Source organism: Oryctolagus cuniculus, chromosome 2 (assembly GCF_051225735.1).
Source record: "Oryctolagus cuniculus isolate XC-2025 breed Fujian yellow rabbit chromosome 2, ASM5122573v1, whole genome shotgun sequence".
NCBI lineage: Eukaryota > Metazoa > Chordata > Mammalia > Lagomorpha > Leporidae > Oryctolagus > Oryctolagus cuniculus.
The window spans coordinates 108,499,559-108,643,737 of NC_142868.1; the positions used below are offsets into that span (position 1 = coordinate 108,499,559).

General features: G+C 43.4%; 1 protein-coding gene across 1 annotated transcript; it reads right to left on the reverse strand.

Moving 5' to 3' along the window:
• Positions 1–372: 372 nt before the first annotated feature.
• MRPS9 (mitochondrial ribosomal protein S9) lies at positions 373–83,391 on the reverse strand. The gene is made up of 11 exons (XM_002709815.6): positions 83,239–83,391; positions 67,998–68,177; positions 26,739–26,801; positions 26,620–26,650; positions 22,391–22,470; positions 12,963–13,048; positions 11,392–11,467; positions 8,851–9,019; positions 7,817–7,925; positions 3,586–3,755; positions 373–642 (listed from the first exon to the last, which is right to left on the reverse strand). Exons 1-11 carry the CDS (start codon positions 83,371–83,373, stop codon positions 551–553), a joined length of 1,191 nt encoding a protein of 396 aa, XP_002709861.3. The 5' UTR covers positions 83,374–83,391; the 3' UTR covers positions 373–550.
• Between the last annotated feature and the right edge of the window lie 60,788 nt (positions 83,392–144,179).

Consider the following 144,179-nt stretch of genomic DNA (forward strand, 5'->3'; position numbering starts at 1 on the left):
CCTGGCTGTTGCGGCCATTTGGAGAGTGAACCCACGGATGGAAGATCTCTGTCTCTCCCTTTCCCTGTTGTTCTGATCGTCAAATAAATCAAGTAAATAAAAAAAAAAGTAAATTTAGAAATGGTTTGTTTCTTTATTTGAAAGGCAGAGTGACAGAGAGAGGGAGAGATCTTTGGAAAGAGCCAAGCCCTTGCCAGGCCAAAAGCCAGGAACTCCATCCAGCCTGCCAGCTGTGGGTCCCTGCACATTCCCCGAAGTCGTCTTCCTCTCTGTGGCCACCTGCTGCCTCTCCATCAGCGCTGCCACCCTTTGAGGCCCGATTCTGTTTCCGAAACTATCATTTAATACAGTTTTAAAAAAAATCAAGCAGAATGAGGCTAACTTTTTCTTTTTTAATATTTAAAGGTATCACCTTCACAATTAGCATTTAAAAATAAATCATCTCACAAGTGCAAACCATTCCCGACGGTGCTGCCCTCGGCTGGCCAGTGTGTCTGCCCCACGCCAGGCACGGACCCAGCTTCCCGTCTCCTTGCCCGAGCAAACCCCCTCAGCGCTTCTTCCAGGTAAACTTTCTGCGGGCTCCCTCTTGGCCCGGCTTCTTCCGTTCTCGGACGCGTGGATCAGCAGTAAGCAGTCCAGCTGCAGCACAAAGAGAGAAGCCTTTATGAACTGGGGCCAACTCGGGCTGCCCGGCAGGAAAGCAGGCGGACAGCAGGAATCTCTGGGCACCTGTCGGGAAAAAGCTCCAGGAGCACAACCAGACCTGTGGTGAGGTACGAGCCGGTGATAAATCTCACAGCACCAGTCTGCTCCCACCCCTTCACGGTACTTCCCAGCCTCTCACACAGACCCCGGCTTCGTTCCCTGGGTCTGCTCTCCTAATCCTGTGAGAATGATGACTCTCTTTTAGATTTCAAGCTTGTTCAATTTAAGATTAAGCTGTTCTTCTGTGGGCAGTCACCATTCACTGCAATGGGACTAACCTCGCATACTTAGTATTACAGAGGCGAGTGCTTTAATGAGGACAAGACGTGGAGCAGAAAATCTATTACATGGTGAGGTATAGGGAAGCAGAGAGACACCGAAGATATACACGAATCTACACGCCACAGGAACGTACATATCCAGACAACTGTGTCTATACGAGTATATAACAAACAGGCCCTGTCAAACATATTTGAGAAAAGGAACTATTTTTACTCCTAAGTTGTGTAGTAATAGTCCTTGGTATTTGGAATCTAAAAAGTCAATTTTAAAACTGTATTCTCAGCATAAATAGTTTATTCTAGAATAATAAAGTCAGTTTAAATTGGATGCTTCTGCTTCTAAGTGTTAGGGGGAATTCTGTTTTGGGGAATTACAGAGTCACTAAGAGTGACTTACCAGATGGTCTAAGTGGAAGCTCAGCATTAGTGGCTGGGGCCACAGAATGTTAGAAAAGACCATAGATTCTGAGAATTCTGCTGAAGAGAAAGCTGTTTAACTGTTCTTATAAATTAACCATCCAGCATTTCTCTTATACAGATTAGTTATTTTATTAGGGATTTTCTAATGGCTTAAGAGCAAAGAAAAAACTGTAATTGCTCATTACAGCCTCATAAACTTTTGCAGTTACTTAAAAGGCATGCATAGGATAAAACAATATTTCAGGCAAAATACAGACAAGTCCTAACTTAGTTTGAATTTTAAGTAATTATGGATTATTACTTTCAGATATGCACAGTAGCTCAAACTAGAATCGTTAATTTAGGTCCTATGAAAGTATTTTATGACCAAATATGAATCCCATCTAATGGCATATTATTGATAAGTAAATGGACTTTTTAAAAAACATTGATTTGTTTGAAAGTCAGAGTTAAAGAGAGAGAGAGAGAGAGAAGAAGAGCCCTTCCATCCCCTGGTTCACTCCCCAGATGGCTGCAACGGCCAGCACTGGGCCAGGCTGAAGCCAGGAGCCCCTCCAAGGTCTCCCATGTGTAGCAGGAGCTCAAGCACTTGGACTGTCTTCTGCTGCTTTTCTCAGGCCATTAGCAGGGAGCTGGATAGACAGTGGAGAGGCTGGTACACAAACTGGCATCCATTTGGGATGCCACACTGCTGGCCCCGTAAATGGATTTTTAAGACACTTAAAAACTTACATAGCGGTTGGTGTGGTGACACAGCAGGTAAAGCCACTGCCTGGGATGCCGGTATGCCGTACGGGTGCTAGTTCACGTACCAGCTACTCCACTTGATCCAGCTCCCTGCTAACGGCCTGGGGAAAGCAGCAGAGGATGGCCCAAGTGGGCCCAAGTATGCATGCCTGCTACCCATGTGGGAGACCAAGATAAAGCTCCCGGCTCCCGGCTCTGGCTTGGCTCAGTCCTGGCCATTGCCGCCATCTAGGAAGTCAATCAGTGGATCTCTCTCTGTAACTCCGATTTCAAATAAACAGATGAATCTGTTTAAAGGGAAGAAGAAGAAAAAACAAAACAAACCAAACCTTACACAGTGTAAGCCACAGGCAGTGCTTTACATGGAGCCCTTGGGGCTGGTGCTGGAGGGCAGGGAGTTCGGAGGCCAGAGGAACTACAGACTGAGGTGTGGAAGTGGTCAGATGTGCTCAGGGCTACACAGCTGGTCTGCAGCACACACAGCACTGTCTCCCTTTCATAAACAGTGTGAAGACTATCATTAGTTTGGACCTCCCTGATGTATTATAAACATTCCAACAGACACAGGCATTTGGACTAGTGGGTAAGACGCCCGTGGCCCACATCAGGGTGTGTGGGCCTGGTTCATGGCTCTGGCTCCGGACTCCACTTTCCTGACAGCAGAGACCCTGGGAAGCAGTGGTGATGGCTCAGGTAACTGGGCTGTATTAGGTAACTACACAAGTGGGAGACCTGGGTTGCATTTCTGGTTCCCATCTTTGGTTCCCAACCTATCCTTACAGTTGTGGTCATCTGTGGAGTGGACCAGCGGACGGGAGCTGTCAGTCTGCCTGTCACTCTGTCTCTCAAATATTCTTTAAAAAGTGTTAAAGCGGTACAGATTCTTTCTCATACTGCACAGAGACTCCTGGATTCATGACCAAGTAACAGGATCATACAGAGTAGAGTAAAAGAAAAAGAAAATCAAACTAGCATCATATAGGAAAAAGTGAAAAAATCCAGTAACTTTGGAAAAAAAAATACCTAAGGGCTTTATCATTAACCAAATAATGATTACAAGTTTCTATGATAAAACAGAAACAACCAGTTTGTTTCTTAAACACAACTGAACTAAGTGGCTGTTAAGCTGCCCAGAAGGTTATGCACGAAGGCCAAAAGAAGCTTCCATGGCCGTTGGACTGGGCATTTCAGCAAGGTTCGAGTAATCATTCCTGGGAGTACCCTCCACTTCTTTTTCTAATCCATGCTCACCTGGTAGCAATCCAACCTGAAAAATACACTATGGTTGTAGCCTATCAAGAGCAGCCAGCAAGATGCAATGCTACGCATGTAGGGATGCTCTCACTGATTTCAGATCACAAGGACACGAATCAGGTAGGTACCTGTAGGAAGTATCAGGACACCAGGCCCTTCCCCCCGGGCCCATTACCTTGTCGCATCCACTCCACCTCTTTCTCGGAGACGAAGCTGCACAGGGCTCTCGCCATCGCCAGGCGTATTGCTCCAGCCTGTGACGATCTCCCGCCCCCTGAGACCGTGCAGGTCACATCATGTTTTCCCAGGCGGTCAAGGAAGTGAAATGGGAACATCAACTGCTCTCTGAAGCACATCAACAAGTAAATGTGGCTAAGTACACTAGAGAGATACAGTGTCATCAATCTCTGCCATCCTTAATATTACAGAAACAAAAACATACTATGCAGGTCAATGTTAAATTTTTCATGCTTTTTTCTCAATCGATTACACCAACATATAGAAACACTGAGCTTTCTGACATTCAGGAGCATAGCTAAGGATACAGCAGTGTGCTATATACACAGCAAGGGCCCCTGTCTTCCCATGTGCTGATCCCTTCTATACTCGCAAAGCTTGAAATAACCTTGTAAAGAAGCCTTCAAGGCAGAGAACTCCATCAGTCCACTGAGTGTAACTTCTCAGGATTCAGTGTGCACATATAAACTAACAACTACCCAGTGCCCTTCGGAATCTATGAGCTTCCCATGTGTACACAGGAGGTCTCTGCAGCGCCTCCAACCGCCGGGTGAGGTCAGTAATGGAAGTGAGATTGCAGGAGGCCCCTGGACAACCATTTGTTCGGCAGCTTACACACTTTTCTGTCTTAATCCCCAAAATTTTAAGATTCTCTAAGAAATGCTTATACAAATAAAGAAATTTAGGCTAAAATTCAGAAAAAAAATTTCATAATTTAACTGCTAGAGAGAATATCAGAATAATGGAGCCATGGAGCTGAAGACGAGAAGCGTTCATTCAGGAGAGTCTGGGACGTTGGTGAAAAACACTGTGGTATAAGAAAAAAATCGTGAATAGGTGAAAAATATTAAAAGACTCACAACTGAAAATGGTGGTTATATTGCTATCCATTTCTTTTTTAAGATTTTATTTATTTATTTGAGAGGTAGAGTTACAAACAGTGAGAGGAAGAAACAGAGAGAAAGGTCTTCCTTCTGTTGGTTCACTCCCCAAATGGCTGTAATGGCCGGAGCTGCGCTGATCTGAAGCCAGGAGCCAGGAGCTTCCTCCTGGTCTCCCGCTTGGGTGTAGGGACCCAAGGACTTAGGCCATCTTCTACTGCTTTCCCAGGCCATAGCAGAGAGCTGGATGGGAAGAGGAGCAGCCGGGACTTGAACCGGCACCCATATGGGAGGCCGGTGCCACAGGTGGAGGATTAACCTACTGTGCCACAGCACCAGCACCTACTATCCATTTTAATTACACTGGACTACAAACAGCACATGCAAAAATAATTACACAGAACGAAAATATTTCACAATTCAACTTTTCTCCTTTCAGGAACCTCACATGAAATCCTGAGTTAAAAGAACAGTATCTGCCATACGAATCAGCATTCCTGTGTTTTGAAGTTTTATTTATTCATTTGAGACAGAGAACCTCAGTGAGAGAGAACGGGGTGGGGCGGGGAGGGGCAGTACACAGAGAGAACAGCTACCCCATCCAGCTCATTCCTCAAATGTCTGCAATGGCCAGGGCTGGGCCAAGCTAAAGCCGGGAGCTGAGAACTCCATTCAGGTCTGCCATGAGGGTGGCGGGAACAGTTACTTGAGTGCCCCCCTCCCCGCCCCCTAGTGTCTATATTAGCAGGAAGCTGGAGTTGGAAGCCAGAACTGGGTGTCAAACTCAGGCAACTCAATTGTGGGATGTGGGTGTCTTAACTACTAGGCTAAACAGCAGCCCCTGAATAAATATTATTATTTTAAAAAAAATTTTCTCATTTATATCTTCTCTGAATGCTATTCCTAGGGGACCCACTTTATAGCATGTAATTAAATATACAATTACACATTCTTCTATTTTTCTATAGTTGTTTAAAATGCTAACCTTGTCTCCCTGTTCCATGATTAGTCTTGTGTGAGGAATCTATCTCTTTAGGCAGACATACTCAATTAAGAGTTGCCTAACAAAGCAAAGGCTTTTCCAGATCACAAAGGTTATCAATCTTTGTATCCCACAGTACCAAGTATATGGCAATATGCTTGTTGCTAAGTGAATGGATGAATGAATGCATGAATGAATGAATAAAAAATTCCCAGGAACACCAGGAAGCCAACACAGCTTCTACTCCCAATGCCTGGCTTGTGTTTATGTTTTTAAAAAAGTCCCCGCCAGCATGGTGGTGTAGCAGGTTAAGCCTCCGCCTGCAGTGCCAGCATCCCATATAGGTGCTGGTTCCTGTCCTGGCTGCTCCACTTCTGATCCAGCTCTCTGCTGACGGCCTGGGAAAGCAGCAGAAAAAGTCTGAGTGCTTGGGCCCCTGCAAATGCATGGGAGCCCAGAAGAAGCTTCTGGCTCCCGGCTCTGGATTGGCCCAACTCTGGCCATTGTGGCCACTTGCGGAGCAAACCAGAGATGCAAGACCTCTACCTCTCCCTTTCTCTAACTCTCTGCCTCTCAAATAAATAAATTAAAAAAAAAAAAAAGACAACCTTGGAAAGGTAAGTAAGCAGCTCCACAGACAACCTTGGAAAGGTAAGTAAGCAGCTCCACAGACTATGAGGCAATCATCTTAGAGATCATCAAGTTCAACTCCCTCCTACCAGTTAAGGAAGTGACCTTTAAGCATTACGGCTAAGGTCACACAGCTAAGAAATAGAATCAGAAAGAAGATCCTCAATTCCTGGTTCTCTGGTCAGGAGTCACTTCAAGCTGCCTTTGTAAGCTCCGGAGCAGCTTATGCAAGAGGCAAGGCCAGCCCAGGGTACCAAGGTCCCTTAAGTCCCCACACATCCTTAAAGACGATGAGAGGGGGTGGGTGCCCATTCCCAGCAAGACAACAGATATTCCTTAACCACAGCAATGGTATCCTAGGCCCAGAACAACACCAGCCTCACACACGGTCCTCAGTAATGCCTACAGAATTCAAAATGAAGAGCAAGAGCTGAGGCTATAATTTAATTGTGAGATCAAGCCATAATTGAGACTTGCTTTTAAATCATCAGAAGTCACATCTGAATACAAATGAATAGACAGGTTATCAGTCAAATGCCATTCCTCCTGGCAGTTCCCAATGTGGACTGGGTCTTGCTCTGGCTTTTCCTAAGGGAAATACAAGCTTCCTCCATCCCTTTCATTGTGAGAATGATGGCAGAATTAGTTTAATTCACATTAAATAGAGTTAAGAGTGGGCTACTTCTTGACACAGGCACACACAAATAAAATAAACATACATTTCCTGAAGTAATTATTCTGTCCAGAAGCTCATACTACATTAGAGGAGTCCTCTTTCCCTTACATAAGCGTTGGGATCAGAAGAGCTTTAGCCCTTTTGACCTTAAATACCACAACACATTCAGGAAACAGGAGAGGGATTAGGAAGGGAGGAACTAATCATACGGAACTTCTGTTACTTGTGGATAATGACAGTAACTACTGGAAAAATAATAATCGTCTCAAGAAGAGGCCTTTATACAGTGACTCACAGAGAGCTCTAAGATGAGGATATTTAGAGGATTAGAAGAACTGTAATATCTATTTATGATTAATGACTATTTCTCCATGGGATACAAAGTTAAAAAGATACAACTGCCATATTTACCACGGGGAACTAAGCAAAGCCTGACTGAGCTCTTATTTCAACCTATAAATGTCAGGATTCTTGGCTGGCTCAATATATATGCAATCGACTTCCTCTGAATAGAGAAAAAAATTCAAAGTTGTAAAGAAGACTTTTTCTAATATTTATGACCAAGAAAATAAACACAAACCACAAGCCATCTACTCATACTTTTTGCCCACCTGGTAGTTGATGTTTGTGGCACCTCCTCTCTCCCTTGGCCCCAGCCCCCAAACTAGAAGGTGGAAACCTACTTTTCTTATATTTTGGCATAGTCTGCATTTCAGAACATAAGATATATCTAAGACTATTCAAATTCCAGTAGGATCTGATGGAAAGAGGACTAAGAATCAATCAATGAGGAATTCTAGATACCCTTTTTCAAAATTCTGGAAAACACTATGAAAAAAATAGCAATAACTTCTATTTAGGTAGCTCTATATTTGTAAAGAGAAATAATCATTCAGACAAATAGAATTAAAAAAAAATCACAAGTCTTCTTAATGGATCATGAGGTACCATAAAATATATTTTCCTTAGAATCAAAAATCACACAAAATCAAAACCGAACCTGTCTTGTAAGACCGGAAAGTAAAGCAGATAATCAATTCCATTCACCGTGATTCTTCCACTTCCTTGCTCATAAACAACCGCCTCTGCTCTTGCACTCTTTCTTTTACCTTAAAAAGGTAAAATTCCAATTAGTAAAGAACTTGAAGACCAGTGCTTTGAGACAGGTAGAACTACATTAAAATGTGTCTTCTCAGAGAGGTAATACACAACACTACACACAGGAGATTTCTGTGACTGTCACAAGGTAAAAATCAAACAGGTAAACCACACCACAACAGATTAACAAAGCTTGCTGCGGGGTAATTTTCTCCTTCAAATCCATTTCAGGAGTGCTACAATGATTTTACATTAGTTTCAACACTGACAAACTCATATTCATCTACCTTAACTTTTAGAAATCTCCCACCAATTTGCATAGGGCTCTTCTTTTACAAATAATAATACATCTAATATAATTTTAAAGTGTGAAAATATGACAAAAATATAACTGGTAGAAATGTAAAAGAATCCTTAGGAAAGGTCACATTTCTTTGAAAACAGCAGCTGAAAATGACAAAGGAATAACGTTAAATTTTTTGAGGGCTGCAAATGTATGATTCAATAATAGGTCAATTCTTAAAAGATGGACTACGTCAAATGTCTTTGATAAATACAAGGAGAATGTGAACTAAGGACCTCAAGTTTTCACTTTACACAATTTGAGCATCGGACAGATTCACCGAATAAGCTATTACTGTCAATATTTTAATGATTTTAACCAGTTGAAGATGTAAAAATAAAAGGATTTAATATAGAGATACAAAAATAAAAAGTGTTAGTATGCCTGTGCGGGTATGTATCTGAATTTTTTTCTTGGAACATTATAAGGTCCTTTTCTTTATAACTTCAGTAGAATCTTAAAAATTAGGGAGTCCAGTGTGGGGGTACAAAAATAAACAAACAGTCCGAGGCAGGGACCGCAGAGCGTGACAGCAAACACAAACAACTGCGGTTCCCCTCGTCCCGGAACTGACTCTGCACGGAGGCCGTTACCTTCGCAGGCGCTGAAGGCCACCCCTCGCTCGTCATACTGCACGGGTTCACTCAGCTGCTGCTGCGACTGAGTAGGGACCCGTCTGCGAAACCTCTGCACAAATTCTTCTTCCGCAGGACCACACTGCAGCGCCAACAACTTTTCTAGCAGTCGAATGAACTGCGTGTACTGCGGACAATAAAAATTCATTAGAAGATGCAAGTGTAATTGCATTTGCTACATTTTTTCTATTTTTATATACTTGATCTTTCCAATGCTGCTTTTCTTGATGAATTTTGACAGGCTGACACTTCTGCATCTTCACGCTGCTTTTAAAACAGCATGCAGATGCATCACTTTCCTCAAGCGTCTTCAGGGCTGACTCTTTTCTTTTGAGAAACAAAGAGACTTATCATTCAAAGAAAAATCAATTTCTCTGTAGTATGATTAAGAAACTGAGATTTAAATTCACTTTCAAAAAATATTTAGATGATCTTCAAGTGCAATTTCTACTCTTTTATTAGTACTGTATCAAGAGGAGCCTGATAAATAATTCCCAGTTATGTATAGTAAAATGGAAGGAGTTTGATTTTTGAGAAAATGTACCTCTTAAATTATATTTCATAATACATTTGGCAAATATATCTTTGGCTGTTCAAGCTGTGTTACTTTAATGTTTATGATTTCCTTTAAAACCGAACAATCAAGCTATTTAAAAATTCAAGAGATACTTGACTTAAAGGGCAACCTCTTGAAATAAATTATCCTTGCTACTCTGTGCATTTTTTCTAATAGTTCTTGAACATGTGATTAGAGAGTAAACAACTTGGTATTAACCCCTTAAAATTAGAAGCCAGAATAATCATTCTAAAGTGTTTATGGAGAAGGAAACAACTAGTACTTGAGATCTTTAGTTAATATGGATTGTGAAAACCAGTTTTCTGTAACTTTGTTTTTTAACAATCCTAATATCATACTCATCTTTGTTACAACTGCCTTTACAGTGTAAATCTGCAGTTACTATTTGGAAATATGTAAAAATCTCACCAATAAGATTAATGCTAGGCTAACTGCTTCAAATACTGCTTTGTGTGGTCTAACAATAAAAGAACAGGCAATTTTCTGAGGAGAAATGAACCCATGGCCTCAGAACTCCCCTTTTTTCCCCTCCAGGCACTGGCCTAAATTCTTTGTTCTCAGCCAGTCTCTGAACCCTATCTCATTCTCATTCTCGGTGAACCTACGGCTGAACCTACAAAGGGCTGCTACTGGTATGACCGGCCTTACTTGAGGATGGGGTTTAAGGTTTAAGAAGTCACTAACTACCCCCACCTCCATCATCCTGATACCAGGCAAGAACCTCAGGATTTCTTCTAACGTCTAGTACCCAGATGGTGTATTAGATAATCATATGCAATTTATTTGTTTTGTTTTCCTAGTTGCATATGCAACTTTTTATTTTGTTTTCCCTATTAAATGCCTTGGGATATATCCAAAATGGAAAAAAAAAAAAAAAACCAAACTCAAACTTGAGTTATAAAAATCAAAGCAGCCAGAAAACAGGGAACAATGAAATGACACATTCATGAAGAAGTAAAGGGATTTTTCAGTTAGATTCAAGTGTATTAATACCTGGCAATTATGATATCAGAAATGAACTCCAGATCTACCACTAAGCAAATGGGCAACACCTTGTTTACGCAAATTGCAACTTTTCCAAATCATTAATTTCTTCAATATGGTACATGAGAAAAAGAGCAACTGAAGTACGCACACCTTAAAATCTACACGGTAGCAAGGCACTAACAATGCTAGCTACTGCCATGGAAGAAAACGTCCTTCTTGGATCAATCTGTGAAATTAGCTACATTCAGATCTTCTAGAAAGCCATCCAAATTAGAACATCAAACTATTTAAGACATTCAACTTCCGGTGACACAGAGCTACAATGGAACACTTAACACAGCAAGGACACAATTAAGACCTAAAGCGGAGGTCATAACCTTTGGGTATACGATTCACATGGGGAGCCGGTTAAAAAGGCTTCCTAGAGGTTTTGTGCCAAGCTGGGGGATGAGGCTTAGGATACTGCAATTTCTAACCAGCGATCCAACGATTCTGATACAGGTGGTCTGGAGATCCCAAGAGGAAAACTTCTGACTTCTGATACGGCACGCGAGGAAAGCCAGGAAGCGACACACTGCACCGAGGTAGCCATGTGCTGCAAACCTTCTCTACTTAACCTGCAATGGCTCCTTGCACTCGCATGTGCTTGCAAAATTAGCTACGGACCTCACTGAAGGAGAGGAAAAATTGCATCTGCTGCACATCCTAGGAACGACCGGCAGACGACACAGGGGCACTCAGAAATGGAGGCTGTGGAGACCCAAACGTGCCACCTTCCTGACCACAGGCTAGGTCTTCCACGGAGGAAATCAGTGGTGAATGCATTTAAAAAAGGAAAATTGTCTGAGGAACACTGCTATTAGGATCCTAAATACCGCAATTGTCTGCATTATTATTTCACAGGTCCCCTTAAATTAAAAAGATTAATTACTCACATCTTGATCTGACAGTTTTTCCACTAACATTTCTTCTAGTTCCTCCTTAATCAGCCATCTGCTGCCAATCAGGTCTCTGTTAAAATATCACATATAGTCTCTCTTTAATTAACCATGCAATTAGAGTTATATCACAAAAGATACTACAATATAGTAGCAATTCTTGATTCAAAAACAAATTTTCATTCAAGTAAAATTATTCTTTAAAAAAGATCATTTATTTATTTCAAAGGCAGATTATATTTTTATATACACATATACTCACATATATATGTGAAAGAATGAGATTATCTAGTACACGAGAGAGAGAGAGACCGACAGACCTTCCGTTTTTTGGTTCACTCTCCAAATGCCTACAACAACCAGGGCTAGGTCAGGCCAAAGCCAGAAGCCAAAACTCCACCCACGTCTCCCACTTGGGTGGCAGGAACCCGAGTACTTGGGCCATCGTCCACTGCCCCTAGATGAATTAGCAGGAAGCTGAATCTGAAGCACAGGCTAGCAGGGACTTGAACCAGGCTCGTGAGAGTCCCAAGCCATGGTGTAAGCTGTGCCCCAAGTAAACTATGCTTGAGAAACACTCCACTCCCTCAGTACGCATTAGAAAAGATCTCTACACTAGCAAATGTTCTTTGAAAAGTTAAGTATTACATTCTAGAACTCATCTGATATTAGAAGACACCAGATTTCTTTCTTTTTTTTTTTATTTGACAGTTATAGACAGTGAGAGAGAGAGAGAAAGGTCTTCCTTCTGCTGATTCACTCTCCAAATGGCTGCCATGGCCAGAGCTGTACCGATCCGAAGCCAGGAGCCAGGTGCTTCCTCTGGATCTCCCATGTGGGCACAGGGGCCCAAGGACTTGGGCCATCCTCCACTGCCCTCCCTGGGCCACAGCAGAGAGCTCGACTCTAAGAGGAGCAACCAGGACAAGAACCCGGTGCCCATATGGCGCCACAGGCAGAGGATTAACCAAGTGAGCCAAGGCACTGGCCCCAGAAGACACCAGATTTCTTAAAGATTAAAACTGTGCTTATATAATTTACTTCAAAGAAGACGTTACGGACAAAAGTTAACCTGTCAAATGTCTAAAAATAGTACTAAAATCCAAATACAGCACTAGGAATGCATTTACAACCTACACAAGGTGTACTCACAGATCTGTGTCTTACACAGGAGGAAATGTGTGAATAAGTAGCCAGAATTTAAAACCTGTTGCTTCGGTTGATGGATCTGATCCATGACTAGTTTGCCAAACAGAGGCACAAATTTCAAAATAACAAAAGAATTCTAAAGCATGCAAATATTGAAAAAAATGTGCAGCTATATACATAGGAATTCACAATGCAAAATGGTAATACATTTAAAACATAAATCTGCGATGAAATAACATATAAATAACTTCAACGTCTGCTTCCCCCCAAAGAAAGATACTGCTTATTATTTGTACCCTAACTTTAATGGTGAATGCTGATATACTGAATAACTTTTAGGCTCTAGGTATTTATAAAAATACAAGTGGCATGCTTTAGTTCAAATTTTACATATGTTTCAATGCAGGAAAAGACCTCACCTGATTTCGGTTTTCTCTGGAAGCACTCCTTTGACTTGCAACTGATTTTGGTGTTTTTCCACCTGGAGTACCTTTCCATACACTTCCTGTGGCAAATAAAATATACATGCTACAGTAAGAGAGTGGCAATTATTATTTATGACATATTTCATACTCTTTCCTGTGAGTGCTCCTTATTTCTAATGTGGTCTCCTCAAGGAAGGTAGCTGCAGAATAAATAAATAAAACTGAAAATGATCTTTAATAATACTATTTCACATCCCAGCTAAAGCATGGTAGAGTAATCTCAATGAAAATTGAGCATCCCACTTCATAGCACACTTAACTTTAACTGATTTTAAAATAACTATAAAATTTTTACAACTCCACTTCAGTGAGGGTGGTTTAAAAAAAAACCTGAAGTCAGAATTACAGACCATTTTCCTTAGTTTCACAAACAGAACAAAAAATTTTCCTTAAGGAAAGTTACAATCTGTGGTATTTAGAATTGAAGTACTTAATATTTGACATCTATATAATATTTAAGATAACAATTTTTGTAAGTATTTAATGTAAAAATTACATGCAGGTTGTATTTTTGAAAAAGTTGCATATTTTTCTTTGATTTCTTCCTATTAATTCTCTGTGTGTCACTTGTTAAACTGCAATGTAAATAGGAGAAAGTTTGTCATTTTGCTAGAACTTGTATCAAGCAATGATCCAGCAGTGTAGAGTTATCACTGGAATATATATATATATATTTTTTGTTGCCAGGCAGAGTTAGACAGTGAGTGAGAGAGACTGTCTATAGTGAGAGAGAGACAGAGAGAAAGTTCTTCCTTCTGTTGGTTCACTCCCCTAATGGCCGCTACGGCTGGCGCTGCACCGATCCAAAGCCAGGAGCCGGGTACTTCCTCCTGGTCTCCCATGCAGGTGGCAGGGACCCAAGCACTTGGGCCATCCTCCACTGCCCTCCCGGGCCACACCAGAGAGCTGGATTGGAAGAGGAGCAACAGGGACTAGCATGCGGTGCCCCAACCAGGACTAGAACTCGGGATGCCGGCACCTCAGGCGGAGGAATAGCCTAGTGAACCGCAGCGCTGGCCTGGAATATATTTTCTGCAAAATGAATTTATAACAAGCCCAATAATGCAATGGCCTCCAATATTTTTGAATGAGCATAGTTATTTTTTGAAGATTCCCTCACACTTAGTACATTTGTATATATTCATTTATAATTCACACATAACCTACTGTACCAATGCCTAATGAACAGACACTTTAAAAGGATGAGTTAGAGATTATTGAAATGACTTCTTTTGCTGTTAATCATGATAGCTTCCGACACCATAAAATCAGAGGACACGGTGTGTTACTGTTCACAATGTCAGTACCAATCTGCATCTTTTTAAGAGAGTCTTGATGATTTCAAGTTTTGGAAGGTAACTTCTTGGTTCCTGATTTTACTGCCCCATCACATCACCAAGTTCCTGAGAGTCTGTTCCAAGAGTAGGAAGATATCCCTTTGCCATTACTGTCGTATTCATGGGTGCTCTCTTCAGGAATCCAGTCTTACTGGGGAAAAAATGTTAAAAAGCAAAGAACGAACGATCAAAAGGAAGGCTGTGAAGACTGCGTCTTTGAAATTCTGCAATAGAGATGAGAAAGCTGACATACTCCGCTGGCAGGAGTGCTCGGTGAGTAAGGTTATAAAAGCTCAATGGCTGAGACCCTGGAGTATTTTTTGTTTTTCATTAAGGGTACAAGTGATAGTTTAGAAAGAAAAAGAAGCAGAGAAAGACAAAGATTTAGAAAAAAAAAAAAAAAGTAGCACTCTAGACTTCCAATAGGGAATATGAGCATCTCAACCCGAGAGTGAATTCATCATTCACGCTCAGTCATTCTCAAGGTGCGGTCTCCAGAACACAGTGCCAACACAGACAACTGTGGTTAGAAATATAAATGATCAGGGGCCAGCGCTGTGGTGTAGCAGGTAAAGCCATGGCCACAGGCATCCCATATGGGCACCGGTTTGAATCCTGGCTGCTCCACTTCCAACCCAGCTCCCTGCGAATGTGCCTGGCAAAGCAACGGGGAGGATGGTCCACATGCTAGGGACCCTGCATTCACACGGGAGACCAGGAAGAAACTCCTGGCTTAGAACTGGCTCAGCTCCAGCCACTACGGCCATCTGGGGAGTGAACCAGCAGATGGAAGATCGCTCTGTCTCCAACTCAGCCTCTCAAATAAATAAATAAATAAATCTTGAAAAGAAAAGAAGAAATGCAAATGTCCAGGCTCCACTCCTGACTTGCTGCAGAGGAACAGCTGGGGTGGGTGTAGCTTCCAGGTTTAATGGTGCTTCCGAGTGATGCACACTGAAGTTCAAGAACAACAGAGGGCCTAGCTCAACACAACAGCCAAGGGGAGATGGAGTAATTCAATCCCAGTGCACACACAAGTGTGACCGCTCCTACAATATACCCCTAGCTCAAACCCATCGTCTGTAGCAGCAAAGGACTGTATCTGACAATTTAAAACAAAAACACACAGTCCACTTAAAGAAAGCAAGAACTATGGTGACCCATTCACATACAGAGCAGGGAACTGTTCTTCAATTTAAGTCAAAATTTTACAATTTGTTTCCCAAGAACTGGTGAGCCTCGCTGACGGTGGTTAGGGCACTTTTAATTCCTTTTTGAAAACTAAGATACTGGGTTGGGATTCCCACTGGCTAGTACATCGGAAAAATTTCCATGCAGTTCTAGAACTGTTTCGAGAAAGCAGTTCTCAAATTCTCCAAACAGGTAAAACAGAAAACTCCCCACAGAATGCTGCCTCGCTACTCGTGTGCAGTGCGCACCACTGGCACACAGCTTGTCACTGTGCACTCGGAACAGCCTGTCCACAGCCTGTCGGCAGCCATCATCAGGTGCTGTGGTAAAGGAGTGGCAGAAAGCTCCCAGCTGTCTGGTCCAGAGTGCTGAGGTCCACGAGGGCAAAAGTCAGAGAGCGTAAACACCTTTCCCCTTCTGCAGGGAAATCTGAACTAACAGAACGCCAACAGTAGTGAGACTCCCTCCTCTGCTAGTCAAGGCAACCATAACAACAATCATGAACCTGCTTTGTAGGTAAGTGTCCAGCCCAAGTTGAAGCTGCCATCATTTTCCAATACCTTTTGGGTAATTTTCACTGTAAGTCTATATTTTTCTTATAATTTTTTTCACCATGCCATTTCCTACTATTACTGTATTTAGATCCGCAATAATTTATAAATGGTGCAAGTAAGATGCTCTGCAAAAAATGTGCATGAGAAAACAACCCATGAAAATACATGTCAAATTTCAGACACGGTAAATTCTACTCATTTAAGGCAAATGCTTATAATTTGATGGTTGTAATCCATCAAACTACACAATGCTCATTAAGCTACTCCTTGCATTTCTCTAAATAGGAAAATATGTGTAAAAAGTACCTAGCCCAGGACCTGACCTGTGTAACGGACAAGAATGCTGGCAGGGGTGCGGGATGATTTTTGAAAGTCGAGTCATCTAAGCCATTTGATTGGTGCATCACTTCTATGCTTTATCTTCTGCATAATAAAACCACTCTGGAGATTCTACCTTGGTTAGTTAGAGACAACAGTTCTCTGGAACACAGATTCTATAGCTTCAACTCCCTGAAGAGATATGTTCTAATTTACATCAAAAAAATCCTTGAGGGTATAAAATATGCCAGAACTGTCGACATCACAGATTATCGCTGGTGGCTGCTGGTATATTGTGAAGTTTCCACTTAATTTTTAAGGGACACTGGAGAATTAGCATGACCCCACCTTCACTAAGTTTATATACTGTATTTAATAGTGTAATTTCAAATATGACAGGAATAACCCAGATGTGAAATGCTGAATCATTAATCACAGCTATGATTAATATTTCATAAAATCAAAGCAAGCCTATCCACCCCTCGTGTCATCAGATTTCCATAATGTATGAGTCAAATTTAGAAGGTGCCTAATTTGAAAATACCAGATGCTCAGGTTGCAGAAAAGAAATGCTGAAGCTAAATCCTTCCAAGAACATGAGCAATATGATTTTCAGTATCCCTCTAAAATCTGTTTGGGTTATAGTAATCATATGGAAATTCCAATTTTAGGAAGGGTAAACAATAACACTTCATGGGGGGGTGGCAGCACAAGAAAGTCAATTATATTTTGGTACATAAAATAAATAGTAGCAAACTAACAGTAATTATCATCTTAGATACCAGGGCAGTAACTTACAATTTGTGTTTGATAAAGAACTCACAGGAAATCGCTTTTTAAAATAACAACGTTCTAAATTTTCTGGCCATTGGCATTTACAAAATCAAATGAGATAAGTATAAATACAATTCAGAGAGGTTTCTACTATGCATTTAGAGTTTCAAGTGACATCTTTCTATTGTGGACCTCTGCTACTGGTCTGTGAATACAATCTGCTATTCAGTGTACATCATGTCTCACTATTCAATGTGAAAAAGGAAATATTCTCCTGTGTGGGTCTTCTGGAATATCACCCAATGATGACTTCACAGTGCTTGTAACTCTGATTTTTTTACTACTCAAGTTGAAGCCCCATGATATATCCTAACAAGTGTACCATTAGAAAAGAAGTAATTTGACTAAAATCAACACAGAGGCAGTAAGAAACTGAGTTCTTTTTTTATAAATGAATTTTCCTAATTGTTACATTTGGAGCACACAAGATATACAATGGGAATTATTCACATGCAAAGAGAATGTACATTAAAGATGCTTCTAGAACTGCAATTTCCACCACTGAATTAATTACTGAATTAACTCCTGCTGTCAAAAAGTCTTAAAACAGCATGCAGATAGACTTCAAAACCAGTCCACAGCTTTTTAAACACAAGCACTTTACGCAGTTGTGAAGTAGTTATTTTACAATACCTCACGGTGAGAAGGGGCACTATTTTAGTTCCACTTTTAAAGATAACAGCACTACATCCAAAGGTTTTGAATATTCACCCGAAGGTCACAAAGAGGACCTAGGAACATCAGAACTAAGCAAGGTGCTCAGTCCAAGGCTACTGCTTATGGAGTCTGGGGTCCCCACTCCCTGCAGCGCTGCTGTCCACACACTTTAAACAGCAGGTTACTTCTGTCGTTGAGAATAAACCACAGAATCTCCAAGCAACTCGAGGGCTTCTTTCAACAGGACGAACGAACCCTGTTTATGCATAAGTTGCAGGTTTAGAATTAGCTGGTTTTCTTTCATAGTTTAAACTTTTTTTTTCTGATTCAGAATAGTTTCAATATATAATTTATTTGTTCATTTTGTACTTTTTTGGGAATATAAATTTCATTAGTGGTCACACGATTTCTTCCATTTCAAGAAATATTTGTATAATATTTCATTGCTTACTGTAAAACTAGTCCTGAAGTATCGTTTTCTATGATGCTAAATTCCCAGTGCAGTTCTTACCACCCTTCCAGATTGGGGTGAGTGAAGCTAATGCGAAATGTCATACATAAATGCTTTGTGTACTGGGGCTGACACCAGACCTGAAACAGAGCAGACTTCGTTATCTCTCTTCGGAGGAAGCGTTTTCAAGGTTCTGTGCAGCACTTCTGGCACTGGTTCCATGGGACTTGGGGAGGTGTGCTGGGCCCCGCAGTTCTGTGTCTTGATCCACAGAGAGTCTTAGCAACAAGTTTCCTTCCCCAAGGCCTTCACGGAGCTTCTGTCCTGTTGGGTAGACCCTCACTAGAACTTCCCAGTACATAATGTGAGTATGCAACTTTCCAAACTGACTGCCCTCCAGGACCCCCTTTTTGGAGGATGTTTCCTACTTGTGTTCTGCAGAGAGCACTCTGGGAAAAGCTGTTTTCAGATGTACTTGACTGAGTCAGACACATTTTGCAAGAGGGCTCCCTCTTCAGAGCCAAAATAGTCACTTCCCAAAGTGAGTTCTAATAATTTTCAGCTCAATTTTAATAAGCGAATTTTAATTTTCTCAAAACATATCTATTGGTAGATAAAAAAAATACGGAGTTAGCATTTTTCTTAAAGGACCTACAAAAACCAAACAATGATTATCAAAGCCACAAGTGCCTTGCTCGACCCTACAGTGGTCTGTTCCCTCCACCGCCCAACTGGTCATCTGGGACAGGATCAAGCACTGTGGTCCATGAACATAAGGGCAGCCCACCCTTCAGGCAGAGCCCACTCTCCAATCTCCTGAAGAGTGTACTCAGGTCTCCTGGGTTGGTCACAACTCAGTATTTCTTCCGTACAGTTTTTTTTTTTTTCTGCATAGACACATTTATCCTCTTCAAAATCTTCCTTTCCTTTATACCTTTGCTTAGTTGTTTGAGGAAATTTCTTTTGTTGTTGTTCTCTGTTCTTCCTTGTGCCCCCAAAACCTGAACTAAAGCCCTAAATCATGTCTGAAAAGCAGCGGGTCCACTGGTGAAATGGCTACTTGGGAAATGGGAAGCCACCCATTTCGGGTGAAAAAAAAAAAGCAGCCATTCCAGTGCCATCAACCTTGGGAGTCTCCTTGACAGTACTTGGTGATGCTGTGAGAGACTCAGAATGTCTCCTGCTTATTAAAAACTACTTCTTATTAGGAATTACTTTGTCAGTAATACCTTTTTCATTACATGTGCACGTATTACCAGCCATGGTGTAAAACAAATGGGTTTTTAACAACTTTCCCAGAAACCTGAAGACACGCGGACTATCACTATCATATCCATAGAAAACAGGAGTCCCAAGTGCCCTGCAAATGAATCTTTAGAGTACGACACATGAACAAAGTGTGAGAAACTCCCTAGGTCAGCACATTTCTCTTCACTTTATATTTTCCTACCATGCTTCATTTCTGGGCAGGAAAAACAAATTGTATGTTTTTTGTTACCGTCATCTTTCCTCCAAAAACCTCCCCACTTTACCACAAAACTTGGGTGCACTAAATATAGGCCAACTGGAAACAGTATTCGCTAAAGCTTTACATTGTCCTTAACTGTTAGCTTTATCAGGACTATTCTTAGTGACTATAAAGTAATATATAGTGACCACATATTACTTATATAATATATAGTCTTAGTGACTATAAAGTAATAGATAGGCTTAAGAGACAAACAGCCTCCTTAGCACCAGACAGGCAATGAACTGGTATCAGAGAACGGCACACAGCCTCTGGCCTGGCCAATGACCTCCATGCCATCCACAATTACTGCTGGTCAGTGTCTGCCTTAGAGTCCTTTACCAATACAGAGGAAGACAATTGCATCAACAGAAACAAATGGTAGCAAAAAGACCCATTCTCAGCTCTTCAAAGCCTGGCAGTCCTCAGGGGCCTCTTCCCGAGCTGTGGTGAAGATGCTGCAGTGACACTCAGAGAAGGAACCCCACCCGCCGCTCTCACCACCCCCTACCCTGGCCACCCCCTGCCCAAGAGCAGGAGAACAAAGGAGACAGCAAGTGTGTGAGCCGGTTCAAGTTCTACAGTTGGACTTTGCAGGCGGTAACTCACTTGACTACAAAAGCGCTTCTGTAAGCTGCGCAGGGAATATTTAGGCACTACCGCAAAACCACACTATCTCAGATGACGGTGATCTGCATTGTAATGAAACAAAGCCAGTGCGGTGGCGGCAGAGGTAATTAATGACATTTGCCATACACAATGCTGAAGCACCAGGCAAATATTTAGGAATTACTGAGATGAACTGAGACATAAAAGCCCAAGGAACTCTACTGTATGTAATGAAACCTGTATTCCTCAAAAAGCAGGTTTCTTAATCAGACGCAGTTTGAGATTTTAGTCAAGAGTATGGTAAAACTGTCTCTGCTGAGAACCCATCAGTTTCTTGAGCAATACCTTTTTACAACACATAAACAAACTAAAAATAAAGTTAGGCCTCTTACACAATGTGTAATTTCTTCATTATGATGGAATGCAACAAAATATCTTGCCCTTGGGCTGCTCACTTTCAGCCAAAACAAATGCAAATGGCTTGTCAGATGACAGCTGCTTGATAAGGCTCCTCTCCAAGACCTGCATGCTTTACTTTTTTCCGTGAAACTTGGGATGAAAGGCAGAAGGCAGGAAGAGAATTAATGTAGCATACAGTCTAAAGGCAATGCTACAACCGTGATTAAGTAGAAAAGTTAAAAGGCACAGATTTTCCACAGCTTCGCTGCGTGCAACCCATCCGTGTAACAAGTTGACAGGCCTAGCGCGTCAGCTCCATCATCCCCTCCGACAGCTAAAACGCAGCATTGCATCCCTTTTCAGAGAAAATTTGCGTCTGCACCATGAAGCGTTGTACATTATTTCTTAGCACTGCAGGGGGCTCAAGTCCATATGGAACCTTCACAAATATTACCACAGATCAAACCAGCGGCGTTTGGAGGCAGATTTGACATACCTATTTAAATGAACAGCGGGGGTCCTCCCGGCAGCCTCGGGCTGTGCGGGAGAGAACCTCGTGGAAGCCTGAGCCGCAGCTCCATTACTCAGCAAAGACACACTCTGCATTTATCATTCACTTCATTTCTGGCAGGGCAAGGAGCTCATTTGCCCAAGGTCAACAAAGAGGGAAAAGAAGGTTTTCTTTTTTTTCCCCTAGAAATAAATGTACCTGACAAGTGGGGATTTTGTCCTTTGGGTTTGTGGAGCACACACACACACCAGATAACTCTAAAAAGCAGAGAAAATGTGTACATTGATTCAAGCCACGGAAATCTGACTGGGGACTGGGGAAGCCCAAGAACAATTTCTGTAACTTAAGAAAAACATATGATGAAAAAGCACAAAGTTTAGCATCATGTTCTAAAAATAAAATGGGTCCTGCCATTTAAAAATCGGTACTTTTTTCATAGCAATTCTGGGTAACTCCCAAATTTGCACACGATCAAACGCTTACAGCTCCGGAAACAAAACAAAACCTGTTCATAGTACCCTCAAAGGCAGCTGGAAGTCAAAGTGTAATAAAATATTTTCTGAGCTTGTTTTCTGAGCCCAACTTCTAAACTCATAAACTGCACTAAACTCTGAAAGGCAAAAATTGTATAAAGCAAAAACAAAGTACAGACAACTATTTGATTCTCTCCCAAGGTACATGCCTCTAGCGTTATACCCTTTCCTTACCTTGGAAGAACATACACACACTATTACTGAGCTGAACATCTATCTCCTAATATGATTTCAATTTGAAAGTAAAAGCATTGTAAAGACAAACCATTCTGATATAAATTCTATAAAGTTTACCTTTAGCCAAAACGAAATAATAAAACTCAAAGCCTTTCATCAACAGTCTTACCTCTGGAAGATAAGCACTAATAAAATACAAGGTAAATTCAGAAGCTGAGAAAAGTCTCCAGCATAGTCTTATAGCTTACAGTTCATATTCTTGATAAGAAATCTGATATACTTACATGCATTAGTGCGTAATATGATTGCTTGCCAGTATAGAAGAGAAAATGAAATGGACGGCCATCTTCTCCCCACTGAATTGCTAATAAGAAGCCAGATGAAAACAAATAAAAATATGCACAGAGATAGATTCAATTGCAGTTATGAGATATGCTTAAAAATTTGGATTAACTTTTAAAACACTAAATACTGGTATTTAGAATTCTACTATTTTGTTTGATACTTAATATTTTGTACTTTTAAGGTAAATAGTGTTTATATTTAGTAGAATATTTCTAAACATTTCTATAAAACTTTTTGTAATTTGCTTTAAATAAAAACATTAGGTTTGGCTGTAAGTACAGTGCACTCCCACACACTTCAAAAGGAAGACTGACAGAAGTCAATAATGGGTACATCCAGAGAATTTGAAACAGGCATAACAGAACAAAGAAAAAACTAAAGAACGCCTGTTTCTACACCCTATCATTTGTTTCAACCCCATGGAAACTTCTGGAAGTTTAAAACTTCCACCACACCAGGGCTTCAAAAAAGTGTTACATATAACTCCTTTTGAAACAAAGAGGGCTATTTAAGTCTACTAATCACCAGACAGACTTACAAATGGAGTTTACTATTTTACTATAGTAAATAAGTCAAATACTATGGCCACATCCTTTACCCATATTTCTGCTGAGTTCTCTGATTCCTAAGAATTCCTGTGTATTAAAGGTTATCGTTTCGGTCTATTACATAAGTTGTAAGTCGTTTTTCTCAGGCTCCTTTTGACTTCTGTTATGGTATCTTGCATAATCAAAACTAAAGTATGTACACGGTTAAACCTGTCACTTTTCCTCCACGGCTGTGTTTCTTACCCGTCTTTTCATCCTTGATCCCACTAAGGAGCCTTTTAGATATTCTCCTCCAACTGCCTGTCCCCCTCCCCAGGACATTTTAACACCACAGATACGCTGCTTATCTGCACATATAGACGGTGGTCCTTGAGAGAGCCACAAACTGTGGTCCACAGCAGGGCCTCCTCACCCCGTGAATCAATCTTCTACCGCACTAAGAAAGTACACTTTAAGACTTTCGGCTACTTTCCTAAGTTTTCTTCTGGGATTTTTGTGTGTTTCATGTTTAGATATTTAATCCATCTGCAATTTATGTGTGTGATGCAGAAATTCAAGTATCACTTTGTCCAGAAAGAGAACCATTATCTTTCTGCTACAGTTCTCGGAATCAGCCACCCTTCCCTTGGAAACCCTAACTGAAACACAGATAGGATGCCTTTCTTTTCTGAGAACAACTACCATCTGACACAGTCTACTTTAAGAGAATACACTAACACTGAAGATCAAAAGTCCACAATGAAAAAATGTCTTGATTAGGTGTTTTGCTTGAATGTAAAACCAGATTTTTCATGGATGATTTAAACACTTTTCCAACATCACTGTTATAAACTCCACGAAATTCTACATATTTTTCAACTTTGTCCCTTCACTGTGCAACTGACTTTCATTTTATTGTTAAAGTGGCAGGTCAGAAGTGAAAGGAAGGACGAACATGGCTGCAGACAATTCTCTTAATCACTGTTAGGCTGGAAAAGATATTTGAGGTGGTCACACCACAGACGTGTGTGAATGTATGATTTTTCAGTTTTATAATTTTTTTTTTTTTTTTTTTTTTTTTTTTTTTTGACAGGCAGAGTGGACAGTGAGAGAGAGAGACAGAGAGAAAGGTCTTCCTTTGCCGTTGGTTCACCCTCCAATGGCCGCCGCTGCAGCCGGCGCACCGCGCTGATCCGATGGCAGGAGCCAGGGTCCAGGTGCTTTTTTCCTGGTCTCCCATGGGGTGCAGGGCCCAAGCACCTGGGCCATCCTCCACTGCACTCCCTGGCCATAGCAGAGAGCTGGCCTGGAAGAGGGGCAACCGGGACAGAATCCGGCGCCCCAGCCGGGTCTAGAACCCGGTGTGCCGGCGCCGCAAGGTGGAGGATTAGCCTAGTGAGCCACGGCGCCGGCTCAGTTTTATAATTTTCTATATAAATCTCATATGTATTATTTTATATGCATTACAATTTTGTTCCTTTTTATACGGCCCACCATTCAGTTATTTATAATAGGTAAGAGATTTCAAAATAGATTACTTAACACAAATAACACACTCTTAAGAAAGATTAAGTGTTAAAATTCCTTTGTCAGGGGCAAGGTGAGGGTTTATTGTTCTAGATTCTTTCTGTGCATTTATGTATGTGTACCTTCATGAGACAGAGTATTGGCTGCTTGTATTTTTTTTTTTAAACAGACAGTATTAAACTGTTTTTACACCGCATACTAAACCATTTTTATTGGCTTTTCCTACCCAACAATGTCTCATCTGTGCCAATACAGCTAGATTTGGTTCACTTTTTACCACTTGTGCATCATTCCACGGTACGGTTCTGACAGTTCATTTAGCCACCCTATGATGAACATTTAGACGGCTTCCAATGTTTTACTGAAAGATAATATTTATAATTTTCATAATGGTGGTGACAACAGTCTCTTGTTACTGTTTTACAAGATATTATTTCTGATCATTGATGTAGTCTCAGATGTTATTTGGCTATTTTTATTTTCTTCACTTATGAACTGCTTCTTTTCTTTTGCCTATTTTTCTATTAAGCTTTTTAAAAATTAATTTGTAAGAGTAACTTATTTTAAATATCAGGCCTCTGTCATGTTTAATTTTCTAGTGTCTTTCTTTTTGTGAAAGAGTTTTAAATTTCAAAACAGATAATTTCCCTTCTTTTTCCCTTGCTTAGGGCATACTTATTTGTTATTTTAAAAATACTGACGTAACGATTTTCAAGCCTTGACCCAACTCTGTGATCATTTGGATACAACCTACTTTTAACATTCCATTAAAGGTATTAAGAAAAAAAGAGGTACATACACATGTATATTCTTATGTACATGTCTGTACCATATATGTAAGTATACATTTTCTGCAGGTAGAAGTCAGTTTTTAAAATAGTTCTTGTCCACCGAAGTACATAAGCTCAGGGAAAGTGTGCAATTCATTTGTTACCATTAAGCCCACCGTGTTCACCCAATCGTCACTACGTTGCGCTGCATGGATTTAGCCACCACAATGCCGAAATTGGTTGAATGAACGTATCATCTCCCCATGATGAGCATTTCCTCTTGATCTATACTGTGACTTGGTTTTATAAAAGGTTGTCAATACAAAAATTCAGCACAATTCACAGTGAATGTTTTGCATTCAGATATCCAAATAATTATATTTTACTGAAATATCCTAACATAGGTTTCAGTTCCATTTTCTAAATAAGCAATCGTAACACCTATGAATAATAATAGATTTTTCCTAATTTCTTTTTGTTATTCACAGCTTGTTTATATTAGCTATTTTTTCCCCTTCAAATCAGATGGGTTAAAACAAAAACAATCCTGATAAACAGAGGTGAGTTTAGCCTTAGTGGAATCAGGAACTAGAGCTGTGTATCAAACCCAGGCATCCTGATATGGGATATAGGCATCTTAACTGCTAGGCTAAATGCCTGCCCCATTTCTCAGTCTTTTTTTTTTTTTTGTAAGACTTGCTTTAAACAGAAGAGGGTTTTTGTTAATCCAGAAGCTTCTACGTTTTAATAAGGGAAGTGATAGTATATTACAAGTGCTACAATTTATCCAATCTAAAATTCATTGATATTAACAAAATTGGGAGGGAGGCAGCAAAAGACATTTTGTTAACTCTAGACGAGTACTATTGTGTAGTTTTCATACAGGCTTCATTTATTACCTCCCCAAAAGCTATCATAAACCCAATGCCATATTTTATAATTAGCCATGTCGAAGAATTGAGGAAACATGAAAGATGGAGCACATTTATAAAGTTATCCAAAATGTTGATAGCAAGATTCAAAAGCAGTTATGAGTGGTATGGGCCCAAATACTTAAGTCATCACCTGCAGCCTCCCAGCACATTCGTGGGGAGCTGGACTGGAAGCCCAGTCAGTAGCTGGGACTTGAACCAGGCACTCTGGAATGTGATGCGCGTGTCCCAAGCAATGGTTCTACCTGCTGTGCCACAATGCCCACCCACCCTTGATCACTTATTCTTAGCTGCAAAACACTTTTTACGTATTTCATGAAGACAACTCTTTAGAATGTGAGCAACTGCTGATATGAAACCTCACACTGTGGTAAAGAAAAAAGCTATTTTATTTCTGAGCAAACAAACTTACCTCGTTGCTTTGGAAAAATCTGTTCAGGATGCTGTAAAACACATTAAAAGTGTATTAGATAATTACTGTAACAAATAAAGCTGAGTGAAAATTTTAAAAATAGTAATTAAGATAACTACCTTCATTATTGGCCTGGCTCGTTTCTCAAACAAACCACTTGGCAAAAGGTAAGCAATAGCTCTCTGAAAATACACACAAAGGTTAATTAACAACTGTTACAAAAACAAATTGATATTATAACTAATAGGTACTGAATGCTTACTGTGTCACATACTGAACTAGAGTTTCATATACATTATCTCATGTCATAATTTTTCAAGTGGGATAATAAAATTACTATACATATGCCCCCCAAAAGGAAAAACAAATGTAATTATCAAACTGTTTATTGACAGTTTTCAGGTGTCAGCTTCAAACATGTTACTCCTTGAATGTGATACCACATTTTTAATGGAAAACTAGAGGTGCTCCTGACCCACCTCGTGGTAACGTGTTCAAGTGCCATCATTCCGACTCCCAGTTGGTGTGCAAATACCTGAGACAAGCAGGCTCTAGGTTGCATCCACCATGACATCCCATCCCTGAGGTCAGTCAGGTTCTTTAAAATGTTATGTATTTGAAAGGCAGAGTGACAGAAGTATTCCATCTGCTGGTTCACTCCCCCGAAGTCCACAATGCGGGGGTGGGGTGGGCTGGGGGTATGGGGCCCAAGCACTTAGGCAATCTCCCACTGCTTTCCCAAGTGCATTAGCAGGGAGCTGGATGGGAAGTGGAGCATCTAGGACTCAAACTAGCACTCCAATTTGGGGATGCTGATGTCACAAACTGTGGCTTAACATACTGTGCCACAACACTGACCCCCACCCCTGAGGTTTTAATAAACTCTTTTTTTTTTTTTTTTTTTTTTTTTTTTGACAGGCAGAGTGGACAGTGAGAGAGAGAGACAGAGAGAAAGGTCTTCCTTTGCCGTTGGTTCACCCTCCAATGGCCGCTGCGGCCGGCGCACCGCGCTGATCCGAAGGCAGAAGCCAGGTACTTCTCCTGGTCTCCCATGGGTGCAGGGCCCAAGTACTTGGGCCATCCTCCACTGCACTCCCTGGCCACAGCAGAGAGCTGGCCTGGAAGAGGGGCAACCGGGACAGAATCCGGCGCCCCGACCGAGACTAGAACCCGGTGTGCCGGCGCCACAAGGCGGAGGATTAGCCTAGTGAGCTGCGGCGCCGGCTTTAATATACTCTTTCAACGGACACTGAAAAACTGATCCAATATCAACATGCTAATTTAGTAAAACATTTTTTTAAGAAAAAGAAAAAGAAAGCTACTTTTCTTTTTCCTTCCTTGCAGGAGAAAAGATAGAATCCAAAAAAATCTATTCGAGAGGTGGAGGGACAAAGAGATACAGATAGATACCAAGAGTGAGTGCATGCTCCCATCTGTTGGTTCATTCTCCCCATGCCTACAGGGGTAGGGACTGAGCCAGGAGCCAGGAGCCAGGAACTCAATCCAGGTCTCCCGTGTGGGTGACAGGAACTGAACTACTTGAGCTACCTCCCTGCTGCCTCCCAGGGTCTGCAATAGCAGGAAGCTGGAGTCAGGAGTGAACTGGGTATCAGATCCATGCACTCTGATATGGGATGCAAGCATCTTAACCCCAGGTAGACTTCTGAAATGATTCTGAGACAGCTGATTGCCATTTGGGAAAGGATAAAACCAGATCCAAACCTCAGACACACAGCAGAATAAACTATGATTCAGAGCTGAACATGTAAAACAAAACCAAACAAGCACTGGCAAAACATATGGGTGAATTCCTTTATAATCTACATATTATAATACTGGTTAACTATGGCTCAAAATGCAGAAACAATTATAAAACAAAGGAGATTTACTAAACTGCACAAAAAAACAAGGCTCAAATGTACTCATAACAATAAGAGTACAATTAAAACTACTAAGATAACTTTCCATCTAACGGGTGTGGCAGAGATCAAAAGTGTGATGACACATTGTGGGTAGACTGTAAAGAAACACACTGATGGATGGGCCAACTGCAACAACCTTAGGAGCCATCCCCTGCTCCCTGCTGTCTCTCAGGGTACACATTAGCAGGAAGATGGAATTGGAACAGGAGCTGAGACAAGAACCCAAGCATTCCATATGACATGTGGGATTTATTTATGGTATTTATTACGGTACCAGTGCTGTGGGCTAGGCAGCCACCTGCAGCGCCAGCATCCCATATGGGCACTGGTTCACATCTTGGCAGTTCTACTTCCAATCTAGTTCCCTGCTAATGTGCCTGGGAAACCAGCAGAGGATGATCCAAGTTCTTGGGTCCCTGCACTCACGTGGGAGACTGGGAACAAGTTCCTGACTCCTGGCTTCAGCCTGGCCCAGCCCTGGCCACTGCAGCCATTTGAGGAGTGAACCAGTGGATGAAAACCTCTCTCTAACTGTGCCTTTCAAATAAATAAAAGCAAACTTTTAAAAAAAAGATTTAAAAACCCCTTGCACAATGCTGACACCCCCCCCCACACACACACACACATACACACAGTGGTATCTTAACAATTGCACCTACTGGCTGGCTCAGATAGGTTTCTTTTTGCAAACATAAACATAAGAAGGATAGAGTCAACATTCATAAATATCACTATCTTTTACAGGCTAGATGCAGCTGGAGGAGAGGCACAAGGATGAGGGCAAGATTCCTCTGGGTATATCTTTGTAAAAACTCAAACTGTGAAACACGCAATGTTTTACATACTAAAGAATAAAATCTGCAAAAGAAACTAAATATGTAAATGGAAACAAATCTAATTTTTTTTTTATTTAAAGATTTATTTATTTGAAAGGCAGAGTTACAGAAAGAGGGAGATACAGAGAGAAATCTATCTGCTGGTTCACTCCCCAAATGGTCACAACATCTGGGTCTAGGGCAAGCTGATGTCAGGAGCCAAGAGCTTCATCTGGGTCTCCAACATGGGTACAGTGGCCCAAAATTTGGGCTATCTTCTGCTGCTTTCCCAGGCACATTAGCAGGGAGCTGGATTGGAAGTGGAGCATCAGGGACTCAAACTTGTACCCATATGTGATGCCTGCATTGCAGGCAATAGCTTAACCATTATGCCACAAGGCCAGCCCCAACAAATCTAATTTTTACGAATACAAAATAATCAAAAAGAAATCTCCGGAGCTGGCACTGTGGTGCAGCGGGTTAAAGCCCTGGCCTGAAGTGCCGGCATCCCATATGGGCACTGGTTCTGGTCCTGGCTGCTCCTCTTCTGATTCAGCTCTCTGCTATGGCCTGGGAAAGCAGTGGAAGATGGCCCAAGTCCTTGGGCGCCTGCACCCAGGTGGGAGACCCAGAGGAAGCTCCTGGCTTTGGATCAGCGCAGCTCCAGCCGTTGCGGCCATCTGGGGACTGAACCAGTGGGTGGAAGACCTCTCTCTGTCTATACCTCTCTCTCTAACTCTTTCAAATAAATAAAATAAATCTTTAAAAAAAAAAAAAAACCTCCAATTTTACTTGGTTGGCTTATTATAAGCTATAATATTGGTATAATTTTTTGCATAAAGCAAATAAGTAAATATATTTATTTATTGTAGAAGAATCAACAACAGAGTTAATTGACTCTATAGACCAAATAGACCTAATGGATTTCTACAGAACTTTCCATCCTACAGTTGCAGAACACACATTCTTCTCACCAGTGCATGGAGTTTTGTTTAGGACAGACCACACGGTAAGCCAGAAAGCAAGTCTCAGCAAATTAAAAAAAAAAAAACAGAAATCATACCATGCATCTTCTCTGACCACAATGGAATGAAGCTGGAAATCAACAACTCAAGAATCTCTAGAACATATACAAACACATGGAGACTGAACAACATGCTCCTAAAAGACCAGTGGGTCACAGATGAAATTAAAAGAGAAATCAAAAAATTTCTGGAAACAAGTGAAGATGACAATACAACACATCAAAACTTATGGTATACAGCAAAAACAGTGTTAAGAGAATAGAAACTCCAGAAATCAACCCACGCATCTACAACCAGATTTTCTTTGACAAAGGAGCTAAAATCAATCCCTGGAGCAAGGACAGTCCCTTCAACAGATGGGACTGGGAACACTGGATCCCCGCATGTCGAAGTACGAAGACCCCTAGATTACACAAAAATCCATTCAAGATGGATCAAAGACCTAAATCTATGACCCAATACCATCAAATTATTAGAGAACATTCGGGAAACTCTGTAAGACACTGGCATGGGCAAATTCTTGGGAAAGACCCCAGACGCACAGGAAATCAAAACCAAAATTGACAAACGGGATTACATCAAATTGAGAAGCCTCTGCACTGCAAAAGAAACACTCAGGAAAGTGAAGAGGCAAATGACAGGTTGGGAGAAGTTGATTTACAAACTATGCAACTTATAAAGGATTAATAACCAGAATGTAGAGAAATCAAGAAACTCCACAACAACAAAACAAACTGGCGCTCCCCCTCTTCGTGGAGGAGCAACACAGGACCCTGCGCTGTTCTTTCGTCTGCTCGGCCCTCCCCGGGTTTGCTGCTGGTTCTTCCCGGGTTGGCTACTATCCCTTCCACCTCCGTGGAAGGGCAGTTCCCCCTGGCCGCATTCCCCACTTCCGCAGGGGAGCGGCACACCGCCGGCCGGTTCTCTCGGGGGCTGCACGGGTTCCCTTTAGATGTTCCCCATAGATGTTCCAGGTGCGTGCCGTCTCTCTCCTCCTTTATAGTCCTCCTCCGCCAATCCCAACTCGGCTGAGTACGCTGCTCTCCAATCAGGAGCAAGTCCTACAGTTAATTGGTTGAACTGGAGGCAGCTGTGCGGAAGCTGTTTACTTCTCTCCCAGCGCCATATTGTGGGAGAGCAGATGCATAGAATAAGTCTTAATTCCAGTAACAGTCTAGTCCGGGCTGCTCCCCACAGATCCCCCTTTCTTTTTATTTTTTGGCGTTGATACGCGCCTGTCTTCGGTGTCCCGCGGCACACACTCTGCTCTACTTGCTAGAGTTGCCACAGGCTCTTACAAGTCCTATCAATCAGGAAAACCGAATCCGGGTCCTCTCTTCGCCATTGTGAGGAGGTTTTTAGGCGCTGATGCGTGCCTGTGTTCGGTGCCCTGCAGCGCATGCTCTGGTCTGCCCGCAGGGGCTTACAAAACCTATCAGGCAAACCGAATCCAAGCCTTCTCATTGCCTTATTGTGGGGGAGACTTATTAGTGTTGGTTCGTGCCTATCTTCGGTGACCTGCAGCTCATACTCTGGTCGAGCTTTGCTGGCGCTTACCGCCTTAAATCAGGCAGACCGAATCCAAGCCTCCTAATTGTTGCATTGTGGGGAAGCTTTACTGATGTTAATTCGTGCCTGTCTTCGGTGACCTGCGGCTAGCCGCCCAGGTGCTCATCGCCTCACTAATGGGGCAGACCGAATCCAAGCCTTCTAATTGGCATGTTGAGGGGAGGCCTTATTTTTCTCTATTTCTCTATCTCCGGGCATTCCTACCTCTCCCATTTCACTTCTATCTTCCAGCATTCCCATTTCTCTTTTACTTCACTTCCAAACTTCTGTTTCTCTTATCCCCGCAGCTTCCCGGCACCTCGCCCCGCCGGCGGGTTCCCGGCTCTGCGCCGCTTCAGCCCGCGCGCCTCTCTGCGCGGCTTCCCGGCTTTGCGCGGTCCGCGGTCTCCACGCTTAACCCTTTCGCGTCTGAACCACGGCCTACGCCAGCGTTCCCTATCTATTCACGCCCCGTGCTCTCTCTGCACGCGGCGGCTTCCGCGAGTAACACAGCGTAGCTTGCGTCTCCACCACTAGCATTCAATCTAAGTTCCCCGGGCTAGCCTGGCGAATTCAACCCAGCGTACGTCTCCGCCCCACGGTTTGACTTCCCGTCCTTTGCTCCCCGGGCTAATCAGACGGATCCCAACCTGGCTCACGTTTCAGCTTCTGGCTTCAACTTTTCGCCCCCTATTCCCGGGCTAACTTGAGAATCCCAAAGTGGCTTTCGTGTCCGCCTCGGCCTGCCCCCCCGCGGCTTCAATTTCCCTAACACTTTTCTCTACCCGGTATGTTTCCCCAAGCTTTCCTCCAACGATATTCCTCCCTCATTTCTCCTGGCCTCTCCCCACAGTCCGCGTCCGAATCTGTTTGTTCTAGCTTTCACTTTCGCTTTCGACCTTAGAGATTTCTCCCAGCTTCCCCCCGTAGTCCGAATCCGAGTCTATGCCTAGGCTTTCAATAGCTTCTTCCGGCTCCTTTTTCGTCCGGCTTTTCCCTAGGCTGTTTGCTAGTCTCTCTCTCCGGTAATTTCCCAGTTCTTCCCGTTTCTTCCCTCCTAAGTTTCCTATCCGAGTCAGGTTTCCTATCCGAACTAGGTTTCCTATCCGAGTCACGGCACCATTATGGCGCTCCCCCTCTTCGTGGAGGAGCAACACAGGACCCTGCGCTGTTCTTTCGTCTGCTCGGCCCTCCCCGGGTTTGCTGCTGGTTCTTCCCGGGTTGGCTACTATCCCTTCCACCTCCGTGGAAGGGCAGTTCCCCCTGGCCGCATTCCCCACTTCCGCAGGGGAGCGGCACACCGCCGGCCGGTTCTCTCGGGGGCTGCACGGGTTCCCTTTAGATGTTCCCCATAGATGTTCCAGGTGCGTGCCGTCTCTCTCCTCCTTTATAGTCCTCCTCCGCCAATCCCAACTCGGCTGAGTACGCTGCTCTCCAATCAGGAGCAAGTCCTACAGTTAATTGGTTGAACTGGAGGCAGCTGTGCGGAAGCTGTTTACTTCTCTCCCAGCGCCATATTGTGGGAGAGCAGATGCATAGAATAAGTCTTAATTCCAGTAACAGTCTAGTCCGGGCTGCTCCCCACACAAACAACCATTAAGAAATGGGCAAAGGATTTAAACAGACATTTTTCTTTTTTTTTTTTTTAAATCTTTTATTTTATTTTATTTTTTTGACAGGCAGAGTAGATAGTGAGAGAGAGAGACAGAGAGAAAGGTCTTCCTTTTGCCATTGGTTCACCCTCCAATGGCCGCCACGGCCGGCATGCTGCGGCCGGCGCATTGCGCTGATCCAAAGGCAGGAGCCAGGTGCTTCTCCTGGTCTCCCATGGGGTGCAGGGCCCAAGCACTGGGGCCATCCTCCACTGCCTTCCCAGGCCACAGCAGAGAGCTGGCCTGGAAGAGGGGCAACCGGGACAGAATCCGGCGCCCCAACCGGGACTAGAACCCGGTGTGCCGGTGCCGCTAGGTGGAGGATTAGCCTAGTGAGCTGCGGCGCCGGCCTAAACAGACATTTTTCAAAAAAGGAAATCCAAATGGCCAACAGACACGTGGAACACTATTCAGGATCATTAGCCGTCAGGGTAACGCAAATCCAAACCACAATGAGGTTTCACCTCACCCCAGTGAGAATGGCTCTCATACAGAAATCAACAAACAACAAATGCTGGCAAGGATGTGGGGCAAAAGGTACCCTGATCCACTGTTGCTGGGAATGTAAGCTGGTAGAGCCACTGTGGAGCACAGTATGGAAATACCTCAGAAATCTGAATATAGACCTACCATAAGACCCAGCCATCCCACTCCTGGGAATTTACCCAAGGAAAATGAAATCAGCATATGAGTTATCTGTACCGCCATGTTTATTGCAGCTCAATTCACAATAGCTAAGATATGGAATCAACCCAGATGTCCGTAAACTAAAGACTAGATAAAGAAATTATGGGGTATGGGGCCAGCAGTGTGGCACAGTAGGTTAATCCTCTGCCTGCGCTGCCGGCATCCCATATGGGTGCCGGCTCTTGTCCCAGCTGCTCCTCTTCCAATTCAGCTCTCTGCTGTGGCCTGGGAAAGCAGTAGAAGATGGCCCAACTCCTTGGGCCCCTGCACCCACATGGGAGACCGGGAGGAAGCACCTGGCTCCTAGCTTCGGAATGGCGCTGCTCCGGCCATTGTGGACAGCTGGGGAGTGAACCAACGGATGGAAGACCTTTCTCTCTGTCTCTCCCTCTCACAGTCTGTAACTCTACCTCTAAAATAAATAAATAAAATCTTAAAAAAAAAAATTATGGGATATGTGCACCATGGAATACTACACAGTGATTAAAAAAATGAAATCGTTTCATCTGCAACAAAATGGATGCAACTGGAAAACATTATACTTAGTGAAATAAGCCAGTCCCAAAAGGACAAATACCATATGTTCTCCCCGATCTGTAGAAACTAATAGAGTACTGAAAAGGTAATCTATAGAAGTGTAATTGACACTTTGAGGTAAGATGACTTTGAACAGCCCTTGTCTTGACTGTTGAGGAATAATTTTTTTCTCACACTACTTGTTGAACTTTTTACTTGGTATAGAGCTAATCATATGTGTATAAATTTAACTGAAAACATCTTATTAAGAAATAAGAATGGGAATAGGAGAGGGAGGAGGAAGAAGGGTGGGAGTAAGGTAGAGTTGGAAGAATCACTATGTTCCTAAAGCTGTATTTATGAAATGCATGAAGTCTGTACACCTTAAATAAGAGGATCCTGGGGGTGGGGGAAAGTCACTGACCGAAAGATTACCTGGGAATAGAGCATTCACACAGACTCAAAATACTACCCTACAGATAATTTACCAATGAAGAAGAGAAAACACTAGCTTTACAACAGAAAGCTTTAGTGGTCACCAGCTTCATCAAGGGATCAGTCATATCATCATCAGTAGTAGTAAGACAGACTATGTTCCTCCTTTGGCGATGCAATGAGAAGTACATGGTGACACCCAAGTGGTGTCCTTCCTACACTCTACATCTTTTTATTTGGCCAGCAGTCAGAAAGCCAGACAAGCTGCCTGTTCTACAAAAACAACTATCAGTAAGAGTGTATCACAGGAAAGCTGAGGAAATTTAAATACAGACCATATAATAAATGATATTGCAGAATTATTATTACTATATTAGGTGTGATATAGCATTGTGGGAGATAACAGTATGAAGGTTGTTAAATTTAGGGGTGAAGTATATGATATCCGCAATTTTCTTTTTTTTTTAAATAATACGAATTTTCCCTGAGCTTTTGTTTTTTTTAAATTAATTTATTTGAAAGGCAGAGTTCCAGAGAGAGAGAGAGAGAGAGAGAGAGAGAGAAAGAGAGAGAGAGAGAGAGAAAATATATCTTCCATCTACTGGTTCACTCCCAAAATGGCCACAACAGCCAGGGCAAGGCAGGACAAAGCCAGGAGCCAGGAGCTTCATCCAGGTATTGCACATGGATACCAGGCCCCAAACACTTGGGCCATCCTCTGCTGTCTTCCCAGACACATTAGCAGGGAGCTGGATCAGAAGTGGAGTAGCCAGAACATGAAACAGCATCCATATGGTATGCATGCACTGCAACCTGAGGTTTAATCCACTGAGCAACAGCACCCATCCCAATATTTGTCATCTTCAATAGAAAAGTCAAAAAATTATCTTATATATAGAGACAAAGAGAATGTGGGTAAATGTTAACAACTGGAAAATCTGTGAAGTTTGTGTGTATGTGTGTGTATTCACTGAATATTCAAACTTTCTGGAAATGTGCAGAGCATCAAAATGAAAAAGTGGGAAAAATGTTAAAATTCTAAGAATAATAAATAAGATCTTAAACCTAACCTGCCTCAGCAAGGTTATCACCAGCCTACAATACTTAGGGCCGGCTAGAATTTCTTCTCACAGTCCCACATGGCAGCCTCAAGGCTGCTGGCATCTCAGCACAGGGGCTACTGAACCCAAGGTCAGGGTTAGATATCACGGGCATGGGGGCTGGCACTGTGACACAGCGGGTAAAGCCGCTGGCTGCAGTGCTGGCATCCCATCTGAGTGCCAGTTTGAGTCTTGGCTGCTCCACTTCCAATCCAGCCCTCTGCTATGGCCTGGGAAAGTAACAGAAGATGGCCCAAGTCCTTGGGTCCTTGCACCTGCGTAAGGGACCTGGAGGAAGCTCCTGGCTCCTGGCTTCGGACTGGCCCAGCTAAAGCCATTGTGACACTTGCGGATGAACCAGCAATGCCTCTAGCTCTCTGTAATTCTCTGCCTCTACCTCTCTGTAATTTTGCCTTTTAAATAAATAAATAAATGGAATATCATAAGCACAACTCTTCAACTTAGAGTAAACTCATCATAAAAACAAGAGAAATACTCGAGTGATTCTCAAACAAGTTCCAAGCTGTCACTGGGATCATTTTCAAATACAAAAATTATTGTTAACTTGGGTGACCACTAAATAGAATTCCAGAGGGAAATCAAATTGAAGAATTTCATCCTCCAGTTGGATTTCTCATGAAAACTAAGATTTAAAAAAGCTGAAAACAAACCACCAATTGAAAAGATGTCTAGGACTCACAGGCAATCTCTTCCTTAAAAACATGGAAACTAGGGCCAGCGCTGTGGCACAGCAGCTAAACCTGCCGCCTGCCAACAGGCACACCGTATGTGTGACAGTTTGAGTCCTGACCACCCCATTTCTGATCCACATTCCTGCTAATGCACCTGGGAAAGCAGCAGAAGATGGTCCAAGTGCTTGGGCCTCTGCACCCACGTGGGAGATTCAAAGGAAGCTCCTGGGTTTGGATGGGCCCAGCTCTGGTCATTGCAGCCATTTGGGAAGTAGATCAGTGTATAGAAGATCTCTCTCTATCCCTTTCTCTATAACTCTGCCTTTCACACAAATCAGTCTTAAAAAACAACAACAACAACCACCAAAAAAAAGGAAACCAGACAACAGAAAGAGATGATTGAAATTCAACTGAAAGATCAAGTAATGTCGATTTGCCTTTTTAAAAGATCTTGTTTAAAAGTAAGTTAAAAATATACATATTAATTTATAATCCTTCACTATATTAGGTATTACAGTATTAGGTCTTATACCAAATACTGTGGAAAAGCTCTGTAGAACAAGACATCAATTCAGATAAAAAGCAATCTTGCAAATTCAGTAAAAAAGAATGAAACAAAGGATGGCAAAAGAGGATCAAAAAAAGGGAAAGTTTAAAAAAAAATAACACAACACCAACTGCTTTAAAACCAAGTAATAAAGCATACAAACCAGAAAAGACATACTCCCAGAATTTTGTCTGTCCTCTGTTTAGTATGCACTGGATAGTACTGACACAACCTAACCTACTACTTACATTTATCTCCTATGGGCAATCTATACAGGTGTTTTTGGTAAAAATTCTGAAGCTAACAAGGGACTACCTGGCTTTAATGAAAAAATAATCTACTTCTTTCTGTGTCTGCTTAAACTCCTAGTTAACACACAGTTGGTAAAATGCAAGTAGGTGAATTCCCTTTTGAAATGAATAGCAAATATTTACAAGAATAAGATAATTTTCAGTGTTAGTATGTTATTGAAGACCCTTTAGGGGGCCGGTGCCGTGGCACAGTAGGTTAATCCTCTGCCTGTGGCGCTGGCATCCCATATGGGCAACAGTTCTAGTCCCGGCTGCTCCTCTTCCAATCCAGCTCTCTGCTGTGGCCTGGGAAAGCAGAAGATGGCCCAAGCGCATGGGCCCCTGCACCCATGTGGAAGATTGGGAAGAAACTCCTGGCTTCGGATCGGCACAGCTCTGGCCGTTGTGGCCATTTAGGGAGTGAACCAATGGAAGGAAGACCTTTCTGTTTCGTCCTCTCACTGTAACTCTACCTCCCAAATAAATAAATAAAATCTTTTTTTTTTAAAGACCCTTTAGATATATGTTTTGGGAAAAGAATTTTATGCTATAAAATTCTGTACTATAAAGTAGGAAAATCTTTAGCTTCATTACATTACAGAAATCAGAAGAAAGGAAGTAGTAAATATGAGACTAGGATAAAAGTTTAACAACATATGCTTTTCACTGTGTTTTATTATGAGCATAAATAGTATTTTTCAGATCCTACCATTCTCAGTGATTCTGATCTGTAAGGACATCAACTTCATAAGGTTATTGTGAAGATTAAATATTTTTGAAAGGACAGTGTAAAACAGGCATTTGATAAATGTTAACTATAGGAAACATTTCATTTATGTAAAGCATAATATTTCCCATATTTTAAAATTTATAAAATACAGTTTAATCTTTATTGTTATTGCTAGAATGTCCCAGCATAAATGCAATACATATAAAATACACCTGTGCATGTATAAGGATATATTCATATAGGCACACACAAGTCATGAATTTTTTGTTCTTCCATAATTTGCAACTGTTTTAACAAATCTTATCATTTTACCCAGATAAAAGCAACCATTTATAAATGTCTATTTATACTTTAGTATTTTGAACTGTGTCAAAAATCAACTCTTCAGGCATTTTGAATTATTTCAATGGAAAATATTTAAAAAACAGTAGAATGATACTACACTTCTATTATTATCTTTCTTTTAAATAACAAAGAAAAAATAAGAATTCTTATTTGAGAAGAAATTAAGGAGCAGTCTTTCAGCCAACACTGTCCAAGAGAACTTTGATGATGGAAATATTCTATAGTAGCCCATGTGGCTACTGTGTATTGGATATGTGGCTAGTGTGACTGAGGAGGTAAATTTTCATTTTATTTTATATTAATTAATTTTAATAAAAATGATCACACCTAACTAGTAGCAACCATACAGCTCTATACTATTGTAACCAGTTGCCCTCTCAGACTGCTTTCCTAATACCAGCCCCGATATTAAGATTTCACCTTTTTACCCAGGGTTACATAGCCCTAACTCAAAGGCAGAATAGGAGAAATTAGCTGACTGGCATACACTGTACTATTTTTTAGTTCAATATGAGTGAATGAATGAATAAATAAATAGTTTAGAATACTTTTATCTTTTTCTGGTGTTTTCCCTTACATGCTATTCAGAAATATCTATATTAGCATGATAGATAATAGAATTTTAAATATTATGATAGGCAAAATTAAGTCAAGCAGAAAATCACTGGAGGAAGGTGATGAGGGAAATAACTCTGAATATTAACTTATTTGTTCATTCTTAATGTCCTTTGGTTTCCCAGTGTGTGCGCTGTGTGTGGCACTTGCTAGGTATGAAAAAAAAAAGTACCACCAGCAAGTGGACCAGGTCCTCAAGTATTTTTTTAATTAAAAAATGATTTATTTATTTATTTGAAAGGTAGAGTTGGAGATAGAGAGATGGAGACAAAGAGAGATCGATCTCCCATCTGCTGGTTCACTCCCCAAATGGCCACAACAGCCAGGGCTGAGCCAGGCAAAAGCCAGGAGCTTCATCTGGGTATTCCATGTGAATGTCAGGGGCCCAGGTCACTTGGGCCATCATCTGCTGCTTTTCCCAGGCCAATAGCAGGGAGTCAGATTGGAAGTGGTGCAGCTGAGACACAAACTGGCACCCATACTGGAAGCTGGCATCGCTGGCAGCAGCTTTACCTGCAATGCAGCAGTGGTGGCCCCAGTCCTCAAGCATCTTACAATTAGAAGGAACTGACTTTTCACATCTGAATCAGGGTTTGGTCTGCTTGGACCAAGTTTACAACCAAGAGAGAAATAACAGAAACGTCCTAATTACCTGAAACCAGTACTTTCTCACTTGTAAACGACCTATATGAAAAACTTAAAACACTCAACTCTTTCACAAAAAGTCCATGTATCAGCTGGGATTCAATTTCACAAGAAACTTCAAAATAATATTGCTAGCCAAATAGTTTTGCTTGTGTGGCTTAGCACTTGTGTTTAAAGAGACCAGATCCACATCCAGATATCAGAAATGAATATGAAATCCTGCGTTCCTCTCTGATTTAGGGTTATTGATAACTTATTCTTTCAGTTTTAAATTTACTCTGTTGAAAATCTGGAAGCAGTTTCTGCAAGCTGGCACTGCCACCTCCCTTGAGAAGCCACCTCCTGCTGGAACCCTGTCTTGATTCCCTTTCCCAACGACTCCTGTTTTCAGCATGAAGCAGTCAGAGTGATCACGGCCCAGTCCCCTAACAGACGTTAGGGCCGTTCTTCTTGAGGGAGGAATGTGAGGAATCAGATGGGTTAACAGGCAGTCAGGGTGTCCCTTAGCCAGGTCAGAAGTACAAGCCTGCCCACTCCTTAAGAGCTTTCAAATTTACCATGACAATACCAAGGGGGTGGTCATTCCATCCTCCTTCCTATCCCACCCTGCTGGATGGTTTTTTATCATGAGCAAGCCAGAAAGGATAAAGGACTGCAAAATCAGATCTTCTGATGGGTTTTGTCCCTGACTTGTAACTAAATGTCAATCAAAATTGGACTTAAAAACCCCTGTGCCATGGGGTTCTTCAGGGTTTTTTCCTCTCTTTGAGTCACAGAAATAGAAAACAAAGGGCATAGCTCCTGGCTTAATTTTTTCCATATTAAGTTCTAAAATTTGCATTGAATTTAACTTGACAAAGTTCTTAGGTGCTTTAAACTAGTATTATATTGAACAGAACTTGTTACATATATGGTTTAGGTTCACTGGTTGGCTGGCCTTGAAAAAACAAAAACAGAAAGGTCCTGCTTCTTCCCACAGAAAAATGGAGTATACGTCTAATGATGAGAACTCTTTATGGCACGCCGTGCAGGCTTAACCACAATCCAACGCAGGAAAGTGCTGACAAGTAAGAAAGAAAAGAATGAATGCAAATTTTAAACATCCATTTCAAAAAAATCATGGAGAAAAGTAATTCTCATTAGTGAATATGATTTTTTATATTTTTAGCTTCTAACTAGAATACTTGTAATCCAACAGTTCCCTAAAGTGAAGGCAAAATATTTGACTGTATTCTTAAGCTTAAGTCAAAGCATAAAAGAACTGCAGACTGAACCCAGGAGAAGCACTGGGTCAGGAATGCAATCTCTATTAATTAGGTATCCCAGCTGGGCAGTGGGTTTGCAGCTGTTAACTTGATCAATGACTTACCTAAATGTCATCTCTACTGATTCGCTTATAAATTACCAGCAAGTGAGACTAATGTACAGGTGCTAATTTATTTAAACTGTTCTCTACAGTTCTACATAGCTTTATAAACTGCATCTGGCACCTAATGTTAGCTGTCAGTTGTACTTAGATATGCCTGTCCTAACGACTCTGTTCATTAGAAGTGAGCACAAATTATGAAATATTGTGAAAAATGATACATCAAATGGAATGGGCACAGCAAATCAATTAGAGAAACTTCATACAGCATATTCACACTTAGGAGAATAAAACATTCTGGTTTCAGAATGAGGTCTATAATACCAATTAAAAAGTAATTGGTAGACTTCAGCAGTGTTATACATCAATTTGCTGGCTTTCTTCCTGAAATTCTATAGTAATGCAGAAGTGAACTTTAGTAACGTGAATGCAAGTCTGTGTTTATAATATTTCATATAACTGAAATGTCTCCAATATAAAATTTATAATGACATGCTTAATTCAAAAAAGAAAAAGCAAATATCAGTGGTCCTCAACTTTTTCATGTGTACATGCCATGATTTTGAGGGTAAGAATTTTTGATAATACATAGGAAAGGACTGAGAGACTCAACAATACTAAATGGATTAGCAATTATCACTGATACCCTGTCTGCTGTAGCAGAACAACAGTGCTTCAAAGTCTGTAAAATTCCATATGCCCAGGCTGCTGTTCACCCAGCAATCCTTCAGCCATGGGGTCAACAAGAAGTTTCTGCCCTCACTCATGGGCTCTGTTCTTTACAGTTTCCATACACAAAGCATCTCCTTCCAAACCTACTTGTACTGCATAACAAAACCCACCTGGTTCAACGTTCCACCTGCGATTCTGCCTAACAGGAATATACCCTGTTACAGCCAAACATAATTTTTACACACTGACTGGCATTTGGCAGTAATGCGTGAAAGGACCACAGTGTCAAGGCCTATCTTCAAAACATTCGGCATGCATTTAAAACACATGCAGCACAACACTACATACACTCCGAATTATTGAAGGCTCCCTGTTCTGCCTCATGTGAGATCACCTGAGGGTTATTAGTAGCACCATAGTGTTCAGGGGGTAAAAGAGATAGGGTATTTCTGGTGATTTAAGAAATCAGGCAAAAACAAAATATTTTGAAATATAGAAAATCTGTACCTGCTAATGTGTAATTTATTTCTGGTTAACTTGCTATTTTACAAACCAAAAGTAACCTTATATAAATCTATAAAGAAGATTGAGTATTAATTATAAACAATTTCCAAAAACATTCCAACAGGTGTATCACTGTAGCCTAATAAGTCATCTAAATGATATAACTTTAAAATAATTATCAACAGTGACAGCAGAATTACTTTCATTCAAAAGTTTTAGACATCACATTCCTTTTCATCTTATCAATTCACATCTGTACTCTTTAAGTAGCCTTATTAAATTAAGGAAACATTAGCATGTAAGATTAGGTAGGTCTAATTTTCACACATATACTGTATTCAGTGAGGTCAGATTGCTATTCAAACTCAGTCCTTGGAAATAAAGTTGTAAACCTAGAAATCAACGAGCAGACGGATGAAGAGCAGAAAATGCTGACACAATTCACGGATTTTCCTTGGTAGGGAGGGCATATAGGTCACTATTCAAGCCCAGCGGCTCTCAGTTTTAATTCACATGCTAACAAGTTTAGTTCTGCCAGAGGATGGCAGGCAGGTGAGGCTACAGGAAGTCACACGGACATGGAACAGGAGAGGAGATGACAGGAATCAGCAGTCAGGCAGAGCAGCACTGCTCAGCACAGGGACAACCACACTGCGCGCCCCGTCAGTGAACAGCTAGACTAAAGAGGAAAAGGCTGACACTCACTCTTCACTTCGCACATTCTGGCACTAAAGGCTGCATTATATTCACTGCAATCTACTGTAAATAAGGTTGGGAGACTGCAATTTAGAAAATGTAGCCCAACAATTAACCTTTGAAAGTGCAGAAAGAACACAGTCTCTGGATACAGAAAGAAAGGCCCTGCACAGCCTTGGTATCTTCAACAATAAAAAGATACCTAGCCCATTAGGTTTTAATAAAGATTAAATGTGGGAACGTGTACCAGGCTCCTAAATAGCACCTCAACATACACAGGTCTCCAGTAAAGGGCAACAGTTTTCACTACAAGTAACAATTATTTTAAAAATAAGTTTCCTTTAATCTGAAAATTCATTTTGTGAAATATCCGATTTGAATATATTAAATAAGAGAAAAAAAATCACTGTACCTGGTTTCAATTTACATATTAAAAGTAAAACTATATACTAAAAATGTGATAACTTCTAAATATATAACAATGGCAATGGAAGCTTAAAATATTTTTTTGATTTGGAATAATTTCTTGATTTTGGATATTTTTATCTTCAGAAATAACAATTTTTCCACACAGATATCTAAATAAGATTCATCAGCTATACTGTCTCTCTTTTAATTTATACGCACAATTGAATATTACAAAAATAATAGCTTCAGAACATAAATGAAAATAGGAATTGTAATGGCCATACAATTTTAATGTTTTTGTCACTGACCTCTTTTGCTTTTACAACTACTCAGGTGCCAAAGGGGGTCGGCTTAATTTTTAAAAATGCCAAAAGGGTTCATGATATAAAATGTGAGACCCAGTGAAGCCAATCAATCATTTGTAGCCAAGTCCAGCACTGCAGAATTGTCATTGATGTCCAGCAAAATGGCTAACACTCACTTTCACATGGGCTTTCAGATAACGAACTAGGTAAGACAAAACATCAACCTAACAGGAGACAGGCAATCTCTCCTTTATTATCAATCAATGATGAATCAATGAACTCAACAGTATTTCAGATAATTCTGCCCAACATTCAACCTCAGGTGGCATGGAAAATTTGTGTGACAAAGGCCATTGGAAAACTACTAAGTTATTCCAGTTATGGTGGATTATATTTATGACTATTAATAGCAGTTATAAAAATGGCACATTGTGTTAATCTCATGCTCCTTAGTTATACTCTCAGCTAGCTAAGCAGATGTCATTATTTTAAGAAAGAGAAAAATCAAAGGACAGAAAGCTGTGACACTGCAAGGAATCTCCCAATTGCAAATCCTGCACTGTTCTACATCACTTCAATTATAATGAAGTTATAAAAAAGAAAAATTAATCAATTTAATAACAAGGTTCTACATATTCTACATTTACATTCCTCACAAGAAATTCAACTGCATTATGGAAGAGTCTACATATTTTAAAAGAGCAATTGGATGCTTTTTCATATTAATTCATTATTTCATTACTTAAACACTCAAAGGAAAGTTTTTACTACAGTCTATTAGCACAATAATACAAAACAACAAATTACTTTCACCACATGGACACACATATAATTTTAAAGTCAAAATAGATGTCACCACTCACATTTACAAAGTGATATTCTCTGGAAAACAATTTTGTATTTTGAGAAGCAGAACTGAATATATTGTCAAAAATCTTTCTCTCTAATGGAATGACAATGTATTCATTAAACTACAGGATCCTTCCAGAATTCTCTAAATAATATTAAAAGTATACTCTAGATGGAGTTACTAGGTCTGTGCTAAAGATATTTTAATATATGAAAAGGGTTGTTTTAAATATTCTTAAATACATTTCATAAATGCTTCTGTATATTATTTTAGCAACTAGATAAGTAGAATGGAAAAATCAATTTCTAAAATAAACTAATGGCTTAATCTGAATATGATGCCACTTAATTTACCTATATGAAAATTACAGTAAACCTAGATTTTTAACTAATGTAACATAATTAAATTATAAGCCATGTCTATTCTGTCTAAATTAAATCCTCTGGGCCAGAGCTGTGTCGTAGCAGGTAAAGCTGCTGCCTGCAGTGCAGGCATTCCTTATGGGTGCCAGTTCGAGTCCCGGCTGCTCCACTTCCGATCCAGCTCTCTGCTGTGGCCTGGAAAAGCAGTGGAAGATGGCCCAAGTGCTTGGGCCCTTGCACTCATGAGGAAGATCGGAAGAAGCTCCTGGCTCCTGGCTTTGGATCGCCTTAGCTCTGGCCATTGCAGCCACTTGGGGAGTGAACCACTGAATGGAAGACCTCTCTCTTTCTCTCTCTCCCTCTCTTTACCTCTGTCTGTCAGTAACTCTGTCTCTCAATTAAATAAATAAATCTTAAAAAAAAAAAAACTTAAATCCTCACAAAAATAATTCTAACAACTCAAATTAATATTCTGAGCAAATATGGAGGCAATGAACTAACCATCACTCCAAACAACATAATTCACTTTTTTTTTTTTTTTTTTTGACAAGGCAGAGTTAGTGAGAGAGAGAGAGAGAGAGAGAGAGGTCTTCCTTCCATTGGTTCACCCCTGAAATGGCCGCTACAGCTGGTGCACTGCGCCGGTCCGAAGCCAGGAGCCAGGTGCCTCCTCCTGGTCTCCCTTGCAGGTACAGGGCCCAAGCACCTGGGCCATCCTCCACTGACTTCCTGGGCCACAGCAGAGAGCTGGACTGGAAGAAGAGCAACCAGGACAGAATCCGGCGCCCCAACCGGGACTAGAACCTGGGGTGCTGGCACCACAGGCAGAGGATTAGCCAAGTGAGCCGTGGCGCCAGCCAACATAATTCACTTTTAAAACTTATAGTGTGAAAATGCTTATACTCCTAATAGAATTATAGAACTACTGAGTGATTGTTTCTCTCAATAAGCAAATATGCCTCTGTCCCTCCAAAAAGGCAGTTAACAGCTGCTCAGAAGAGCCTTAAAGATAAACCCAGCAAGGGAGAAGACCCTCCTGCTGACAAGTGACTCAGTCACACAGGTCAAAGTAGAGGGGAGGATCATGTCTGAAAGCAAATGGTTAAAACAAGGGAAAGCATTGTGGCATAACAGGTTAAGCTGCCACCTGTGACACCAGCATCCCATATGGGCACCAGTTTGAAACCTCGTTGCTCCACTTCCAACCCACCGCCTGCTAACATGCCTGGGAAAGTAGCAGTTGGATGGTCCAAGTCCTTGGGCCTATGCAACCATGTGGGCAACCCCGATGAAGCTCCTGGCTCTTGGCTTCAGCCTGGCCCAGCCTAGGCAATGTAGCCATTTGGGGAGTGAACTAACAGATGGAAGATACAAAACCCCTTAAATTTGCATTTCAAATAAAAATAAATAAATAAATCTTGGAAAAAAACATATAAACAAAACCAGACTATCCATAAAGAAAAGCCCAAGTCCAGATGGCTTCACTGCTAAATTCATCTATACATTTCAGGAAGAATTAATACCAAAGAATTCCTGACAAACTCTTCCAACAGCAGAAGAGGACAGATCATTTTCCTACCCATTCTATGAGACTACTCTGATGCCAAAGTCACCTAAAGTCACGAGTGATAAGAAAACTACAGACTAATACCACTAGACACAGAAATCCTCAATAAAAGGATTAGGAAAACAAATGCAAAACTATAAAAAGACTACACAAACTGATGAAGTGGGATTTATCTCATAAACACACAGACACCTGAAAAGTAACCAGTGTGATACACCATACCAACAGGACAAAAGAAAAACACAGGACTATCAAAAAGCAGAAAAAGCATTTGACAATATCTAACACCCATGCATGATAAAAACATGCAGAACAACAAGGTTCAATCAACTTGCCTTAGAAAGGAACTTCTTCTTTAAGGATTTCTTTTTTTCTTTGAAAAGCCAGGGGGAGATTGAGAGATAGAGATAGAGATAGAGATAGAGATAGAGATAGAGATAGAGATAGAGATATAGAGAGAGAGATACAGATGATAGAGACAGAAAGAGATCTTCCATCTGCTGGGTCACTCCCTTAATGGCCACAACAGTGAGGGCTGGATCTGGCTAAACCCAGGAGCCAGGAACTCCATACTGGTCTCCCACATGGGTGGCAGGTACCTAAGTACTTGCTCCATCATCTGCTGCTTCCCAAGCACATTAGTTGGGAGGTGGATCAGAAGCAGAGCATCTGGAACTCCAACCAGCACTCTGACATGGGATGCCAGCATTACAAGCAGTGACTTAACCCACTGTGCCAGAATGCCGGCCTGGAAAGGACCTTCTAGGCCTTCATTACTAAGACATCTATGAAGAATCCATGGCCAACATCATACTCGATGGTGAAAAGACCAAATGCTCTCCCCTGACACCAGGAATCAGACAAGGACATCTACTCTTGCTATTTCTATTAAACACTTCTGGAAATTCTAGCCAGCACAATTAGGCAAGAAAAAGAAATAAAAGACAAGACATCTAGATTGGAAATTAAGAAGTAAAACTATCCATATTTGGAGGTAATAAAAACAATACACAGAAATCCCAGGAGATCCAATGAAAAACTATGAGAATTAATAAATGAGTTCAACAAGGACACAAATTATGCAAATATATACAAAATGTGTATAAAACCAAATTGTATACACTTGCAATGAGGAATCCAAAGACAAGAAAACAACTGTTTACAGTAGTATTTTTTTTAAGATTTATTTATTTGAAAGGCAGAGTTAGAGAGAAGGAGAGGCAAAGAAAGAGAGAGAGATCTTTCATCCGCTGGTTCACTCCCCAACTGGCCACAACAGCCAGAGCTACACCGATCTGAAGCCAGCAGCCAGGCGCTTCTTCCAGGTCTCCCACATGGGTGCAGGGGCCCAAGGACCTGGGCCATCTTCCATTGCTTTCCCAGGCCATAGCAGAGAGCTGGATCAGAAGTGGAACAGCCAGGACTCAAACTGGCACCTGTATAGGATGCCGGCTCTTCAGGCCAGGGCCTTAACCCACTGTGCCACAACGCCGGCCCTACAGTAGTATTCTTTTAAAAATGAAAGTAATGTTTAAGAATAAACTCAACAGAAGTGTCAAATTTGACTGAAAAAAATAAAGATCTAAATAAATAGACTATTCCACATTCAGAGATTAGAACTTCACATCAAGATAGCAATGCTTCCAAAATGGATAGAGATTGGGCACAAGCGCTTTGTAAAACAGACAAGCTGATCCTAAAATTTCACGATATTCAAGGGACCCAGAATGCCCAAAATGATCTTGAAAAGAGGAAAGCAGCAGTACTTGTACTGCGCAATTTCAAAACTAGCCATCAAGCTCCAGTAACAACACAGAGTGGTGCTGACATAAGGATAAACACACAGATCAGTGGAGCATAACTGAGTCGAGAAGTAACACGTCCCATCAACAGTCTTTTCGATAAGGATGCCAAAAGGATTCAACAGGGGAAATGACAATCTTTTCAACACACGATCACTGGAACAACAGAATGTCCATATATAAAAGAATAAAGCTGAACTCCTACCACATATAAAAATTACCTCAAAATCGATCAAAGACTTAGTAAGAGCTAAAACTATAAAACTCTTAGAAGACACGAGGGGCCAGCGCTGTGGTATAGTGAGTTAAGCCGCCACCTGAAGTGCTGGCATACTATACGGGACTGGTTCAAGTCCTGGCTGCCCCACTTCCAATCCAGCTCTCTGCTGTGGCCAAGGAAAGCAGCAGAAGATGGCTCAAATCCCTGGGCCCCTGCACCCGCATGGGAGACCTGGAAGAAGCTCTTGGCTCATGGCTTTGGACCAGCTCAGGTCTGGCTGTTCTAGCCATCTGGGAGTAAACCAGAGGATGGAAGATTCTCTCTCTGCCTCTCTGTAGCTCTGCCTTTCAAATAAATAAATAAATCTTAAAAAAAAAAAAAAAAAAAAAGACACAAGAGTAAACCTTCCTGACCTTGGATTAGCAGCAGTTGCTTATATACGTATATATATGTATGTATATGTGTGTAAGATGTAAAAATGTATTATATTTATAGCACATACCTTCACAGCAGCTTTATTCATAACAATCAAAGATGGAAAACAATCCACCAACTGATGAATAAATTTTTAAAATGTGTTCCAGCCATAAAGAAATTACCCAGTAATACAAAGAATGAAATACTGATATATGCTGCAACACAAATGAATTTTAAGTTATTATGCTAAGTGAAATATGCTAATCACAAAAAAGATCATATGTTGTATCCTATTTATATGAAACATCCCTGAATGGACAAATCTAAGAATACAGATACCTTCTGAATAGAAAGTGGTTGCCTAAAGCTAGTGGGATGAGCAAAGCTAGGGAGAATGGCTGCTAAAAGGTAACAGGTTTCATTGGGGGATGATAAAAATGTTCTAAAATTAGATTATGACCATGGCTGCACAATTCTTGTGAAAATACTAAAAAGCAGTAACTGTATCCTTTAAATGGCAGGTAAATTATGTCTCAGTAAATAAGTTACCATAAAAAAAAAAAAGGAGAAAGAAAAAAGTAGTTGTCTCAGGAAAGAAGACTTAGGAAAATACAGATTATGCTCTTGGTTGGAAAAAAAAATACTGTAGTATGACTATTTGTAACAAAATGCTTGCTATTCCCCCATATTTTTTAAGGGGACATGGTATAGAACAGGAAAGAAGAAAGTCTTAATTTGTTTTTGTCCTTTTCTTCAAATCTTAAAAAATTCATATTTTTTTCACTATGTAGATACTACTTTTTTTTTTTTGGAAGACTTATTTATTTTAAAATTAGTAGAGAAAAAGAGAGACACACAGAGAAAGGGAGAGATTTTCCATTTGCTGGTTCACCCCGCAAATGCCTCCAATGGCTAAGACTGGGCCAGGCCAAAGCCAGGAGCCCAGAACTCCTTCTGGGTCTCCCACATGGGTGCTGGGGCCCAAGCAATTGGGCCATCTTTGGTGGCTTTCCAGGTTCATTAGCAGGGAGCTGGATTGGAAGCAGAGCAGCCAGGACATGAACCCGTGCCCATACAGGATTGTTGGCATTGCAGGCAGTGGTTTAGCCCATAGTGCCACAATGTCGGCCCCAACTTTTTGTTCTTTACTTCGATTCTTGGAACTTATTTTTTTAAAGGTTCATTTTATTTGAAAGGCAGAGTTAGAGAAACAGAGCGATCTCCCCTCTGCTGGTTCACTGCCCAGATGTTCACAACTGGGACTGGGCCAGGCCAAAGCTGGGAGTTAGGAGTTTATCCAGGTCTCTCAAATGGGTGCAGGGATGGCGGTTCAACCCGTTATGACATCATGCTGGCTATGAAAATCATCATCTTTTCAGCATGCAACTAAGCTAAAAATTATGTAATACATTCTGGATATTATCAGGTGACTACTGTCTATGAAATTAGGCAGATTTGCAGAAAGAACACTTCAGTTCAAATCTCCTTTTCTCCTTATTTATTTAAAAATGATGCTTCCTGTGCTTCAGTCTCCATTTTAAAAATAGGACAGATACCTACACTAGGTTTGATGAAACTGAAGTGTCAGGAAACCACAGCTTTCTTTATATCCCCAATTAAAGTTCAGATTACCATAAAACTCAAAAAGAACTAAAAGAGCAATAAGAAATCATGGATGCTAAAAAAAGGTTGGTCTGGCTTCTTATTTGAGAAACTTCAGTAACTCTAACAAATAGGAAAGGTATACAAAAAGATGGGAATTAAACTAAAATGTCCAAAATCATGATAATCAAAAATAATAATACAGTTGTCCTTTCATATCTGCAGGTTCTGAATGCGTGGATTCAATAAAATATGAACTGAAAACATTTGGGTGAGCTCAGCTCTCTGCTGAGCCTTCCACCTGGCCTGCCAGGTGTATTCTCTGCATTTAACCATGTGACCTTGCTTTCCCCCAGTCTGAGTGACTGCACACTCTGTCCCTTCCGTTCTGACAGATGCTCTGTCCCCAATAAAACTTTTCTACTTTTCTGTCTCACGCCTGAATTATTTCTTGCACAAAAACGAGAACCCCACATGATTCCTCCCCAGTGATGTATTTGGCAACCACAAAGAGATTAAAAGAAGACTTCGAAGGTCGGCATATCTTCCCTCATGCAGGATCGATCTGTGGGAATGACTGTTGATCTTCCAGCATCTCACAGCTCTCCAAGAACATGGAGTCCCCCCGGCCATGGCTTAGCTATGACAGAGACTCCAGAGGGACTGTAAAAGGGGGAGAGGGCAACTAGAAAGGAAAATTGGCTGCAAGTCTGGAGATCGCCCCCCCCACCCCGCCTTCTGAGCTTGCTTTAGTTTGTCCAGCAGCCAGACTGTGACCCCAATGCTGTAGGCAGAGAGATAGGATCTAAATTTGTGAGCTGGCAGACCACACCCTCAACCATGCCTCAGTGTGATCTCCTACCCCTACCTGACCCCACCTGTATGCCCACCTGCCAATCAGGCTTCATAACCACTCCCTTTTGGGAGTGAATAAAAGACCTGAACACAGTGGGCCCTAACTTTTTTCCTTTTCTGCCCTTATTGATCTTTGTTGCCCTTGCCGCCCATGACTTCGGGGTGCGTGGCCTCCAGGCCGGCCCACTTTCTGCTTTTTTGCCTGCATGCTTGCTGCACGTGGCGGGCTCCTGGCCTGCTCTCTGCATGGTATGAACCTCAACTTCATCTCTAGACTTTTCTTTCTCCTTTAGATAAAGCCCTCACTCTCCTATGCATTCTCTCACTGAATAAAAAGCTTAAAATTTTACTGTATTGCCTGGTTTATTTGAGCCAGTATTCAGAATTCTTCTCTGAATACATGGCAAGAGCCCACACAGCTTATTAATTTTGGGAAATACTCACAGCAAAATGGTTTCAACAGGACCTTACCTCTCTCTTGGAGGACACCTGGTTACACTGCCTACTGCTACATGAGTGGGGCTTAGCCTTGACCTAGACTAATATTGGCCCTCCAGGTAAACAACTAGATAGTGGGCAATCATGAGCAATAGATTTCGAGCACTTGGTAAAACAAGGCACCTACGGAACTCCATAGCCAGTCCTGTTAGGGTGAGGCTTGGCCGCCTCTTCCCTCTACTCTAGGCTCCCTGGCCTAAGCTATCTTCCAGTCAAAATAAGCACAGCCAGAAATCTCTGGCCAGAGAAGGAGAGCTCTGAAGAGCTCTTTTTTCCTCTCCCTCTACAATTCAATAGCTCTCTTCACTGGGAGGGGGAAGGAGAAATGCCTCCAGCTACAGCTGGCCTTATAGGTTCTCCCACCTGAGCTAGAGAGAAGCCTTAATTCATTAACCCCTTCCAACCTGATGAATGGGTTTTTCCCTTCTCTGAAGTTAACTTTTTCCTTCAGCCCTAGACTACAGAAGTCTCTGATTCTCTGCCTCTGCCTCTCTGTTTCATGATGTATTTCACTGTCCTAAGTAATGGGCTCATCTGCTGATAATCAAAGTTTTTTTTTTTTTTCCTGTGCTACTGTAACTGACTTAGGTAATGAGAGTTTTCATGTGTTGTGAAGGTTTCCTGTTTTTGTGTGTGTGTGTTTTTTTATTTTTATTTTTTTATTTGGACAGGCAGAGTGGACAGTGAGAGAGAGAGACAAAGAAAGAAAGGTCCTCCTTTGCCGTTGGTTCACCCTCCAATGGCTGCTGCAGCCGGCGCACCACGCTGATCCGATGGCAGGAGCCAGGTGCTTATCCTGGTCTCCCATGGGGTGCAGGGCCCAAGGACTTGGGCCATCCTCCACTGCACTCCCGGGCCACAGCAGAGAGCTGGCCTGGAAGAGGGACAACCGGGACAGAATCCGGCACCCTGACCGGGACTAGAACCTGGGGTGCCGGCGCTGCAAGGTGGAGGATTAGCCTAGTGAGCCGCGGCGCTGGCCAGTTTCCTGTTTTTGTTACCAGTACTGAGTCTTGATAGGAAGAACTGCATCTCAAAGCAGTTTATGCTATTTGTAATGTTTGAGTGGCTACCTTACTCTGATCAAGTCCAACCCACAGCTTTGGTTAAAATGATCAGGTTAACTGTACTATTTTATTTTAGCTAAGTAGTTTGACTCTAAAATTTAGGTTCTAAACCAAGCCTTCCAACACTGGGACTTCCAGTCAGATCCCTAAAACTCTCAAAGGATAAGACTCTCAATTCGTTGAGATAACAGTTGTTTGAGTCAATTCAGATTATGTAAAGTACATTGTAAGGTTACAAAATGATGCCAAATCTACGTTGTATTCATGTTACTGCTTTCCAGCTAGAGTGGTTTTATTTAAAAAAAAAAGAGAGAGAGAGAGAGAGAGAGAGAGTAAATTCTGCATATAAAAGCTTTTATGTTGTTACACTAAAGTAAGCCAATACAGGTTGTTAATACAATTCTGTTAATCCAAATCTCTTCAGTTTGCTTGGTTTATGTGTGTCTTTCATATGCTTTAAACTTGTTTCTTAAAAGGATGAAGAGGAGATTGGATTAAGACGGCAGAGTAGAGAGGAAGCTTGCCTACTGCAGTCTCAGGGAAGAGTTAAGGAGAAAATGGCAGAGGAAACTATGCAAACTAGAGGGACACTGAGGGTGTGGACATGCATAACTCAGGATCTCAGCGCCAGCTTTGGAGTAAGGTGAGACCAGATTGCAGCAGCCCAGCCACTGGTAATAAGGGCATAGGAAGAGCCTGGAGGGAATTGGTTTGGAGCCCCATGCGGGATAGCATACCTGCCAAACTAGAGGAGAAAAAACAAAGGTCCCCACATTTTCTCTCTTCCCCATCACCCTGAAATGGCATCCTGTAGTAAGCTGACAGTGACCAGCTGTCATTTTGGGCATACCTAACAGTTGGGCCAGCTGGTGTCTGTGCCCAGCAACCAGTGAAGTGCAGACTCCTGAGTCTGGTGGGGAGACAGACTGGGGGCTGGATGCTGGTGAATGTGGGAGGCTTGGGTGCTGAAATCACTGAGGCTGCATGGGAGGACTCAGGGTGTGGCTGGGACATTGGGCAGTCACTGTGGGAGGCTCCACACAAGCAGGACTCCCTAGTTACCCGGTGAGGGGCTTTCTGGGTAATCTGAGCTGACACCGAGGACTACACAGATCCTTTGCGTAGTTGTTGTGGCAGAGCAGATGAATAATATACCCACTGGGGCTAGCGCCCAGGCACTGGTCTCCTTCCAGGAGAGGAATTCAGCTGAGTCTATGCCAACAGACAAGAAAAAACCTCCTCTCTGATTAAAAAAAAAAAAAAAAAAAAAAAAACAAGGCGATTTACCCTGACAAACCTGAGTGTGTCACCTCAGACATGCGCTTCAGACGGGAGCATTGAACAGAGACCCCTGGCCAAACCCACCACAAGCTTCTACCTATTCCCTGAAGGCAAACACTCCACTAGTCCACAAAGACTTACCCCAAAGATAAAAGCTGCCACAGCGAAAAAACAAACAAGAAACCAACCAGTATCTCTATAAATGCTAAATAACAAATGCACCAATTCAAGAAACAAGAACAAGGAAGACAACATGACGCCCCAAAAGGAACACAACACTTCAATACCAGATTGTGAAGATGATGAGATGGAAGAAATGCAAAAAAAAGAATTCAAAAAATAGATCATAGAATTACTTAGAAGTAATCAGAAGCAATTGCATGAACTAATGAAATCCATACAGGACGTGAAAGAAAATTGCTCCCACAAAATTGAAATCTTAAAGAAAAATCAAAATGAAATCTTGGAAATAAAAGAATTCAATGAACAAATAAAAAATTTAGTAGGAAGTCTTAACAACAGAATCAGTGAGGCAGAAGAAAGAATATCGGACTTAGAAGACAAAGCACATGAAATTATACAGTCATATCAAACACAAGAAAAAGAAACTATGAAACTAAAACACATTGTTGGGAATCTACAAGATACTACTGAACGACCCAACATATGGGTTCAAGGATTTCCTGAAGGCATGGAAAGAGAGAAAGGATTAGAAGGCCTTTTTAGTGAAATAATAACAGAAAATTTTCCCCAATTTGGAGAAAGAAGGGGACATCCAAGTACAGGAAGCACAAAGAACTCCTAATAAACATGACCGGAAAAGATCTTCACCATGACACATTGTAATCAAACTTTCCACAGTAAAACATAAACAAAAGATTATAAAATGTGCATGGGAGAAATGCCAGATTACTGTCAGAGGATCTGCAATTAGACTCACAGCAGACTTCTCATCAGAAACCCTAAAGGCTAGAAGAGAATGGTGAGATACATTACAAGTCTTAAAAGAACTCTCACCCCAAAATACTACACTGTGAAAGATCTCATTTATGAATGAAGGTGAAATAATGACCTTCCATGACAAACAGAAACTGAAAGAATTTGTCACCACCAGTCCAGTCCTGCAGAAAGTGCTTAAGAATATGCTGCACACAGAAACACAGAAGCATATTCATCACTACAAAAGAAGGTAAAGGAAGGAAATCTCCCAGTAAAACTACAAAGGAAACCCAAAGTAAAAAATAGGAATATTTATGGAAAAATGGCAGGCAAAGTTGTTACTTATCAATAGTCAACTTGAATGTAAATAGCCTCAACTCCCCAGTTAAAAGACAGAGACTGGCTGAATGGATTAAAAAACAAAACCCATCTATTTGCTGCCTAAAAGAAACACATCTTACCAAAAAAATGCAAGCAGACGGAAAGTGAAATGATGGAAAAAGATATTCCATACCAACAAAGAACAAAAAAGAGATAGTGTAGCCATCCCAATATAAGACAAAATAGACTTTAACACAAAAATTGTTAAAAGAGACAAAGAAGGGCACTATATAATGATTAATGGTTCAATTCAACAGGAAGATGTAACTATTATAAATGTATATGTACCTAATTACAGGGCATCTGGCTATTTAAAAGAAATGTTAAGGGACTTAAAGGGAGACATAGATTCAAATACAATAGTAATGGGGGATTTCAACACCCCACTTTCAGCAACAGACAGATCAACCAGACAGAAAATCAACAAGGAAACAGCAGATTTAATCGACACCATAGACCAGATACCTCACAGATATCTACAGAACATTTCACCCTACAGTTGCAGAAAACACATTTTTCTCAACAGTGCATGGAACTTTCTCTAGGACTGACCACATGCTAGGCCATGAAGCAAGACTCAAAAAATTAAAAATAAACCTGAAATCATACCATGCATTTTCTCAGACCACAGTGCAATGAAGCTGGAAATCACCAACTCAGGAAATTTCCAGAACATAAGCAAACACATGGAAACTGAACAACATGCTCCTGAATGAATAGTGAGTCACAGAAGAAATAAAAAAAATTTCTGGAAACAAATGAAGATGACATCACCAACATAACAAAATTTATGGGATATAGCAAAAGCAGTTTTAAGAGGAAAGTTTATAGCAAATGGTGCCTGCATCAAGAAATTGGAAAGGCACCAAATAAATGAGCTATCGATACATCTCAAGGATCTAGAAAAACAACAGCAAACCAAACCCAAAACTAGTAGGAGAAAAGAAATAATTAAAATTAGAGAAGAAACCAACAAAATGGAATCCCAAAAAACACAAAAGATCAACAAAACAAAGAGGTGTTTTTTTGAAAAAATAAACAAAACTGACACACCATTGGACCAAACATCCAAAAAAAGGAGAGAAGACCCTAATCAATAAAATTAGAAATGTAAAAGGAAATATAACAGCAATCACCACAGAAATAAAAAGAATCATCAGAAATTACTACAAAGAGCTTTATGCCATCAAACTGGGAAACCTAGAAGAAATGGATAGATTTCTGGACACATACAACCCACCTAAATTGAGCCATGAAGACACAGAAAACCCAAACAGACCCATTACTAAGATAGAAATTGAATCAGTATTAAAGACCATCCCAACAAAGAAAAGCCCAGGACCAGATGGCTTCACTGCTGAATTCTACCAGACAATATAAGAACTAATTCCAATTCTTCTCAGGTTATTCAAAACAACTGAAAGGGAGTGAATCCTCCCAAATTCTTTCTATGAAGTCAACATCACCTTAATTCCTAAACCAGGAAAAGACGCAACAGAGAAAGAGAACTACAGACCAATTTCCATAAAAAACATAAACATAAAAATCCTCAACAAAATTCTGGCCAATTGAATCCAAAAGGACATCAGAAAGATCATTCAACAGGCCCAAGTAGGATTTATCCCTGGTATGCAGGAATGGTTCAACATTCACAAGTCAATCAATGTGATACATCACATTAACAAACTCCAGAACAAGAAGCATGTGATTATCTCAAAAGATGCAGATAAAGCATTGGATAAAATACAATATGCTTTTCAGGATTAAAACTGTAAGCAAATTGGGTATAGAAGGAACATTCCTCAGTACAATCAAGGCGATTTATAAGAAACCCAAAGCCAGCACCCTGTTGAAAGGGGAAAAGTTGGAAGCATGCCCACTGAGATCCAGAATCAGATAAGGATCTCCATTCTCATCATTCCATCCAATATAGTCCCACAAGTTTTAGCCAGAGCCATTAGGTAAGAAAAAAAATCCAATCAACAGCCTTTGTATACACAGATAACGTCACAGCTGAGAAAGAATTTCTAAGATCAATCCCATTCACAAATATATTGGAATAAATTTAACCAAGATGTCAAAGATCTCTACAATGAGAATTACAAAGCATTAAAGAAAGAAATAGAAGAAGATCAAAAAAAATGGAAAAATTATCCATGTTCATGGAATGGAAGAATCAATATCATCAAAATGTCCATTCCTCCAAATCAATTTACATATTCAATGTGATACCAATCAAAATACCAAAGACATTCTTTTCAGATCTAGAAAAAATTATGCTAAAATTCATATGGAAACACAGGAAATCTCAAATAGCTAACGCAATCTTATGCAACAAAAACAAAGCCGGAGGCATCACAATACCAGATTTCAAGACATACCACAAGGCAGTAATAATCAAAACAGCTTGGTACTGGTACAAAAACAGATGGATAGACCAATGGAACAGAATAGAAAAATCAGAAATCAATCCAAGCATCTACAACCAACTCATATTTGACCAAGGAGCTAAAATCAATCCCTGGAGCAACAGTAGTCTATTCAACAAATGGTGCTGGGAAAACTGGATTTCCACATGCACAAATATGAAGCAGGACCCCTACCTTACTCAAAAATCCATTCAAAGTGGATCAAAGACCTAAATCTATGACCTGATACCATCAAATCATTTGAGAACATTGGGGAAACCCTGCAAGACATGGGCACAGGCAAAGGGTTCTTGGAAAAGACCCCAGAGGCACAGGAAATCAAAACCAAAATTGACAGATGGGATCACATCAAATTGAGAAGCCTGTGCACTGCAAAAGAAACACTCAGGAAAGTGAAGAGGCAACTGACAGACTGGGAGAAAATTATTATAAATTATTTTAAATTATGCAACTGATAAAAGATTAATAACCAGAATATATAGAGATCAAGAAACTCCACAACAACAAAACAACCCAAAGAAATGTACAAAAGACTTCAACAGGCATTTTTCGAAAGAGGAAATCCAAATGGCCAACAGACAAATGAAATACTATCAGGATCACTAGCTGTCAGGGAAATGCAATTCAAAACCACAATGAGGTTTCACCTTACCCCAGTCAGAATGGCTTTCATACAGAAATCAACAAGCAACAAATGCTGGCAAGGATGTGAGGAAAAGGTATCCTAATCCATTGTTGGTGGGAATGTAAACTGTTAAAGCACCACAGAAGACAGTTTGGAGATCCCTCAGAAATCTGAATACAGACCTACAATGTGATCCAGCCATCCCACTCCTCAGAATTTACCCAAGGGAAATGAAATCAGTAAATAAAAGAGTTATCTTCACTCCCATGTTTATTGCAGCTCAATTCACAATAGCTAAGACATGGAATCAACCTAAATGCCCATCAACTGAAGGCAGCATAAAGAAATTATGGGATATGTACTCTATGGAATACTACACAAGCGGTAAAAAAATCTAATCTTTTGCAACAAAAGAGGTGAATCTGGAAAACATCTTACTTAGTGAAATAAGCCAGTCCCAAAGGACAAATACCATATGTTCTTCCTGATTTGTGACAACTAATAGAGCACTTAAAAGGAAATCTGTAGAAGTGATATTGACACTTTAAGAAGCAATGATTTGACAGCCCTTGACTGTTGAGGAATAGTTTTTTTTGTTTTTATCTTCTTCATACTATTTGTTGAACTCTTTATTTAACACAGAGTTAGTCATATGTCTATAAAGTCAACTGAAAATAGATCTCAGTAAAAAATAAGAATTGGGATAAGAAAAGGAGAAGAATGTTTATAACTGTAAAACTGCATAGTTCTGTATACATTCCTACGGATTTACTTCTAAGGGTACAGTTTAAAAACTTTCCATGGGACCCCAAATCCCATTAAACTGGGTGGTAAAAATACCATCTTAAGTGTTAAAGTGATCATATTAAGTGTTAAAGTGATCACAAAGATAGGATTAAGTGTTAAGGGGATCATATAAATAAGATCAAGTGTCTAGTAATAATAATAGAATTATAAAGGAGAGAATGTATCAACATGGGAAGCAGTCCACACAGTGACTCATAGAATGACAATCACTCTAAATAGCACTCTGACCACAGTTAGCCCTTAAGGCATTCTGGTCTGGTTGAAAAGTCCATGAGAGCATTTCAGGCATGGAAAGCCAAGACATTTTTGTCAAAAAAAAGTCTTACATGAAGGATATATGTGAGTGAGATCCCAGTGAAAAGAAGTGGCCATCAAAGAAGCATGTACTTTTCTCTGAAGGGAGGAGAGAACTTCCAGTTTGCTATGGCCTTGTCTATATATTAATGGAAATTGTGGATTCAGAAGGCTTCCATATCTTGGCAGCTCATGTCAAGAGCCTTGAGTGATCACTGACATCATACATAAGAGTGTTAATTGTTAAATAAACAACAGGAGTCACCGTGTACTTACTTCCCATGCAGGACCTCTGCCCTCAATGAGTTGTATTGTGAGAATTAACTGTAAAACTTGCTCTCAGTTTTTTTTTTTTTATGCACATGTGTGCAAATTGCTGAAATCTTTACTTAGTATAGAATTGGTCTTCTGTGTATAAAGTTAATTGAAAAATGAACCTTAATGGAGAATGGGACTTGGAATGGGAGAGGGAGGAGGCATTGGGTGGGAGGGTGGGTAGGTTGAGAAGAATCATTATATTCCTAAACTTGTACTTATAAAAAGTTTTCTTTGGGGAAAAAAAAGGATGAAGATATTTTCAAAGTTGTTAACATACACAGGTGTCTGTGTTTACTGTTCAGGAGGTGTTATCCTTATCAGCTACTTAAAAACAAGTAAGTGTAATTTTGACCTTAAAAATAATTCCAATTATTGTGTGGTATTCATTAATATTTCAGTGTCTTAAGTAATCTAGGCATCGTTTCTAAATAAAACTTGGAAAAAGGTAATGTATGTACTTTTAGCATCTTAAATTCTATAAGGGAGACTATTTGGGTTTGTTAACATATATGCTTATAAGTTGTCCATGCATATCAATTCAAGACTGCTTGAAGGTAACTAAATGTTTAAGTTGCAAAATTTGTGAGTCACAAAAAGTTTGATGAGAAATAAATCTTGGAAAAAGTTTACGATTTTAAAATACTGTTTACAGATTTTTTTACAAGTTGAATGTTAATACCAAAGTTACAGTGACCGAAGATTGAAGAATGATCTTTTATTACAGCAACAAAGGTTTTGAAAAATGTATATTAATGTTAGTAAATATCTGGAAATGGTCTCAATCCTAAATCTTAAAATCTGGTTTTGCAAAAACTGTAACATCTCCTTTTAACAGTTTCTGTTTAATTGGTTACTCTGTGCCATTTTAGAGTTAGGTTCTATAAGCTCTTTTCTGACTCTGTTATTTCAAATTATGCAGTGATTTCATGAGCTAACTCTTATATTTAAGGTATTTTTCTGAATTATTTGAAGACCAAGAGACAGTGTTCTGTTGAAGTAATCTGATGTGTCCTCTACTGTGTGTTAAGTTCTGATTGTTGAAAGGCATGAAGTCTTAAAAGTTATTTTTAAATATCTATTTGGTTAAAAATATTGGGTCACGTTATCACTATGATTAAAATTGTTAAAATCACCCTGACTAAATGTATGGATATCATTTCACAAGCTTAAGGAATTCCGTTTTGATCAGCTACTTTAAGTTCTCTTGGAATTTTTAACAGACTTCATGAAAATAAAAGTTCTGAGTTCTCTGGACTTTGATATTTCCAGATGGACCCCTGGAAATGTCAAGAGATAGATCTCTCATCTTGCAGAGATAATAACCAATTAGGCTACTTGGATTAAAAGTGTTACCAGGATGTGAAATGATGCTAAACTGTAGTTATAAGCATGTTTCTTTCCAGCTGCTCCAGTCTGGCTCGGAAGCCAGATTATTAAAGGGGGACTGACGAAGTCTCCACACAGCTAACACTAAATAACCAGGCATTGCTAGTTCAAAATGTGAATCAAACAGAGGTCCAGGCAAGAGAGAAAAAATGTTCCAAAAGAGACTTAGAGATGACTGAAATGGTTTTGCAGCAGATACTAGAGAACTGGGTTCCAGGAGCCCAAGAAAGCTCCAGTATCCAAAGGCCTCACGGTGAAAGTCTGGAAGCCCAAAGAACTTACTACATAAATCCAAAAACTCACTTTTGAGGTACATGGTAAGTTCTAGTATAAACTTACAGGTTACAAGGTTAACACTAGTTATATCTGGCAACCCAGGCCCATAACCCACTGGCTACATGGTAAATATCCGGAAGCCTAAGGATGGCAGAGACATCTGCCACAACTTCTCCTGTAAGCCAGGCTATGCAGCAAGCACTGCTTGAACACCAGTTAAATCTGAAAGCCCAAGTCAGGCTGGAGCCGGCGCTGTGGTGCAGCGGGTTAAAGCCCTGGCATGAAGTGCCAGCATCCCTTATGGGCACCGAGTCTAGTCCCGGCTGCTCCTCTTCCAATCCAGCTCTCTGCTATGGCCTGGGATAACAGTAGAAGATGGCCCGAGTCCTTGGGCCCCTGCACCCCATGGGAGACCCGAGAAGCTCCTGGCTCCTGACTTCAGATCAGCTAGCTCTGGCCGTTGTGGCCATCTGGGGAGTGAACCAACAGATGGAAGACCTCTCTCTCTGTCTATCTCTCCCTGTAACTCTATCTTTCAAATGAATAAAATAAATCTTTTTGTAAAAAAAAAAAAAAAGTCAGGTTAAGTGATCAGGGAGGCCCGACCTGCTGCCTCATTTCTCCTCTTTTCTCTTCCAGAAGGGAAGTTCATTCTTCCATAGGACTCTCCACTGTGATGTATGGTTTGATCCCCAGAACTTATAAAAGGGATGACTTTTTTCTGTAATAATGCCTAGCCACAATATAGAGGACCAAATAATATAGCCAGAAAATGAGAAATTAAACTATGAAATGATTTTGCAGCTAGATTTATTTTTCTGTGTGCACAGTAAATGAGCAGAACTCCCCTTTTAAACTAAATTGAGGGGGAGATAAAAAGTTGTACTGATGACCTCAAAACATAGACATGAAAGGCCATACTTCTACTCATGGGCACTGTTTTAACTCAGAGGGAAATACTAAGTGTCGGAATTTGTCCATCACCATAGCTTCTTTTTTTTTCTTTTTATTTAATAAATGTGAATTTACAAAGTGCAATTTTTGCATTGTTGTGGCTTCCCCCCCATCTCCCTCCCTCCCCTCCCCTCTCCCACTCCCTCTCCTATCCCGCCCTTCATCAAGTTTCATTTTCAATTACCTTCATATACAGAAGATCAACTTAGTAAAGTTAATAAACTTAGTAAAATCAACTAAGCAAAGATTTCAACAGACTGCACCCACACAACCACACAGGATATAGAGTACTGTTCAACTAGTAGTGTTGTCTTTAACTCTCATAGTAAAACACACAAGGACAGAGATCCTACTTGGGGAGCACGTGCCCAGTGACTCCTATTGTTGATTTAACTATTGACAATCTTGTTTGTGACATCAGTAATCACCCAAGGCTCTTGCCATGAGCTGTCAAGGCTATGGAAGCCCCTTGAGTTCACCAACTCTGAACTTGTTTAGTCAGGGCCATATCACAGTGGAGGTTCCTTCCTCCCTTCGGAGAAAGGCGTCTCCCTCCTTGATGGCCCGTTCCTTCCACTGGGGTCTCGTTCACCAAGATCTTTCATTTAGGTTGTTTTTGCCACCGTGTCTTGGCTTTCCATGCCTGTGAGACTCTCATGGACCTTTTAGCCAGATCAGAATGCCCCAAGGGTTGATTCTGAGGCTGGAGTGCTGTTTAGGGCGTTTGCCATTCTATGAGTCTGCTGTGTGTCCTGCTTCCCCCGCAGGATCATTCTCTCCCTTTTAATTCTATCCTTCACTATTTGCAGACACTGGTCTTATTTGCCATCACCATAGCTTCTTAGCTCACCTTGATGATATTAAAATAAATCTTCAAAAATCAGGAATGGGTTGAGCACCCCCTTGACTGACATCATAAAGACTGCTTCCATGGTTTACTTTATCAGAGACCAGGACAAAGAGGAGAGAGCTAGGCAGAAGGAATACTGTAAGGATAGGCAACATGCCAATTAATAGCTGCTTTACACAGTGATCTACCATCAAGGAGACCTAACAAGGCCAGTCCACTCAAAATGGCACCTGCTTTTGATATAAGGAGCCAGGGCATTGGGCATGCAGCTGTTGTGACAGAAACTGGCTTCTGTCAGCTCTGCCAAGAGCAAGGCTACTGGAAATAGAATTGCCCTGGGTATTGAAGGATTCCTGGGTCAGAACCGCAGACCCTATGGGCCCCGAGCTAAAAAGCCCTTAGCTCTGCCCAGCTTCCAACCTAACCATTGCTATTGAGGAGACGGCCGAGGGTCAGTCAGGGAAACTTAAATTGCCTATCTGCACTAGCCTCCTATTCAGCTCTCCTCCTAGTCCAGCCATGTAAGGGGAATCAACAGGGCGCCTTCCTTAAGGAGGTTCATACCTCTCTTATGTCTCCTCCAGCACCCTATGAATGGGTCTGGGTCTCACACATACCTGTGGCCAAATCTTAAAGCCTATCTATCCAAGTATTATTAAGCCTAAAAAGCCCTTCCTGCCAGTTCCTAAAAAAGGGCTTAGAGTAACAGCTAACTTAGATAGTCCTGCATCTATTTGGACAGGCCCTCACAGAGGACTTAAAAGACCTACCTCTTGAGGGGGGTGCAAAATAACCCAGAATATAGATTTTATTAGTCTGTTTTCTTTCTCAACTTGAGATGTTGGTCTGTGCATTAGCTTAACTTCCCAGCAAAAGGTAGCTACCAAGCAACCAGAAAAAAAAAAAAAAAAAAAAGCATAGCCAATCTGACATAAAGTTCATTATTTAACCCTTATCCTCACCCTGGGTAGAGAAAACCAGCCCCAGAAAAGATACAGGCCACACAACAAATTCCTACTTCTGCAACCTTAAGACAGTCTCAGCATTTCCCTAATAGGTTACAGATTCCTTGATACAGGGAATAGCAAGGCTCTCAACAGGGAGCCAAAGCAGAGCCCCCTCCTTTGGGAAAAACAAACAAACAAAGCACAGCTTTCATCCACTGAAAAGCTGCCACAACCAGGGCTCTCACAAAAGGATTGCTAAACTCAGTCTTTCACAGCAGGCAGGCCCTAGACCTGCTAACTGCTGCCCAAGAAAGTGCCCCCAGACTAGGGTCAAAGCAGATGGGGACAAAATCATGTTCACGCTCTCTTGTACAAGGCCAGACGACTCCAGGACCAGGTCAGACAAGGCTAAAGTATCTGGCCTAACATCTGGTCATGGAAATTCTGGTCATCGCCTCTCCTTGGTGACACAGCACCCACATTCTTTCTGCTTCTCTGTAGTCTGTTGTGTTTTAATATCCTTGTCTGTTCTGTCTCTAACAGAAGACAAGCCATCCAGGTCCATCCAGGTCCAGGCGCTTATGAAACAGGGCTGACAGCCTACCCCTTGACAAGATGACCAGTCCTCTAGACCAATGCTTTCCAAGGCCACCCTCAAACACCGTAGGACAGACAGCAAGAGAAAAACACCCATATCCACCTCTACACCCATTTGTCAGCTCTGAAACAAGTACAGAAGATGAATCTTCATCCATTTATCCCCCATAAGATTATGGATATTTTCTTTTGAGGGGAGAAATATTAAGGAGGATGTCAGAAATTAGCCTATGTGTGTGCGAGGGGTCTGAGAGAAATTCAAGGGCACATCTACAGAAGCTCACTTTGGAAATAGCCCAGTATTTACACTTCAAAGCTCTGCACAGACCCTGATAACTTTCCAGGTGGTCCCAGACCTTCCCTCAAGGGGAATTCTCTCTCCCCAAGACTAACGGGTTACCTGGCCTCCTAACACTGAGCAACAAGGCCTTACATCCTTCCTCCAAGGCAGGCACCCTAGGCCTGGCACCAGGTGGGCTCCCCAGTCAGATAACAAACCGGGGAAGGTATTTCCTAATTTATACTCAGCAAATCCTTTGTCCTGCAGGAGAAGGGGGAGGAGGTAAGAGAAACAGTGGGAACAAACTCGATCCTTCCCTTGGTCTGAACAAAGACACGCATTCTCACCTCTCCGCTCTCCATGAGCCGCCCACCTGGCCTGCCACGTGCATTTGCTCCACTTAAGAGGTAACCTTGCTTTCCCCCAGTCTGAGTAACTGGGCACTCTCTCTTCCATTCTGACACATGCCCTTTCCCCAATAAAACCTTGCTACATTACAAAAAAAAGAAAGAAAAGAAAATATTTGAAAAAAATACTGTGTATATACTGAATGCAATGCAGATTCTTTTTCATGTCATTATTTCATAAACAACAGTTTATTAATTACAACTATTTGTACAGCATTTATGTTGTATTAGGTACTGTAAGTAATCTAGAAATGATTTGAAGTAATAGAAGGAAGATATGCTTAGGTTATACGTAACTACCAAGCCATTTTTATAAAAGACCTGAGTATCTGTGGATTTGGTATCCAAGGGGGTCCTGGAAGGTATTCCTCATGAATACCAACAGATGACCTTGTGGTTACAGGCTGCCTAAGTTGCTCAGTCAGTGATGGACCATATATACTGTAAGAAATCAACTAGTGAAAGTATAGCCATCTTAGTTTGTGTAAGTACAACCTGATGTTCACAAAATGTCAAAATCAACTATCACCACATTTCTGAGAACTTAATACTGTGATTAACTGATGCATTACTGTATTTAAAAGCATATAAAAATGGTGTATCTATACAAAGATGCTTGCCTTCAGTTAAATCTAAAATCACAGGATGTCAAACGTTTTTAAAGATTAGAACAAGCTTTGAGGCAAGTGCTATGGTATAGTGGGGAAAGCTGCTGCTTGTGGCACCAGCATCGCATATGGATGCTGGTTTGAGGCCCGGCTGCCCCTCTTCAGATTTAGCTCCCTGCTAATGCACCTGGGAAAGCAGAAGGGCCCCTGCACCCGTGTGGGAGACCCATAAGAAGTTCTTGGCTCCTGGCTTTGGATCGGCCCAGCTCTGACTGTTGCAGCCACTTGGGGAGTGAACCAGTGGATGGAAGATCTGTCTCTCTCTGTAGCTCTGCCTTTCAAATAATAAATCTTCAGAAAAAAAAGAACAAGCTTCAAAATCATTAAAATTTAAGTTTCTCAGCTAGTTACCCTTACATCTTTAGCATAGAAGTATTATTGACCATTATTATGTTTATCAGAAATGTGATAATTCAAGAGTGCAACAGAAGTAGAATTCTGACTCAAACTCTCAAACTTAGGCCCTCATTTTGAAAATTCAAAATATGTTTAAGCGGATAACAAAATACTGGACCAACTTTTACTTGTGAGGTTTACTATAAACTTGACTCTATTTTCATTACTATCACTTTGTAAGAAAGTTTAATCTGAGACTAAACAACAGGATAAACATTTTCAAACAATGTATAAGCATTCAAACTGGTATCTATGAACTTGAAAAAAGAAAAGTATTCGTTTCTAACTCATATTTTAAACTTGGGGCAAGTACTGTGGCATCGTAGATGAAGTATATTGTCTGCAGTGCTGGCATCCCATAAGGGTGCCGGTTCAAGTCCCAGCTGCTTCACTTCTGATCCAGTTCCCTGTTAATGAGCCTGGGAAAGCAGCAGAACGCGGCCCAAATCCTTGGGCCCCCATACTTACATCTGAGATCTGGAAGAAGCTCCTGGCCCCTGGCTTTTGCCTGAGCCAGCCTTGGATGGAAGACCTCTCTCTCTCTAACTCTTTCAAATTAAATAAAAAATAATTTAAAAAATGTTTGAACTCATCGTACTTTGTAATGCTTCAAATAGACTTGACATTGGTCTTTGACATCAGGCTTCAGCCTGGAGTGTATAGTGGCACTTCTCCTTATTCTGACAGTTCGGTTAAAATCTACACAAAGCTAAGGGCTCACACCAAAAAGCGCTTTCAATATCTGAAACTCTACAGCAATCACTTTCCACCAGAGTAGCTATACTCACATCGATGTCCTCTTGGGTAAAAGTTTCTGGGTCTTCTCCCATCATGTTGGCTAGATGTCTCTTTCCTATGTTGAACTCTTCAATCTGCTTTTTAATAAACTCCTCTGTGTAAGTTTCATGTCTTGAGACTGGAACATTTTTCTTTGTCGTTACAACTGTGGTATGTATGGGCTTCAACAGCTGGCAGGAAATACATAGAGAAAAGAAAATATCTGAAATTAAACAATGATTTTATGGGTGGTCATCTCTCAGTAAAAAAGGACATTCAAGCAGTTGTTTTTCTTCATTATGATACTCAGATGACAGGAGGCTGGAAACAAAAAGTACCCCTAAAAAGTTGTTAGAAATTGATCCTTATTCAAAACCTTGTTTACAAAGTAAAATACTGGCATTAAAAACAAAAATAGGGCAGGCATTTGACATAGCAGTTAAGATGCCAGTTAAAACGTCCACTTCCGATCTCAGGGTACCTGGCTTTGATACCTAGCTCCAGCTTCCGAATCCATCTTCTTACTATTTCAGACCCTGGGAGATAGCAGCGATGCTCAAGTAACTGAGCTCCTAGAGAGACCTGGACTGAGCTCCTGGCTCCTGGCTCCCACCCCAGCCATTGTAGGCATCAGGGGAGAGATCAGGTGGATGGGATCTCTCTTTGCCTCTCCACATTTCAAACAAATAAGTTTTTCTAAAAAAAAAAAATTTTAAAAACCCTACAAGTTGTGTGCTCTTTATTATAATCAAACATACTGGATACTGATTGGTTAATGTCAATGAGTCATGGTATTTTACACACAGAATGAAGAGTAAAATGTCACTTGTTAAGAAAGCACAAATACACACACAGCCAGAAACCAGCAAGCAGAAGACATGGCAGTAAACGGGCATGCACTTGGGAACAGTACCCTTAGACTGCAGGGACTCACCTTGTGTGAGGGTAAAAATACAGCCTGTCTTTAAACGTCCTGACACCGCTAATTAGCTTGAGACTATTCCACAGGCTTCCCACTGCACTGATTCAATGAGGAAGCGGCTTCAGCAGACATTAAGCAGAGTTCTTATTGTTAAATTGGTTCAACATGCTAACTGCAGAAACAGCAGCTTTCACATCCTTTTAAAACACGAGTGATCACATCACACTTGCTGCTGTTGGTCCTTTTATGCTGCAGCACTAAAATTTCCCTGAGGCATTAATGTTTCACCTTCATTAAGTGGTACAGAAGAATCTGGAAAATATTTGCCAACGACATTCAGCTGCATTCAGAAGCTGGCCATACCCTCCCAGGCCTTCCTTAACATTGCGAGCTTGAGGTTCTCAAACGTCACCCCTGCCCCAACAATTCTAGACACTCATAAAGCAATACTGAGACCTTAAAGCTACAATCCGCTTGTTTCTCTTTCCATAAACATAAAAACCTCTCACAGATCCATCAGCCACCGCACCCGCCCTCCTTCCCGTCCATGCCCTCCCCTACAGTCCTCGATTCAGCTGGTTCTACAGTAATGTGTCATTATAGTTACGACAGAAAATACCTGAAAAACACAGGACACATATAATTTCCAATAACGGTGAAAAGAAGTGTCCTTAAACTCTTCTAAATTAAGGCAAAGAAAATAGGTTCTTCCTCACTCTTTAATGGGTAACAAAAGGGCAATTTACAATTCCATGAAACTTTACAGTTCGTTTTTCCTCAGAAGAGCACAGAGGAGTTTCTTCTTGAATTTAGTTATTAAAGATTTATGTTATTTCTTTGAAAGGCAGAGTTACAGAGACAGAGGGAAAGACAGAGAGGCCTTCCATCCACTGATTCAGTCCCCAATTGACCACAACCGCCAGATCTGGGCCAGGCCAACATGAGGAGCCAGGAGCTTCTTCCAAGTCTCCCATGTGGGTGCAGGGGCCCAAGCACCTGGGCCATCTTCTGCTGCTTTCCTAGGCACATTAGCAGGGAGCTGGATAGAAATTGGAGCAGCCAGACATGAACCAGTGCCCACATAGGATGCTGGTGCTGCAGGAGGCAGCTTATCTCACTACGTCACAATGCCAGTCCCTCTCCTTCTTAAACATATTTAGTCAGCAACAATGTTATGTTCTTACAGTGCTTCATGGTGTCACTATCAATGAGTAAACTCATGACTGTGCCGTGCTTTTGTGTGGGTAACCTGGTCTATAAACATATCCAGGCTTTACACTGCACTGCCCCTGTCCACCCAGCCAAACATCACCAGCACCAAATCAAATCCCTACCCTGGGAGTTTCACGATCTATGTTTTCACTGTTTTCCAGGGTTATTTATTTATTATTTATTTTAATGAGTCCATGTCTCTGAGCAATGTAGATTGTTGCTTCCCATATTCAAAGTGAAGAGAAAACACTGTTATGATGCAAGGATCGTGGGTGGTACACACAGAAAATTGGGACCAAAAAGTGGCAGTCACAGCACAGAGGTAATTCTCCCAAATGTTTCACAGTCAAAAAGATTACATTGCTGGTTTTATAAATACAACAATCTACTCAGGAAACAGGTGAACCTGCAATTCAAACAAAATGCAGACAATACATTTTGAGATTGGTTCCACTATACTTCCACCAATACCCAGTCTCAGGCCTCAGGAGAAATGAGCCTCTTAGTGAATGTGGCTCTGTGCACTGAAGGAAGGAATTCTCAATGAAAAGCAAGACCAGGGAGGAAAGCAGTGAGTTCTCCTCTGGGAATGACGACTTGGTTCTGCGTACAGGTCTGTTCATATCCTCACGAGATAGGATGCTGGCATCCTCACAGCAGTGCAAATGGCAGTCCTTAGTGTTAGAGTAAGATGTCTCTCTTCTACTAAGAAACAAATCAGCTTATTGATGAGGTTACTTGTCCTATGACCACTATTTTCTTGGTGAAAGATGAGGTGGACAATCAACTAAGAGCAGAGGCTGGTAAGTTTGATGGACTGAATACTTCATAGTCAAAGAGTAATGATACAGTGATTCCAAAACATCAACAGAAAAACTGAAAGAAAAATTAGAAAAAATTTTAGGTATCTATTCCTACTGAATGTGAGCTAGGAGAATAATACCAAAGAAATATGAATCAACATGTATACAATCTTTCTATATTTTGTCAATTATCTTTTTACAGATTTCCTTTATATATATCAGTGGTATATTTAATGAACTAATTCGTTTCTGAGAGTTACTTCTTAAGGTAGATTGTACTTTTCAGTATTATGGTCTTTCATACCCATGTAATAATTTCATCTTGAATTCAATTTTGTTGGATCATAATATTACAAACATTTCAACCTCCCATTTATATTATCCTGAGCTATCACTGATAATCTTTTTCATTTAAATTATAGGTTATTTTAGGATTTTCCTTTCTTTATTTTAGAAAGTCAGATTTACAGAGAGAGAGAGGGAGAGAATCTTCCATCCTGTAGTAAACTCCCCAGACGGCCACAATGCCCAGTGCTACGCCAAGCTGAAGCCTAGAGCCAGGAGCTTCTTCCGGTCTCCCACGTGGGTGACAGGAGCTCAAAAACTTGGGCCACCTTCCATTGCTTTTATTAATAGATGAGAATATCTCACTAACATAGGTTTTAATAGCTATTTTGTATTCTCATTCATCTTATTTTATCTTTACATGTTTCATGCTTCCTATTTTTTTTTTTCTCTTGCTCTACAGAAAAGAAAAATTTGTGGGCTTTTTGCCTTTTGACCTAGCAATTTGGACAGTAGTCTGCTTACTTTACCAGTTGCTACTGAAATGTCTCTGAGCAGTTGAATCAACTTCAGAAACAGCGTCTGCTGAGTTCTCACCTAACTCTTCTGCTCTCCTCTTCAGTCATGGCAACGATCAGGTCTTCAGTTCCCCATCTAAGTCAGCTTCTCAGTCTTAAGACTTGTCCTTTGTTTCTACATTCTGTATAATTTTACCATTTTTACTCCATGTTTCTTTTTTTCTTTTTGCTTTTTCTGCAGTGAGTTCTGCTTACTGCAGCTACTCTAAATTTTTAGCTTTCTCTATTGCTGGTTTAATTTCAAAATTCTTGCTCCAACAGTTTCTTCAATTCCATCTTGTCTTACTCTATTGTCCCTTCATCCATTTTTTTAAATGTCCTCATCAGTGAGAAGTTGTATTAAAATAATCCCTTCATTTTGCTGAATAAATAGCCTTTCATCTCCTCATCCATCTCTTCCACACTGTTCCTTTTTGTCGTCTGACCCTACAATTTCCGCACGTTCTCAAGCAAGAGTTGATCAGTGTCTTGACGCCTCTTCTCTTCCCTTGACTTAACGTGTTGTTTCCGGGGTGGGCATTTAGCCTAGTCTGTGCCAGTTATGATGCCTGCAGCCCACAGTGGAGTGTGTGTTCCAGATCCATCTCCAGCTCCTGACTTCAACTCCCACTAATGCAGACCCTATGAGGCAGTAGATCATGACTCAAGGAATTCAGTTCTTACCACTCCTGTGGGAGGCCTGGACTAAGTTCCCAGTTCCTGGGTTTGGCTTGACCCAGTGCTGTTGTGGGCATCTGGAGAGTGAATCAACAGATGGACTGATATCTTTCTCTCTCTCTCTAATTTAAAAAAAAAACAAAAAACAAAACAAAAAAAAAACAAAAAAAAAACAAACAACAACAACAACAAAAAAAAACAACTGGAGTTTTGTGCCAGCCCATATTTTCCAGTTTATGAAATAGGGGTGTGTCTTTCCTAGTTTTAATAGACATGGAGGGGCTGGTGCTGTGGCATAGTGGGTTAGGCCACTGCCTGCACTGCCAGCATCCCATATGGGTGCTGGTTTGAGTCTTGGCTGCTCCACTTCCAATCCAGCTCTCTGGCCTGGGAAAGCAGCAGAGGATGGCCCAAGTGCTTGAGCCCCTGCACCCACATGGGAAACCTGGAAGAAGCTTCAGGCTCCTGGCTTTGGATTAGCGCAGCTCTGGCCATTGCAGCCAACTGGGGAGTGAACCAGCAGATGTTAGACCCCTCTGTGTCTGTCTGTCTTTCTCTCTGCCTCTCCTTCTCTCTCTGTGTAACTCTGTCTTTCAAATAAACAGATGAATCTTAAAAAAAAAATAGACATGGAGTTTAAGCATATATATATAAACATTTGTATTGCTATTCATTATAAATGGCTTTAAAATATCCCCAATGCACTGGTTTGAGTCCCAGCTGCTCCACTTCCAATCCAGCTCCCTTCTGATGTGCCTGGGAGGAACAGCAGAGGATGGCCCAAGTCCTTGGGCCCTGCACCCATGTGGGAGATCCAGAAGAAGCTCCTGGATTCAGACCAGCCCAGCTCTAACCATTGTGGCCTCTCCTTCTCCCAGATCTCTCCTCTCTCTGTAAATGCTGCCTTTCAAATAAGTAAATAAATCTTTTTTAAAAAAATTCTTAATTTGATATTTTTCATAAAAATCTCTTTAGGATCCTTTTCAGACACTTTACCATATTACTTAAAAATATGATATTCTGAAAATATGTACCAAATTTACAAAATGATCACAGCATCAATACCAGGCTACTGAATATATGTATTACATGTTCTGAATTATCTCGGCAGTGAAAAATCATACAAAAAATTTAAATCCAAAGGATTTCATTATTCATTGTACAATCAATCCATTAAGGTGAAGTTGAGAGTGTGAAAAAATCAGATCTTAAAAACTAAAAATTCCTGGAGGAATCTGCTTTGCCAGTATTAAGAACAATTCCTCCCAAAATTTCCTTGGGTTCTATTTCCAACTGAAAAGCTATGATGAGAAAACGTTCCCTAGATTTTCTGTTTATGGGATAGCGTAATCAGCGGGTCAGACAATTACAATTTCAATCAAGCAGACTGCCAAAGAAGCAGACACATCCTGACACAGTAGTGATGTCCCAAATTTGGCCAAATGCCAGCATCACACACCACTTTAAAGGTACTACAGTGGTATTAAGAAGGAGTATCCTTTTAGTTTAACTGAATAAAAATGGAACAAAGACGAGTTGCTAATGTGAAAAGGCAAAAATTGCATACCTCAAGGAATTAAAAAATGGATCTAGAGAAAATGTGGGTAGAAAGAAACAATATAAGGACTCCAAGAAAGTTAACCTTTTTGAATAGTTTTATACTCACATCAAATAGAGATCTCTGCATATAAGCAAAAGAAGCTGACTTGATTTACTTAAGCAAAAGGACCGTTTCTTAGAAGGTTATTAGTAATCCACAAAACCACATTTGAAAGCAAGCAAGGTCCAAGGAATGTGTGGAAGCTAAAATGTACGAATCCCAATGATCTACGGCAAGTTGAATGTAGCCACTGAGAAAAAGGAATTCCGACTGCCTTGGCTCTATGCTCAGGATCTCAAGGAGGCTTGGGCGGGGGCGGATATCTAACAGTGCATCCCCTGCCTGGATGCCTGGTTATAGTTCTTTTAGACTATAGCCAACAGGAAAGAATTCCTCCTGAGGAAACTGGGGTGCTGTGACATTGGGAAATGGGTGCTAGGATAAATAAACAAGGAAATCCATTACATCACACACACAAAACTCATCATTTATATTCATTCCACAAACTTAAAAATTAAGAGACTTAATACATTTACCAAACAAATATAATCTTATGAAGCTTCTTTGATCCTGACTGAAGCAAACCGACTTTATGAAGTGATTTAGGACAACCAGGGAAATCTGAACATGGAATGGGTAACAGATTAAGACCTTAAGATATCAAGAAACTTCAGTTCATCCTGTTAGATATGGTAGGGGCATGGAAACTATATTTAAAAACCTTTTTTAAATGTAAAAGACCTTTATTCAAATATCTATAAATAAAATAACAGAATGTTTGAGACTACATTAAGGGGGGGTGAAGAAGAGGGAGAGATGAAACAAGACTGACACAATGTTAGTAACAGTTGAAGCTGGTTCATGGGGTTCATTATATTCTATTTTTGTATATGCCTGAAATTTTTAAAAAGAAAATTCTAAAAAATATTTTACAAGTTTAAGAAAATTGGAGCAACTATAGTTGTGTACCACATATTGACGTTTTGGTTAATGTTGGACCACATATACAGCAGTGGTTCCCTGAGGGTATGATACAGCTCAAAATTGCCATCACCTAGAGGCTTAGCCATCATAACACTGGAGCTCAATGCATTACTCAAGTTTTTGTGTGATGCAGATGTAAAGAAACATACTGTGCTGCCAGTCATATAAATGTGAAACACATAAATTATGTATAGCACATAATGCCTGATACTGATAACAAATGACTGTTAGTGCCTAACTGTATGTTTTATTATTCAGAGTGTACTATTTCTTACCAAAAGATATATAAATAAATACATTGTAAAACCGCCTTAAGCAGGTCCTTCAGCAGGTATCCCAGAAGGCATTGCTATCCTAAGACATGACAGCTCTGTACATGTTACTGCCCTTGAAGACCTTCCAGTGGGACAAGATGTGGAGGTGGAAGTCAGTGATACTAATGATCCTGATATCTTGGAGGCCCAAACTTGCTTGTGTGTGTGTGTGTATTTGTGTGTGTGTAACAAAAGATTTAAAAAGTAAACTGAAATAAAATGAAATAACAAATTTAAAAATAGACTATACGTATAGTGTGGGAGTGTAACAGGCTATGCCATGTAGGTTTGTGTAGGTACTCTATGATAGTCACATAATACATCCTTGCTGTTAAATAGTGTATGACTGTACTATAGGCCTGGCTCTGCACTAAATTTTTTCAATCAATTAACTTATTTATTAATTTATTGGAGAGAAAAGAGAAAGACCTCCCATCTACTGGTTCACTCCTCAAATGCCACAGCAGTAGGGCATGGGCCAGACGAAAGCTGGATGCAGGAACTTGACCCAGGACTCCTATGGAGGTGGCATGAACTCAACTTGAGCCATCATTTCCTAAGGTGTGCATTTGCAGGAAGATGGAACTGCAATCAGAGCCAGGACTTGAACCCAGGTACTCTGCTATGGGATGCAGGCATCTTAACCAATTTACCAATAATTATAAAGCAGAATTGATTCGTGTTAATATGAGAATTCTGCCATAATGAGATGAGGAAACATGGAACATGGTAAAGATGCAGTTTGATGATGACAGCTCTATATAGCAAAAAGAATAATGTGGCAGGTGTTCACATGCACACATATATGCCCATACATAAGAACTTCATACATTTGATTCAAGAAACAAACAGCAAGCATATATGTGCTATCTGTAGTCACCCTGCTAGTCACTGTAGCTAGGAAACCAAGGTTACATTCTTTTTCTTCACAGGAGGTTTACAAACCAACTGTCTGAAAAGGAGACACCAGGGGCCAGTGTTGTGGTTAAAACTGCTGCCTGATACACTGGCATCCCACACAGTGCTGGTTCAAGACTCGGCTGCTCCACTTCCAATTCAGCTCTCCACTAATGGGCCTGGGAAAAGCAGAGCAAGATGGCCCAAGTGCTTGGGCCTCTGCCACCCATGTGGGAGACATGGATGAAGCTCCTGGCTCTTACTTCTGCCTGGCCCAGTCCTGGCTGTTGCAGCCATTTTGAGGAGTGAACAAGCAGATAGAAGATCTCTGTCTCTCCCTCTCTCTTCTATGACTTTCAAATAACTAAATAAATCTTTAAAAAGAAAGAAAGAAAAAGAAGACACTAAGAGACACTCAGACAATAACAATAAGAAGTATATGTGGGTCTTCCACTGTTACAGGCCTCTTCCAAATGGGTCCTGGGGACCCTGCCTCCTGATGTACGTGCCCTCGTACAATCTCCTCCTCCTTTGAGTGCAGGGAGGAGCAAGTGACTTGCTTCTGATGAGCAGAACTCAATTAAAACGATGGGAGGCTACCTCTGTGATGCAGATTCTGTCCTTTGCTCACCGTCTCCTGACCAACTGGTTGGAAGTCAGGTGTAGATGTGACAGGCTGCCCTACAGAGAGGCCCACATGGCCAGGACTGCGTGAGGGCTCTGGCCAGCAGCCAGAAAGAACTGGGGCCCTCTACCCAACAGCCTTGGGAGTATCTAAGTCTCACTCATCACCACACTGAGTGAGCCTCGAAGCCGATTCCCCCAGGTTGAGCACTGGGGTGACTGTAGCCCCAGCAATACCGGGACTGCTGCCTAATGGGAGACCCTGAGCAGAGGTGGGCCTCGAACTTTGACCCACAGTCATTGTGTTCTAACAGATGCCTGCTGTGGTAAGCTGCTAAGTTCTGTGGTAACTGGTTATGCAGCAATCAACAGCTAATAACATCCATCACCCTAATTATATCAGTAAAGCATAATACAAGAAAGTTTAGTTATTTTACCATGAAAAGATAGACGGGAAAGATGGTAGCATCTATTACCAAGCTCTCTTTAAGAAAGATATTTATAAACTGCTATTTGTTTACTTCATTTGAAGGCAGACAGGCAGGTGGTCTCTCCTCAGGTGCTCACAATGGCCAGAGCTGCGACAGGCCAAAGCCAGGAGCCAGGAACTCTATCTGGGTCACCCATGCGGGTGGCAGGGACCTAACTTCTTGAGCACATTAGCAGGAACCTGTAATAGGGAGCAAAGCCAGGACTCAAAATCAGGCACACAGATATGGGACAAGGGCATCTTAATAGCTGTGCCAAATATCTGCCACAGAAAATGCACATTTTCATTTACAGATTCTTTCCATATCTAAAGCAATGAGGAACATCCTAAATTCCACCCTTAAAAAAAAAAAAAACAAAGTATAGGCTGGTGCCACAGCTCACTAAGCTAATCCTCCACCTGCGGTGCCGGCACCCCGGGTTCTAGTCCCGATTGGGGCGCCGGATTCTGTCCTGGTTGCTCCTCTTCCAGTCCAGCTCTCTGCTGTGGCCCGGGAGTGCAGTGGAGGATGACCCAAGTCTTTGGGCCCTGCACCCGCATGGGAGACCAGGAAGAAGTACCTGGCTCCTGGTTTCAGATTGGCGCAGCGCGCTGACCGTATCGGCCATTTGGGGGTGAACCAATGGAAGGAAGACCTTTTCTCGCTCTCTCTCTCTCACTAACTCTGCCTGTCCAAAAAAAAAAAAATCTATATATATATATATATATATATAGATTTATTTATTTGAGAGGTAGAGTTACAGACACAGAGAGGAGAGGTCTTCCATCCACTGGTTCACTCCCCAAATGGCTGCAATGGCTAGAACTGGGCTGATCCAAAGCCAGGAGCCAGGAGCTTCCTCCTGGTCTCCCACGAGGGTGCAGGGGCCCAAGGACTTGGGCCACCTTCCACTGCTTTCCCAGGCCATAGTAGAAAGCTGCATTGGAAGAGGGGCAGCTGGAACTTGAACCGGTGCCTATATGAGACACTACCCACTAAGCCACAGCGCTGGCCCCAGGGTTTTGTTTTCTACTGCTAATAAACTGAGATTTAAAACATTATATTCAGAGGCCAGAGCTGTGATGTAGCAGGTAAAGCCACTGCCTGTAGTGCTGGCATCCCACATGGGCGCTGGTTCAGGTCCTGGCTGCTCTATTTCTGATCCAGTTCTCTGCTGTGGCCTGAGAAAGCAGTGGAAGATGGCCCAAGTCCTTGGGCACCTGCACCCACGTGGGAGACCTGGAAGAAACTCCTGGCTTCGGATTGGCCCAGCTCCGGCCGTTGTGGTCATCTGGGGAATGAACCAGCAAATGGAAGACCTCTCTCTCTCTCTCTCTCTCTCTGCCTCTCTGTAACTCTGCCTTTCAAATAAATAAATAAATCTTTTTTAAAAAGTTATATTCAAAAATTTGGCCTAGTGGTTAAGACGCCTACATTCCACACTGGAGTGCTTGGGTCCAAGTCCTGGCTCCACTCCGAATTCCAGCTCCTGCTAATGTGCACTGTGGAAGGCAGCAAGTGATGGCTCAAGTAGCTGAATCCCTGCCACCCTAGCAGAAGACTCATATTGTGTTCATGGCTCCTGGCTTCCCCCCTGCTCAGCCCCATCAGTTGCCAGTACTTGGGTAATGAAACAGCAGATGAGAGATCTCCCTCTCTCTCCTCTGCCTTCAAATTAATACATTTAAAAAATCATAAATATCAGATAAAGCTAAATTTGCATTCCTATATTAAATTATCTATATCAGTAGAGGATTCAGCAAGTCATGGGTAACCTCTATAATACACCATGAAAGGGAACTGTCAAGTGCTCATCATCACACCAACACTATTTTTAGTTGTGACAGGTAGAAACTTAAAGTACCTTAGTATAGCAAAAGCAGGTCATTCTCTGACACTTGCTGAACTTTCCAATCCCATCCTTCACCATCTTCTCACCAAAATCCTATGCTAGTATCAATTATCTTTTGCTGCCAGAATCCACGATTGCTCTGTTCATATTTATACGTTTATGTCCCAGAACCAAGTACTTCCTTTATTATATAATTCCTAACTGCTTTTACTATTGCCTCCTCTGGGAGACTGCAAGTATCCACCAACCTATCCTCTACAACTCAGGTCTGAATTAGACATTGTATTTGGTGCTCTTGGATAGTAACCTCTGTATAGTTCCTGGCACACTGTAGGTCTCGGATACTCATGGATATACAATCCGAAAGTGTGGCCATTCGCTAAGCTTGTCCTCCCTTCCTCAAAGTTGAAACACTCAGATATCTGCAGTGGTTCTGAGGCATTAATACGAACCATGCAAGACTGGTATGCAGGAGGAAGTCTGCTAGTAAGGGCAGCAGGCCCAGGAGTTGTAGCTGAACACAACTTGCAGCTTCTTCCTTGTGCATTAGTACTTCTGAAGCTTTTTGTTTTAACTGTGTTACTGTGACCCACAGTAATATCTACTGGTTATACCAACACCTGGTTCACATTTACTCACATAGAGAAAATGCAACAATACTCACCCTGCATGAGATACACTTTTTATTATTATTCTATTCTCCCCACTCCTTTCAAGCTGTTTGCAACCTCTGAAGATGTTTCTTAATTAAGGGGTCATGACGCAAATTTGAGGGGGAAGACAAGACAGACACAGAATGCTAATCACTCAAGAAGTGATTAAATTTGTTTTTCAAAACATAGGTCCCCAAGAGAAAAACATAACTACTGTTGTTAGAGATGGAAGCAAAGAAAACATTAATATTTCATGCAGACAAGCTCTGTGCCAGAAAAAAGAAAAACACTTTATACATGGAATCCCTAAGGATCTAAAGGGGCCAGGTATGTGTTCCAGTCACATCTGAGTTGTGCTTCATGTGGTCAACTGAGTATGCTGCGGTGGGATCAGGAATTTGGGGCTTCAACCGTCTCAGGACCATCCCTTGCCCATGCTAAGGGTCTGGTACTTGTTTACTTGCTACTGTCTGGTACTTGTTTACTTGCTAATAAATTGTTTACTTCACTGTGCCTGGCTCAAGGGCTCAGTGAGCATTTGCTATATGAAGGCAAAGACTGTATATCAAGAGTGGCCAAACAGATGAAAATTAAACCACCAAGGAGCTGGTGTAGTGAGTAAAACTACCACCTGCGATGCCAGTATCCCATATGGGCGCCAGTTTGTATCCTGGCTGCTCCACTTCCAATCCAGCTCCCTGCCAGTGGCCTGGGAAAAGCGGAAGAGGCTGGTCCAAGTGTTTGGGCCCCGGCACCCACATGGGAGTCCTGGATGAAGCTCCTGGCTCTGGTCTGGCTCAGCCCTGGATATTGTGGCCATCTGGGGAATGAACCAGCGAATAGAAGATCTCGCTCTGTCTCTGCAATTCTTTAAATTAAATAAATCTTTTTTAAAAATTTAACAAGAAGAAATCATTCTTTATCCATCTTATTGCAGTAATAACAAATAAAACCTAATGTAGTAGAAAGGAGGAAATCATCATACATCAATGATGAAAGATGAACTGCTTTAGTCTTTTCAAAAAACTATATGGAAATTTCTATTAAAATTCAGGATATATGCATCTTGGCAGCAGTAACTTCCCAAGTGGAAATCTCTCCCACAGAAATAAAAGCATCAGCTCCTAAGAACTGGACCAGGATGTTTACTGCAACACTCTTCATGGAAAGAAATCTACATGGAGCAAATGCCCATCACCTGTTATATTAATTGTGATATATTCATGCCACAAAATATTGGGCAATTTAAAAATGCTTTAGACACACATTAAGTGACTTGGAAGTATTTCTACGATATATGTAAGCTGGAAGAGCAAAAAGTAGAATGCAATCCAATATATTCCATTTTTTTAAAATTGATTGATCTGAGAGGCAGAGAGACAAAGCAAGAAGTTAGGGCCAGAGAGAGAGGGTGCATATTTCTATCTGTTGGTTCACTCCCCAAATGCTCACAATGGTCAGGAATGGGCTGGGCCCCGAACCAGCAGCCCAGGAATTCAATTTAGGACTCTCACATGGGTGGCAGGAACCCAATTGCTGGAGCCATCACAGCTTTGTATCAAGGTCTGCATCAGCATATGTTCATGTAGGTTTGCATATAATGATAAAAACATGCAGAAAGGCAATGAAGGTTAGCTATGTACGCTTGAAGTTCAGGGGAGGGAAAATTAGCCTCCTCTACCTCTGCATGAATTGTCAACAATAAAAATATTCTGCATTCTACAGGCCCTTTCATATAATTATATGTACACAGAAAAGATATACTCAAAAAGATGCACAATTTTAAGAAGAAAAGACAAGAAAAAAGCTGGGACAGCCTTGTGGCACAGCAGGTTAAGACGCCAGTGCAAGGCAGCACCCCAAATCTGAATGCAGGTTCTAGTCCCAGTTACTCTGCTTTCAATACAGCTCCCTGCTAATGTGCCTACGAAAGCAACACAAGATGGCCCAAGTACCTGGACCCCTGCCAGCGACATGGGAGACCTGGATGGGGTTCCAGGCTCCTGGCTTCTGCTGGGCCTAGGTTTAACTGTTGTAGCCATTTGTGGAGTCAACCAGTAGATGGAAGATCTGTCTCTCTTTCTGTCCATCTGCCTTTCATGTAAATGAAATAAGAACTTCCAGCACATTTTCCAGCAAACAAACCCAAATGTTTGACAGATAAAAGAATGGATGGATTGGTTGATTTAAGTTAAAACCTAAAAAAAAAAAAAGCACACTGAAAAAGATGGTATTCTGGGGGGAGGCATTTGACCAAGCAGTAGGGACACCTGCACCCCACACAGGCGCACCTCGGCCCAAGTCCTGCATCTCCTCCAGAATCCAGTTTCTGCTGTGTTCACCATGGGAGGCAGCAGGCACTGGCTCAAAGCGCTGGGCCCCTGCTACCTATGTGGGATACTTGTCAGTTCCTGCCCACAGGCTTTTGTCCCAGCTGGGGTCACTGCAGACATTTAGAGAATGAGCTGGGGGACGGAGCCCTTTCTGTCTCTTTACAACTCAAATTTAAAGGAAAAAAAAGATTCAGTATAGTTTTTAGAACACAGTAGCTTACTTCTATGCAATAGCTGGTACTGGTTATCACTCTCCATCCAGGAAACACTGTCCTGTTCTCCATGACAAATATGTGGTTCTCCCCTGTCCTGCGCAGCTTATTCTCAATCTCTTGGGGCCTGACCTTTGACCTGTTTGTCCATCAAAGCTCTACTCCTCTGCCTACTCCTCACTCAGTGCCCTCTCCCAAACTGGTCCAATCCATTTCCAAGGACTCACCAACCACCTACAAGGTAACAGAGGACTTCCAAGTCAATTATCTTCCTGTCGATTTACTGGTCTACTGGGAATCTCCAATTGGAGATCCCACAGATGCCTTGAACGCAATTATACCCCCAAATGAAACTCACTGTCTTGCTTCTCAAATCTCTTCCTCCTCCTGAGATCCCATGTCCGTTAACTGGCGAGGGAGCGTCTTGGCTGGCCACTGCCCTCAGGATTAAGGGGAGTGTACCAACTGTGGTCTCTCAGAGGAAATTAAAACAGAAAACGCCCAGATGCAAAGGCATTTTTTTAACAGCATTCTCTCCAATCCCCGTTCCGCTCTAGTGTTCGGGTCCCGGGCACGCCCGAAGGACCGGACCCAACAGCCCACTATTTAGGCACTGATCCCTTAGCCCCGCAGCCCCAGTCGAGTCAGGGGTCGCTCCGCCTCGCCTGCAGGTAACTTGCTCTCATGACACTCCGCAAGAACCAGAAGCAAATCTCAGAGCGGCAGCTGCAAGCCAGCACCCACCTCCGCACCCCCAACCTCAAGCCTCCAGGGTCCCGACCAGAAGCACACCAGGCGCCGGCTTCACCTCCCCACGCTACCGGGACCACCGCTCCCAGTTCTCCCAACGCCTTACCTGGGATCCAGCACCTCTCTGAAACTCAGCGGCCGCAGTTTTCCAGAAGCCTTGCCTGGGGGCGAGGGTAACCCTACTCCCGATAAAGAGGCGGTAGCACAGCGCGCCGCAGCAGGACACACAGGGAGCCGCCATGTTGGTCGTGGGAAACCCGGGCGTCAGAGGCGAGGGGCGGGGCCTGGGGCCTGCGCATGCGCCAATGCGCGCCGCGGTCCCGAGCCTCTCAGAGGAAGAAGTTGTGGGGCCTTTAAAGCACAAGGGGTGTTTCCTACGGGCCGAGGCTGCTCGTCGGTGATTGGACGCGTGGGATCCGCGGGGCGTGTCCGACACCATCCCCGGCCCGCGCGCTCCGCAGCGGGAGGGGTCCTGGGTCGTTTATTTCGGCCTCTTTCTGTCTCTTCACTCCCAGACCCTAATCTTGCTGCAAATCGCCGTGGTGGCTTGTTGACGCGCCCTTCCCGCCCGTGCGCATCGCTGCACCTGGAAGCGGCTTTGGCTCCGCCGAGACCTGCAGTGGAGGGGCGCGGGGGCTGGGGCAGTCGGCGGCACCTGCCTCGTTCCTGTTCGGAATTCGCGGTTCTCCAACCTCCGCGCTCCCTTCCGCTGGAAGGTGCCCCGCGGCCCTGGGTGCCTGCTTGCCTGCTTTCCCCGCAAGGCTTTTCCCGGCTCCAACTTCCCGCAGGTGCAGGGCCGCCTCCGACACCTGCCCGGCCACACTGGGGTCTCGGCGCACGCGTTTCCACGCTGAATGATTGGAGGCCTGCGGGCGCGTCGCCTTCCCTCCAGCGTTACCACCAAGCCTTACTTACTGGCAGCCCTCGCCGAACGGAGTGGCGGTTGAATGGAGGTGCGCATACCTGTGCCCCTCTGACACGGCTCCTCGAAATCCGTATTAAACGGCAGAGTCAGCCTCCCTCAAAAGGGTTTCCAGGCGCTTCCATTTGCCCACACACAGAAAACCTGGGGTCACACAAAGTTGTCAAGCAAATACATGGCGGCCACTATCAACAGCATTTAAACGAACAAGCAAAAAATGGTTTCACCGTAGGAAGGTACAAATGGCATAATTTCACAATACAGAGTAGTTCCCTAAATGGACTGCCTTTAGTCATAAGGGAAGCTCACCCCGTTCTTGCTGTTGTTACCCTTTGGACAAATGAAAATTTCATCGGAAATTGGCAGAGATCCATGAGCTAGCATTTGGGAAACAAGAATTCAAGTTCTTAAAATAAATGCCTTTAAACCGTAGTTCCTACACATCATAAAAAAAATTTTTTTTAATTAGGGGATCTTCATAAGTAAAAATCTAAGTAGAAAATAAGTATAAGGAAGCAAAATTTATACAATTATATGTTAGCACTATATATCAACTAAGTAGTGAAATTAGGGTTAGGAGCTCAGATTTTTTTCTTTTCTGAAATTCGTATTTCAAGTTCATCTGAAAGGTTTAAAAAAATTCCTTACATCCATGTTACAGTGTTAGTCTTTCACTAGAATACAGTATGTTTCCCACCTCTAGAGGCAACACTTGCACCACAGCACTGAATTTCCTATATAACCTTCGAGTTCGGGAGCAAAGACACTGTTGTATGTTAATATTGGGTATATAATTTGCAGACAGAAAGATTGGAATATGCTAATAAACATTGAAGTCTGAAAAACATGTGCCTTGCCGAATGGCTAAAGCTTGCATTCCTTTCATTTTCTTCACAGTTACTGAGCGCCTATTATGCAATAGGCATCAGGCATCCTGGGTACTAGAAATTCAGTGTGCTGGGTCTGGTTTGATGTGAAGATTTGGTTCTGAAATCAGCTGGCAAGGTGAACATCAGGTGAATCAAAGTGCTGGAGGAACACCAAATGTTGTTGGGATGCAGGGTAGCAGGAACTGTTAGTTGCTGCTGGTAGCCATGTAAAATTGATACAACCTTCATGAAATCAACCTACTAATCAGTGACCTATTGAAATTAAGGTATGCACACCAAGCAATCCATAAGTTATATTCTTTTTTTTTTTTTTTTTTTGACAGGCAGAGTGGACAGTGAGAGAGAGACAGAGAGAAAGGTCTTCCTTTGTCGTTGGTTCACCCTCCAATGGCCGTCGCGGCCGGTGCGCTGCAGCCGGCGCACCGCGCTGATCCGATGGCAGGAGCCAGGTGCTTCTCCTGGTCTCCCATGGGGTGCAGGGCCCAAGCACTTGGGCCATCCTCCACTGCACTCCCTGGCCACAGCAGAGAGCTGCCCTGGAAGAGGGGCAACCGGGACAGAATCCGGCGCCCCGACCGGGACTAGAACCCCGTGTGCCGGCGCCACAAGGCGGAGGATTAGTCTAGTGAGCCGCGGCACCGGCCAAGTTATATTCTTACATATATACCCTGTAGAAATCCTTGCACAGTGTTCCAGGAGACGTATTTGAGAATGTTTTTAACAATGTTTTTATTTTTTAAAGATTATTTATTTGGAAGAGTCACAGAGAGAGAGATTTTTCCACCTGCTGATTTACTCCCCAGGTGGCTGTGATGGCCAAGACTGGACCAGGCTGAAGCCAGAAGCCAGGAGCTTCTTTCTAGCCTTCCCAAGTGGGTGCAGGGGCCCAAGGCCTTGGGACATCTTCCACAGCTTTTCCCAGGCCATTAGCAGAGAGCTGGATTGGAAGTGGAGCAGCTGGGATTCGAACTGGCGCTCATATAGGATTCCAGTGTCGCAGGCAGTGGCTTTACCTGCTATGCCACAACACTGGCCCCTCATAACAACATTTTTTACATGACAGTAGTGGGCACTGTGGCACAGTAGCTAAGCTCCTGCTCTGAGGGCCCGTATCCCAGATGGGAGTGCCTGGGTTCAGGCCCCACCTCCATTTCTGATCCAGCTTTGCTGGGAGGCAGCAGGTGATGGCTTAGGGGCTTTGAACGCTGCTGCCCATGTTGGTGACCCTGATGGAGTTCCAGGCAACTGGCTTTGGCCTTCACCCCATCAGTGTTGACTTTGTGAGCATTTGGGGAGTGACCTAGCAGATGAGAACTCTTTCCCTCCCTCCCTCCCTCCCTCCCTCCCTCGCTCTCTCCCTCTGTCCCTCTCCCCCTCTCTCTCTTTCCCTCCTCAGATGAAATATAAATTAACTTTCTAAAAATATCAAGGGAGACCTGCATTGTGGTGCAGTGGGTTAAGCCACCACCTGCTGCACTGCCATCCCATATCAGAATGTGGGTTCAAGTCCCAGCTGCTCCACTTCTGACCCAGCTCCCTGCTAATGTGCCTGGTAAGGCAGCAGAAGATGGCCCAAGTACTTGGAACCTGGCCACCAGTGATGGAGGCTTCAGTGGCGTTCCTGGCTCTTAGCTTCAGCCTGGTTCAGTTCCAGCTCTTGAACCATTTGGAAAGTAAGCCAGAAGATGGAAGATTTCTTTATCTCTCCCCTTCTCTCTGTAACTCTGCCTTTCCAATAAATAAAATAAATTTTTTAAAATTATAACAAAAAAACAACCGATTGATAGGAGGATGGATGAATAAGAGGGTATCTTACAATAATGACAATTAATGAACCACACAGGGCCAGCGCCATGGCATAGTGGGTAAAGCTGCTGCCTGCAGTGCCGGCATCTCATATGGGCACCGGTTTGAGTCCCGGCTGCTCCACTTCTGATCCAGCTCTCTGCTATGGCCTGGGAAAACAGTAGAAGATGGCACAAGTCCTTGGGCTCCTGCATCCATGTGGGAGACCCGGAAAAAAACTCCTGGCTCCTGGCTTCAGATTGGTGCAGCTCCGGCTGTTGTTGCCATGAGGAGTGAACCAGTAAATGAAAGACCTCTCTCTCTCTCTGCCTCTGCCTCTCTGTGGCTCTGCCTTTCAAATAAATAAATAAATCTTAAAAATAAATAAATAAATAAACCACAACCACACACATGAATATGGTTAGTTTCACCAGATGAAGCAAAAAATAGTAAGTCAGATAGTCAAACACACAGTATAAGTCCATTTGTGTAAAGTTCAAAAAATTGTTTAAGGGTTTATCCCTCTATGCAAAATCATAAAGAAAAGAGAATATTAAATATTAATTTCAGGGTAGTAGATACCCTGGGAACATGGTAGGGAAGGCATGAGCAGGGTGTAGGAGAATCAGTGCTCCTCCCGTTATTCTCTATCCTTAGATGCCTGACAGATTCACAAGTGTTCACTGTATTATTATGCTTAAAACCCTACTTATATATACATGTAACAGAAAGGGTTGATTTTCTGACTCACACTCATGGAGTAGTATGCGATGGCAGGAGTATCAATTGGTATGATTGTTATTTCTGCACGTCTATTTCTATAGTCCTTTCTCCTCTCCATCCCCTAATCTTCTCTCTCTTCCTATTCAGTGGGTAGAACTTAAATAAGGAATAATGCAGTCCCCAGAAAATTTACCCTCTCCCCCTGCCACCTGCCTTTAAAGGATTCCTGGGAAGTGTCCCAGGAACCAGGAAGCATTGGAGATAAATATGAAAATCTTTAGCCTTAAAAGAATACAAAAACTAGTGGAAGGAGCTAGCACTGTGGCACAGCGAGTTAAGCCGCTGCATGCAATGCCAGCGTCCCGTATCGGAGTGCCTGTTTGAGTCTCAGCTCTTCTGCTTCTAATCCAGCTCCCTGCTAATGCACCCGAGAAAGCAGTGGAAGACGTCCAAGTACTTGGGACCCTGCCACCCTTAAGGGGGACCTGGGTGGAGTTTTGTGCTCCTGGCTTAGGTCTGGAGCACTCCTGGCCATTTAGGGAATTAAACAACAGATGGAAGAGATCTCTCTCTTCCTCTCTCTGTCTCTGTCTCTCTCCCTCTCTCTGTCCTCTCTGCATATCCCTCCTCTGCTGCTCTACCTTTGAAACTAAATAATTTTTTTTAAAAAATGTGGCTACTAAAAATTTAATAGATACCACAGTTAACTGAGATATTCAGAGACTATTGGATTAAAAATGACCAAACTCTGGCTGCTTCATGAAAAGTACACTAGATATGGATGGCAAAATCAGTTTTCATCCAAGCCCTGCCACAAACTGGCTGTTAGAGACTTGATAGCTTTTTAGCTTATGGAAACCCCATATTCTCATCAGCATAACTAAAGGATAGATCACACCAATAGCTCTTGACATTGCGGCTCCCAGAACAGGTGCATCAGTTTTATCTGGTTGAATTGTGAAATGAATTGTGCCTCACAAAAAAGATGCTTAAGTTCTAACTCTCTAAACTTCCTCCTGTGATCTTCCTTGGAAATGGGATCTTTAAACAATGGCAGTCACATTAAACTGAGGTCTTTAGAATAAGTTCTAATCTGGCACAACACTAGTCTTTGTTTAAAAAGAAAATTAGCATGCAGATACAAAGAGAAAACAATGCGAAGACACAGGGAGAAGCTGGTCATGGACAACCAAAGGAACTTCCAAAGCTACCATAACAAGTAAAGAAAGAAGCTTGGAATACATTCTTGTTGATATCTTGAACTTGGACTTCCAGTCTCCAGAAATATGAGAAAATAGACTCCTGTGGTTTAAGCCACCTAGTACTTCATTACAGCTCTCAGGAATACACCTAATGTATTAGTTTTAAAATGCTTTGCCGTTTTTTGCAACTTGTTTCTTCAAAAATCTCTCTTCCTGGGGCCGGCACTGTGGCGCAGTGGCTTAACACCCTGGCCTGAAACGCTGGCATCCCATATGGGCACCAGTTCGAGTCCTGGCTGCTCCACTTCCAATCCAGTTCTCTGCTATGGCATGGGAGAGCAGTGGAAGACGGCTCAAGTCCTTGAGCCCCTGCACCCGTGTGAGAGACCCGGAAGAGGCTTCTGGCTCCTGGCTCCTGGCTTCCAATCGGCACAGCTCTAGCCATTGCAGCCAATTGGGGAATGAACCTTCGGTTGGAAGACCTCCTCTCTCTCTTTCTGCCTCTCCTCTCTCTGTGTAACTCTGACTTTCAAATAAATAAATAAGTCTTAAAAAAAAAATCTCTCCCCCAACCCATGGGGAAACTTGGGTGTCATAGCTTCAGATAGTTTTACAGTGAGTCGTCCTGGAAGTGTATCCTCTGACCAAGGCTATGTGGGACTGCAGGCTCTGCTGGCATCCTTACTGTCACCCCATGAGAGATCCTGACCTGGAACCACTGCGCTCTGGCTCTTGGACCACAAAAACTGTTTTAAGCCACTAAAATGTGGGGGAATTTGTGGGCTGGCGCCACGGCTCACTAGGCTAATCTTCCGCCTTGCGGCGCCGGCACACCGGGTTCTAGTCCTGGTCCGGGCGCCAGATTCTGTCCCTGTTGCCCCTCTTCCAGGGCAGCTCTCTGCTGTGGCCTGGGAGTGCAGTGGAGGATGGCCCAAGTCCTTGGGCCCTGCACCCACATGGGAGACCAGGAGGAAGCATCTGGTTTCTGGCTTCAGATAGGCGCTGCGCCGGCCACAGCAGCCACTTAGTGGTGAAAAGACAGATAATGCAAACGCTGTAATTTCAAGTGTACATGGCACTAAGTACAATCTCATTGTGGTGTATCCATCACCACATGGCACTAAGTACAATCTCATTGTGGTGTATCCATCACCACCATCCAGCTACAAAACTTTCTCACCCTCCATACTGAGATTCTGTACCCATTAAACACCAACTCCTCATTCCTCTCACCCAGCTTCTCATACCTTCTACTGTCCTTTGTCTTTTTAAACTTTTAGTTAATAATTTTTATTTATTTGAAAGGCAGAGCAAGAGAGGGAGAATAAACCATCTGCCAGTTTACTCCACCGATTTCTGCAATGGCTGGGGCTGGGCCAAGTCAAAGCCAGGAATCCAGGTCTCTTGCTTTGGGAGCAGGGCCCCAGGTCCTTAAGCCTTCACTTGCTACCCCACCTTCCCAGGATGTGCCCCAGTAGGAGTCTGGATTGGAATCATAGTGGACAGGATTCGAAGCAGGTACACAGATACAGCATATGGGCATTCCAATCAAGAGCTTAACCACTGTACCACAACGTCTGCCTCATTCTTTTTTTTTTTTTTTTTTTTTTTTTTTGACAGGAAGAGTAGACAGTGAGAGAGAGAGAGACAGAGAGAAAGGTCTTCCTTTTGCCATTGGTTCACCCTCCAATGGCCGCCGCTGATCCGAAGCCAGGAGCCAGGTGCTTATCCTGGTCTCCCATGTGGGTGCAGGGCCCAAGCACTTGGGCCATCCTCCACTGCCCTCCTGGGCCACAGCAGAGAGCTGGCCTGGAAGAGGGGCAACCGGGACAGAATCCGGTACCCGGACCGGGACTAGAACTCGGTGTGCCAGCACTGCAAGGCGGAGGATTAGCCTAGACCTCCTCATTCTCTTTCTTTCCTGCTTAAGTTGACAATTCTAGATACCTCATGTAGGTGGAATCATATAACGTTTATTCCTTCATGTCTGTCTGATTTCACTTAGCCGTGTTTTGGGGGTTACCAATGTGCTAGCATATACCAGAATTTCCTTCCCTTTAAGGACTGAACAGTATTCCTTTGTCCGCACCACATTTTGTCTACCGGTTCGTCCCTTGATGGACAGCTAGGCTATTCCACCTTTTGTCTATTATGAGCATAACTGCTGTGGATGTAGGTATATCAATGTCTGTTCTAGTCCCTGTTTTTAATTCTTATAAGTGTATAGCTAGAAATGAAATTGCAGAACTTTTCTTTTTCATGTGGCCAGATTTTTTACTTAATTCACATAAGCAGATACCCACAGAAGATAACTTGAGTGATACTGAAATTACAATTTGAAAAGTCTCTAATTATCTAGAACTCTCTCAGGTAAATAAACTACATATATGGAAAAGAAAACAAGCAATGTAAATTCCACTGAAATGCAAACTGTTTATAAGAGGTAATTTTAACATATTTACATAATATTTTAACATATTACAGAAAGCCTCTGTAATAGTTTTAAAATGGAGTCTGTCTCAGCTTACAAGTAAACCTGTTCTCCCAAAATGTACATTTTTTCCATCTTAATATAATTTTAATAAATAACAAGTAGAACAAGTATCTTCTGTGATTTTTTTTCACTGTGTTCAATGTGTCCCAAATCCATCCACGTGGATCTTTCCCTACAAGCTGTCAATTATGATTGCTGTAAGAGAGACAACACACTTAGGGAGCTGTCAGTCATTGCTGTTGGATGATTCAAGCATCATTTCTCCAGGCTTAGCTATCAAAAATAAAACAAATTTACATGAAACACAAAGGTGAATTTATCACACAATTGGTTGTGCATTGAAAATGTCTTCAATCATACCCAAGTTCAGGGTCATTGTGTCTAGGGCTAGTGTTTCCTTGACCATGTTTGTAATTAATTTGCATACACGTTGTCGTTTTTTAAAAAGCACATATGGATTAGGGGGATTATGAGTGACTTCTTTATTTGAAGTAACAGTGAGTAGAAAATGTTTGTGCTATTGTGGAAGCTTCTTTCACCCATGCTCTGAGCATGGATTTGGATTTGATACCAGAATCCCCTGTGATGGAAGATAAGTAGAAATAAAGAAGATCCAACAACAGAGAACCAAATGACCAAGGTTTGAAACTGGATAGACACAGGACAGCAGAGCTTTCTGAATGATGAAGAAATGAATGTGAAGAAGGAATACAGTTGAAATCAATAAGAATACTAAGCGTTGGCCGGCGCCACGGCTCACTAGGCTAATCTTCCACCTGTGGCGCCGGCACCCTGGGTTCTAGTCCCCGTCGGGGTGCCGGATTCTGTCCCAGTTGCTCCTCTTCCAGTCCAGCTCTCTGCTGTGGCCCGGGAAGGCAGTGGAGGATGGCCCAAATGCTTGGGCCCTGCACCCGCATGGGCGACCAGGAGGGAGCACCTGACTCCTGGCTTTGGATAGGTGCAGTGTGCCAGCTGTAGCGGTCATTTGGGGTGTGAACCAACGGAAAAAGGAAGACCTTTCTCTCTGTCTCTCTCACTGTCTAACTCTGCCTGTCCAAAAAAAAAAAAAAAAAAAATACTAAGGGCATGGTGAGAACAAATACAGACTTAGTAATCAAATTCCAGAAAACTAGAATGAAAGTGAAGCTCCTTGAGGCATAAAGGAGACCATTTTAGGACAAACAGAGGAAGTGCCACTTTGCACAGCAGGGTGGCAACCGGAAAAGCACATGGCTCCTAAGCAGATGATGCAGCCTTAAAGTGCAAGCAAGTGGAAGGTTGTGCCCCAGATCCAAAAAGGGAGAAATGCTCTCAAGTGCAATTATTATTGAGGAAGCAAAAGTAAGAGCCACACATCTCTTGTGTTTCAGAGAAAGGGTATGAATCAAATGGACCATGAGATACAATTCCAAGAAATGTCAAAGAGAATTAAATAAATTACATTTACACAGGCACCTAAGCATAGACACACACACACACACACAATGCTTTATATATGCATACTTATGTATATAAAGTATTACACTTTTGATGAGAATTGACACTATATTAATTGAGCACTATTCAAGGTACCATGGAAATTGTATCTAATTTAGTCATAACACTATCCCCATAGAGAAGGTAATACTAGTGTCCTCATATTAGACATAAGGAAGCTGAGGCCCATGGACTTTAAATACCTTATGGGAGGTCCTTGGATGGAGCCAGGTCCTTGGTTGGAGCCTAACCACTATGCTGTCTCACAGCCAAGTGCTGGGCAGACTAGCCGGTTAGACCAGGTGTTTCTTAAAAGCCCTTCCTCTTGGCTTTATCCAAGGAATGGGTCACCGTTTATATTCTGCTCAGGGGCCCACTCCACTTGTTTTTCTGTTTTCTGTTTCCTACCCATCTCCTGGGTAAGGACATAAGATTATATTTGTCCAGGTTAACTTCAGAGGTCAAAACTTGGCTGCCCACCAGATGTCTTTTCTTTGGCCTGCACAGTGGTTTTTTGCTGCTGTTACTGATTTTTTTGGGAGGCAGAGTGACAGAGCGCTCCTGTCCACTGGTTCACTCCTTGAATCCCTACAGCAGCCATGGGTGAGACAGGCTGAAGCCACAAGCCCAGATCTCAGTTTAGGTTTTTGACATGGATGGCAGGTACCCAACCATTTGAGCCATTACCTGCCACCTCCCAGGGTGTACAATAGCACCAAGTTGCATAGGAAGCATAGCTGGGACTTTGGGTATTGAGCTGATACCCATCTTTTCAAGTGTATATGTGTTTTCAAGTGTGTGTGTTTAAGATTTATTAAATTATTTGAAAGGCAAAGCAACAGAGAGGGAGAGAGAGGGAGAGAGAGAGAGAGAGAAAGAGAGAGAGAGAATCTTCTATCTTTTGGTTCACTTCCCAAATGCTCACAACTGGAGCTGGGCCAGGCTGAAGTCAGGAGCCAGGAACTCCATATAGGTCTCCCATGTGGGTAGCAGGAAACCATGTACCTGGACCATTATTTGCTGTCTCCCAGGAGCAATAGCAGGAAGCTGGATTGGAAGTGCAGAGTGGCTGGGACTGCTATATGGGATGCGGGCATGTCAACTGGCAGCTTAAACTGTTGACCACAATGCCTTCCTGCATTTCAGAGGTTTATATGCTTATAGAAAAGATTTGCAGCAATATGATAATTCTAGAAAAATCATGATAGAGTCATCAAAGAATGGAAAAATAGGAGTTCAAGATGGAAAGATAACTTTCTGACAAATAGATCTAGACAGTTTTATTTCCTAAATGTTTTACAGAATTGCAAATCTAAATTTAAAAACCAGTTTAATTTATTTCTTTACTTACACAGAACCACTTCTAAACTCTGAAAGCAATTAACCTACCCCATCTTATATCGCCAAAGTAGAATTTTCTATCTCAATTTATCAAATCATGTGATTAAAAATTATTCTTCAATATCCTTAAATGACTCTAAAGCATTTGCATACCACCTTGCCTATTTCCACTGAAGAAACAGTCCTGGCCCATTTTCCAAGTGTTTTCCAAAATCAAGCATCATACTTGATATCTGAAATTGTGTCCAATTTCAATGAGCACATCATAGCCTAGTGTGTGATTAAACTATCTCATCTCTTTATGAACAGAGTGTGCAGTGATTAAATTGTAAACACCTGCAAGATGCTATTTTGACTTTAGACTCAAAGGAACATTTTAACCTGGGAAATACAGATTTCCTGAAATAAGCAGATCAGTTAGTTTTTCAACTAAGCTGTTAGAGTTGTATTCTTAAGGACCTTAGAAGTTTAGAAATATTTATGCTTATGTGGTAAATCCATGTTTTCCTGCCATCTTAATTATATGCCCAGCTCTGTTTTGATATAGATTGCTGACCTCAGGGCATGCACTTGTCAACCATTCCTATTCTTTTCAGTTTTTATCTAGCCAGTGCCATGTGCTCCTTTACACTGTCAAAATCAAGAGTTCAATTTAGAAATTCAACAAGCCCACACAGTTTCTAGGGGGGGAGATAGAACTGATAATACAAATGATCATGACTTCTAAATTTTTTTAAGATTTATTTATTTGAAAGGCAGAGTTACAGAGAGGCAGAGGCAGAAGCAGAGAGAGAAGTCTTCCATCCACTGGTTCACTCCCCAAATGGCCACAACAGCTGGAGCTGGCCCATCTGAAACCAGGAGCCAGGAGTTTCTTCCAGGTCTCCAACGCTGGTGCAGGGGCCCAAGTACTTGGGCCATTTTCTACTGGTTCCCAGGCCATAGCAGAGAGCTGGATTGGAAGTTGAGCGCCGACACTGCAGGTTGCAACTATACCCATTATGCCACAGCACCGGCCCACGTGACTTCTAAATTTTTGGAGCTATACATACATTTGGCCTAATGTTGGAAATAGAGAACACAAGAAAAGCGATGGAATTTAGCAGTCATTGTCTTTCTTTGTGTGTGTGTGTTATAATCACACAGGTAATAATCGATATTATAAATGCACATCTTCCTACCAGCAAGGAAGGATTCCTGCCAAACAATAGGAGCAAACACTGGATTCATAACACAGCATCAGCGTGTGGCCAGTTGAAGGTGGCAAAACAACTCTAATTAATTTCAGTAGAAAGGGATTTGGTATGAGTGGTTAAGTAATTCACAAAATCTTTGAAAGGCAAAGATGGAGCAAGCCAGAGCTGACCCTCAGCCTGTAAATCAGCACTGCTTCTGCCTTGATTTTCACCAGCCAGGTGGGTGCCTCCTGCTCTGCCCATGCATTCCCACTTAGTTCAGGCACAGAGTCAAGTCTCCTGGGAGTGTCTCAGAAATGACGCTGTATCTGGAACTCTAGCTGCAGCAGAATCTTTAACTTGTCATCTTTAGCAGTATAGAAGGGCAGTAATTTTTTTAAAAATTGTTTTGCTTATCTCTTTTTTTAAGATTTATTGATTTATTTGAAAGTCAGAGTTACACAGAGAGAGAAGGAGACGCAGAGGGAGAGAGAGGTCTTCCAATTGGTTCACTCTTCAATTGGCTGCAACAGCGAGAGCTGGGCTGATCTGAAGCCGGGAGCAAGGAGCTTCATCCCAGTGGCCCACATGGGTAGCAGGAACCCAAGCACTTGGCCTATCTTCTACTGCTTTCCTAGGCCACAGCAGAGAGCTGGATCAGAAGTGGAGCAGCCAGGTCTTGAACTGGCGCCCATATGGAATGCCGGCACTGCAGGCGGCAGCTTTATCCATTACACCACAGTGCCGGCCCCACACATTGTCATCTGATTCTTGAACTGAAGATGTGTACAAACTGAGAATCTTTTAGTATGTCTGTGTGCACTTTCTGCTTACACAGGCAGCAAAATTTATTTTGATGCCTGGATACTTAGTGCAGGACTAGCCATAACAATGACTGTGAGGTTGTCTAATGGGTCTCTCCCTGCTTTTATTGCATAGAAAATATCATTGAAGATTTTAATCCCCACCGAAGATGCCTTCCGTCTAACCTTAGAATATAGCATCTCAGGGGTATAGCTCAGTGGTAGAGCGTTTGACTGCAGAATATAGCCATCTTATCTCTTGAAGCAAGGCAAATGCAACGTGATTAATCAGATAATAATAACCACGATGACAGGTTTCCAAACAGCATGTCCTTGAGGTGGCTTTGTTTCTGTGAGGTGGAATGAAGGATAACAAGGAGAACTGTCAATTACTTGGCAAATGCCTCCCTTCCTTGATGCCATTTTCACAATAAGAGTTTCCTACTTATTTTTTATTCTTTATAGACAACCATTGATTTTTCCTTTCCTAAAAAAATTCGTTGGTGTTTTATTTTCTGTTCAGATACTTGTAAAAGCCTCCATTTTATTTTGCATGCAAACACAACCTCTCTGTGTATTTCTATATATGAATTATTGTAATGATGATTTAATTGGAAGTTCCAAAGTTCAGAACTTTCAGGCATTAATTAATTGAACGTATTTCATATTATATACCAGTCTTTGTTTTATTTTACCTTATAAGATTTTAAAATTAATTTTTTTTGACAGGCAGAGTGGACAGTGAGAGAGAGGGAGAGAAAGGTCTTCCTTTGCCGTTGGTTCGCCCTCCAATGGCCGCCACGGCCGGCACTCTGTGGCTGGTGCTCTGCGGTCAGCGCACTGCCCTGATCCGAAGGCAGGAGCCAAGTGCTTATCCTGGTCTCCCATGGGGTGCAGGGCCCAAGCACTTGGGCCATCCTCCACTGCACTCCCTGGCCACAGCAGAGAGCTGGCCTGGAAGAGGAGCAACCAGGACAGAATCCGGCACCCCGACCGGGACTAGAACCCGGTGTGCCAGCGCCGTAAGGTGGAGGATTACCCTATTGAGCCACAGCACCGGCCTAAAATTAAATTTATAATCATACTTAAAATTTATACATTTTATTTATTCAATAGTTTTATTTTTTAAAGATTTATTTATTTGAAAGATAGTTACAGAGAGAGAGAGAGGGAGAGACAGAGAGATCTTCCATCTGCTGGTTCACTCCCCAGATGGCTGCTATAGTCAGGAGCTTCATCCCGATCCCCATCACGAGTGAAAGGGGCTCAAATACTTGGGCCACCCTCTGCTGCTTTTCCCAGGCTGTTAGCAGACAGCTGGAGCAGAAGTGGAGCAGCCAGGACATGAACCATTGCCCATATGGGATGCCAGGGTTGCAGGCAGTGGCTTTACCCTTTACACCACAACGCTGGCCTCAATAATTTATGTTTTCCAAAGAATATTTACATATTTTACCTTATTTGGTTTTCATAACAACCCAATTGCATTTTAAGAGTACCAGAAACTGTGTTAAGTTAGTTAGCATACATTGGTTCACGTATTTTAAGTGTTAAACATGCATTTTACCTATCAAAGAGTATTATTTTAACATCAAAGAAGAAAAAATACCTATTCATAGCATATACATTACATTCTTCAAAGGAAAATAAAAGATTATCTGGCTTGATGTTTACACACACACACACACAGGAGATCTAAAATACCCTGAACAATGTGAATGAACCCTTTAATAGCTTTTTAAGTCATTTCATAACCACAAACACTAACTTGCCCTAAGTATTGATATCCAGATGTCACGGAATCCTCCTTTGGCCAAGTTTACTCTCCAAATTCAGAATAAGGGTGGGTAAATAAGTAGTTGGAAGAGCAACCAGCTGAGACAGCCCTCTGTCCTTTCCTGGTGATTTTCCTCGCTAACTGAAAATCTTCTCCATGTCAACCTTTTCTCTTAGCTTGATAGTGGCAGATCCTTATTTATTTCTTAAAAATTGTGGTAAAAGACAATAACATGTAATGTACCTTCTTAGCCATTCCAAAGTGCCCAGTTCATCGTATTAAATGTACTCATCTTGTTGAACAACCATCATCACCCTCCACCTCCAGAGCTTGTCTTACAAAGCTGAAGCTCTGAACCCAGTCAATGGTGACTCTCTCTCTCTGTATCCTCTGCTTCCTCAAGTCCCCAGTAATCCCTGTTCTACTTTGTCTCCAGGAATTTGACTACTCAAAAAAATCCCATGTAAGTGAAATACAGCATTTGTCTTTTGTGAGTGGTTTATTTTGCTTAGTGTAAAGTCCTCAGGGTTCACCCATTAAATGGCATGTGTAAGAATGCCCTTCTTCCTGTTAAGAGTATGTATAAAGTAAATTTTATTTATCCATTGATCCATTAATGGATATTTGGGTGTTTTCACATTTTAATTATTGGAATAATGATAAGTTGCATGGAATATCTTTTCCCATCCTTTCACATTCAAACCACTTGTGTGCTTACGTTTGAGTGAGTCTCTTACAGACAACATAGAACCAACATTTTTGTCTGATAAATTCTACCAACCTCTGTCTTTTTTTTTTAAAGACTTATTTATTTATATATTTGAAGGGCTGAGTTACAGAGAGGCAAAGGCAGAGAGAGAGAGAGAGGTCTTCCATCCACTGGTTCACTCCCCAGATGGCTGCAACAGCTGGACCTGTGCTGATCTGAAGCCAAGAGCCTGGAGCTTCTTCCAGGTCTCCCACGTGGGCAGAGAGGCCTAGGGACTTGGGCCATCTTCTACTGCTTTCTCAGGCCATAGCAGAGAGCTGGAGCAGCCAGGTCCTGAACTGGGGCCCATATGGGATACCTGCACTGCAGGCAGCGACGCAAACCCACTATGCCACAGCACTGGCCCCAGGGTTATATTTGTAGCTATCAGAAGTCTGCTACCCCCTCATCTGTGGACAGATTAAACTTTCTCTTTCTTTTGCCCTCAAACCTTGTTCTCGGTATTTTGACTTGCCCCTGCGGACAGGGATCTAGCTTTTGGTAACAATGGCAATGATCTGCACTTCTCAAAATACAACTGCTCATATATTATTATTTTTTTAATTTAAAAATTTTTTATTATTCTTTCTTTATTTACCTGAGAGGCAGATATATATATATATATATATATATATATAGAGAGAGAGAGAGAGAGAGAGAGAGAGAGAGAGAGATCTTATCTACTGGTTCGCTTCTCAAATGCCTGCAATGGCTGAGGCTGGGGCCTGAGCCAGAAGCCAGGAATGCCATCTGTTCTCCCACACAGGTGGCAAGAACTGAATTACTTCAGCCATTGCCACTGCCTGTCTCGGTCCACATTAACAGGAAGCCAGAGACAGGAACAAGGAGCCAGGAATTGAACCCATGGGATGTGGACATCTTAATGGCTACATTAAATGCCCACTCCCAAGGCTGACGCTGTGATACAGCAGGTTAAGCCATGGCCTGCGGTGCCGGCATCCCATAGAGGCACCAGGTCAAGTCTAGGCTGCTCCACTTCTGATCTAGCTTCCTGCTAATATGCCTTGGCAAGCATCGGAGGACGGCCCAAGTGCTTGCGCCCCTGCGCTCACATGGGAGACCCAGAAGAAGCTCCAGGCTCCTGGCTTCAGTCTGGCCCAGTCGCAGTTGTTGTGGCTGTTTGGGGAGTGAACCAGAAGATGGAGGGGCACTCTCTCTCTCTCTTTCTCTCTCTCTCCTTCTCTAACTCTGTAACTCAGCTTTCAAATAAATAAATAAATCTTCCTTTAAAAAGGCCACTCCCATATGGCCTTTTAGAACAGAAGTCGTGATTTGTTCATGAGCCTTTATCCTTGCTTCATAATTCCAAGCATAGTGTCACATCCCATGCATATATGTGTGTGGATAGTGTTGGGGCTCAGCCAGGGGGGACTGGATCCTTTTTATCCCTGCACACTCCTCCTGTGGGCGCTGTGTGCCTTTGGTTAACTATCCACACGTGTGTATTTTTTGGAGGTCTGCCACTTTGTGTACAGGCACCGAAAGCAGGAAGCGCCTGGGACCTTCCATCCCCACAGGCCAGCATCAATGGCTCACTGGTGCAGCTAGTGAAAGCCCAGATCTTTAGCCTTCAGCTGAGAAAAACAAAGGCAAACTCACAGTCAGATCAAGCTGACTCTTCTCAGCGGGGAACTTTGTCTGAGACCACTTGTGCTGCTTTCCTCTCTCACTTCCCGGCTTCTCCTGGGAGCACTTTCAGAATAAATCATTGCACACGTGTCCTTGTTTCAGGATCTGCTTCTGGCCCCACGGTGGTCCTGTGAAGCAAGTAACCCTAGAAATAGGTTAGTTAAGGGAGGAGAGGGGAAAAAAATGCGTGAAACATTCATTGGAAACAAACTTACCCAGCAGTGATTAAAGAAGTCTCAATGTCAACAAAGAGAGCTTTCTATTTTTAATCTCCATTTGAAAGTCAAAAGATTATTTTGTGTGCTTTTAAAAACTGCCCAGGGATATTATGGAATCATATCTACTGCTATTTCCATTTATTAAAGAACAGCATCAATAGCAAAATATTTTCATATACAAGCACACTTCAAAAGGTTCATGGAAAACTGAAATTTGCAAAATAAGTTTACTTTGGTGCAAAAGGTTTTAAATCCAAGCACAGTTTTTTTTCATCACACTCATTTTCCATGAACTTTTTGAAGACTCCTCATATTCATGAATACCAAAATATTTTGCAACAAAATTATCTTTTAATTTCATTTTTTATGCATTGTTTGACATGTCCTCTATTTGATCATCAGACACACATTATCACACTTTCTGGGGGTGAGTACAGATATACTGCCAGTGAGAATTAGCCAGGCAGACTTTTCCAAACTTACACACCCTAATTATGTCCTTGAGTTACTGGTGTGTGACAAGTTATGACTAGCTATGCAGTGACATGGTTGTACGAACAGTCAAGAGCAGATGAGGCTTTTTTCTTCCATTCTTGCAAGGAAAATATTGGGTTACTTTTGTGGAGGTCATGTGAGTTCAAGAATCATATGGGGACCACTTGCAGACAGAAAGACATAGTAGGTTCAATTTGATTTCTGACCTGTGAGGATCCAGAAAGCACTGCTCTAACAGATGCTCATTTTTCCATTCAAGGCTGTAACTTTCGCTGCGAAGCAAATCCTAGATCAAGGTTGAAAGTAACCTAAGCCTTCTTTTCAGAAGTAGTATCTCTAGGGTAGACTCATGGCCCAAGGCAGCATGGGAGCTGCTCTTTCTGAACACTCAAATTCTGGGGTTAAAAAGCCCACTTCATTTGCCGGAGCTGTCAGTAGGTGCCTTTCTCCACGAATGGATTTCCTAAAGACTTTTATAGAGAAAGGAGAAAGAGAAATTAAGCAAAATGCCCAGATGTCATCTGTTAAAAAGTATTTTATTGAGACAAGAAACAAATAACATCAACAAGTAGTAAAATTTTAATTAAAATATGATTTATAAGGTTGCTCTACACTGCCAGAAGCATTCTTATTGATGGGGAATAAAGTCACTCTGCCTGTATCCTTAGGACACTCACACACCCCATTTCACTTTGTGGGTCTCCTAAACAAGTGGCACACTTTTATAATATCTTTTCTGTGCACATGAGCGGGAACATTTTCTTCGACACTTTGAAGCACAACTGCACTATCATTCCCTTTCATTGCTGGCTACATCACTAAATGGATGTATATTATGTTCTTGTGCCTTCTGCTCAGAAAAAAATCTAAGTATTGCATTTCTGTCAATTCATTGATTGAAGAGCTTTCCCCTCAGAATGTTGACAGCTGTTTCAGACATTTACAAAATAACGGATAACAGCTGCAAACCGATTGGCTAAAGAGGATTTGGAACCACGTAATTAGCATTCATCAGATGCACACATTTCCATTGAAAAACCTCTTCAACCCAAAAGTTGACAATCAGGAAGCTGAGGATTCTTGTTATGTCTCAGAACAGGACTTGCTAATGCTTAACTCTCCATTAGCTGCTTTTAGATGGGGCCTATTAATAGAGTTATTATCCAATAAGTTAATATCGACTGATATCTGGAACGAATGTTGCTTTAATTTTTGTCCTTTATCCATCAAGATAAGCATCCCTGTGAGAATGATGTCAGGTGAAACATTAAAATAAATGTATGCATTGTATACACACACACACACACACGATTATAGCTCATTGTGGTGGGAGAGGTGCTGTGGTATAGTAGGTTAACCTATGGCATTGGCATCCCCTATGGGCACTGGTTTGAGTCCCAGTTCCTCCACTTCCAATCCAGCTCTCTGCTAATGGCTTAGGAACGCAGTGGAAGATGGCCTAACTGGTTGGGCCCTAGCACCCATGTGGGAGATCTGGACTCTCTCTCTCTCTCTCTCCTCCCCGCCCCCCGTAATTCTGCCTCTTGAATAAATAAATAAATCTTTTTTTTTAAAAAAAGAGTGATATTAAAATTCTAGAAATAGACACCCAGATATTAATGGCAGTTGTTTTGCGTCGTGTGACTATGAGGTGTTCTTTGCCTTCTACCTGTATATTGTAAATATTTTGTTTGTAATTGTACTTATTATATAATTAAAAAGTAGACAAAAAATATATTGAAATGCTTGCAGTACTTAAAGAAAGTGACAGATATACATTCAGAGCCAGGGGGACACCTGGTCTAGTGAGCTATCTTGAAAGAGGGACTTCAGTTTAATAGGAACTTTCCTGGGAAGCGGGTTCCAATGACACAGAAATAGATACTACAATGCTTACTGCATAAACACTTCAGGACCTTTAAAAAGACTAGCATCCTACAAAGAATGAGAACTCTCAAAGATAGGCTCCCATTAAGAAATAAACGATAAGTTTTATTAGGATTAAGACAATGCATCTGAATTTCCACGGTACAAAAACTGTGTTTAAACCCAACCCGTAAGCTTTTCCAAGTCTGTGCATTTGTTCAAACGGCTGAGTCTGCCCCTTCCTTTCCTCACTGCATTTCCTTCTGTCGGGGCTTGTTTTGAACACTGCTTCTTCCGTGATGTCTTCCCTAAGTCCCAGACTACGTGTGCCTTCTCCTTGCATCTCCCTCCTCTCTTTGAAGTTACCTGATGTGCTGATTTGGTTCTGGCCCCACCTCGTCTTGGAGGTCTTGAGCAGTCTCCCAGACTCCCTGTGTGTGCTCAAAGGCCTGAAGCATTGGTAGGCAGACCCAGGCTCTTTCGTCACCCACCACAATGAGCTATAGTCTTCGTCACTGTTGACTGTGATACATGCACTTATGCTCACTTTTACCTGATATTGGTGACTACTAATTTTTTATAGCTTTATTGAGGTACGACTCACATACACAAACTACAAATATTCCAGCTATACCTGTGAAACCCTTACCACAATCGTGATAATACACATATCCATCCCAGTCCCGAATTTCCCCACATTCCTTGGCAATCCCTCCATCCAGTCTTGATCCCAGACAACCACTGGGCTGCTTTTTATCACTATGGAATAGTTTTTATTTTTTAGAATTTTATATAAATGGAATTATGTGATATGTAGTCTTTTTTTTTTTTTTAGTGAAAGTGGGGAAGGGATCTGGTTGCTTTAACTCAATTATTTTAAAATTCATCCATATCCATTTATATAATTTAGTTTTACTACTGAGTCTTCCTGGGACTGGATTAACTTCAGCTGCATTTGGTTTACCCATTCAGTAGTTGATGGGTCTTTGGGTTGTTTACAGTTTGGGGTTATTATAAAAACAGCTACTATAAACTTCTGTGTGCAAGTTCTTGTGTGCACAGGGGCTTTCCTTGCTCCTGATTAAGTAAATACTTTGGAGTGGAATAGCTGGGTGGCATGGTAAATGTACGACCGTATTTATTTTCTTAAGAAGTTGTCAAACCTTTCCAGTGTAGTGAGGCCACTTTACATTCCTAAAGCAGTACATGGATCCTTATCGACACTTAATAGAAGTAGCCTTTTTACTTTTAGTCATTGCAGGGGGAACATAGGAGTGTCTTATAGTTACATTTCCAAGTACCTAATAACTAGTGACATTGAGCATTCTTTCTTGTGTTTATTTGCCATCTGCGTATCTTATTTGGCTAAGTCTTTTGCCCATTTAAAATGTTGGTTTGACTTCTTATTCTTGAACTAGAGTATTTCATTATATATCCTACATGTAAGTCCTTTGTAGAGCATATGCCTTGTAAATTTCTTCTATTATTTGGTTTGTTTTTCAATTATCTTAATATTGCTTTTTGAAGATCAATAGCTTTAAATTTTGATGAAATCCAATATTTTTTCTTTCTCTTTTCATAGTTCATATTTTTGTGTCTTATTTTAGATCTCTTCACAAAGGCGCTATGATTTTGTTTTATATTTTATTTGGGATATTTTAAAAAGTATTTTGCTCTTACAGTTAGGTACATGATTTCCACTTCAAGTTAATCTTATACAATGGCAAGTATAGGGTAAGGTTATTTTTCACACATGGCTATCTGATTGCTCTATCCCTTGATCTCAGCCAAAAGGCTAAGAAGAGATTCCAATTGCTCTGTCATCATTCAGTGAGAATATTATCCTTTCCCTGATGAACTGACTTGGCACTGTTGTAGAAAAAACATTTCCCATATTTGTGCAAGTCCATTTCTGTCACCTCTATGCCCCTGATCTGTTTGTCTAATTTTACACCAATACCATGCTTTCTTGATTATTGTAGCTTTATTATAAAACTTACATCAGGTGGTGGAAGTCCTTCATCTTTGTTTTTCTTTTTCCAGCACTATTTTTGTTATTCTAGGGCCTGGGTATTTCTGTGTTGCTATGGTTTGAATAGGATAAGGTTCTTGAACTCAGACAAATGTTTTATCCTGAAAGTTAGAAGTTAAAGGAGGGGCCAGTGCTATGATGTAGTGGGTAAAGCCGCCGCCTGCAGTGCTGGCATCCTATATGGGCGCCGGTTCGAGACCCAGGTGCTCCACTTTCCATCCAGCTCTCTGCTATGGCCTGGGAAAGCAGTAGAAGATGGCCCAAGTCCTTGGGCCCCTGTACCCACGTGGGAGACCCGGAAGAAACTCCTAGCTCCTGGCTTCGGATCGGCGCTGAAGGTGTATTTTAACAATATTAACTCTTTGGCTGGTGCTGAGGCTCACTAGGCTAATCCTCTGCCTGCAGTGCCGGCACTGCGGGTTCTAGTCCGGGTTGAGGCGTCGGTTCTGTCCCAGTTGCTCCTCTTCCAGTTTAGCTCTCTGCTGTGGCCCAGGAGGGCAGTGGAGGATGGCCCAGGTGCTTGGGCCCCGCAGTCGCATGGGACACCAGGAGGAAGCACCTGGCTTCTGGCTTCGGATCAGCGCAACGCTGGCTGTAGTGGCCATTTGGGGGGTGTCTCTCTCTCTTGCTGTCTAACTCGGCCTGTTCAAAAAAAAAATTAACTCTTTTTGCTTATGAAGATGTATTTTTCCATTTATTTAGGTAAGTTCTAATCTCTCTCAGTAGCACTTTGTAGTTTTAATTGTACAGGACTTAGAAACATTTAGTCAAATTACCCCCAAGTGTATTATAGTTTCATGCTATTATAAATGGCATTTCTTTTTCGATTTAAAGATTGTTCATTGCTATTGTATAGAAATGTTAACACAGATGGGTTGCTAATGGAGATGGCTGCTTGGAAGTTCTGGTCTTTGTGCAAGAAGGAATTCGGGCATGAGACAGACTGTAGTGGGAAGTGTGGTAGGAAGGTTTAATGAAGAGACATACATCTGATAGACCAGGCAGGAGTATCAGCAGAGAGCTGAATATGCAGTCTGTGCTGGACTGGGGTTTTCCTGGACATGCATACGGGCCCCCTGTTTCTCCTCCCCTCCTCCTCTCTTCTGGGAAATTGTGGGTAAGAGTCTTCCGGATGTGGAGTTCCCAAAAATCCTTCCAGGATCTTTGTCAGTGCAGCGGTATGGCACTGGTAGCTGCCTGGGTCAGGGCAGGGCAGGGCTTCTCCTGAGCTGCCCCAGGGAGAGGTCCGAGACCCCTGTGACAGGCCTTTCAGAGCAAGAGCAAGTTCTGCCTTCTTTTATTTTTTTTAAGATTTATTTATTTATTTGAAAGTCAGAGTTACACAGAGAGGGAAGGAGAGGCAGAGAGAGAAAGGTCTTCCATCCGCTGGTTCACTTCCCAATTGGCCGAAATAGGGGAGTGTGGCTGGAGCTGCGCCAATCCAACGCCAGGCGCCAGGAGCAGCCAGGAGCTTCTTCCAGGTCTCCCATGCAGCTGCAAGGGCCCGAGGACGTGGGCCACCTTCTACTGCTTTCCCAGGCCATAGCAAGTAGCTATATCGGAAGTAGAGCAGCGGGGACTTGAACTGGCGTCTATATGGGATGCTGGCACTGTAGATGGTGGCTTTACCTGCTATGCCACAGCACCAGCCCCCATGAGAGCAAGCTCTTTAGTTGTGCTTGCTGGTCTGTTTTCATGGTTTGTTTTCTTATTTCATTGCACAAAAATTCATTTTCTTTAACAATTTCCATTTCCTTCGCATTTTCCTTAAAAATTCATGTTTTCTTTGGCCTCTCTTATACACACAGGCTAGTGTCTGCCTAGCTACCTAACAGAAATAAAACAGATTTTTAGCTTTTGATTTTATATGGTATAATCTTGCTAAACTTACTAATTCTAAAAATTGTTTTGTAGCATACATATGATTAATCACACAGAAATGATCGTGCCAAATGAGAGTAATCACTGTTTTATGGGTGGATGTTGGCTTCTTGGTTAAGACGCCCATGTCCTATGTCAGAATGTATGGGTTTAAGCCCTAGCTCTAACTCCTGATTCCATTTTCTGCTGATGCAGATCATGGGAAGCACTGGTGAGAGATCCAGTGGTTAGGTTCCTGCTACTCATGTGGGAGACTTGGATTGAACTGTTGCCTCCTGGCTGTGGCCCAGCTCAGCCTCAGCTGTTGTGCACATCTGGGGGCAGTGAACCAGCAGATGGGAGGACTCTTGTTCTGCCTGCTTCTCCTTTTGTCTGTCTGCTTCTAAAATAAATAAATAGAATTTAGCACCGGCGCTGCAGCTCACTAGGCTAATCCTCCACCTAGCGGCGCCGGCACACCAGGTTCTAGTCCCGGTCGGGGCGCCGGATTCTGTCCTGGTTGCCCCTCTTCCAGGCCAGCTCTCTGCTGTGGCCAGGGGGTGCAGTGGAGGATGGCCCAAGTGTTTGGGCCCTGCACCCCATGGGAGACCAGGATAAGTACCTGGCTCCTGCCTTCAGATCAGCACGGTGCGCCAGCCACGGCGGCCATTGGAGGATGAACCAACGGCAAAGGAAGACCTTTCTCTCTGTCTCTCTCTCACTGTCCACTCTGCCTGTAAAAAAAAAAAAATTAGAAAAAATAGTTTTAATTTTTCCTTTGAAAGCTGGGTATCTTTTATTACTTTGTCTTCACCTGTTGCATTGCTTAGAACCTCAATGTCAGTGAATAGTTTTGGCCTTTTTATGATATCAAGTTTAAAGTATTCAATCTTACACTGTTAGTGTAGATTTCTTTTGAAAAGATTTATTTATTTATTCGAAAGTCAAGAGTTACACAGAGAGAAGAGAGGCAGAGAGAGAGAGGTCTTCCATCCGATGATTCACTCCTCAGTTGGCTGCAATGGCCAGAGCCACGCAGATCCAAAGCCAGGAACCAGGAACTTCTTCCAGGTCTCCCACGTAGGTGCAGGGGCCCAAGGACTTGGACCATCTTCTACTGCTTTCCCAGGCCACAGCAGAGAGCTGGATCAGAAGAGGAGCAGCCGGGGCTAGAACCAGCGCCCAAATGGGATACTGGCGCTTCAGGCCAGGGCATTAATCCACTGTGCCACAGCGCTGGCCCCAGATTTTTCATCAATGTGCTGTATCAGGTTATGGAAGTCCCCTTGTGTTTCTAGTTTATCAGGAATGGATGTTGGTTTCTTTCTAATGCTTTCCCTGAATCTATTGAGATGTTAATATAGTTTTCTTTTTTACTTGGCTAATACGGTGAATCACCAATTGGTTGATTTTGGATGTTCCATCAGACTTTCCTGAGATAAAGCCCAGTTGGGAGAGAGTGGTAGGAGGAGGGGCATTCAATTTTCTGAAAATGTATTAAGCATTTTTGAGTCTATGATCATTAGAGATATTAGCCGTTAGATTTTTTTTTTTTTTGGCAATGTTTTATTCTGGTTTTGGAATAAGTGTAATTCTGGCCTCAAGAAGTAATTCCTCCTCTTTGATATTCTAGAAGAATCTATCCAGGATTGGTGTTATTTTGTTCTTAAATGTTTGGTAATTTTCATCACTGAAGCCTGGAGTTTTTAACTACAATCATCTTTTCTTCTTGGGTGAGTTTTTGTAGTTTATGTCTTTCAAGGAATCAGTCTATGCATCTGAGTTGTTGTATTTATTGGCTTAACATTCTTCACGTTATTCCCTACCTTTAGGGTCTGTAATGATTGTCACCTCTGTCCTCCCTCAGACTGGTTTTGTACCTTCTGTATTTTTCTCTTGCCCAATCTGGCTAGAAGCTTATCATCTTCAATGATTTTTCTGAAAGAACTATCTTTTGTTTCTGGGTTACATATTGATGACACTTTCCATAGGCCACAGTGGTATCTAGCTGCATGGCAACTAATGATGTATTTCTGTGGTTAGGGACATTAGGGGCTCTTGTTCCCTTCAGATGTGCCAGCAGGCTCTTGCATCTCTCTTTCTAACAGTATTTCATTATTTTGTATGTCTTCATTTGAAGAACTTAGGACATACTCTTCTTGAGCTGGACTTAAAAGAAATATGAGTGGCATTGCTCACAAGAACATTCAGTCCACACAAGGTCAACCTCACTTCTGACAGCAATTGCAAGTTCCAGTGGTTCCCCAAACCACCCCCAGTTTCAATAATCCACTAGAATGATTCATAGAACATGCAAAAAGTTGCTATAGTCTTGGTTACAATAGAAAAAAAGATAGATAAAATCAACCAAGGAAGAAGTGTATCAGGCAGAGTCCAGTCTCTGTTGGTACCCCACAAACTAACATACTCAAGAACGCAGATCCATGAGTGATCGGTGTGCGTGCATCAAGACAGACCTGCAGAACAGAGGCAGTCCATGCAAAAGCAGATCTGAGAAACCACAAAACTCTGTAGGAACCTTGGGGAGAGATATGGACATCCACAGGAAGATCCAGTCAATATTACCTAGGATCAGCTGCCCCCAGGCCTTCAGTATAGATAACATCCTGGGGGCCTGGTGTTCATTTTGGCATGTCCTGGCTTAGAGCAGGAGCAGGGAAGTGAAGGCCTGGGGACCAAATCACGGTCACTGCTTTGTGGAAATAAAATGTTCCCTTGTACAACCACACTCTTTTCACCTGTTGTCTGTGGCAGCCTTCCTATTGCAATGGCAGAACTGAATGGTTACCCCAAGTGCCGAATGGTCTGCAAAATCTAAAATAGTTGCTAATCTCAACAGAAAAAAACTTGGGATGAAGTGCATATTACCACAAGCTACTCCTCCTTTTCAAACACGTGAGGGACCTACAGGTGTTCAGGCCCCTGGGGAGCACGGTACCTGGTGTCTACTGGAAATGATAGCGTGTGAAACTGGATTTGGCCCACGGTCAGTGGCCTGGAAAGTTGGGAGAGACACGTTGGGGAGCGTTGCGGGGACATCCTGGGTTTTGATAAATGGGAGGGGACCAAGACAGGCAGATGAAGATGGAAGATGGATTACAGGCAGGGAACTGAGTGAGGGCTGAGAACCCAGAAGTAGGGAGATGTTTGCCAGAGAATTCTTCACGGGAAGGACCCCAGGTGTGGGAACCGCCAGGGAGAAGATGGTTTTGATCTGGAAGTGGAAGTAATGTGTGATCCAGATGGCAGCTGGAACGAAGTCTCCCAGGCTCTGGTTATCCCGATGGGCTTGGACTAAAATTCTGTAGGAGCCCAGCCCTCTTTCCCTTCCAAAGTTGCTACAAATTCCTGGGGATTTGCATTCACTGGTCACTTCTAGCCCAGGTTCTCATTTTAATGAGGTCATCTGTGATAAATATTCTACCTGCAGTTTCTGAGGCTGGAGCTCGGGGCAGTGGCTTATGTATTTGCAATGTACTCACCCTAAATTGAATCCTGTAGTACTGGGGGAATAAAGTGGGTGCTTGGTGTGAATAGACTCTAGATGCTTTGTGGAGTGGGAGACCCATCAGCCAGGTGACTGCTGATGTTTCCAGGGAGGACGATGAAGTTGGCGTTCCAGGAAGGTGGAAAATGCTGGAAAGGGAGCCCAGGTGTTTCTGAGACCAGTCCCCACAGGTGGGTTGAAGGGTGGATAAGGGATTGCCACCCATGACAGTTTCCTCCTTTCCTTCTGGTCTCCCTCTAGCACCCCCTACTGGCGGAATCTAGCAGGAGCAAGCGTCTCGGCTGCTGAGAGCCTAAGAGTTGGTTTGGAGGCTGAGAACCACAGAGACCCGGGATGTGGATCTGCTGCGGTGGCCGCGGCCCTCGGCAGTCCTCCCCTCCCCCCGCCCCGGCTCCTTGATGACCCTGCTGTTGCCAGCCCTTCCTCAGGTGCGGCGGCTCAGGATACAGACTCCTTCAGTCTCCGTGAAAATGAACGGATTGTTTTGGAGGCAGTGGTGATGGATGGTTCACTTGGTTTGGTTCCTGCCACCTGCACGGGAGACCTGGACTGAGTTCCTGGCTCCCAGTTTCAGCCCCCTGGCTGTTGCAGGCATTTGGGGAGAGAATTAGTGGGTAGGTGTTCTCTATCGCTTTCACTCTGTCTCTGCCTCTCAAATGAATCGAATGTTTTTAAAACTTAAAAAGTACATGAAGACATGCATATTTAACTTCTTCCTCATAGAATGAGAAGTAAGCCAAGCAAGAATTGGTTTCTGCCCATGAGCAGGTTACATAGATTTCTTTGTCCCTATCACTGATCATGTTTGGTTTGCTAAAATCTTATTCTCGGGACTGGCGCTGGGGCATAGCAGATAAAACGCCTGAAGTGCCGGCATCTCATATGGGCACCAGTTCAGGTCGTGGCTGCTCCACTTCTGATCCAGCTCTCTGCTATGGCCTGGGAAAGCAGTAGAAGATGGCCCAAGTCCTTGGACCCCCACACCCACATGAGAGACCCAGAAGAAGCTCCTGGCTCCTGGCTTTGGATTGGCACAGCTCTGGCTGTTGCAGCCAGTTGGGGAGTGAAGCAGTGGATGGAAGACTCTCTCTCTTTCTCTCTCTCTGCTTCTCTCTGTAACTCTGCCTTTCAAATGAATAAATAAATCTTAAAAAAAATCTCATTCTCACATATGAAGGGTCTTGAAAAACTTCATTGAAAATGTGTATCTTAAAATACTATACAAATATTTCAATTTTTTTTCCACCAAAAGAATCTTCCCCTTTTCTGAATGGCAGAGGGACAGAGGTGGTAGTGGGGAAAGAGGATGAGATCCTCCATCCCTTGATTTACTCCCCAAATGGTTAGGGCTAGGCAAGGCCGAAGCCAGGAACCAGGAGCTTCATCCAGAGCTCCCACGTGGCTGGCAGGGACTCAGTGTCTTGAGGCATCGTCCACGGCGTCCCAGGCACACTAGCAGGGAGCTGGGTAGGAAGCAGAGTAGCCGGGATTCCAGCCAGTGCTCCAAAGTGGGAACCTGCCTCACAAGTGGTAACTGAACTCCCTGCAGCACGACGCAAGCCCAGAACTTTATCTTTTAATTCCATTTCCCGTGAACATTTGAAGCCCCCTTGTTCTGAGCTTCAAGCTGAACTTTGCTGTACAGCCCAACTCTGAAGGGTTGGCACCTATCAGTCTGTTTGACTGTGTGGCATTGAGACGGAAGTGGGGAGGGAGAGCGGAGAGCTGTGTGGCTTTTCCTCTAGCTTTGTCTAGGCATGTTGGAGGTTTTGATCCTTGACTGAGCACCCTTTACAGTGCTACTCCGTTAGAAATCTGTTCTGAGAGACCAAGGTGAATGACAATTCAACCCAGGTCTATGTGGTGGACCTAGCCCCTATGCCCCATCATTGAGATTCTATGTTGAGTCCACGAGTAACTCATGGATGACATGCAGCTGCACTGGAGAATGACAGCCAGGTCTCTAACCTGCTGATGGCTTCCAGGCATGGGCCTTGTCCACACCTAAGCAGCTGCATCTCTTGTGGCTCATCCTGAATCTCTGACAAGTCTATGGGACTCTATGCCTGGGTGTCAGAGGCCCTCATCTTTACTATTGCCATGCATGACGCTAGGTTGCCTGTCCTGTTACCTTTTAGTTGGCTTGTTTTGTTTTAAATCTTCATTTTGAAATGATTATAAATTCACAGGAAGTAGCCAAAAATGTCCCCACAGATGCCATGTACCTTTCACCCAGTTTCTCTGCCTGATAACATCTGTATGATAACCATGCAATATCACACTAGGAAGTGGGCATTCGTACAATCCACCTGTTTTATGGACACTCACTTATTTGTGTATATATGAGTGCGTGTGGATGTGTGGTAGCATCCAAAGTTGTCTTCTATGTGGATTTGTAGAAACAATGCCACAGTCAAGATGCTGGATCAGTTCCACAATCACAAGGGCTTTGCTCTGTTGTATCTTCATAGCCAGCCCTAAACTCTGGGCAACCATTAATCTATTCACCAGCTCTATGATTTTGTTATTTCAAGATGGTTATATACATGGAATGATGCAATATGTAACATTTTGAGATGGACTTTTTTTTCCATAAAGACTTATTTATTTATTTTGAAAGTCAGAGTTACAGACAGAGACAGATGGAGAGAGAGAGAGAGAGAGAGAGAGAGAGAGAGAGATCTTCCATCCTCTGGTTCACTCCCCCAGATGGCTGCAATGGCCAGCTGTGGGCCAGGCCAAAGCCAGGAGTCAGGATCCTCATTCAGGTCTTCCACATGGGTGGTAGGTGCCCAAACACTGGGGTCAGCTTCTGTTGCTTTTCTCACATCATTAGCTGGGAGTTAGGTTGGAAATGGGGCAGCTGGGACATGAATGGGTGCTTATATGGGATGCTGGCATCACAGGGGGTGGTTTTGCCAGGTATGCCACAGCACTGGCCCCAAGATTGACTTTTTTAAAACTCAGTTTAATTCCCTAGAGAGTCCCTCAGGTTGCCGCATGAATCCACAGTTTGTTCCTTGTTCTTTGTGAGCAGTACATCAGGGCGCGAATGTACCATTTAATTTAATTTAATTAAGCCTTTTAAATTAAGGGTTGTCAGTGTTGTTTCCAGTGTTTAGTTCTTAAGAATAAAACTGCTATGAATATTTCTGTATAGGTTTCCGTGTGGATATAAGTTTTCATTTCTCCGGAATAAATGCCCAGGAATGTGATTGCTGGTTGTATGGTAGTTGCATGGTTACTTTTTTTTTTTGACAGGCAGAGTGGACAGTGAGAGAGAGAGACAGAGAGAAAGGTCTTCCTTTGCCATTGGTTCACCCTCCAATGGCCGCCGCAGCCGGTGCACTGCGGCCGGCGCATCGCCCTGATCCGAAGGCAGGAGCCAGGTGCTTCTCCTGGTCTCCCTTGTGGGTGCAGGGCCCAAACACTTGGACCATCCTCCACTGCACTCCCGGGCTATAGCAGAGAGCTGGCCTGGAAGAGGGGCAACCAAGACAGACTCCGGCGCCCCGACTGGGACTAGAACCCAGTGTGCCAGCACCGCAAGGCGGAGGATTAGCCTATCGAGCCACGGCACCGGCCATGCATGGTTACTTTTATAAGAAGCTGTCTAATTGTTTTCCCAGTGGCTCTACCAATTTCTACCAGCATACTATTCTTTTCATTTTAGTCATTCTGGTAAGTATGTAATAGCATCTGTCTGTGGTTTTAATCTGCATTTCACTGATGGCTAATGAAGTTGAGCAGCTTTCTATGTGCTTGTCTGCCATCTGTACGTCTTCAGTGAAATACCTGTTCATGGCTTTTGCGCATTTTCTTTTTTCTTAATGATTTATTTATTTATTTGAAAGGCAGAATTACACAGAGGCAGAGACAGAGAGAGAGGGAGAGGCCTTCCATCCGCTGGTTAACTTTCCAAATAGCCACAATAGCCGGAGTTGCACAGATCTGAAGCCAGGAGCCAGGAGGTTCTTCCAGGTCTCCCATGAGGGTTCAGTGGCCCAAGGGCTGGGGCCATCCTCCTTTGATATCCCAGGCCAGGGAGCTCATTGGAAATGGAACAGCCAGGATTTGAACCAGTGCCTATATGGGATGCTGGCACTGCAGGTGGCAGTTTTACCTGCTATACCACAGCACCATCCCCTTAACCATTTTCTTTTTCTTTTTCTTTCTTTCTTCTTCTCCTTTTTTTTTTTTTTTTTTTTTTTTTAGAGAAAGGTCTTCCTTTCGTTGGTTTGCCTCCCAAATGGCTGCTACGGCTGGCGTGCTACACCGATCCGAAGCCAGGAGCCAGGTGCTTCTCCTGGTCTCCCATGGGGTGCAGGGCCCAAGCACTTGGGCCATCCTCCACTGCCTTCCCGGGCCACAGCAGAGAGCTGGCCTGGAAGAGGAGCAACCAGGACAGAATCCGGCTGGGACTAGAACCCGGGGTGCCGGCGCCACAGGCGGAGGATTAGCCTAGTGAGCCACAGCGCTGGCCAACTGCCTAGTTCTTTAACATGCATGACTGGTGTAGAACATGAAGTTGCATAGCTCCTGGGGACACTTTGGAGCCTTCTAAGCTCAGAAATACTTTGTCAACTTTGAGCCAGGTAATTTTGTGATCCTTCTCACTGTATTTTCAGGACACCAAGACAAAAGCTGAGCCAAAGTGCTCAGCACACCACTTTTCTCTGTTGAGTGCAATATCAAAACAGCATCCTGCTTTGATCTACACTAATTCTGGCCTCTAAAGTAAGTGAGACATGTGACTGAAAACTGACCCCTGTGATATGCCAACCTAAAGGTGATAATCAAGTCTTCACATCTCATCCCATTCGGAGTGGGCGCTGTGGCGCAGTGACTTAAGCTGCTGTCTGTGATGCCAGCATCCTATACGAGCACTGGTTCAAGTCCAGGCTGCTGCGTTTCAGATCCAGCTCCTGGCTGATGTGCCTTGGAAAGCAGCAGATGATCCAAGTGCTTGGGCCCGTGCTACTCATGCAGGAGATCCGGATGGAGTTCTATGTTACTGGCTTCAGCCTGGCCCAGTCCTGAGCATTGTGGCCACTGGGGGAGTGAGCCAGCAGATGGAAGATATCTCTCTCTCTCTCTCTCTCTCTCTCTCTCTCTCTCTGTAACTCTGCCTTTCAAATAATAAAAAATAAATCTTAAAAAAACATTTGATTCCTCTGGAAACTTCTCCACTACCCAGCTGGGCTCTTCTGCAGGTGGAAGGCCAGGGAAATAGAGCACCGTCTTGTTGTCTTGTTCTTTTTTTCTTTTTTTTATTTGACAGGTAGACAGAGAGAGAGAGAGAGAGACAGACAGAGAGAGACAGACAGAGAGAGACAGAGAGGACAGAGAGAAAGGTCTTCCTTCCGTTGGTTCACTCCCCAAATGGCCACTATGGCTGGCGCTGTGTTGATCCAAAGCCAGGACCCAGGTCCCTCCTCCTGGTCTCCCAAGTGGGTGCAGGGCCCATCCTCGACTGCCTTCTCGGGCCACAGCAGAGAGCTGGACTGGAAGAGGAGCAACCAAGCTAGAACCCAGCGCCCATATGGGATGCCGGAGCAGCAGGCAGAGGATTAACCAAGTGAGCCACAGCGCTGGCTCCTGTTGTCCTGTTCTTTGCTCTCTACTGCACTCCCAGGTTGCCCATGTAGTTTCAGATCCCTGAGGGTCCAATCCAAGTGAAGCAGAAAACAGGAGAGATGAGGGGCAGAGATGTTTTACAGATGTTTTCTGGGAGCATTGGGCCCTCTAGTCCCAGAAGACCTTTAAAAATGCAGCTTTTGTTTTCTGGGGAAATTCTTTTGATTCTTTGGAGGTGCTCATCACTGGGGCCTTCCTTCTGCAGTTCCCTCAGCCTAGGAGAATGCTCTTTTGGCGCAATGTGTAACTCCAGTCCGTGGGGCTAGAGTTAATTTTTTGTTGGCCAGCATACCTTCTCTAGAGAAACACTCCAATGTGCACAGTTGAGCTCATCTCCTTACCTTTGGAGGAGGAAAGGGAGACACCATAAATTAGGGTTGCTATGGGGTACATCTGCTTTTCCAGGTAGTGCTGGATGCATTTAGCTATTGTTGCCTAACAACTCCAAACCGAGAGGAAATTTGGGCTGAGCTCTGTAAGATACTTTTCTGGTCTTTCTTGACTTCTCGTTTTTAATGCAAGGCTTACCCGTGTGTACAGGACTAGGAAGGCTGGGGAAGCTGAGCATCCTGGGGCCTCCCTCACGTGGTGTACTGACCGCTATAAGTCCATCTTGGCTTGTCTTTGTGGGGCCAGGGGGGTTCCCAGCCACAAGGCCTCTTGACAGCCAGGCTTCAAATGCACACAACCTCACTTCTGTTGCCTTCTCTTTTCTAGGCAGTGTATGAGATAACGCAGATGTAAGCAGTCGGGGAAATAAGAGAAAAGTCACAAGTAACTTGTAGCCACTGAAAGTCCTTCGTCGTAATGTTGTAAGACCATGCACCTCCTTTCTGCTCCCTTTCCTGCCACCCCAAGAACAAACCACGTAACAGGAAGCAGGGGCTCAGTAATAGCCAAGCCAATCCACAGAACAGGCCACCCATCTCCCTTCCTTGACCATCTACCAATGTCCAGATTAACAATGGTCAGAGAATCAGACCTTGTTGCTTTGGACATGGGGAGGGAAACTAGAAAGAGGAGTAATTAATGCCACTTTTTGGTCCACAATGTCAAATAAATAGGCCCTTTTTTTTTTTTGCCTTGTATAAGTGCCATATTCTAGGACTAATTTGGGCTCAAGAGAACTGAAACAGGTTTTCAGTAAATAGCCTGAGCTATTTACTGAGGCCGAGCTATTTACTGAGGCCATTTTGCTGTAGTAGACACAATGAAGTTTAAGTTCAAGTTCAATTACAAATACCGTGTGCAAATGCTACTTAGTACTTTGCATTGATCTGACACACAGCGTAGTAGGGGAGATGTATGTGGAATTATTATTGCATCCACCAATGTTCCTTAAAATACCACAAATTCACTGCATTTAAGAGTTTAAGGTATGTTTTTTTCCTTACTTTGTATCCCTAGCAAACAACTCTTTAAAAACCAAGTTCCAAATATGCCAAAATGGACTTAACCTACTTTTTATGCATACTAGTGAAGTTTCAGTGCAAAACAATAAGTATGACAAACATTTCAGTGAAAAAATTTAAATTAGCTCAACTATTTAGGACTGTTTATTTTGAAATGTTTTTGAAGTTTTACTATGTAAACAGATCAGCTAGAAAAGATACATTTCTACCCATTTCCATCCACCCACTTAGATGGAAAAGCAAGTATATTTTTGTAACTTCAAAAATCAGTGATTTTTTTTCCCAGGCAAATGCACGAGTGGAATTTTGAAGGCATTTTCCAATGCTACACCTGCAAACTAGGGTACAGAATGAGCTTCTTTGTGTTTCAGGAAGAAGCAAAACACCAACCACGGAACACTCTTGGCTTTTGCACAATGACACTATTTAGCATGATATGTATTTAAATTATAGACGTGAGCCAGAATTTAGGCACGTAGCCAACATATAATCACTGACATTATTGCTGAAATAGCAAAGATAATGTGATGTGAGATGGCGATAGAAACTTCACTCATTCAAGTTAGATTTTGATACATGGCTGAATAGTATCGATGCTTGTATTTCTGGGTAGACGGCAGAATTGTGCAAACAGTTAAAAAAATATATAGCAAGGACACACATTGCTATTTTGGCCACGGCGTAGTTACGTACCATAGAAATCTCAGCAGGGAACTGTTCCAATACTCACCAGCTTGCCAGCTGAGTGGAGAAAGTATTTGGACATTTCCTCTTGCTAACCTCTGCTTCCGCAGCTTCCTTTGAGCGTCTCAGTGTTCTCCTGCCTTGTCTTAAACCCACTTGGCAGCAGAGGCCCACGATGGCTTCTGCTTAGCCAGCTGCACTGCGGAGTTTCAGCGACTGGCCCTTTGGACCCATGCACAGCAGCACTTGTCACAGCTGATGGGTCCATCTCTATGTGGCTGCCAGCTCACCGCAAGGTCACAATTTTCCTACTACATTTGCCAGCTCCTTCTCAGCTCCCTCCTCCTCCATGTTGGTGTCCCCAGAATGTCATCTTGGGCCTTCTCTGTGTGATTCTGCCTGTATTCACTCCCTTGATAATCTCATGCAGTTTCATAGCTTCCAATTCCAAATGTTGAGTCTCCAATCCCGATCAGCCCTCTGAACGATAGACTGGAAAAAGCAACCACCTGCTGTCCCCTGCACCTGAGTATCCAGTGGCCATCTCTAACTTACCATGCCCAGAGCAGACTGATGGCCTCTGCCCCTTCCCAGCTGCCTGAGGCCCCACTCTTTTCTCCCATCCATTGTGGCAGCTCTGCCTTTCTAGCGCACACACCGAAGCCTGGGGGTGCTCTTGACTCCCTCCATCTCACATCCCAGTCCAACCCATCGGAGATCCTGTTGAGTCCATCTTAAAAATAGACTGAGAGGGGCCAGCGCTGTGGCACAGCGGGTTAAAGCCCTGGCCTGAAGAGCCAGCATCCCATATGGGCACTGGTTTGAGACACGGCTGCTCCACTTCCAGCTCTCTGCTGTGGCCTGGGAAAGCAGTAGAAGATGGCCCAAGTGCTTGGGCCCCTGCACCTGCGTGGGAGACCTGGAAGAAGTTCCTGGTTCCTGGCTTCGGATTTGCGCAGCTCTGACCATTGCGACCATTTGGGGAATGAACCAGCGGTTGGAAGACCTCTCTTTCTCTTTGCTTCTCCTTCTCTCTCTGTGTAACTCTGACTTTCAAATAAATAAATAAGAGAGAGAGAGCAGCATTGTGGCTGTGGGGAGCAATCCGGACTAGACTGAGTTACTGGAATTAAGACTTATTCTATGCATCTGCTCTCCCACAATATGGCGCTGGGAGAGAAGTAAACAGCTTCTGCACAGCTGCCTCCAGTTCAACCAATAAACAGCAGGACTTGCTCCTGATTGGAGGAGAGCAGCGTACTCGGCGTGTGGGCGGCCGAGTTAGGATTGGCGGAGGAGGACTATAAAGGAGGAGAGAGACGGCATTCACCAGGAACATCTAAGGGGAACATCTAAGGGAACACCTAAGGGAACACCTGTGCAGCCCCCGAGAGAGCCGGCCGGCGGTGTGCCGCTCCCCTGCGGAAGTGGGGAATGTGGCCAGGGGGAACTGCCCTTCCACGGAGGTGGAAGGGATAGTAGCCAACCCGGGAAGAACCAGCAGCAAACCCGGGGAGGGCCGAGCAGACGAAAGAACAGCGCAGGGTCCTGTGTCGTTCCTCCACGAAGAGGGGGAGCGACAGTGGCTGCTCCACTTCTGATCCAGCTTCTTGCTAATGGCCTGGGAAAGTAGCAGAAAATGGCCCCAGTGCTTGGGCCCCTGCACCCGCCTGGGAGACCTGGAAGAAGCACCTGACTCCTGGTTTTGGATTGCCCCCAACTCCAGCCATTGCAGCCATTTGGGGAATGAAACAGCAGATAGAAAACCTGTACATCTTTTCTTTTCTCTCTCTCTCTCTCTGACTCTACTTCTCAAATAAATAAATAAATCTTAAAAAAATAGACTTAGATTATACTCATTCTCACCACCTCCACTGCTCATTAACTTATCCAAGTCCATCTCTTAACATCATTTGAATTGTAGCAATAAACTCCTGGGTGAGCTTCCTGCTTTCATTCTTGCCGTCTAAAAGTGTCCATGGGGTCACGTTTATCCTCCAGCCAAAAACATCCATTGGCTTCCATGTCGCTCAGAGTGAGAGGAAAGTATTTACAGTGTCTGCAACGACACTGTGTGATCAGTCCAGCTGCCCCCCCCCCCCCCAACAAACTGCACTGACTTCTCTCACCTGCTCTGCTCCCAGGCCCTCCTGGCTCACTCTGCTCCAGCCGCAGACAGCTTCTTATTCTTGTTTGTTACTTCTGAAACTTGTCTGATATGCACTCATGGAGGGCTTTTGCCCTCACCCCCTTTTCTCCCTGAATCCTTCTTGCCCTAGATATTCATTTCTAGTCCTGGGTATTCATGTAATTCTCCTAGCCTTTTAACAATATGTTCAGGGGTCAGCACTGTGGTGCAGCATCCCAATATGAGTGCCAGTTCAAGTCCCGACTGCTCCACTTCCAATCCAGATCCCTGCTAATGTACATGGGAAGGCAGCAGAAGATGGCCCAAGTACTTGGGTTCCTGCATCCATATGGGAGATCCAGATGGAGTTCCAGGCTCTTGACTTTGGCCTGGCCCAACCTGGTTGTTGTGGCCATTTAGGGAGGGAACCTACAAAGGAAGATCTATCTCACTCTCACTCTCACTTTCTCGTTCTCACTCTAGCTCTGTCTTTCTGTCTCTGCCTCTTCTTTCTCTGTAACTCTGTGTTTCAAATAAATAAATAAATAAATATTTTTTAACAAAAAAAGGAATATGTTCAAACACTCTCTTCTCACTGAGGCTTTCCCGGGCCCCTCTTTAAATGCAACCCCCAGCCCTGGCCCTCCTTGCCCGCTTCATTTTTCTCCAAAGCATTTACTGCTCCTTATGATGTGCTTATGAGTTTTTAAGCTGTCTCTCCCCAGCTAGAATGTAGGGCATGAAACATGTGAGTGTGTGAGATATTTTTCTAGTGGTTGTAGTGCCCCAGTGTCTAGAACACGTAACAGGCACTCAGTCTGTGAATGAATGCATTGTGGAAGAAGGCATGCCTTTTCTCTGCCTGAACTGATGGTACTTCTTTTTATTTTATTTATTTATTTATTTATTTATTTATTTATTGACAGGCAGAGTGGACAGTGAGAGAGAGAGACAGAGAGAAAGGTCTTCCTTTGCCGTTGGTTCATCCCCCAATGGCCGCCACGGCTGGCGCGCCGCGGCCGGCGCACCGCACTGATCCGATGGCAGGAGCCAGGTGCTTCTCCTGGTCTTCCATGGGGTGTAGGGCCCAAGCACTTGGGCCATCCTCCACTGCACTCCCTGGCCACAGCAGAGAGCTGGCCTGGAAGAGGGGCAACTGGGACAGAATCCGGTGCCCCAACCAGGACTAGAACCCGGTGTGCCGGCGCCGCAAGGTGGAGGATTAACCTAGTGAGCCACGGCGCTGGCCGATGGTACTTCTTTATGCAAAGGAGGAAGTAGTTTGTAACTACGCTCTTGGAAGCCTTTCCCATGCTACAGAGCAAGTCAGAATCTCTAAGATGATTGCTGCTGTAAATATAATCAACGCATTATGCTGCAGCTTGAAAGGTGAAGTGAACCTTATTTTTATGAAAAACATAATGATTTGTATTAAACCTTTGCTCACCTTGATGTCAGAGGGTAACACAAAGGGGACATGCAATGTGCCCTCAGATCCTGAAAGGCAGGGTAAGTCTTGTCATTCTACTTTTACTACTCACAGAGAGGAAACAGGAGTTGGATTTTTTTAAAAAAGTTATTTATTTATTTGAAAGTCAGAGTTACAGAGAAAGAAGGAGAGACGGAGAGAGGGAGAGATCTTCCATCTGATGGTTCACTCTCTAATTGACCGCAACGGACAGAGCTGCCCCAATCCGAAACCAGGAGCCAGGAGCTTCCTCCAGGTCTCCCACACGGGTGGAGGGGCCAAGGACTTGGGCCATCTTCCATTACTTTCCCAGGCCCTAGCAGAGAGCTGGATCGGAATTGGAGCAGCTGGGACTCAAACTGGCACCCATATGGGATGCCGGCACAGCAGGCGGTGGCTTTACCCACTGTTTCACAGTACTGCCCCCTCCCTTAATAATTCTTTATATTTTGGAAAATTTTAAAATTTAGTACAACATATTTCTTAGTTTTTCAAAGTTCTCTGGCAGCATAGAACTCTTAAATTTCTGTAGTCTGAGGTCAGAATGGAATTTCAATGATGCTATTTGGGTCAGCAGGCAGTGCAATCCGATGGAAAGGAATCCTAGTTTGCTTGTTTGGGGAGTTTCCCCTCTTGCCTCTGCCAATAATTCGCTCTGAAATGTCCCACACTTTTCTGTTTCCAGACTCAAAACTTGAAGTGGAAAAGCCACTGCTATTTTGTAAGGATGCTGTCATGTTTTTGCAAACTTATGTCAGTCAAGCTAGAAGTACTCACACATAAAAGTGCCCTTTCGAAAGTGCATGGAAAATGAACTTTGTGTGGCTGGTGCTGTGATGCATCAGGTTAAAGCCAAAGCCTGCTGCTCCGGCATCCCATAAGGGTGCTGGTTCAAGCCCCAGCTGCTCCACTTCTGATCCAGCTCTCTGCTGTGGCCTGGGAAAGCAGTAGAAGATGGCCCAAGTCCTTGGGCCCCTGCACCTGCATGGGAAACTCGGAAGAAGCTCCTGGCTCCTGACTTCAGATCGGCTCAGCTCTGACTGTTGCCATCATTTGGGGAGTGAACCAGCAGATGGAAGACCTCTGTCTCTTTTTCTGGTTCTGCATCTCTCTGTAACTCTGTCTTTCAAATACATAAAATAATAAATCTTAAAAAAATGAACTTTCTATGAAAGACTATTTATGGACAGATTTCCAAAGTTTTTCACCAAAATGATCTTTTGTTTCACATTCCCCCTGAACCTTTGAAAGTGCCCGCTTGTTTTAAAATCTGAGGAAGAGATCCACAAGTTAAATATCAAGGAGAGGGGAGAGGTAGCTTGGAGGACTGAGTGGGAACCCAGTGATTAAAGACCTCTCCAGGAAACACCTCCACCCTGGGCTATCCTCCTCTGCGGGGAGGCCGAGCACCCATCTCTAAATCTTCACACATTTGTAATACAAATGTAAAGAATGATAGTGCTGTGAAGGTAGCTTGTTCTTTTTACCGTAGACAAACTCGTTGACAGTCTGAGTGCTGTAGAATTTGCACCTCACTTTGTATTCATCCCAGCTGTTGTGGGAGTGTGTTTCTCTGGGTGGTTTTATTGCAAGCTCTTGCCCCCGCAGAAGATAAGCATCCAAAGCAAAGACATAAATAAAGTGCAATACGCAGAGCAACATTTATTCAAAGTGAGAGAGTGAATACATAGTCAGGCAACTGCGCAGGAGATACTCTTCCTGTGAGAGCGAGAGAGAGAGAGACAGAGCAAGCCCTCCCCTAGTTTAGGGGCTCCCTTTATTGAGTAGGGGGTGGTGTCCCTAGTTGAACACACAAACAGGGTGGAGTTTGCGCTCAGTGTGCATGGTGTGTATTCTGGAAAAGTTTTCATAGCATCTGCACGTGGAACTCAGTGTGCACCTGTTCGTCATAGCTGGAGAGGACTCTGGTGCATCATGGGAAAGTGGGGGTGTTGGATTGGCATGCAAGGGGGGGTGGAGGTAGGGTGCAGGACTGAAGACAGAAACTGCAGACAGTCTTCTAGTTCTTTTATTTCCTATCTGATTCTGTGCCTCTCCTGGCCTCATAGCATAACCTCTTTTGTGCAGAAAAGGACCAAGGACTAAAAATGAATCCACGGGTCTACGTTTCGGGGAAGCATTTTTAACTGGGAGCTAATTTACACGGATGTAAGATGCTATGATGACACAATGCTGGGAGGCAGCTGTGACGTCGTCTCGTATTTTAGACAAGGACGTTGAAGACGCACGAGATTGAGCTTTGCTAAGGTTGCATAGCTGGGAAGTGAAGGATGGAGCTCCCACAGACATCCTGGCTGCTCCCCTTCTTCCTCCCATCATTCCCTTTGAGGATGCTCCAGGTGGCCTGAAATAGGACTGAGAAAATCTCCTCGTGGGTTCTTTCTATCAGCGATTAAATATTTCAAGGAAGCAAACCCAAAGAAAAACATTCCCTCGTGGACACACTTGAAAAACTACCTCTTCATACTCTGCAAGAGGAATGACTGTGGATCTTATTACACAAATGTACCGATTCCACCTGCAGTGTTTTAAGAGCACCTCAGGGCTGTAAATGCTCACAGGAAGCGTGGTTATACTCCACGACCTCTGAAGCCATACATTTTCCAGTCCCCCCAGTTCCTGGTAGATGATAAACAATCAATAAATATTTTTGACTGTAAAAATGAATATACATGCAAGTGTTTCTGTGGACATTGTTTGCATAGGTGTATCTTTTCAATATGTTAGGCTGTATTGTTAGTTATCTTTGCATAAATGTACATCTTGCCTTTCTAAGTAGATTTTCATTTAAAAAATGTTTTAAATGTATTTCGAAGAGAGAGAGAATATAATGTTTTTTCTTTTATTTTTTTAAATATTTATTTTATTTATTTGAAAGACAGAGTTATAGAGAGAGATAGAGACACAGAGAGAGGTCTTCCATCCCCTACTTCACTCCCCAGATGGCTGCAACAACTGGAGCTGTGCCGATCCAAAGCCAGGAGCCAGGAGCTTCTTCCAGGTCTCCCACGTGGGTGCAGGGGCCTAAGAACTTGGGCCATCCTCCACTGCTTTCCCAGGCCATAGCAGAGAGCTGGATGGGAAGAGGAGCAGCCGGGACTCGAACTGGCGGCCATATGGGATGCAGGCACTGCAGGCCAAGGCTTTAACCCACTGCACCACAGCGCCGGCCCCCCAAGAATGATCTCCAAATTTCCCAGAGTGGCAGGGGAAGGGCCGTGGGCAAAGCTGAAGCTGGGCACTCAATGCAGGTCGCCCGCGTGGGTGGCAGGAACCCAATCACTTCAGCCACTCCCTGCTCTCTCCCAGGATCTGGAGGTGAGGGTGGAACCCAGATGCTCTGCTGCGGGATAACATGGGCCCTTTCACTTCTGGATCAAATGCTTCCCTCTAGGACTGCCTTTCTTTGAGGGCAGGGCCACTGTCATGCTCCGGGTATTCCTGTCCTTGGAAGCACCTTGTACACGGGATGGTTATGGTGAGCGCTGAGTTCAGATCGAAGGAAGACCTGAGGCTCTGCACTGACGCCTCCCAGGCACTGCTCTCAGCCTCGGAACGAACCCCTTGCTGCTTGCTGCCCTTCACAGAAGCCGGGCCCATCAGCCACAGCAGCATCACACACTGGGCAGGGCCAGACTCAGACTGCGTCTCTGCACCACCTGTCAACGCCTGGGCGTTGTGTGGATGAGGGGAGAGGCCATCTGGAAAGCAAGGAGCTACAATGCAGGAGACAATGGTGAGAAGCCTGGGAAAATGGATTGGAGAGAGCCATCTGGAGCCCTTCCGCCTCCTTCCAGAATCCTGGGACATCCAGGTGAGCCCCAGGGGCCCTGCAATGTGTACTATGGAGCTTCTAGCCTCTCTAGCTACATATCAAATAGAGAGGACTCCCGTGGGTTAGAAGATGAGACTTAATTCAGGCTGCTGCTTCTTTCGGATTATAATCTTTTCCAGGCAGAGCTATGTCTGTATGTATAGCTGGTTCTATAAACTTGCCTCAGTCATCACTCATGTGAACAGGTGTGCCTCTGGTCTCAATGGTGGTGGGGCGTGGTTCTGAGTCATTCTGTTTGTGGCTTTTCCAAGCGAAACAAACCTAAGGGACATTTTAGCGAGGACCAGATGCGTGCTGTGTTTAGTTTTGATCTGAAGAACAGTGGTGGTGGTGGCTGTGATGGTGGGTGGTGGCCATGAAGGTAATGCCGGCTGCGGTGATGGTGATGGAGGTGCTGTCGGTGGTTAGGAGCATTCATCATGGGTTCACCAAAGTGGCCCTGTAGCATCCTAAAGAGCTGGCATTGAATGAAGTACTAAACAGTGTAAGAGCCAAAAACTTGGGTCTCAATCTTTTGACATAAATAAATGAACAGGAGATTAAATCATCAGCAAAGAAGGTGTAATGTCAAAAGTATTTTTTAAACGGCTCTCTTCGGGGCCGGAGCTGTGGTGTAGTGGGTAAAGCCGCCACCTGCAGTGCCGGCATCCCATGTGGGCACCAGTTCAGATCCTGGCTGCTCCAGCTCTCTGCTATGGCCTGGGAAAGCAGTGGAAAATGGCCCAAGTCCTTGGGCCCCTGTACCCATGTAGCAGACTTTGAATCAGCTCAGCTCCAGCCACTGTGGCCAACTGGGGAGTGAACCAGCGGATGGAAGACCTCTCTCTCTCTCTCTCTCTCTCTCTGCCTCTCATTCTCCTCTTTTTAACTCTGACTTTCAAATAAATAAATCTTAAAAAAAAAAAAAAGAAAAAGCAAATACCCTATTAAAGACAACAGCTTTTTTTTTTTTTTTTTTTTTTTGACAGGCAGAGTGGACAGTGAAAGAGAGAGACAGAGAGAAAGGTCTTCCTTTGCCGTTGGTTCACCCTCCAATGGCCGCCGCAGCCGGCGCGATGCGGCCAGCACACCGCGCCGATCCAATAGCAGGAACCAGGTATTTATCCTGGTCTCCCATGGGGTGCAGGGCCCAAGGACTTGGGCCATCCTCCACTGCACTCCCGGGCCACAGCAGAGAGCTGGCCTGGAAGAGGGGCAACTGGGACAGAATCCGGCGCCCCGACCGGGATTAGAACCCGGTGTGCTGGCGCTGCAAGGCGGAGGATTAGCCTAGTGAGCCACGGCGCCAGCCAGCAGCTTTCTTTTAATTGAGTAAATTGGCTGCATCACTTCAGGGGGTGGGTGTCAGAATAATGAAGATGTGTTTTATACTTGACACCAGGGGGCTGTTTTTCCTCTCTCCCTTCTTCTTTCTCTTTCCTGCTTCCATTTATTTACTTGTTCCTTCCCCTTCCTCATTTCCCGAGTAACTAGAAATAGCTGGATGTGGATAAAATATGCCCCTGAACCCATCCTCAGTCAGCTCATGCCCTGGCTGAGCTGTGAGTCTCGTGGGTTTTCAGCCATAAAGAGCCTTTTCCAGTCAGTTTGTTCTCAACTGCTTCCTTCCCTGGTGCTTAGGCCAAGACTCGGGTATTATTTGAGTTCATACAGGCTGGGGAGTTGCTGTTATCTCAATATGACAGTAATAAGACAGTTGATTACTTCCTGAAGTACCTCTTTAAAACAAGGATCCCCCTCATAAAAATCTTTTAAAAATTCTTTTAGATTCTGTAACAAGGAGTTAAGCAGCTTCCATACCCCATGGAGGCCTCTCCTGGGCTCTGTTCTGAAACCTTTCTTCCTGAGTGGGGAGAAGGCACAATGACAGTGACAAAAGTGTGAGAGGCCATGGGGCTCGCCTCTCACTCAGCCGTGAACTCCATGGACCTGGCATGGACCGTGCACTGTCTCCCGGCTCCTGCCTCCTCCCTAGAGTTGCAGGTGCTGCCAATGCCTCCATCGCGTACAAGAGTAAAAAGTTTCAGAAGGGGGCCGGCCTGTGGCATAGTGGGTAAAGCCACCACCTGCAGTGCCAGCATCCCATATGGGCACCGGTTCTAGTCCTGGCTTTTTCACTTCCTATCCATCTCTCTGCTATGACCTGGAAAAGCAGTAGAAGATGGCCCAAGCCCCTGGGCCCCTGCACCCATGTGGAAGACCCAGAAGAAGCTCCTGGCTCCTGGCTTCGGATCGGCACAGCTCCAACCATTGTGGCCAATTGGGGAGTGAACCATCGGATGGAAGACCTCTCTCTCTTTCTCTCTCTCTCTCTGCCTCTCCACTCTCTGTGTAACTCTGCCTTTCAAATAAATAAATAAATCTTACAAAGCAAAGTTCAAAAGGAAAACTGCTCGTGAAAATCCCAAGTCTGATTGTCCCGCTCGGATTCAGTTTCTCTATTTTAAGCACCTCAACTTCAATCTGTTTCCAGTTAGCGTGAGAGTGAACACGCTTGGGCTTTTTGCAATGTTGCTGCGTCAAACGCTCCCATCTGATAGCGGCTGAATCCTCACATGCCTCCCTGTTTTTAGGCTTGATGAAATCCTGTCGTTAGAATTTCTGCATTTAGAATCTGGCGCCCACCACAGCAATCACACTGGCGGATTTCTCACGGAGGGGCCTGCTCGGAGCACTGTGGCAGGACGGAGTCTCCATTGGAGATGCCGCAGTCTGATGAGTAGAGGAAAACATGTCTGAGGCCTGCTGCAGGGGTCTTTGCTGGTTTCGTGAGTTAACACTGCAGTGTGAATCCTCTATCAGCCGTTAATTAATTAATTAATTAATTAATTTGACAGAGTTATAGACAGTGAGGGAGACAGAGAGAAAGGTCTTCCTTCCGTTGGTTCACCCCCCAAATGGTTGCTATGGCCGGAGCTACGCTGATCCAAAGTCAGGAGCCAGATGCTTCCCCCTGGTCTCCCACGCAGGTGCAGGGGCCCAAGCACCCAGGCCATCCTCCACTATACTCCCGGGCCACAGCAGAGAGCTGGACTGGAAGAGGGGCAGCCGGGACTAGAACCTGGCGCCCATATGGGATGCCGGCGCCACAGGCGGAGGATTAACCAAGTGAGCCATGGCGCTGGCCTTAGCCATTAATTTCTAAGACCCTTCTATGCACTTCACATTACTGCCAGAGCTGACTTACACCGCCTCCTTAAGCATTAGAGTTGGCAAGATAATAAAGGCTCTGCTGGGGGTCCGTGTTATTTTTTCTATATGGGCACTATGGTCTGAATGTTTGTGTCCTGCTAAAATTTCTGTGCTGACCTCTTAAGGTGATGTTCTTAGGAAGTGGGGTCTTCGGAGGTAATTAAATCATGAGTGGAGAGACTTCATGTACAGGATCAGTCCCCTTAGAAAAGAGACCCCAGGGGCAGGCGCCGTAGCCCAGTAGGTTAATTCTCCACCTGGGAAAACAGTAGAAGATGGTCCAAATGCTTGGGCCCCTGCACCCACATGGGAGATACGGAAGAAGCTCCTGGCTCCTGGCTTCGGATCAGCACAGCTCCTGCCATTGCAGTCAACTGGAGAGTGAACCAGTGGATGGAAGACCTCTCTCTCCGTCTCTCCCTCTCACTGTCTGTAACTTTACCTCTCAAATAAATAAATAAAATCTTTAAAAAGAAAAGAGACCCAGAGAGTTCCCTTGCTATTACCCCATGTGAAGACTCAGCAAAAAGGTTTGGTTTGTAACTGAGGAAGGAGACCCTCACCAGGCACTGAGTCTGCTGGGGTCTTGACCTGGACTTCTCAACCCCTGGGATTGTGAGAAATAAGTTTTCTGTACTTGATAAACGATCTAGTTCCTCTTGTCTTATTATAGCGGTCTGAACTAAGACAATGAGGATGCATGCAAATGTACTCCTCCTTATCTAGCACAAGATATTCTCCAGAGCAACTATGTTAACTAGAAAATTTGAAAATAAGAAATGAAATATTCATGGCATAAAGCATAGAGCCCCGAATGTAAAAATATTTTGGTGTATTTTAGGGAACGCTAACAATGAGCTGAATTCCTTGCTGAAAATCAGAGTATCTGTGTTCACCACATACAGGGAAAGGCAACGCCCTCCTCTGATCCCATTGACCTTGAGAAGGAAGGCCTACGTGGCAGTGACTAGGTGTGTCTAGGTCATCAGAATTGTGTCTGGCATTTTGAACGAGTGGACCTGGACTCGAACACACAATGACTAAGCTTTTCTCAGATCTGGGAGGACATCTAGATCCTATGACCACACCATGCATAGACTATACATGTCAGGAGAAGAGAAATCTTCCAGCCTCGAAGAAGAAGTTCTGGATGTTGGTAAAGGAAAAAGACCCCACACAAATGAGCAAATAATTTCTCCTTTGCTTACAGACCCTATTATTGGAGGAACCCAGGCTGAAGGATGGGTTCTCCCAGTGGTTAAAAAAAGGCTGAGGGAGCTGGCTTTGTGGCACAGTGGGCCAAGCTCCTGCCTGCAGCACCAGCAACCCGTTTGAATGCATAATCTTGTCCTGGCTTCTCCTCTTCAGACCCAGCTCTCTGCTTGTGGCCTGGGAGGGCAGTGGAGGATGTCCCAAGGGCTTGGGTCCGTGGCACCTTTGTGGGAGACCCGGAAGAAGCTCCAGGCTCCTGGCTTCAGATCGGTCTAACTCTGGCTGTCATGGCCATTTGGGGAGTGAACCAGCAGATGGAAGATGTCTCTCTCTGTCTCTCCCTCTATCTGTCTATAACTCTACCTCTCAAATAAATAAATAAATATTTTTAAAAAGGAGGGGGTGGGTGGGTGGAGATCAGAAGAGTGAACAGTGATCATACAAGGGAGTGGCAGATCATCATACAAATTTGAGTAAGTGGAAAGGCAGGACTGGTGCTTAGTTTAGGGCCCACTAAGGTGCCGCACTTATTGGAAGCAGAGGATAAACCAGTAGCCCAGGAGGTTAGCAGCCAACAGCTGGGTGGGAAAAGGAAAGTGTCAGGGATGCCCAGGGTAGAGAGTGGCTTGACACCACAGCAGCAAGGAGCCCCTGGAAACATAAACTTGGGCCATACACTCTTCTCCATGTCAGAGGAGGACAGTGGTTTTTGAAGATATTTGTGTCTGACAACATGGGATGATGCTGTATTGCTAAGTACTTACTATATGCCAGGCCTATGTTAGGCACCAGGAACCCAAAAGCTAATTTAAGGAGAAGACCAAGATCCTAGTCTTCCCAAGGTTTACTTTCAAGTAGGCAACAGGAGGTGAGCTAAAGAAATGTGCCTGGGGTCTGAGTTAAGGCTAAGATCTAGGAAGGAATGAACCACACAGGGACTTCCTTTGGCTGAAAGGAAAGGGCTGAAGGAGTAAGGGTGGCTCCTCTGAGGAAGGGACCCTCGAGCTCCATGATAAAGGATAAGCAGGAGGCATATACATAAGACATGGAGGAGAGACGATTTCCAAGAGGTCGGGCAGGCCAGATCAGCAGGCACCAGACAGCACCACGGAACAGGGAGGATGGCATCCAAAGAACTGTCAGCTGAACAAGGATGAGATCACCAGGGGCCTTGACACTGATTTTGAGGGCCAGCATTGTGGGACAGTGGGTTAAACTGCCACCCGTGACACCAGCATCACATATGGGTGCCGGTTTGTGTCCTGGCTGCTCCCCTCCCATCCAGCTTCCATGGGAAAGCAGTGGAAGATGGCTCAAGTACTTGGGCCCCTGCCACCCACTTGGGAAATCTGGATAGAGTTGCAGGCTCCTGACTTCCTGGACCACCCTTGGCAGTTGTGGCCATCTGGGGAGAGAACTAGTGGATCGAAGATCTCTCTCTCTCTTTCTCTCTCTCTTTCTGTAACTCGGCCTCTCAAATAAATAAATAGATAAATGAATCTTTTAAAAAATACTTATTTGAATCTAATGAAATGGAAACTTCTGAAAGCTTTTTAGTAAAAGCAGGGCATGGTCCAATTTGAATTGCCAAAATCTTACTCTGGTTATTTCACTGAGAATAGATCGGAAGGGAACAAAAATTGGATTGAAAAGATCAGTGGGGCTGGCGCTGTGCCGTAGCAGGTAAAGCTGCTGCCTGCAGTGCCGGAATCCCATAAGGGCACCGGTTTGAATCCTGGCTGCTCCACTTTCAATCCAGCTCTCTGCTGTGGCCCAGGAAAGCAGTAGAAAACGACCCAAGTCCTTGGGCCTCTGCTCCCATGTGGGAGACCTGGAGAAAGCTCCTGGCTCCTGGCTTAGGATTGTCACAGCTCCGGCTGTTGCAGCCATCTGGGGAGTGAACCATCGGATGGAAGACTCTCTCTCTCTCTCTCTCTCTCTCCTTCTCTCTATGTAACTCTGACTTTCAAGTAAATAAATAAATCTTTTTTAAAAGACCAGTTTGATAGCTAATTTTAAGAGTAAACTTTACTGGGCTAAGGAATGCCCAGATAGTTGGTAAAACACTCCTAGGTGTGCGTGTGAGGGTGTTTCTAAGAGATTAGCATTCAGATTCATAAACCAAGTAATGAAGATCCTTCCTTACCAGTGTGGATAGACATCATCCAATCTGTTGAATGCGTAATAGGACAAAAGGCAGAAGAAGGCGAATTTGCTCTCTTTTAGGAGATGAGGCATCCATCTTCCGATTGTCAACACTGGAGCTCCTGGTTCTTGGTCCTTTGGATTCTGACTGGGACTTCCACTATTGGCTCTCCTGATTCTCAAGTTTGGGGCTTAGATCAAAACTATACCCTGGGGGCCGGCACTGTGGTGCAGTGGGTTAATGCCCTGGCCTGAAGCGTTGGCATCCCATATGGGCCAGTTCTAGTCCCGCCTGATCCACTACCAATCCAGCTCTCTGCTGTGGCCTGGGAAAGCAGTAGAAGATGGTCCAAGTCCTTGGGCCCCTGCACCAGTGTGGGAGACCTGGAAGAAGCTCCTGGCTCCTGGCTTTGGATCTGCCCAGCTCTGGCTGTTGTGGACAATTGGGGAGTGAACCATTGGATGGAAGACCTCTCTCTCTTCCTCTCCTCTCTCTCTGTGTAACTCTGACTTTCAAATAAATAAATAAATCTTAAAAATAAAACTATATCCTAGCTTTTACTGGTTTGCAGATGGCAGACTGTTGGGGACACTTCTGCTGGTCTTCCTTACCTTTTGCCCAACACCTTTTCAGGAATCACTCACTTTTACCACTTTTACTGCCATTTTCCAGGCTAGCCCATGTGTGTCTGGTTTCCCAACAGTCCACATTGTGGCCCTCTCCATTCTTTTTTTTTTTTTTTTTTGGACAGGCAGAGTGGACAGTGAGAGAGACAGAGAGAAAGGTCTTCCTTTTTCCGTTGGTTCACCCCCCTCAAATGGCCACTACGGACAGTGCGCTGCGCCGATCTGAAGCCAGAGCCAGGTGACTCCTCTCCTCCTGGTCTCCCATGCAGGTGCAGGGCCCAAACACTTGGGCCATCCTCCACTGCCTTCCCGGGCCACAGCAGAGAGCTGGCCTGGAAGAGGGGCAACTGAGACAGACCCCGACACTCCAACCAGGACTAGAACCCAGGGTGCCGGCGCTGCAGGCGGAGGATTCGCCTAGTGAGCTACGGCGCCAGCCCTCTCCATTCTTACCAAGCATCAAGATCCCCTTCCAGGATCGACTCCAAAAGTTCAAAAAATTCCATGGCTAGGATTTGGAATTGAGAGCAGAGAGAAAACAGAGCGAGGCTCTGAAAACGCCATGCTAATAGTAGGAGAAATGTAAATGAAAAACGCTTACCCAGAGATGCCTTTTAGAGCAGCCACATTATTATACTAACAGAAGTAAATTGTATTTTGATTGTGGCCGGTTGAAAACTACATCCTACATATATATGGCATAGAATCGGCTTAATCAGTTACTGATCCCAGGACAATTTCATCCCAGTGTATTGGGGAAGTGCAAATAACATAGAGTTTATTCTATTCTTCTTAGTAATTTAAATGTCACTTTGCTAAATGAACCTGAAGACAGATTTGCATTACTTGAATGTAGGGTTTCCAATAATAACGTAACACTTTTCTCCTCTTCCAGTACGAAGGCAATGGCTTAATATAAAAAAAAAAAGTGGCTAAAATTCAAAGCATTTTCCAAGATGAGTGCCTTTTGGTGCTATGATGCTTTTGTTGTTGTTTCTGATGTCAAAATTTTTTTTTCCAAAATCTTACTAAGTATGCCAGTTATCAAACTAGTGTCTCAACTTCAGGCCCAACTCCCCCATAACTTTGCAACAGTTGAGTTGGAACTGCAGACAGCTCTTTTGCTTGGCCAGCTGCTTCCCCAATGGACTCCACCAGTAGGGGGTGCTAGAGGGTTGTGGTGCTTTTGGAGGCAGAAGAGGGGAACTGATTCCTTCCTGCCTGCTTGGTCCTGGCCTCAGTAGTTCTTTGCAGCAGTAACAATTGAATCTAGTGACAGAACCAGCTTCATCTCCCATCAGCACCAGCCAACAGGTGTCCTTCCCTCTGTAAAGTCTATAACCTCAACCTCTAGTCCTAGCAGTTGCAGCCACCGTGATATCTCTGTGTTCCCTTTTGGTCTTTTCAGCTCCTCAGTACCTAGCTGAGTTCTTCATGCTCAGTGATCCCTGTTAAAGGAGCTGGTGTGGTTTTGGTCCCCTGGCACCCTGATACCACCTTTGTACCCTGAAGCCACTACAAGTCACAGACACTTATGGGGTTTTGAGAGTTCAGCTTCTCCTACAATTCTGAGACCCCATGCCACAGGACTCGGCGTCGCTGGGCTGTGACCACCGCTGCTCCGAGAGGTCTGGTACGGTCGGTGCTGCTGGCAGCCACTGGCCCTGCCAAACTTTGCTGTGTGCTTAACAGACTGTGAAAGCTTGTGCCACAGAAGCATTGTAGAAATGAGAGAAATAGAAGCAATAAGAGGAGCATTTGCCAGTTTTCCCAGCTGAACTCAAGTAAGAATTCTTCAATAGAATAGAGGGATTTCTTTTCTTAAAGGGAGTGGACAAAAGAATTGGAAGCTCTGAGTTTGAGTGCCTTTGGCTCCAAATCTTAAGTTACATTTTAGAAACTGTTGTTAGACTTTTTGTGTACAGAGTGATCCCACAGAACTCAACAAAAGGGCTGTGTTAGCTGTAAGGTCCTTTCTTTCTTCATTCACAGTATGAATGACAAAATGCTGGAAAGGAGATTATAAAAAACCATGTAGGACATAGGAAGGATGTGGGTTGAAACCCATCATTTAAAAAAAAAAAACATTTATTTGATTTTGTTTGAAAAGCAGAGTGGTAGACAGAGAGGGAGAGACATGGAGAGAGAGAGAGCTCTTCCCTCTGTTGGTTCACTCCCCAAGTGGCCACAGTGGCCAGGGCAGAGGAGCCTGGACCTCCACCCGGGTCTTTCTTGTGGGTGACAGGGATCCAACTACTTGGGCCATCTTCCGCTGCCTTCTCAGCTGCATTAGTAGGGAGCTGGATCAGAAGGACTCTGCTGCTCCAATATGGGGTCCCAGTGTTGCAGGCAGCAGCTTTACCTGCTCCCCAAGCCGTCATTTCTGTTTCTGTCTCCAATACCTAGAAGCTGGGGAGTCTTGGGCAAGTTACATCTCAGCTTCCTCTTCTTGGAAAATAAAATGGTGGCTTGGATACCTGCTTTGAGAATTAAGCTTGGGGATGACTGTAGAGAGGTAAGCCAGTGCTTGGCACCCTGCAGGCGTATGGCAATATGCGAACGTTTTTCCTCTCCTACTAACCACCAGCACTGTCCAGCACCCCTCAGTCCAAGTTGGGCTGAGCCCTCCCCAAAGACAAAGCCAATCAGGGCCGTGCGAAGATCAGGTAGAGATTCTCACCATAAGTTAGAATTCACAATTGTTTTCTGCTTCTAATTTTTAGCTCACACTTCCCCCCCACCCCACCCTTGCCCTTTACCATGTTTGCACAGTCAGGCAACAAATAGAGCCAAGACACTGGTTTCATGTCCTGCTTTGTTTCCAGCAGGTATTTATTTTATTGCTCCTGTGGGACATGAGGAGGTTGTGTTAGAATGCGGCAGAGGAAATCGAGATCATACTGAAGCTTCTCTATTGATGTAGCACTGGCTGCTGTGTGTATATGGGCAGACTCTCTGTGCTTCAGCCACAAGGCTCTTGCACCTCCCCTAGGGATATGAGCAGTCTTCACGCCTGTCCCAGATACTTGTGGTGTCACCCAGAAAGGATATGGATCATGCCTTCTTGACCTAGTCTACTTAGAATAATTGTTTTTTTTTCCTCCAAACCCCCCACCTGCTTATAAAGCCTCAATGTCTACCATAACCATCCAGTCTTCAAAGATGCCCCTATCATTGAGCCAGACCTCATGGTAGTCACGCCTTCGCTGTAATACCCTAGGCATCGAATCTGAGCTGGCATCAAGACTTCTGATCCAGGCATTTAAAAAGCTTGGAAGCTTCTGTCTTGTTTTGCAATATCCATTATTTGAGGGAGCCAGATGCCATGGAGAAAGTTCAATTCCTTTGATATCACCATGCTGTGCTTAAGTCAAAGGTAGCTGCATGGAAAGCCATTGAGGTTATGCAGAGGAAGAAGGCCAACCATCCCTCCATCATAGTCAAGGCTTCACATGGCCCCAGCTCCAGACAGCTACTCAGTGCAGCACATGAGAGACCCCAGTAAGATCAGCAGAACTCTTTGGTGGAGCCTAGTGGCGCATGCTGGAAGCACGAGAGGCAGGAGCAGGTGGAAACCGGCCAGCATCCCTCCCTTTTCATGCTAACCCATCCTCACCATGTGTTCACCCCAGGTGGGCTACTTTGAGCTGCTTCCAAGTATGCTGGTGACTTCGGAGAGCAAGCAGCCTAAGAGACGGGAAGTGGAAGTGGCCAGCTCCTAAAGGTCTGTGCGTGGAGACTGGTACAGCAGCACTTCTGTCATATTCCATCAGCCAAGCAGTCACAGAGGCCAGTTCACAGGCCTCCTCTTCCAACGGGCAGAGTCACAAAGCACGCAGGAACTGCATTTACAAAGTGTCACAGTCTGATCTCTGGCCAAAGATCATATTTCTCTCATGTGCAAAATAAACCCTCCACACCTGCTCTCTCTCTTGTACACATTCCCACTGTTGCAGTCCTCGAATGGCCTTTAATTAGTTCTTTACACACTTGCCTGCCCTCTGAACTGTCCTCAAGACAGATAGGGTGTTTCCTTTGTCCTTGATGCCCTCCTGCCTGGTATGCTTATTACCCAGCGTAGGAAAGGCTGACCCCCATAAATTACACTGTACAGTCAGTGGGTGGTGGTTAACATAAATCCAGAAAGGACAGTAAAGTATCAGCTAATGATCGGCTTCAATACTGTATTTAATGACCCACTTTCCAAACATCTCTCTTTTCAATTCCTTTAGAATTTTCATTTTGAAAACTGAAAATTATTTTGAAAAATTTGAAAATAGAAATGGATCCAGTAGAAGGCTGCTCCTAGCCTTTCCGGGGAAAGCAAAGAGTCACTCTACACAATGAGGTTCCAGGCAATGACAGACTATGTGATGATGGTCCTGTAACTTACAGTGGAACTCCAAATCCCTATCACCTAGTGATGTTGTAGCCATCACAACATGGAAGCATTAATGCAGTCCTTATGTGTGGTGCTGGTGTAAACACACATGCCACACTACTAGCCCCATTCAAGTATAGCACACACAATTATGTACAGTATATCATAATGATAAATAAGCAACTGTTACTGCTTTATATACTTACTATACTTTCCAGTCATTATTATAGAGCATTCTCCTTTTACTTGTATAAAAAGTTTGCTGTCAAACAATGTGCCATGCTGTGTAGGCAGTGGCCTTGAATGTCTTGCCTTTATCACATTTCTTGATTACAACATTTTCTCTTGTGCTTGACTTAATCTTGTGTTTCACTCACTGTGATCCTTGGAGCCACAGACATGGATATACCATATCTATATCATATAGTACGATAAGCAGTTTGTGTCTTCTAGGTTTGTGTAAGTACATTCAGTGGTGTTTGCATCGTGATGAAATTGCCTAATGATGCCTTTCTCAGGGTGTGAATAGTGCATTGTACGTTGACATTCTGATGACTGTGACATCACTAGGTGACAGGAATTTTTCAGCCCATGGTAACTTACAGAACCATTGTTGTATATATGGTCCATCACTGACTGGAATTTCATTGTGTAGTGTAAGACTCTTGGCTTCCCTGTCATTAAGTGATTCGTGATTGTAATGATGTTAACATCATAATTATATTGATATTAATTCTTATTAATATTAATGTAATTATATTAATATTGTAATTATATTAATCTTCACTTTCCTGCCCTACTTGCCCATGTTTTACCTTGATTTCTAGCTTCCCTATCTGCTGAGCTGACCCTTATAGAGAGGAGGAGTTGGGGGTGACCTTCCCCAGTAGACAGGTGGCTCACCAGCACCCCATGCTGCATTGTCTTCCCCCGAAACACTTCAACTTCACACGTCAGTGAGAGAGAGGGGGGACACGAGTATTAGAAGGAGGGAGAAGAGCTTTAATTTAGATTTAACGAAACGACAGCAATCTGGGAGACATTCCATCAGCACAGGGTCTTTCCTAAATTAGCAGTAACGGGGACCCAGGAAGAAGTGTTGAACTTCTAGAATTGCCAAATGTCATCATGTCTGTTCCACATCCGAATCTGGAGGGGAAGTGGTTCCTGCTTCAGTCTGGTCATGTGGGACCTGGTGCAGGATGCAATTTAGGGGAGGATGTTGCTGGAAGCTGGTAAGGAGTTAGTGATGAGGATCTACCGTGAGCCAGGACAGGGAAACTGTTATTCATTCATTGTCTCACCAACGAGTATTTTTGTGCACTCTATCTCATGCCAGCCACAGAACCAGGCCCTAGGAATACAACAGAGAGCAAGATAGTCAGGATTGGGGCCGGCACTGTGGCACAGCGAGTTAAAGCCCCTGCCTACAGTGCCAGCATCCTATATGGGCCCCGGTTCATGTCCTGGCTGTTCCACTTCTGATCCAGCTCTCTTCTATGGCCTGGGAAAACAGTGGAAGATGGCCCAAGTCCTTGGGTCCCTGCACCTGTGTGGGAAACATGGAAGAAGCTCCTGGCTCTGGCTTCAGATCAGCTCAGTTCTGGTCGTTGCGGTCATTTGGGGAGTGAACCAGCAGTACATTTACTCCAATGAGGGAGACATATATGCTTTAAATTGAAGATCCATACACTACTTACGTGATAGGTTTGATAAGGACATCAACAAGGATACATGAAGGGGGGCATACAGTCTTCCTTTCTGCATCCTTAGGGGATTGGTTCCAGGATCCTCTTGCACAAACCAAAATCCACACATACTCAAGTCTCTTATACAAAGTGGTGCAGTATTTACATACAACCTATGCTCTTTAAATCATCACTAGATGACTTATACCCACTGCAATGCAAATGCCCTGTAAATAGTTGTTATACTCTACTGTTTGGGAAGTAATCAGAAGAAGGAAGTCTATACATATTCAGTACAAAAACGGAGAGAGAGAGAGAGAGAATCTTCCATCTGCTGGTCCACTCCCCAAATGGCCATGATGCCTGGGTCTGGGCCAAGCTGAAGCCAGGAGCCAGGAGCTTCTTCTGGGTCCTCCATGTGGGTTCAGGGGTCCAAGCACTTGGACCATCTTCCACTGCTTTCCCAGGTGCATTAGCAGGGAGTTGGATTGGAAGTGGAGCAGCCAGGACTCGAATCGGTGCCCATATGGGATGCTGGTACTGCAGGCCGTGGTTTAACCTTCTATGCCACAGTGCAGGCCCCAGTGCAGTATTTAAAAAAAATTTTTTTTTTGATCCTCAGTTGATTGAATCCACGAAGTCAGAACCTGGGGAACATGGAGGACTAAATGTGTCTGGGCAAGGTTGTCAAGCCCTTCCGAGGAGGAAGCACTGTGGTTGCCACGTTACGGGAAGGAGGCAGCCACCTGAGGCTCTGGAGGAGGAGCCACAGCAGAGCTGGAATGAGCCTGGGGGTGCTGGGACCTGACAGGGTGAGCAGGGCAAGGTCTTGTAGCCCTCAGAGCCCAGAGTTGGCAGGGCGGGAGCAGGGTATTTTAAATACACCGGGGAATCATTAAAAGGTGCTAACTTAGAGAATTGACTAGAACTGGGTCACGCATGGTCACACTCCTTGGGCGATGCAGACAGGATGTGCAGGGGCCTTCCACGGGGAGTGTCAACAGATGGGAGGGAAGCGAGGGGAATCTGAGGAGCATCTGGGCAGGGTTTCAGCAGGACCTGCTGAGAGGCTGGGGGGGAGCAAAGAAAGCTTTGCAGATTGTGTCAGAACCACGTGGCCCTGAATTGTGAGCATGATTGTAGGAGGCCTGCAAGTATCCAAGTGGAAACATCAAGACCATAGCTGGCTGTAGGAGCCCACCAGATGCCAGCACAGAGACTCAGTTCCCCGGGGTCGGACATGCTTCCCAGTGGGAGCACGTGGGAACCCAGGCCCAAGGCCCAAGGGTCTCCAGTGTTTGAAGGTTGTGGGGGAGTGCTGATCTGAGAGAGGGGCGGCAGAGATGAGACTTATGTGCTCATTCGCACTGTCCCTTCATTTGCAGTGTCCTTCTTCCCTTTTGTTGGTAAAAAATCCTCTTCCTCTTTCACCCCCCAATTCAAATGCGGCCCCCTCTGACCGTGGCAGTGGAACGAGGCACCTTCTCTTGTGCTCACAGGCTCCCTGGGCCCTCAAAACATTGTGTTCTGGACCATTGTTGACTTGTCTGTTTCCCGGACACAGTTGGAGCTTTTCTTGGCAGGGATCGTGGCTTTACTTCTTTTCTTAACTGGATACAGACCCCGTATCTAGCAAACTATAAATATTTATTGCACGAGTGAGCTCATGGAAAGCTGGTCTGCATAATGTAGATTAAAATAAGCCTAGCAGTCAGCAGGTGAATTGGGGCTCCTTGCAGGGACTGGCTGATTTAAGTTAGAAAGAACGGACTGGAAGCTATAAAGCAGCCCTCGGAGAACCAAGGTGCTTGTAGAACCGGTTAGGGGATGTGGCGTCTAAAAAGCTCAAGAAATAGTTGTTGATAATTGCTTACCACTGAGTCATCTCATTTGAGAGCCCTGCGGTTTCTTGTTGCTCTGAGGAGCTGTGGGAGAGCCTTGGTGAAGATGGAGGGGTCAAAGCATGCTGTGCCCTCCAGTGGAAATCCGGATTCTAGAGAGTTGCCATGGCCGGTGCTGCGGCTCACTAGGCTAATCCTCCGCCTGTGGGGCAGGCACACCGGGTTCTAGTCCCGGTCGGGGCGCCGGATTCTGTCCCGGTTGCTCCTCCTTCGGTCTGGCTCTCTGCTGTGGCCCAGGGGTGCAGTGGAGGATGGCCCAAGTGCTTGGGCCCTGCACCCGCATGGGAGATGGGAAGGAAGCGTCTGGCTCCTGGCTTCGGATCGGCACAGTGTTGGCCGTAGCGCTCAGGCTGTGGTGGCCATTTGGAGGGTGAACCAACGGAAGGAAGACCCTTCTCTCTCTCTTCCAGGCCAGCTCTCTGCTGTGGCCAGGGAGTGCAGTGGAGGATGGCCCAAGTGCTTGGGCCCTGCACCCATGGGAGACCAGGAGAAGTACCTGGCTGCTGGCTCCTGCCATCGGATCAGTGCGGTGAGCCTGTCGCAGCTCACCGGCCGTGGCGGCTATTGGAGGGTGAACCAACGGCAAAAGGAAGACCTTTCTCTCTGTATCTCTCTCTCTCTCACTGTCCACTCTGCCTGTCAAAAATAAATAAATAAAAAAAAATTTAAAAAAAAAAAGAAGGGCATTGAGAAGGTGCAGTCCTGTACTGGCCTCAGGTTCCTATCCACTGAATTGACGTCTGGAACCGGAGTGGTTGCTGGCAGCAGGGAATCCACCTGCTCTGTTGCAAGCATAAGAGATTTGCCAAAGAGCAGCTCAGATGATTGCGTGAGTGCATTAATGGGGGCAGGCGTTTGGCCTGCATCCCATATCAGAGTACCCGCACTCGGTTCCCAGCTCCAGCTGCCAGCTCCACCTTCCCGGCAACGCACACCCTGGTAGGCAGCAGTGATGGCTCAATTCTCCTCTTGGGAGACCTACACTGAGTTCCCAGCTTCCACCATGGGCTTGGCCAAACAGGTGTTATAGTCCCTGTTTTACATACGAGACAAGGAGGCTCATAGAATAGTACCAATAAGAAATAAAGAAAGAAGGGTAGAAGTAGGTCATCACCATTTCAAAGTCTCAAGGAAGAGAATGAGTCCAGTCAATGATGGTTAACGGCTACTAAACCATCATGTGAATAGCTGACGGGGACTATTAAAATGGAAAGATCTGTCTGGTAATGCTTAGATTAATCTAACATAACATCTCAAAAAAGGAAGGCAGCTAGATGCTGCGACCTTTTGATGTGATATAATAGGAAGTAAGTAATTGAAACCTGAATCTCACCAGCCTCTAATATATACCAACAGTCAGATACTACCAGTTTATAGGAAATGCATGAGACAAAGGAGTTCATTTAAAAACACCAATGGGATTGCAATGAAAATGCAGAATGTGGGAAATTCTACAAACAATTGGGATTAATCAATAGGAAATTGCAAGGAAAAAAAGAAGCAGGGTAAACCAATAGGTTTAAGAGATGCATCAACTAAATGTAACTTGGAGAGTATTTAGATTTTTATTTGAACACACTAAAATCTGATATAAAATTATGAGGCCATGCATAAAATCCTAATGGTAACTGAGAGTTTAATAGTATTAAGAAATTTTTGTAAGTTTTGTTGCATATAATAATAGCAATGATCTTTTATTTTATTTATTTTTTATTTATTTGGGTTTTTTTTTGGCAGGCAGAGTGGACAGTGAGAGAGAGAGAGACAGAGAGAAAGGTCTTCCTTTGCCATTGGTTCACCCTCCAATGGCCACTGCGGCTGGCGCGCTGCGGCAGGTGCACCGCGCTGATCCGATGGCAGGAGCCAGGTGCTTCTCCTGGTCTCCCATGGGGTGCAGGGCCCAAGCACCTGGGCCATCCTCCACTGCACTCCCTGGCCACAGCAGAGAGCTGGCCTGGAAGAGGGGCAACCGGGACAGAATCCAGCGCCCCGACCGGGACTAGAACCCGGTGTGCCGGCGCCGCTAGGCGGAGGATTAGCCTAGTGAGCCGCGGCGCCGGCTAAGTTTTGTTGTATATAATAATAGCAACGATCTTTTAGACATACATTTGGAAATGTTTATCAAAAAAAATTATACCATGTCTGGTATTTGCTTGCAAACAGTCCAATGCAAAAGAGTGACATCGTGAATATGGCAGAATATGAAACTCCAGACCCTCCTTCTCCCATGGACACATTGGCATAATACATAGACCAGCTGCTCTTGGAGAAATCCAGAAACAAGTTGAGGTTCCTGAGCTCCCGGCAAGCAGGAGGCCAATGAGATGAAAGTTCAGCAGGAAAATCTGTGACACTCACTTACCTCTCAGCATAGCACGGTACAATTGGGAGAAAACTCCCAGCTCCTGCTTCTCCCTGGAGAGAGTAAGGGAAGACTAGAAGAGATGTCCAATGTTCTGGCTTCTGGGAGGGGGAATTCCTGAGGGACTGGCTTCTGTTTTGCTTGAATCTAAGCGGTGACAGGAACAGGGCAGAGTGGGGAGGTAGGGGCAGGGAGGATGCTAAGAACAAAAGGGATAAATATGCCTTGAAGCACCAGATTCTGCAGGCAGACAATAGGGGAACTCCCAACAAGAAACCAACAAACCTCTTCAGTTAAGACATTATATGTGTGCACAAACCCAGCATGGATGTATCCCGAAAAGGGTCAAGAAATCTCTAGAATATCTAGTGGAGTTAATTGGTGAACATATGTACAAAATCAGACCACAGGGTCAGCATTGTGGCATACTGAGTTGGGCCACCACCTGTCACACTGGTTCAGGGTGCTGGTTCAGACCCTGGCTGCTCCATTTCTGATCAAGCTCTCTGCTAATTCACCTGAGAAAGCAGTGATAGATGATCCAAGTCCTTGGGCCCCTGCACCTATGTGGACAAAGACCTGGATAAAGCTACTAGCTCCTGGCTTCAGTTATTTGGGGAGTGAGCCAGCAGATGGAAGATATCTCTCCCTCTTTCTCTTTGTAACTCTGCCTTTCAAATAAATAAGATCTTAAACAAAAAAAGGCCACATAGACTATGAGAGGTTGCTGAATTTTCAAATGCTGTGGTCCCAACACAAGATAACAAGGTCTACAAAAAAAAAAAAAAAAAAAAAAAAAAAAAAAAAAAAAAAAACTAGGAAATATAGCCCAAACAGAGGAACAAATTAACTCTCCAGAAACTGACCCTAAACAAGTGGAGATATACAAACTACTAAAAAAAATCATAATAACTCTCATGTTTGCTTAATAAGTTAAAAGAGAGCACAGAGAACTAAACAAAATCAGAAAAATGTTGCAGGTCCAGCGCTGTGGCATAGCAGATAAAGCCGTTGCCTGAAGCGCCAGCATTCCATATGGACATCTGTTTGAGTTCCGACTGCTCCACTTCTGACCCAGCTCTCTGCTATGGCCTGGGAAAGCAGTAGAAGATGGCCCAAGTGCTTGGGTCCCTGCACCCGTGTGGGAAACCTGGGGGAAGCTCCTGGCTCCTGGCTTTGAATTGGTGCATCTCCAGCCATTGTGGCCAATTGAGGAATGAACCAGCAGATAGAAGACCTCTCTCTCTCTCTCTCTCTCTCTCTCTCTCTCTCTCTCTCCCTCTCCTTTTCTCTCTGTGTTACTCTGCCTTCCAATTAAATATATAAAATCTTTTTAAAATGTTGCATAAACAAACTGGGAATATTGAC

Coding starts and splice junctions, on each gene's coding strand:
- MRPS9 (XM_002709815.6), bottom strand. CDS start 83,373: ATGGCGGCTCCCTGTGTGTCCTGCTGCGGCGCGCTGTGCTACCGCCTC. Junction 68,178..83,238: donor AGAGAGGTGCTGGATCCCAG/GTAAGGCGTTGG, acceptor ATTTCCTGCCAG/CTGTTGAAGCCCATACATAC. Junction 7,926..8,850: donor GGCCTTCAGCGCCTGCGAAG/GTAACGGCCTCC, acceptor TACCTTTTTAAG/GTAAAAGAAAGAGTGCAAGA.